At 36.7% G+C, this 144,179-nt stretch overlaps 1 protein-coding gene across 1 annotated transcript; it reads left to right on the forward strand.

Annotated features, from left to right (window-relative positions):
* Positions 1-39,388: 39,388 nt before the first annotated feature.
* SLC27A6 (solute carrier family 27 member 6) lies at positions 39,389-96,113 on the forward strand. Its single transcript, XM_058539815.1, has 10 exons — positions 39,389-39,900; positions 50,660-50,863; positions 57,646-57,804; positions 59,061-59,185; positions 74,808-75,002; positions 83,658-83,748; positions 88,492-88,690; positions 90,261-90,358; positions 91,516-91,646; positions 95,543-96,113. Exons 1-10 carry the CDS (start codon positions 39,420-39,422, stop codon positions 95,717-95,719), a joined length of 1,860 nt encoding a protein of 619 aa, XP_058395798.1. The 5' UTR covers positions 39,389-39,419; the 3' UTR covers positions 95,720-96,113.
* Positions 96,114-144,179: the final 48,066 nt, after the last annotated feature.

A 144,179-nucleotide genomic window follows, 5' to 3' on the forward strand; every position in this document is an offset into this window, starting at 1 on the left:
AGGCTCTCCATGACTACCTTGTAAAAAATAATGACACAATAGTGCCCCTTCTACCCTTGGTATTCTTCCACGCCCCCAATCTTGATTTACTGTTAAAATCTACAACAATTATCATCAACCAATCTACCATACATTTGCTTGTTTATCTGTTTATTTGTGTTCTTCCCTAATAAGACGTAAACTCCACAACAGAGAGGATTTTGTCAGTTTTGTTCATTGTGTCCCCAGCCCTGAGAACAGTTCCTGCACGTGTTGGGTGTTTAATAAATATGTGCTGAATGTATTACCATGGAGGCTGGAACAAATAATTATAGCAAGATGGTAGATGTATTTAAACAGGACAAGTGTTATAAATGAAAGAGTGCTAATCTAAGACCAGAGAGGTAGAAGTTCTCATTCCTGTTCTGTTCCTGTTCATAGCGACATAGGTATGAAACTTCAAACCATGTTGATGACTCCCAAATTCATATCTCCAGGCAGGAATCCCTCCCTCCACTTCAGACCTCAGTGCCCCCTCAACATCTCTCCTGGACGGTCTCACAGGCTTCTCAAACCTAATATGCCTGAAACTGAACTCCGGGCAATTCCTTCTGATATTCAGGTCAAAAACCTTGGGTTTGTCTTTGCCTCCTCTTCTCTCCCACATCCTAACCTCTAATTCATCAGCATATGCTGTCAGCTCCATTGTCTTAATGTATCCAAACTCTGGCCACTTTTCTCCTTCTTCACTACTGTCAGCCGGGTCCACAATACTCTCATTCCTAGAGTAGATTAGTACAACAGCTTCCTAACTGGTCTCCCAGTTCTGCTCTTGTCCTTTTTAACCCAACACCTAGGATGACCTTGTCAAAATATAAGTGTGATCATATCACTCATCTGTTCCCAAACACCAATGGCTTCCCATCTCACTCAGAAAAAGTTAATTCAATTTGGAGCTAAATTTAGTCAATAAGGTGGATGTTAGTTGGAGTCCAAAATGAGCTATGGTGATAATATAAGATTTATTATTATTATTATTATTATTTTTGGTGAGGAATGTTGGCCCTGAGCTAACATCTGTGGTAAGTCTTCCTCTTTTTGCTGAGGAAGATTGGCCCTGGGCTAACATCCATGCCCATCTTCCTCTATTTTATATGTGGCATGCCTGCCACAGCATGGCTTAATTAGCAGTGCATATGTCTGCACCCAGGATCTGAACCTGCAAACCTTGGGCTGCCAAAGCAGAGCGTGCAAACTTAACCACTACACCACCAGGCCAGCCCCATAAGATTTATTTGGACACACACACACAAAAACACCTTATTTGGAAGTATAAAATCTATTATTAATATTTTAAAAGTTGGGGGCAGAATTTCAGGCACATCTTGAAACAATCTAATTTTTTTCCAAACAGAGTGAGATGATGGCAGGCACTATTAGATATTCTGCAATATCAAGGGAAGACATACTAAAAACAGTACTGACTTGGAAAAGCAGTCTCATCAAAATCTTTATCGAGATAATGAAGATGTATCTTGACCACATATCCAAGTTATTTCCTGCTGGCGTACATTGCCTGATGTTGTCATAGGTGAGAAATTAGTTGCTATTATATATTGTGTATTTTTTGGACTTATGTAACCAAGAGACCTAACATTACTTTTGATTTTGCTACATCAGTGTATTTGAACTTTCTTTCTCAACACTCATTCATTCAACGGATAAAAAGGATCTGATATGAGCAAAACATTTTGCTAGCTGGAAACAGTAAGATGGCATATACAGCAGTAATTATTATTTAAATGCCTAGTTATAGAAACTTGATTAAATTTCGAAATAATTAACAAGAGAGAGAAGTATATAATTAGATGCTAAAATAAGCAGATGAGAAAATAAGTGTTACAAGATTAGGATACATGAGTGCTAAAGATGTTGAAATATTTTCAAAATAAATTGGTCTTGAGCTACATACCTGACAGTTTGAGAAGGGGCAAGTGGCATGAAAAGCACAAGGTAAGGCTTGAAGTTGGAAACGGCAAGTTTGGGGCAAAGAGCAGCACTAAGAATTCATGGGAGGGCCGGCCCCGTGGCTTAGCATTTAAGTGCGCGCGCTCCGCTGCTGGCGGCCCGGTTCAGATCCCGGGCGCGCACCGATGCACCGCTTCTCCGGCCATGCTGAGGCCACGTCCCACATACAGCAACTAGAAGGATGTGCAACTATGACATACAACTATCTACTGGGGCTTTGGGGGAAAAATAAAAAAAAAAAATTAAAGAATTCATGGGAGATATTTGAATAGTTGGGGGGAGAGGTGTAGATTAGAGAATATGATGTAGCCAGGAAGAGAGATTTTGAGTGCTATCTTACAAAATATGGAGGATGGCAGAGCATTTTTGAAGAAAAGAATGACCTGGAATTGGTGTTTTAAAAATATTAATATGGGGCCAGTCCCAGTGGCCTAGTGGTTAAGTTTGGCATGCTTCACTTCAGCGGCCGGGGTTTGGTTCCTGGGCGCCGACATACACCACTCATCTGTCAGTGGCCATGCTGTAGTGGCGGCTCATATACAAAAAGAGGAAGATTAGCAGTGGATGTTAGCTCAGGGTGAATCTTCCTCAGCAAAAAATAAGTAAATAAATAAAAATTAATATGGCTGCAGAATTCAAAGTGGATTGTAGCAGAAGGAAATTATGTATAAAAGAATTCCAAATAAGAGACTGAGATTGTTGCTGAAATTATCTAATGCCTTTGTCTGACTCAACCAACCAAACCTCTACAACTGTGGCTATGGCTATACGTGTTTAGGCTTTGTCTCATCGTTAGTCAAAGCATACATAGATGTTTTCTAGACCCGCATGAGATGTCTCTAGCACAGGTAGTTTTTTAAAAAGTGTGGATTCTGACCATCCTCTGACTCTTGGGCATATACCATAGATGATTCTGTCTACTACTTACCTTGACTATTAAAAAGGTAAATTAAAAAAAGGACTCATCTCTGTCCATTAACTTAATTATTAAGAAGAGCTCATGGTAATTTACATCCTATGAAATTAGTATACTCATTTTTAAATACGAACACTTTCCAAAATCCTTAGACTTACTGTTGCCTTCTTGGTATAACATATATTCATTAAACCCTATTATTTGCATAACTGGAGAATCATGATCCAATTTAAAATGATACTTTTTGGTAAGAAATAAAAAAGAAAAAGATGTGAGGTACAGCAATGATGATTAGAAAAACTGTCAGACAACCATTAAAATCATAGTGATTTTTCAGATTCTCAGAATCCGCCTGCCAATCTGAGGTGCAGGAGTAATGGAGAATCCTACTCAGAAGACAGTTGCGATTGAATTCTTAGACATTCTTTAGAAAATAGGAGATTAGTTATGATGTTAAAGCATCCTGGGTTCCATGTCCGCCTTTTAAAACCCCTGACTTATCCAGGTCAGTCGTGAAATGAAACATACTCAAGGACAACCATATTGGTTTGTATGACAAATAAGATAACTTTATAAACACATTATTGTACGTGAGGAAAGACTGACAATCATGGCCATGCTTCCACGGATTGATGGATATGAGAACATGGGAAATGGGAAAAGATGGAAATTACTAGTATTAATAATTTATATTGACAACTCTGAATTATCTCATTTCTTTGGATAATTGACCTGTTTGAGAAAGCCCTTTTTCGAAAGTGCACAGAAATGTTTCCCATGGTCAGACTTACATAGTAGCTGACATACACCACTACTCATATTTTGCGATTTCAGTGTTAATGAAAATATCTACAGTTCCTTTTCCAACCACTTGCTGGTCTAAACTTAAACCTTTCTTTATGTGAGGTTTTGTGTTTTGGTAAAAAGCAAACACTAACTCCTGCGTAACAGCCCATGAGGTGCTTCTACTGCACTCCGGAACAACCAGTCCTCCCTGTGCTCATGTGAGGCCGCAGTGGACATCCTTGTGCTTGTCTCCTCATAAATCTCGGAGACAATTTGGGGAGGCTATGGCCCTTATATAACCTGCCCATCCTAACAGCCTGCAGTTGCTGAGATTTCTTCAGTCATGGGGCAGGCAATAGTTTTCCCTAGGCAATGTGGTGGAAGGTGAGAACAGAACGTACAGCTTTTCCCCAAATTATCCTCTCACTTTAGCCTCCAGCCACTGCTGCCTCCATAACACCACTGCCTCTCACTCCTCATGCCAACTCATGACAGTCTTCAGTCTCCCCAGGCAGACTCTTGCTTCTGTAGTTTCTTAGGCTCCATTCAGAGGAAAGGAGTCAGGAGCCACTTAACAAAAACCAAGTAAATTTTTTGGAAGTGGTATTCCTTTTCTTGCCATGATTCAACTCAGGAGGAAGCTCATGGCATACTCATAAAGCCCTTCGCATCCAGCTCTTGAGGTGGATAAGAACCACTATCACCGTTCCTATCTGCCTTTAAGAGCCTAAGATCAATAGGTGATAATTATAATTGTTGCTAGATGTTTAACATGGTTTAAAATTCATTTTTAAGTTACCAACGGGGTGGAATACTTTTTTAAATTTCATGCAATTTGAATTTCATAGTTTATTGCTTTCACAATCGGGTAAACTAAAAAACAAACAAAGAAAATACAATCAAAACATTTAGTATTAAGTGTGTCTGTATTCATGGTGTTGTGTTAAATTTCGTGTAGAATTAGCAAAGTAAGGACTCAATGACTCTATCATTGAGCCAGTGTGCTGAAGCTTTAGGAAAAACATGCTTATACCTTTGCAAAATTTATTATTAGTAGTAAATACCGAAAGTTGACATTGAATAATTTCTATGAAATTGCAAATATAAAGAAGAAACAGTAGTTCTAATTCCTCATTTAGAGGAATTCTAATTCTTAGCTAGACTACTACTTTCTCTCTTTAGAGGTCTTTGAATTTGCATCTCTCTGGTAAATTTATGTTCAGATTTTAAAAATTAAGCAAATTCTGAAAGCAAAGTTGCATCATATCTTTTAGTCTCACTCCATACACATTGCATCTATGAAAAATCCAGTGTGCCATGACCTCAGAAACCATGGTTGAAATACATTCTCCTTCCTATCTAATTAAGTATATAGTGCACAAGAAAATAAGTTCCTTTTTGTCAAAAAGTTGGAAGCTTTTCTTCAGACAAGTTATTTTATTTCTACATACTCACACACTATACACTGAAATTTTAAAATTTATTAATTTCCATAAAGTAAAAACAAGTATGACCTCAACCAAATTTTCCTTTAGCCCAGTGTTACTCAAATGTCCTCATTTCTCTCCTTGAGAAATATATTATATAAAAGACAGAGACAAATTGCCTTTTATTTAAACTCTAAAAATAAAAACAGAACCCCACATTTCCAGTAAAGTTGTAATCCAGATATCTAAGATTTACATTGTAGGGAAGAAAAAAGATATCAATATCAGCAAGGGTCAGGAAGACACCCAGTAGCTTCTAGATAATTAAAAGCAAAGATTAAGAGGCAAATCTAATCAACTAGTGGAGAAGATAGGGCCTACAGGCAGAGAAGGAAATAAATAGGATAGCTTTCATTGAAGAAGTACCCTGTTAGTCTCTAAAATATTTGAATTCCAGTTTGAAAACTATATCTTAAAACACGTAAATGAGTTGGCTATTCCCAGTGATTTTAAACACACCATACTCAAACTATCAAGAATTTGTGCCATCTCACTATAAGAATAGTATTCATTATGTGTGGTTATAGTGCAAATAGTGCCTTATTGCAGCTCAACACCAAGGGAAAGATATGGAAGGGCAAAACAACCTAATTACATGATGATCACAACAAAGAGACAACCATGTGACTGGGATCTCAGATTCCTGGGTTATAGAAAGATCATGTTTTAATCTTAGGCTTCAGCATATGTTGAGTATAATTTTCAGAAGGAGCATGACATCGTTATTTCTAGAAGTTATTTCTGAGCATTTCTTCAGTGACTGAGCCCCATCTCTGTACTTTTGCAGAAAATGCAATACCTGAATGTATCCCCCACTCGGTACCTGAGTACAGAAACCCATCCTGAGCCATGAAGAGCAGGACCCTAAAGTTCTAACACTGATCTCCTTTCACAATACATTGTTTAGGAGTTTGCTTTTAGTAGCCTTTTCGTTTCTGTCATAGCCTAGGAAGGGGTTGTTTGGAATCACTTGGGATTTAAAAAGTCAACCACTTCTGAGAGACAAAAGGAAAGAAAAATTGTGTTTGCCTTTCTATTCATTCATGCCATAGGCACCTACATATGGACAGTTTGGAAATGCATTTCTCTCATTATTCTTAAAAGAATCATTGTCAGTACTTATTGGCAGTAAATATCCCTTGTTTAAATTGCACTAAAATGTAAAATTACAAGTAATCCTAAATTTATTAATAAGATTACCGTAGACAGAAAACCAATTGGTTCACACATTACGCAGCCTCAGTGCAACCTCACATAATCCATTAAGAATAGGCTCCTTGTAGTGGAAGCATCTCCTTTAGAAAACGGGTCCTATTTAAGGACTGTGGCTTTAACAGGGTATCTGGTATGGAGGTGGAAAGCCTTCTGAAAGCAAGGAAAAGGGTGATAGAAAATCTTAAGATTCTCTTACCATATGACTCTATGATTCATGATAGTATCCTCTAGGAAAAACTGATGAACTGGCGATACTGTCATAGTTAGTTTGGGCTGCTATAACAAAAGTACCATAGACTGGGTGGCTTAAACAACAAACATTTCTTTCTCACAGTTCTGGAGGCTGAAAGTCCAAATCAGGGTGCCAGCATGATCAGGTTCTTAGTAAAGGCCCTCTTTCTGGTTTACAGATAGGCATCGTCTCATTATATCCTCCCATGGCAGGGAGAGAGAGGAAGCAAGATCTCTCATGTCTCTTTTTATAGGGACATTAGTCTCATTAATGAGAACACTACTCTTGTGACCTAATTACCTCCCAAAGGCCCCACATCCTAATACCGTCACATTGGGGATTAGAATTTCAACACATGAATTTTGGGGAGATACAAACATTCAGTCCATAACAGCACTCAGGGATATTTGCCGAACATCACAGAATATTTCAAGTTGTTAAGATTTATTTAGTAGAAGCTATGTAATGAATATATTGATTATGAATATATATACACATATGCACATGTATAATGCATGTAATACACATAACCATGTGTGCACACATGTATACACTATGTAAGTGCATACAACACATGTATACATATGTGTCTGCATATATGTATACATACATATTTGTGTGTGTAGTTTGGAAAGTGTATTAGTTTCTTAGGGCTGACATAACATTACCACAAACTTGGTGGTTTACAACCATAGAAATGCATTCTCTCACAGTTCTGGTGGCCAGAGTCCAAAATCAAGGGGTTGGCAGGGCCTCACTCCCGATAAAAACTCTAGGGGAGAATTGGTCTCATGCCTTTTCCAGCTTCTGGGTAATGGTCACATCACTCCAGTCTCTGCCACGTCTTCACATTACCTTCTCCTCTTTATGTCTGTCTTCCCTTCTGTGTGTCTCTTATAAAGATAGTTGTCATTGGATTTGGGACCCACCCAGATAGTCCAAGATGATCTCCTCATCTCAAGATCCTTAATTTAATTACATTGCAAAGAACTTTTTTCCAAATGAGATAACATTCACAGGATCCAGGGACTAGGGCATAGACATATCCTTTTGGGGCCACTGTTCAACCCACTGCAGAAAGGACAATATTTCACTTTTAGTTTTACTTTGTTTTTGCTTGTCTGGCATTAATCTTTTTACTGTATTTTTTAGCTTCATGTTTATGTCATCATTGCCACAGTAATACTATAGTGTTAATTCTTTCATCTCAGGCAATCAACAATGGTGTACTAGAGAGAAAGCCATTTTATATCCAGTTTGGCCTTGATATACCATCCACGATCATCTCCAAATTGGTCATTCTTTTTTTATATCAATTATCAAGAAGGTGAAAGGACTGTCAAACTAAATGAAGTAAAAACACCATTTGGTAAAATTGTGGTTGTTTTGGCAAACACTGAAGTAAGTGTGAATCAAACTTGTAGATCTCGATAGGCCGGGCTCAGGCAGCCCATCTAGACAAAAGCATGCTACCATTTATCTCAGAGAAGACCCTGTGATGTCCCACAGCCCCAGTGGTGTTTGTGTGGATGAAGACAAATATATTTCCCTCTGTGGATCTATAAACCTCAAGCATTTTAATTGGACTAAACAGTTCAAGAAATTTCTTCCAAGTCTCAGGCCTTATTCCATTTCCCAGTGCCAGGCCTACTTGCTGATCTTTCTTTTCTTCTGAAAATGTTATAACATTTTTACATGGGGTATAATCAAACAGTGTTAAAAAAAAAAAAAAAAAAACAGTGGAAAGGAACACTAGTGAGGCCAAAATACTAGAAGCACAGTTTGTCTTGAGGACTTTATAAAAACTGTAATATATGCGTCCATTTTAATCATTAAGTTATAAGTGTCATGCACAGTATTGTGCTAACTTTCTTTACTGGCTTCTAGAGTCTTAAAATTACATATTCAATGATTCTTTTGCAAAAAATGAGAATCTTTCATTCTCAGAATGAATTTTTACTTTGCCATTGTGTGGCTATGGTAAACAGAATACTTGTTTCTTATTTGTTACTTTCCTGTGGAAAACTCCGTCCCTTGGTGATAATAGGGTACGATTTGAGGATTATCTCAGAACACTGTGACTTTGTAGGTCTCAAAGTTACCCTCAGACTTTGAACTGAGGATCTTAGAGTTGAGGTCAAATGGCCTCAAGATGGGATGTGCCGTTCTTCAACACTCCTTGGTCCCTTGTGGATAATTGACCAAATATACTCTCTCATGATTAGCGAGGAGGCATGTATGAAGCTGTATGGGTGATAATCATGATATTCAATGCATCCATTTTGTAAAAGCTTTTATTTAGAACAATTGTGCAAACATCTAGTTGATTGGTAAAAATGAGAATACAATACAATTCTGATTTTATGGCCTGACATTTTAACAAAATGCCGTTTGTACAGTAATGTAACTACAGTGTTCCTCAGTTTCACATGTGTGTGGCTTGAGCTGGAAGGAGCCCGTCACTTTCAGTGTCTCCGAAAATTTCCATGTGCCTTTCTTTCTTGAGGTTGATTTTCTGGTTTAAGCTTTCCTTTTAACAAACTGCTAGAAATGTTCTCATATTTTGCTTGTCCTTCTCTTGCTTTTACCTTTTCCCCTGCTTGTGATGGTTATTTGTTTTCCCACAATTAATTAGATTTTGGGTTCATGGTATAAATGAAAATATTTATGAGTTTTTTTAAGCAAAAATGTGAATTTTTAAATTTTCAGATACAAAAATTATTGTGGAAAATGGCACTAAATGGATGATGTAAAATGATGATTTTTGTATATTTGCTATTGCTTATACTTATAAATTTTTTGAGGTATGTAGAAATGGGCACTAGTCAGTAAGAAGAGCAATCAGACAACTGGAAGAAATATCCATACCCCACCTAAATCAAAAAGCACTAAATTTCAGGGCCAGCCCAGTAGTGTAGTGGTTAAGTTTGCAAGCTCTGTTTCGGTGGCCCAGTGTTTGCAAGTTCGGATCCTGGGCGTGGACCTATGCACCACTCATCAGGCCATGCTCTGGCAGTGTCCCACATACAAAATAGAGGAAGATGGGCACAGATGTCAGCTCAGGGCCAATCTTTCCCAGCAAAAAAGAGCAAGATCGGCAACAGATGTTAGCTCAGGGCCAAAGTTCCTCAGCAAAAATAAAGCACTAAATGTCATTCATAACATGAATTTGAAATATATTTGCTCACATGAAAAGGTTCATATTTTTTATTCATAAATTATGAATGCCTCGCCAGTAATTAAATACAAATAGAAAGTTTCTCCTAAATCTTGGGCTAAATTTCTAATTGCCATACAGCAAAACCGAGGCTACTTGATGGAGTAAACTGAAAGATTATCTTAATGTAGTGATAGTGGGACGGGCTGGAGGATATAATTAATAATAAAGATATCTGATTGTTTTCTTGATAACTATTTTATTCTATATTACTCAATTCCCTAGGCTCTTCTCAATGTTAAATTTTTTTCTGTTGTTCATATTAATTTTGCATATAAATGCATAAGAAGCGAATCATAAGAAAGATGTCTTCTGAAGCATCATAGATTAACTGAAATCTTCTCCATCGTTCTTATGGTATTTTCTCTTTATAAAGTGCTGATTTTCTATTTTAGATTTTACTGGGAATTTGCTTATATGGCTCATATTTATTTATATACTAGCTAACTCCTTGTTTGTTTAGAATCTCCCTGAAGACAGGAATAATGGTAAAGATTATAAACTCATCATTCACATATTCTGTGTTATTCAAACATGTTTGCATGATTCAGTAAAATTATCTCTGTTACTTAGTACTATATTTAGGTCAAAGTAGGTGGTCAAATAATTCTATTTGCTCCAAAACCTGCACTCTTATTGACATATTGGAAATCATCTGCATGTTATGTATTAATATTAACACCACTAATGATCATTCTTTTGTTTCCCTAAGTGGTACCTAAAAAAAAGAAGATTCCATTTGCACTTTTATTGACTATCTATTCAGTGCAAGACTATGTTCTTGGTGCTGCATGGAATGCATAGAGGACTGAGATAGTGTCTGGCTTCAAGAATCTGACCATCAAATTCTAAGGATAAGGCAAGAGTACTATGTAGAACAGATAATAAAAACTGCAGTTGGAAGCACACACAACGTGCTGTGGGATTCGAAGTAGGGCGAGATTAGATCAGATTAGAAGTTAAAGAAAAGATTTCATTGAATAGGTGACATATAAGACACCATGACAGGAACTGTGAGTTGTCTACCATGGATAACCATGGTCCCCCCTCCTTCCTAGTCCAGAATCTTGAATTTTGGCTGAGCACGTTGATGCATGGAAAGAAAGACTACATTTCCCAGCTTCTCTTAAAGCTAGGTACAGTCATGTGACTAAGCACTGGCCAGTAAGATGTCAGCAAAAGTGTTATGTGTGATTTCTGTGACTATTGCTTAAAGGTAGCTGACTTGCAGGAAGGAGTCTCTTTACCATTCTGGGTTTTGTCTGTCTTCTGGCCCACAACTCATATATAATGGCTGGAGTTCCACAGACCATCTTGGGTCATGAGGTGACTTAAAGATGAAAACCTTGTGCTAGGCTGGCAGAACAGAAAGACAGGAATTGGGGTTTCTGATGAAAACATAGAATGGACTTCTTACCTCCAGATTATTTTATATGAGAATAAAATAAACTTCTAATTTATGTAAGCCGCTATTATTCAGGTGTATTCTGGTCTACACAGCTGAAACAGATCCTAATACTACAGGCCCTAAAGAGTTTCACTAAAGGGAGGCAGAAAGGAAAGTTACTCCAGCAAAAGAAATAGCTTCCTCCTGGGGGTTTATAATTTTACCTTTATTCTCAATTTGATAATGTTTGTAAAGCCTCTGGTAATCTTCCTTGTGGTCCTCTTTCCTTCCAACAGTCCTTCAACATCAAGAGAGGTGGTTGAGCATAGTGATTTGGGATGTGGACTCTTGAGTCAGACCACATGGTTAGGATCCCAGCTAGGCCTCTCATGAGCTGTGTAACTTTGAGCAATTATTTAGCCTTCTTTGGTTTCCTCATTTGAAAAATGTAAACAGTGATGAGACCCACTTCATGGGTTTTTGTGAAGATTAATTAGTAAAGCATGTAACAGTAAATGTTAGAGAGAAATGTAGCTATCACATTCCAGAATGACTTGTTGAGTATCTGTTGTGTATGGGGCTCTATCTTCAACCCAGGGACACAGAGTTAAATAAATCACATTCCTTACTCTCTAGAAGTTTACGGCCTGGTGCTCTGTGAGAGAAAATGTGTTTGCATTCTTGGTGATGATTCTCTTTGTATTTCTATGTCCTGTGAATCACACCACACGACACAAGTCTGAGTTACAGAACAACGTTTAATCAGCAGATAAATTGTGCAATTCCGTGCACTCTCCAGTACTAAGAAGAGATGCCCTGGCATGGTGCACAAGAAGATCAACGTGGTAGTATCACGAGATTTTTCCCTCACAAAGAAGAAAAACAGACTAGCTCTCACTATCTTCAAGTGAAGGATAGCTCAGTTTTAAGGAGAGGGAAAATGAATAATAGCAGAGTATGACAACATTAAAAATATCTAATATTACTGCAATTTGTGCAAATTCCAAATTAAACTTTATAAGCTTTTTAAAAGAATTTTTGCACTATGAAAAAAATGACAAAGCATTTTCTACGTCACTTCTACTGCCTGTTCATGTGTTCATAATGAGAGATACTTTCTCTATTGTCCACATGACTTTTCACCAGTCCCCACTTCTACTTAGAACTATTGGAGGAAGTTACCAAATCAGTATAAAATTGTGTCAATTCTTTAGAAATTGAACGTGTTTTCCATAGAAATAATATACATGTTGCCTACCTAACTCACAATGTGCCTAAATATAGCAGTAAGAACACGATAGACTCCAGTGGTATGTTCCAAGCTCTCTCAGGGGAAATTCTTAATGGATTCTAGCTTGGGAGGACAGGAACCTTTCTGACACTCTTTCCTCTATCACTGGAACTGATTACTGGGACCTGGATAAAGAGTTCCAGCCATAGGGGGCTTGGGTAAAGGACAACAGAAAGAGAGCAAGGAATCCTCAGAGGCGCTTGGTTCTGCATCAGCTCCTAATTACATTTCTTACAGGGCCCTAAGAGTGGCTCACATATTTCCAGTTCTGCTACTCTGACCTGTCCCTTCTGCCCACAGTTTGTCTCCTCTCCCAGGCCACTGTCCTGAAAAACTGAAATTATTCTCTAGTTTCGGAGTCTCTGAATCAAAGTGTACAGATCTTTGGAGCAGTGGTTTTTAAAATGTTTTTGACTATGACTCACAGTAATAAAACCATTTTACATCATAATTAAATAAATATATACCTACGTGTATATATATAACCAAAATGAAAGTTTTATGGAACAAAACTTATCATACCGTGTGATAAGTACATTGATAATTTCTATTCCATTCTAGTCTATTAAAAAAATGTTAGTCACATGTCTGATTTACAGGTTACATCCCACAGTTTGAAGAACTCCTATTTGGAGGTTTAAAAAAATTTTTAATAATAAAAGTTTTTTAAAAATAGCTTAAAACTAACAAATAAGGGAAAACTCACAAAATTTCAAGTCATGTCAAAAATGTCACTCTACTAGACATTTAGTTTACTTTGGCTGTTTAGGTGTTGAAGCTCCTTCCTATGTTTAGGAAGTTCTCTACCTTGTGATACTTGGAGAAGCAGGGCCCTTCTGCTACAAAATCTCGACTGTCCAAACACTCTCTTTCTCCAGCCTCTGGAAGTGAAGATGGATACTACCTTCCAGGACCTTGGTCTGGAGCAAGAATTTATCTGGTAGCATAAATTACTATTGGCTGCAGTTACTGTGGTGCAACAGGGTACACTGTCTAGTGCCAAATGGACCCAGGTGCCGGACGCTGCACCCAACATCCAGTGTCTGCAGCCACATGGTGTTTGGTGGTGTGGTTCTAGCTGGAATCATTGTGTCCAGCCTTCTTTGATTCTTGCCTTGCTTGTGTTGGATTTTCCAGCCTTCTGGCAATTTCCTTTCTGTTTAAATCTGCATAGTGTAAATCGGTTTCTCTTTTTTTGCAATCAATTGCAATCAGTTTCCCTAAGGTTTAGTTAAACATTAGGGATTTTAGCTCTGCTTTATGCAAAAGATGACTATCCTGGCAATACCTTGCAAAATCTGCACTGGAAGTCCAATGAAGAGAAGGATGGGGAACTCTGAGAGGTGAAAGTCTGATTGGGAGATTGAGAATGTAGCTTGCTGGTGAGACAATAAGTACAGGAAGAACCCACCTTGGAGTCTTTTTTTATTGATGTATACTTGACATACAATATTATATTAGTTTCAGGTGTACTGCGTAGTGATCCAACATTTATATACATTATGAAATGGCCACCATGGCAAATCTAGTAGCCATCTGTCGCCATGCAAAGTTATTACAATATTATTGATTATATTCCCTATGCTGTACATTACATCCCATGACTTATTTATTTTATAACTGGAAGTTTCTATCTCTTAATCCCCTTCACCTATTTTGTCCATCCCCCCAACGCCTTCCCCTCTGGCAACCACCAGTTTGTTATTTGTATCTAGGAGTCTGTTTCAGTTTAGTTTAGTTTGTTCATTTGATTTGCTTTTTAGATTCAACATGTAAGTAAAATCATATGGTATTTCTCTTTCTCTGTCAGACTTATTTCATTTAGCATAATAACCTCTAGGTCTATCCATGTTGTTGGATATGGCAAGATTTCATTCTTTTTTATGGCTGAATAATATTCTATTGTATACATATACCACATCTTCTTTATCCGTTCATCTATCGATGGACACTTAGGTTGCTTCCATATCTTGGCTATCCTAAATACTGCTGCAGTGAACATAGGGGTGCATAAATATTTTCAAATTAGTGTTTTCATTTTCTTCAGGTAAATACCCAGAAGTAGAATTGCTGGATCATATAGTAGTTCTATTTTTAATTTTTTGAGGAACCTCTGTACTGTTTTCCATAATGACTGCACCAATTTACATTCCCACCAACAGTGTATGAGGTTTCCCTTTTCTCCACATCCTTGCCAACACTTGTTATTTGTTATCTTTTTGAGAATAGCAGTTCTGACAGGTGTGAGATGATAACTCATTGTGGTTTTGATTTGCACTTCCTTGACGGTTAGTGATGTTGAGCATCTCTTCATGTGTCTGTTGGCCATCTGTATGTCTCCTTTGGAAAAATGTCTATTCGCGTCCTCTGCCTATTTTTTAATCTGATTTTTTTTTTGATATTGAGTTTATGAGTTCTTTATATGTTTTGGATATTAACCCCTTATTGGATATATAATTTACAAATATTTTCTCCCATTTAGTAGGTTGCCTTTTTTTTTGTTGATAGTGTCCTTCACTGTGCAAAAGCTTTTTAGTTTGATGTAGTCTCATTTGTTTATTTTTGCTTTTGTTGCCTTTGACTGAAGAGACAGATCCATAAAAATATTGCTGAGACTGATGTCAAAGAGCTGACTATGTTTTCTTCTAGGAGTTTTATGGATTCATGTCTTATATTTATGTCCTTAATGTATTTTGAGTTTATTTTTGTATATATTTTAAGAAAGTGGTCTAGTTTTATTCTTTTCCATGTAGCTGTCCAGCTTTCTCAACACCATTTATTGAAGAGACTGTCTTTTCCCCACTGTATATTCTTGCCTCCTTTGTCATAGACTAATTGACCACGTAAACATGTGTTTATTTCTGGGCTCTCTATTCTGTTCCATTGATCTATGTGTCTGTTTTTATGCCCGTACCATACTATTTTGATTATTATAGGTTTGTAGTATAGTTTGAAATCAGACATTGTGATACCTCTAGCTTTGTTCTTCTTTCTCAAAATTGCTTCAGCTATCCAGGGTCTTTTGTAGTTCCATAAAAAATTTTAGGATTATTTGTTCTAGTTCTGTAAAACATGCCATTAGTATTTTGATAGAGATTACACTGAATCTGTAGATTGCTTTGAGTAGTATGGACATTTTAGCAATATTAATTCTTCCAATCCATGAGCATGGAATTTCTTTCCATTAATTTGTGTCATCTTCAATTTCTTTCATCAATGTCTTACCATTTTCAGAGTACAGTTCTTTCACCTCCTTGGTTAAATTTATTCCTAGGTATTTTATTCTTCTTGATGCAATTGTAAACGGGATTCTTTTCCTAATTTCTCTTTCTGATAGTTTGTTATTAGTGTATAGAAATGCAACAGATTTCTGTGTATTGATTTTGTATCCTGCAACTTTACTGAATTCATTTATTAGTTCTAATATTTTTTGGTGGAGTTTTTAGGGTTTTCTGTCTATAGTATAGTGTCATCTGAAATTAGTGACAGTTTTATTTCTTCCGTTCCGATTCAAATGTCTTTTATTTCTTTTTCTTGTCTGATTGCTGTGGCTAGGACTTCCAATACTGTGTAAAGTAAAAGTGGTGACAGTGGGCATCCTTGTCTTGTTCCTGACCTTAGAGGAAATGTTTTCAGCTTTCATTGTTGAGTATGATGTTAGCTGTGGCTTTGTCAAATACAACCTTTATTATGTTGAGGTATGTTCCCTCTGTAGCCACTTTGTTGAGAGTTTTTATCATAAATGGGTATTGAATTTTGTTGAATGCTATTTCTGCATCTATTGAGATGATCATATGATTTTTATCCTTTGTTTTGTTAATGTGATGTATCATGTTGATTGATTTGTGGCTATTGAACTGTCTTTGCACCCTTGGGATAAAACACACTTGGTCATGGTGTATGATCCTTTAATGTATTGTTGAATTTAGTTTGGCAATGTTTTGTTAAGGATTTTTGCATGTATGTTTATCAAGGATATTGGCCTGTAATTTTCTTTTTTTTTTAGAGACTTTGTGTGGTTTTGGTGTCAGGGTAATGCTGGCCTCATAAAATGAATTTGCGAGCATTCCTTCCTCTTCAACTTTTTGGAAGAGTTTGAGAAGAACAAGTATTAACTCTTCTTTAAATGTTTGGTAGAATTCAACTGTGAAGTCATCTAGTACTAGACTTTTGTTTGTTGGGAGTTTTTTTATTACTGGCCTCTCTCTTATTTTCTTGATGAGTCTGGCTAAAGGGTTATCAATTTTCTGTATCTTTTCGAAGAACCAGCTCTTAGTTTCATTGATCTTTTCTATTGCTTTTTTAGTCTCTATTTCATTTATTTCCATTCTGATCTTTATTTCCTTCCTTCTACTAACTTTGGGCTTTGCTCTTCTTTTTCTAGTTTCTTTAGATGTAAGATTAGATTGTTTATTTGAGATTTTTCTTGTTTTCTGAGGTAAGCCTATATTTCTATAAACTTCCCTCTTAGAACTGCTTTTGCTGCATCCCATAGATTTTGGAACATTGTGCTTCTATTTTCACTTGTTTCGATGTATTTTTTGATTTTCTCTTTCATTTCTCTGTTGACCCATTGGTTGTTTAATAGCATGCTGTTTAGCCCCCACGTATTGTGTTTTTTCTGGTATTCTCCTTGTAATTGATTTCTAGTTTTACACTATTGTGATTGGAAAAGATGCTTGATATGATTTCAATCTTAAATTTATTGAGACTTGTTTTGTGGCCTAACATTTGTTCTATCCTGGAGAACGTTCCATGTGCACTTGAAAATAATGTGCATTCTGCTGTTTTGGGATAAAATATTCTTTATATATCTATGAAGTCTATCTGGTCAAATATGTCACTTAAGGCCACTGTTTCCTTGTTGATTTTCTACCTGGATGATCTATCCATTGATGTAAGTGGGGTGTTAAAGTCCCCTACTATTATTGTATTACTGTCAATTTCTCCCTTTATGTCCTGTTAATATTTGCTTTATGTATTTAGTTGCTCCTATGTTGGGTGCATAGATATTTACAAGTGTTATGTCCTCTTGTTGTATTGTTCCCTTTATCATTATGTAGTGCCCTTCTTTGTCTCTTGTTACAATTTTTGTTTTAAATTCTATTTTGTCTGGTATAAGTATTGTTACCTCACCTTTCTTTTCATTTCCGTTTGTATGGAGTATCTTTTTCTATCCCTTCACTTTCAGTTTGTGAGTGTCTTTAGGTCTGAAGTGTATCTCTGGTATGCAGCATATATATGGGTCTTGATTTTTATCCATTCAGCCACCCTATGTCTTTTGATTGGAGCGTTCAGTCCATTGACATTTAAAGTAGCTATTGATAAGTATGTATTTATTGTCATTTGTTACTTTTTTTCTGGGTATTTTAGTAATTCTTCTCTGTTCCTTTCTTCTTCTCTTGCTCTCTTCCCTTATGATTTGATGACTTTCTTTAGTGTTATGTTTGTATTCCTTTCTATTTATTTTTTCTGTATCTATTATAGGTTTTTGGTTTGTGGTTACTATGATAATCATATATAACAACCTATGTATATAGCAGTCTATATTAAGTTGATGATTACTTAAATTTGAGAACGTTCTAAAAGCACTACATTTTTACTCCCCCCTCCATGTTTTATGTTTTTGATATCATGTTTTACATCTTTTTATTTTGTGTATTCTTTAACTAATTATTGTAGATATAGATGATTTTACTACTTTTGTCTTTGAACCTTCAAAGTAGCTATATAGACAGTTGACCACTACCTTTACTATGTGTTTGCCATTACCAGTGAGATTTTTTTCTTTCATAATTTTCTTATTTCTAGTACTAGCCTTTTCTTTTCAATTTAAAGAAGTTCCTTTAATATTTCTTATAAGGCTGGTTTAGTGGTGACGAGCTCCTTTAGCTTTTGCTTGTCTGGGAAACTCCTTATCCCTTCTTGAATTCTGAATGATAGCTTTGCTAGGTAGAGTATTTTGGTTATAAGTTTTTTCCATTAAGCACTTTGAATATATTGTGCCACTCTCTTCTGGCCAGATAAGTTTCTGCTGAAAAATTGGCTAATAGTCTTATGGGGGTTCCCTTGTATGTAAATAGTTGTTTTTCTCTTACTGCTTTTAAAATTCTCTCTTTATCTTCAACTTTTGACATTTTAATGTGTTTGGTGTGAGTCTCTTTGGGTTCATCTTAGTTAGGACTGTCTATGCTTCCTGGACTTGGATGTCCATTTCCTGTTTGTCAGGTTGGGGAAGTTTTCAGCCATTATTTCTTCAAATAAATTTTCTGTCCCTTTCTCTCTCTCTTCTCCTTCTGAGACCTCTATAATGTGAATATTAGTATGCTTGATGTTGTCCCAGAGATCCCTTAAGCTAAGTTCATTTAAAATTTTTGTTTCTTTTTGCTATTTCAATTGGGTGATATCTACTACCCTGTCTTCCCGATCACTGATCCATTCTTCTGCACCATCTAATCTGCTGTTGATTCCCTCTAGTGTATTTTTCATCTCAGTTATTGCATTCTTCAACTCTGATTGGTTCTTTTTTATATTTTCTATCTCTTTGTTGAAATTCTGACTGTGTTCATCCATTCTTCTCCGAGTTCAGTGAGCATCTTTATGACCATTACTTTGAACTCTTTATCTGGTAGATTGCTTATCTCCATTTTTTTTCTGAGGTTTTGATATCTTTTGTTTGGAACATATTCCTTTGTCTCCTCATTTTGCCTAACTCTCTGTATTTGTTTCTATGTACTATGTCTCCTGGTAGATCAGCTATGTATTCTGGTCTTGAAGGGATGGCCTTATGTAGAAGGTGTCCTGTGGGGTCTGGTCAGCAATGCCCTCTGGTCACCAGAGCCAGGTGTTCCATGTATGTCCCCTGTGTAGGCTGTGTGCACCCTCCTGTTGTGCCTAAGCCCTGATTGCAGCAGGAGTGTTGGTGTGCAGGATTGGCCCCTGGGGTAGGAGCCACTTGTAGGGGCATCAGCCAGGGTGAGTCTGCAGGGGAATGCCAGGGTGGGTTGAGTGGTTCTAGCAAAGTAGACGGAGAGTGTGACAAATGGCACCCACCAGGGCCAGGCCAGCTGGGTAGAAGGAGAGTTAAAAAAAACAAAAAAGGCACCCGCCAGTGCTTCCATGCCCAGAGAAAGTTTGAACAGATACCTGCCCCTCCAGCACATGCCCTAAAATTAGTCAATGCATCTCCTTCATGTATAGCCCAGGTACTTTTCAAACTACTGCCTCTGTGCTGAGATTCAAAGCAAGTGAGTTTGTACATGCACCCTTTAAGAGCAGAGTCTCAGTTTCCTATAGCCCTCCGGCTCTGCCAGACGTAAACCCTGCTGGTTTTCAAAGCCAGACGTTATGAGGGCTTGTCTTTCTGGTGCAGGTCCCCCAGGCTGGGGAGCCAGATGTGGGGCTCAGGCCTCTCACTCATCTGGGAGGACCTCTGTGGTTGTGATATCCCTCCTGCTTGTTGGTCACCATGCTGAGAGTGTGGGTCCTGACTAGACTGTGTCTCTGCCCCTCCTACTCATCTCAGTGTGACTTTTTCTTTATATCCTTAGTTGTAGAAAATCTTCAGGTCATTCTCAGTGATAGTTATTCTATATGTAGTTGTAGTTTTGGTGTGGCCATGGGAGGAGGTAAACTAAGGATCTTCCTACTCCGCCATCTTGATCCAATCTGGCTGGAGTTTTTCCACTTTCTTTTCTCACCTAGCTTCCTCATTGTTTCTCTTCTTCCAATCAAAAACTCTGAGGGTTACCAAAAGACCAAGATTCTTTGGGGAGAAAAGGGAAGCAGTCATAGGCAATGAAAGGGAAGGGAGCCCTAGTTGCAGCACTGGGGAATAAAAGCAAGCCATTATGGTAGCTCCCTGAAATAGCCTCACACACAAGAGGCCAATCCTGAGTCTATATGGGTTGAGAACTATATGTCAAACTAAAGTACATCTACTACTCAGGAGCAGTTGTCTGAAAATAAATATCATCATTATTATTATTTTGGTCACCAGACTGTGAGATCCAGTTTAATTTTTCCCAGTCAAGGGTGAGATAATCAGTATAAATTCTCCTCATTGATTCACCCCAGATGGTACCTCAATTTCTGTATAGTTTCTAATCAATAGGATTAGAATAAGAAGTACACAAGAACAAGGGTACGGGTTTGTTGGGGCAAACATTCATTAAATTCCATTGTTGCTTTCCTCTTTGAAATGCTATGTTTTGACATTTCAACCATCTTCACTGCATACGAGAATTCAGACTAAATGTTTTGTATATAAATCCAGTGCAAATATGTTGAAAAGTTTAATTCACACCCAAAATGTCACCAGCCTACCAAATCTGCACTGGATTAATGCACATGCATAAATGTGATGACTCCTTATGCCTGCTTCTATGCCAAGTGAACATAAATGTGTTCTTGTAGCAAATAAACACTTGTGAAATATCTAATGAAACAAACATGAAATACCAATAAATTAACAAAAAAGCAAAAAAAAGGATGATGTAACAAATAATTTCACTTAAACTTTGACTAATTTATCTTAGGCAGTCGATGTGTAGATACAATTAATATAAATATTGTTTCAATATCAAAATATCAATTTTCATATTTAAAAAATTTGGGGAAAGTGATACTCATTGGCATTGATTTCATGAATTTACATTTAAAAAATAGAGTCTTAGAAATATTTATTTTCTTAGAAATTTTTCTTTCTTTAAAATTTTTCTTTTCTTCACCTTCATTGTGATAATGAGATATAGATATAGGGCACAGATATTGTTCATATGACTGCTTGTGCAACAGAGATTTTGAATATTATGAATAAATGATTAAAAGATATCACCTATGGTTTCAGACTTGAATATGATTAAGGCTGGGCTGCCTACACTTGCTGCAGTTCTGAGACGTGAAGGGATACGATCTTTGCGGGCATCTTCTAGTTTATCCAATAAAGTTTTAATGTGTAGGAAAGGAATAATTCTTGCTCATGAACCAAATGCTAAAGTTAGCTGCTAGAAGCTGACAGATAAGCTTATATTCACAAATATTCACATAATCACCAATGAGAAGGAAAATACTTAAAATTTTTAAAGTAACAACAAATAGTTTTAATCTTTGATCCAACTGATAAAAAAATAATTGAAGGGGTATCACAGTTAAAACAATGTGAAGATTTTAAAATCTTTTCATTTATCATAAATTTCTGAGTGCTACTTTACTTAGGAATGATATGCTCGCAAGCATGTTTAGAGTCAAGAAAAATGAAAATGAAGTAAATTCTATTTTCAAAAGAGTTATAAATTAATTTGGGGAATTTGTTTTTCAGGAGATTAATTACCTCTGTGGCTGTGGCTGACTAGCTCCTCTGGGTCTGCCTTTCCTCATCTGTGAGTCCTGAACCAGATAGTGTCACGCTAATACCTGATATGACTAAACACCTGATAACGCAAAGAAAGCAAGAATGGATCATATTTACTAGAAACTTACTAGTGCTACACAGTATTCTTTATTTATGTGATATCATTTAATGTCCACAGTAGTCCTTGGTGGTAGATGCTAAAGTAAAACACAAGGAAGCCAAGTAACTTCACCATATCACACGAAGCCCAGGAGAAATCCAGGTAGTCTAACTCTTGAGCCTGTTCCTGGGGCATCTCTACTCTATGGTATGAGGAAATTCAGAAAAACTCATTTCAAGTATTACTTCCTTTAGAAAGATTTCTCTGACTCTTCCAAGCAACTCAAGAATTCTTTCCTTTTGCCCCTCAATACATTTTGTTCATTTATCCATTATATAAATCATCATTCTGGTTGCCCCATGTCCGCTTCCCTTTCCCAAGAGAGGGGACTGGGATATTTCATGTTGTATCCCCAAATCAATCAATATCTGCTACAGAATAAGTAATAAGTACATATCCATTAAATAAATGAATGGCATATTTAACATGTTTCTATGGAAATAAAAGCCATTGGATTGATCATCAATGTAAATAAAATATTACCATCACTCAATACCAATATGGTGGCTCTGCTTGTGTGAGAACAGTGCAGGCAGGAGCTGGATTGAGCATTGGTATGAGGAGTGCTGCTACGTGGTCCAACTTGACCAGTCCAAACCACACGTGAATGAAATCTGACATATTGCTCAGCAGCAAGGCAATGTGTCTCTCTTCTGGTGAGCTGCTTGGTCCAGCAAGACATGGTTAACCTGGTTGCTCCTGTGTCCTCATCCTGATAGGTGTAGACTTCTTTCTCACACAGGATAAAAGATTTATTTTATCTCCACTTGCTGAGCAAAATGGTCCACCAATGTCAAGTGTCCCTCATTAATTCTTTTAGGATTTATCCTCTCTTGCAGATGTATCTTCTCCAAGAAGAGCAAATCTTCCCCCAATATAGGGGGAAATGCATCTGAATGAAGCATGCAATTTTGCTGCTCCAGACAAAGTGTTGGTGCTTACAAAATTACCATTAGCGTGGATAACATAATAATGTTTAGTTAAATTATTTTATAATGATAACATATTTATAAATATAGATATCAAGAGCAATCATATTTAGGTGAGAAATTAAACAATACATAATAAATAAATTGTTTAATGACATAGTAATTTATGTTGCTTATTAATATATTTGAAAATATTTAGGAAAGAAAAAGAAAAAAGGTAACGTAATGACAAACCTAAGCTTTTGATTGACATATAACATTCATATGTAATAAATATCTTTAAAAATATGAAAAAGCTAATGGGCTTTTACATTCATTAATAATATTTCTTTTTTTAATCTATAGTTATATTTCAGTCTTGTTTTTAGGGTACAATTGACATACAACATTATATTAGTTTTAGGTGTATAACATAATTATTTGATATTTGTATGTAGTGCAAAATGATCACCACAATACATCTAGTTAACATTTGTCGGCATACACGAAGAATTTTTTTTCTTGTGATGAGACCTTTTAAGATTTACTCTCCTAGCAACTTTCAAATTTGCAATACAATATTATTAGCTATAGTTGCCATGCTGTACATTACATTCCCATGACTTATTTATTTTATAACCAGAAGTTTGTACCTTTTGACTCCCTTCATCCATTTTACCCACCCCTCAGCCTCTGACAACCACCAATCTGTTCTCTGTATCTATAAGCTTGTTTTTTGTTTTTTGGGCTTTTTTTAGATTCCACACATAAGTGAGATCATACAGTATTTGTATTTCTCTGTCTGACTTATTTCACTTAGCATAGTTCCCTCAAGGTCCATTCATGTTGTCGCAAATGGCAAGATTTCATTCTTTTTATAGCTGAATAATATTCCATTGTGTATATATACACCATATCTTCTAGTTCTATTCATCCATTGATGGACATTTAGGTTGTTTCCACATCTTGGCTATTGTAAATAAGGCTGCAAAGAACATGGAGGTGCATATATATTTTTGAATTAGTGTTTCGTTTTCTTCTAATACATATCCAGAAGTGGAATTGGTGAATGATATGGTAGTTCTATTATTAATTTTTTGAAGAACTTCCGTGCTGTTTTGCATAGTGGCTGCACCAATTTACATTCCCACCAACAGTGTACGAGGGTTCCCTTTTCTCCGCATCCTCACTAGCACTATCGCTTGTCTTTTTGATAATAGCCATTCTAACAGGTGTGAGGTGGTATCTCAGTATGGTTTTGATTTGCATTTCTGTGATGATTAGCAATGTTCAGCATCTTTTCACATACCTGCTGGCCATCTGTCTGTAAGTCTTCTTTGGTAAAATGTCTGCTCAGATACTCTGCCCATACTTTAATCAGATTGTTTGTTTCTTTGCTATTGAGTTGTGTGAGTTCTTTGTATACTTTGGATATTAACCCCTCATTGGATATATGACTTGCAAATATTTTCTCCTTTTCAGTAGGTTGCCTTTTAATTTTGTTGGTGGTTTTTCCTTTGCTGTGCAGCTTTTTAGTTTGATACATTCCTACTTGTTTATTTTCGGTATTGTTGCTTTTGCTTTTGGTGTCATATAACAAAATTTCTTATCCTTCACTGAACACTTTACATTTTACAAAGTATGTTCTTACACATTAACTCCTTAAAATTCTACAATCTCCTCCTGTGGAAATTTTATTCTTAGTTATCATAAAAGAACAGAGAGATTCAGTGAGGTTAGATTTCTACTTTGTATATTTAACTATCTCTCCATTAAATAATAGAGTCAGCATATATGATACAGCATCATGTTAATATTCTTAAAAACCTAAAAAAAATTAAAGAGCAGAATTTTCATAAAATATTTAAAAAAAAGTGATAAGAAAAATAAATTTTACCATATATGCTAAATAATTATATTTCAAAAGTAAGCAGAGGGGGCTGGCCTGGTGGTGTAGTGGTTAAGTTTGCGCACTCCACTTTGGGGGCCTGGCATTAGAGGGTTCGGATCCTGACCATGGACCTACACACCGCTTATCAAGCCATGCTGTGGCCGGCATCCCATATAAAGTAGAGGAAGATGGGCTCGGATGTTAGCCTAGGGCCAGTCTTCCTGAGCAAAAAGAGGAGGATTGGTAGTGGATGTTAGCTCAGGGCTAATCTTCCTCACAAAAAAAAAAAAAAAAGTGAGCAGAACTAAGTGTAGGTAGTTGTGAAAATAATCTTGTTATACAACACTCAATAATAATATTTTCATTGTGTAATTTCTTGGAATAGCTTTTTAATAGGTTTTCTATTCATTCAAAGCTGAATTCCTAGTTATAATATTCTCTTTATTCTGGCAGAAAAGATTACTAACAATCTTTTGGAATTACACTATAAGTACTAATCTTCCTGTAAATCAAAAAATTATCAGCTAATCATTCATTTTTTGTTTCAAGACTTTGCTAGAGAACACAGAATGCTAAATATTTCTTGAAAGCAAATAAAAATTATTTTAAGAGGGAAAAATAAGAATATATTTAATTTTAAGTGATAAGGAAATCTTGTGCAGAAGACTTCTGTTTCTGGTTAAGACAGACTAACAGGGTTGGATTAAATCTTGTGTCTGAAACAACTTAAAAACTGGACAAAATATGTGAAAAATGGTTTTTGAGACATTGAATGTCTGGCAATGAAGAGATGGGAAGAATGAGGTGAGCCTTATGCTTGTCCCAGCTTACTGACTGGAAAGAATTCCAGGACACAGCGAGGGGAGAGAGAACTAGATGGGATCTGGCAGTCTCTCTGAGTTGAGGAGATGGAGCTCAGAATCCTGGGAGACTGACACGGTCAGAGGTTGCAAGGCATAGTATCAGTGAGGAGAGAGCTACCTAGAGAAAACTCTAAATCTGTAGAGAGTACTACTTAAGTCTTCAGCTGAGTTCAGATCAATGAAAGCATGTGAGTAAAGTATTCAAGGCTGGGGAAAGAGCCAACCAAAAGGATAAGAGGGAACAAGACTCAAAGCTCACACAGGGCCAGTAATACTTCCTATTCCAACCATCTAGAGTAGAAAACCTCATTATTCACAGGGCATTGGGTACACAAGTCAGAAATGTTCTACCTCAGTAGTGGGGCAAAATAAGCACTACGCTAATCATCACTCTAGTTCTAACAAAGCTTAAAAACAAGTTTCAAAAGGATCAAACTTAACAGCATCCCAGGAAAATAGGTCAATACTTAAAGGAATACAAAAATATCCAGCAGTAAGTTAAATTCACAATGTCTAGCATCCAATCAAAAATTATCAGATATGTAAAGAAGAAGGAAAATATGACCCATTTTGAGGAAATAAATCAATCCATTGAAATTGATACAGAAATTACATATGTGATGGTATTAAAAGGACAGTTAAACAATAAGTATACTTGTATTCTCCATGTTCAAGAAACTAAAAGATATATTGAGCATGTTAAATATAAGCATGGAATTTATAAATATTATTAATGTTTATATTACTATCAGACAAACTAGGGTTAAGAGGAAAGAATATTATCAAGGTCATTTAATAATGATAATAGTATCAATTCATCAAGAGGACAAAACAATCCTCAATGTTTATGCTTCTAATAATACAGATTTAAAATACATGAAGCAAAAATTGATAGAATTACAAGGAGAAATAGATAAGTGCACAAATATAGTTAATGATTTCAACATCCTTCTTCAATACATTACAGAACAATTAGTCAGAAAATCAGTAATGCCTTAGAATATTTGAACAATACTGTCAATCAAACTTAACATAATAGACATTTATAGAACACTCTACCTACAAACAGCAGAGGACACATTATTTTCAAGTGCCCTTGGAGCATTTATAGGCCATATTCTGAGCCATAAAACAAGTCTCAATAAATTTAAAATAATTTAAATCATATAAAGTGTGTTCTCTGACTACAATGGAATTAAATTTGAAATGAATAAGAGAAAGACATCTGGAAAATCTGCGAATATTTAGAAGCTAAACAACAGCTTTATAAATAACCCATAAGTCAAAGAAGAAATCTAAAGGGATCAGAAAGTATTTTGAACAGAATGAAATTAAAAATACAACATTTCAGAATTTGTTGAGACGCACTAAAGCAGTACTTAGTAGAAAATCAAGGTCCTTGAGCTCCACCTTAAGAAACTACTAAAAGAACAAATTAGGGGTTGGCCCCCTGGCCTAGTGGTTAGGTTCAGCGTGCTCCACTTCAGCAGACCGGGCCTTGTTCCTGGGCACAGACCTACATCACTCGTTGGCGGCCATGCTGTGGCAGCGACCCACATATAATAAAAATAGAGGAAGATTGGCACAGGTGTTAGCTCAGGGCAAATATTCCTCAAGCAAAAAGAGGAAGACTGGCAACAGATGTTAGCTCAGGGCGAATCTTCCGCAACAAAAAAAAAAAAAAGAAGAAGAAGAAGAAGAAGACCAAATTAAATCCGAAATAAGCAGAATAAAGGAAATAATAAACATCAGAGAGGAATTTAATGAAATAGAAAACAGAAAAAAAGAATCAATAAACTAAACATTGTTCTTTGAAGAGATCCATAAAACTGATAAACCTCTAGACAGACTTATCAGGAAAAAGAGACAGAAGAAATGAATTACTAATATTAATAATGGGAGAAGTGACATCAATACAGATTCTACAGATATTAAAAGGGATAATAGGTGTATTATTTTCCTATTGCCACTGTAACAAATTGCCACAAACTTATTGGCTTGAAACAACACAAATTTATTCTCTTAAATGTCTGGAGGTCAGAAGTCTGAAATGGGTTTCACTGTGCTAAAATTAAAAGGTTCTCAGGATTGCATTCTTTCTGGAGGTTTAACTTTTCCAGGTTCTAGAGGTCACTGAATTCCTGAGTCCCTTCTTCCATCTGTAAAATTAATGGCATACCATATTCAAATCTTTATCTGATTCTGACTTATGCCTCCCTCCATCACTTATACATTGATACATATACTTATACACTTATACATGTGATTACATTGGACTCACCTAGATAATCCAGGATAATCTCCTCCATCTCAAGATCCTTAACTTAATCACATCTGCAAAATCCCTTTGCAATGTAAGATAGCATATTCACAGGTTCTGGGTATTGGGACTCAGATATCTCTGGTGGGCCATTATTCTGCTTACTACCGTAGGTGATACTTTAAACCACTTTACATCGACAAATTAGACATTTTAGATGAAATGGACAAATTCATTTAAAAAAGCAAACTACCAAAGCACACACTAAAAACAGATAGATTAATCTAAGTAACCCTGTATCTACTAAAGACATTGCATATGTAGTTATAAAACTTCTCACAAAGAAGCTTTCAGGCCAAGATCACTTCACTGAAGAATTCTACCAAACATTTAAGAAAAAAATAATACCAGTTCTACATAAACTCTTCCAGAAAATTGAAAAGGAAAGAATACTTCCTAACTCATTCTATGAGGTATTACCCTGATACCAAAATCAGACAGAAAGATACTATAAGGAAAGAAAGATAGAGAATAGTATCGATCATGCACAAAGGTAAAAAAATTCTTGCAAAATGTTAGTAAATCAAATACAGCAATATATAAAAAGGATAATAAAATGGATAACATATTATGACCAAGTGAAGTTTATCCCAAGAATATAAGGTTGGTTTTTACATTAGAAAATCAATGACAGTAGACTGAAAAAGAAATGCCAGATGATTATCTAAATAGACGCAGAAAAAGCACTTGACAAAATCCAACGACCTTTCTTGATTAAAAAAACTCACACCAAACTAGACATAGATGAGAATTTCCTCAACTTGATAAAGGGTATTGATCAAAAATCTACATTTAACATCATACTTAATGGTGAAAGACTGAATGTTATCTTCCTAATATTAGGAAAAAGGCAAGGATGTCCTTTCCTTACCATTATTCAACATTGTATTGGAAGTTCTTGCTAGCACAATAAGGTAAAACCAAACAAATGATAAAGGCATCCAGACTGGAAAAGAAGAAGGAACTCTGTATTTATTCACTGATGACATGATCATCTATATAGAAAATCCAATGAAATGTGCAAAAAAACTTAATATAATTAATAAGTGAGTTTAGTAACAGTTCCAGGGTACAAGATTAACATACAGAAATCAATTGTATTTCCTTATACTAGCAATGAAAAATTTCATATTGAAAAAAATTTTATATACTGTATATAGTAGTATCAAGAATATGAAATACTTATATAAATCTGACAAAAGTTGGGCAATACCTGTGCAGCAAAATCTACAAAAAAATTGTTGACAGAAGTTAAAGAAGACTGAATAAATGAAGAGATATATTGTGTTCCTGGATTGGAAGATCAATATTGTTAAGACTCTCGAAACTCTACAAGAAAACAAAAAACCCACTCTGAAAATAGGCAAATAATTGGAACAGACACTTCACCAAGGAAGTTACATGATGGCAAATGAGACCTTGAAAAGTAGCTCAAAGTCATTACTCATTAGGGAGGAGAAAATTAAGACCACAATGAGCTATCACTACACAGATATGAGAATGTTTAAAATGAAAAAGTTTCACGTTACTAAGTATTGATCAAGCTATGGAGCAACCGAAACTTTTATTCACTATTAATGAGAATAAAAAATTGTCCAAGCACTTTGGAAAATATTTTGGCCATTTCTTTGAAAGTTAAATAGATCCTTACCCTATGACCCATTCATTCTGCTCCTAGGTATTTATTCAAGAAAACTGAAAGCATATGTCCAGGCAAATATTTGTACAATAGTGTTCATAGCAGCTTTATTTATAATGGCTAAAAACTGGGAAACAACTCAAATGTTCATTAAAAGGTGAATGGATAAACAAATTGTGGCATATCCATTCAATACAATACTACTATAAACCATTTCTACCTGCAGCAACAGAGGTTAATCTAAAAATAATTATGCTGAGTGAAAGAAGCCTGACTAAACCAAAAAAAAGTGCATATTCTATGATTCATTTACATGCAATATTAGAAAAGCAAACCAATCTGTAATGATAGAAAGCACTGTCAGGATTGGCTTGGGGACAGGGGTGGGGCAGGTGTGGTAGGGAGTGGCAGGAAAAAGGGATTTCAAAGTGGGGACACTTTGGGAGTTGATGGATACGTTCATTATCTTGATTGTGGTGATGATTTCACAGGCATATCCATATGTCAAGACTTCTTAAATTGTACACTTTATGTACAGTTTTTATATTAATATATTATATTATACCTCAATAAAGTTGTTTCAAAAGCAAGACATTCACAAGAAACTCACCCAGTCACCTAAAGAACACAAATTTAACTAATAATAGTATTTCTTATTATTAGATATTAGTGAAAGAATATACATATATGCATACATACATAGTCTATTAAGCTAATTCTGAGTTATTTACCTTGTCATGAAGTTAAAACAAACAGAAAGAACCCATATACCACTGTGAATGCCTCAGTGGTAGATGCTTCTGTATATGTGTGTTGATGAAGCTCTATTTTTAGTACAGTGAACAAGCATGCATTTTTTTTTTTGCAAAGCCTTCTGCAATTCAAGTCTGCACAGAAGCCAAACAGCTTACAAGAGCACATCAGAAAACAATCGACTAACTTTGCTAAAAGCAGAAGAAGCACTGCTGAAGCAAGTGGAATAGTAAATAAGTGGGTTAGTCTTAGCCTAGTACTTTAAATAAATCATAATTCCTAGCAATAAAATATAAAGAAGTGGTTTATATATTCTAGTCCTTTTATTCTATCGTCTGAAATCTGTTGAACCTGTCTTATAAGCCTCAAATGCATTTTCAAATAATTAAGAGCCTTTAAGAAAAAAAAAATCCTCTTTAAGATTTGCCAGTCCCTTCCTCATTCTAGCTCCATAATGAATCTCCAATAATCTGTAGATTTATTCCACCCTTCTCCTAATCCAGTGTGAGGAAATATACTAAGCTTCATGCCTGGGAAGACAAATGGACTATTCGGAATGTTTCCCTTTTGCTAAATGAGGTCATAGCCTCCTCCTACATCTTCTCCTGTTCTGCCATCTACACTTGACCCTATGCTGACCCTCCTGCTTTATAGTCAAAGGATAGATTGACCTTTAAACTCTCCATTTGAAGCTCAGTGTTGGCCTGCTCCTGCGATTGAATCTGTCCCTTCCCTGCCTCTGGTGGAAATACTGCTGGATTAATTGTCTTATACACATTGCAGTATTTGTCTGACGGCCTCTGGAAGGTACAAGGGCAAGCCTGAGGCATTGGTAGCAATAGAGGAAAATGCTAAAAGAAAAAACAAAAACCTAAAATGTTAAAGAAATTCTCAATAATTCAGTAAATTATCTTTCAGGGAATTAAATTATAGTGAATTTGTCACTCATTAAATTAATCTTTGGCACATTGGTAATTTAAGGATCAATCAAGTGTGAGAATCAGTGGGGGATAGCTAGCTGCAGAAGTTGAAAGACCAACCTGTCAACCTGCCTATATTAGAGCCTGCAGCATTTCTAGCGGAAAAGTCCAAGAACGGGTCCCAGCAGTGATATTTCTCTCACATGTGAGCTGAAGGTCCTTCAAGTGTCAGACAACATTACTCATCAGTCATCTAGTAGGTGCTCTCCGATAAAGGAAGGCAGCCTGGGCCCCTTGGTGTTCTGCTGATTAAACAGAACCAAGGAACTACAATTTGCTTGAGGTAGGCCTATATCCCTTCCATTTCTGATACTACAACTGACCATTGTGGTTATGTGAGTACAGGATTATCATGTCATATATCCCAGTCCTCTACTCTTAATACTGAGGCTGGTAAAAGAGAGATGTAACCCGATAGAATCCTATGGGCTAGTGATAGGAGAGAATGGTGAAGTCCAGGGTTCAAGTCTTGGGAAAAGGGAAAAGAAGATTCAGGCAGAAGTTTTCTTGGAGTATTAGCTTGATCTCTGAGCATTAGCCAAGGAACTTCTTTTTTATTTAATGGAAGGTCTGAGTAGAATGATTATGGAGAGGAGAGAGCTGTAGCTCATGCCTGCCAAGGCTCCTTAATATGTATGGGCCTGAAGAATGTTGGCCTTGTTGGCTATGGTTTTCTGTCACTGATTCACCTTTGAGCCCTTTTATTTGTCATGCAGTTTCTCCAAATCCTGGCCTGCTATTGGAATAGCCACAATAACAATGAGAGAGATAAAAGCTGTTATAATGAAGAATACATACTGATTAAATGCCTGGAGAGAATTAGAGAATGTCAATTTTGTTCCAAAGAAGTGACTGATACACTAGGTCATACAGCACTGATACACTAAGAGATACCCCTCAGCTCACAGTTTTCTCTGCGTTTGTTATTGCCGTGGGAGTGGGCACTAAATAGGACTATAGAAGTACCTGGAATTTTTGAAAAGGGTCCACCAAGAGAAGAATATGTATTAAAATTCTTTGGTCTTATATCATGTGATCTTGGAAGCCAGAGGACATGCAGACCTAGGTGTGGAGATCTGAGGATGATTCATATCAGGCGGCTAAATTGGGCAACCTTGGCTAACGAGTGTGAAGACCAATATGCAGGTCCACTGAGACCAGACCCCATGGTGCTTGGGGGTCAAGAGCAGGTACAGAAAACTCTTTGGTCCATCTGGTCTTGATGAATATATTCTATAAAGTGTGGGTCATTATATCAGTTGGGCATCATCAGATGACCCTGAAGCCCAAATTCTATGTGCTTTATATTGCTGGTGATCAACCAGTATTATGCCAGAGCAAAAGTACAGTGCCAAACATAAGCTTCCCTGGGGAGAGACAACTTAATTAATTAACATTCCCTTTATAGCCTTGTCACAGATGGTCCTGAGTTGCATGAAGCACTCCTGTGCCGAAGCTTTGACCAATTATGTGGCCAAATGACAGCAGCCAGGTCTAACTGTGCTTCTACCCTCCCCAAGGTAAATCCTTTAGCCCAAGGTTCTATCAGCATGTTATTGCTGCAAGTCGGTCCCTTGTATTCTGATCTTGAAAGAAGAGTGTCAGTTACCATGTTTGTTCTGGTTCTCAGTTTGTTGGAACAGGGCCACAGAATTTGGCATTGACTCTGTTTGTTGGAAACCCATAGTGTGATGGAGAAGCGGGCTTTCTCCATCTATTTTTGGGTGTCCTTCATTGGCAAAAAAATGCATTATCAAATTTGTAGTTCTTTTCCTGAAATTTCCACACTGAGAAAGGACCATATTAGGCTTTTTGGAATCTATCTCAAAAGCTAATTTTAGAGAGTTGACAAGTTTTTCCTGTTAGCGTGCATCAGAAATTCCTTGTCTGTAAAAACCTTTAGGTTTTCATTTGATGTTATATTATGCAACTCGCGAATATCGTTAATTAAATGAGCCAAAATTTGTATGTGCCTCCTGTAGCAAATAAGAACACACATTCTTATAATAATTTGGAGGACAATATCTCTTTGAAGTGTGTGGTCTGGATTTTGAGGCCACGTGGCTGCCATATTTCTCATCTCTGAAAGATCTGTTAATTTAGTTTAGCTTGTGTTTTAAATATGTTTTTCTAATTTACTATTAATACAGACTGGAAATTTAGTATTGCAAAATCATAAAACAGATGTGGATTTTGAATTATATAGTTTCATGTAAAATAAAAGAAAAATTTATATTCCTTAAGCATGAAATACTTCAATAATGGTGTTAGAACATAGAACCAAAACCTTTTCAATATCTAACATGAAGTAACTTGTACATGTTTGTGGGAACATTATATATAGTTCAATTATATATTTCCAATTTAGTGAAAGTAGTCTTATTAGAGACTTCTTTTGCATATCCCAAATACTCTCATACATTGAAGGTAGGCATGCCAATGACACAGCTGATATGGAGGGGGTATTGACAATATCCAGAAAAATCACAGATGTGTTTACTCTTTGACTCAGCAATCCCATTTCTAGGAGTCTATCCTGAAGTTACTCTGGCAAAGGTATATACCCTGTGCACAGACTCATTAATTGTAACACTATTTGTAATGGCAAAAGATTGAAAACAAGCCCATCAGTAGAGAGCAATTTAAGTTATGATATTGTCACACAATGGAATATATATGCAATCATAAAGAATGTGAGGAGGATCTCTGCATAATGATAGATTGTGATCATCAGGATACATTAAGCGAAAAAAGCTAGGTGCATATCAATGTATACAGCAAGCTATGTTTCCTCATGAATAGTGACGTGTTATGTAATTCACAACCACTAGATATAATGTTTATCTTGATGTAATACAAAATAAAGTACATGGCATCACCTGTGAAGTATTCTTGCCAAAAATGTTTAATCTGAGTCTCATCAAGTCTTTAGGTCTAATGACCAGTTTATACAAAATACAGGAACAAAGGGACATGTTACAGGAGACACGGGGAAGCAGTCAGACCAATGCAGAAGGTGGGACACTCTACAACAGCACTGGCCTGTTGTCTTTAACAAGGAAATATCTTGGGAAAAGATAAAGAGATTGTGACACGGACTATGCTACTTCAAAAGAGAACTTAGACTTTAGAGCTTGAATTGATTCTGGTTTTAGACCAACCAACGCCAAAAGACATTTTGGAAGGAATTAAATATGGACTAAGTAGCAGATGGTTTTGATGAATTAGGGTTAATTTTATCAAATGTGATCATGGTATGGTGATTAGGTAGAGAAATGTCCTATTTTCAGAGATTTCCCCAGAGGTATTTAGGGTAGAAATGCCATGTTGTCTGTAATTAAAATACTTCAAAAAAATAGTTAAAACAAATTGGGCAGAATGTTAAAAATCATGAAATCTAGTGATGAGTATATGGCAGGGGGTGTCATTTTATTATTTATACCTTTATATATGTTTGAAACTTTTCATTTAATAAAAAGCGAAAAAATAAAGCCAAAACAAAGAAACTCCAATCGACGTGACTGCCCTGGTCCTCCCTTTCCCCCTCTTGAGGCCTGGGAGCAGGCATGTGCTGGACCAGCTGCCTTGACTCCATAAGTAGAAGCCACAGGTTGAAGTTGGCAGAGTCGTGCCAGCCTTGGACCATCCGCCTACCAGCACTGGACCTTGCCTACCCAGAGAGAGATAATCATTATAATTAAGCTATTGGAAAAAATTCAATTTTAAGTGTTGTAAATTTGCAGGTTGTGTCAAGAAACGAGATATACCTCTCTGAACCTCTGAACTCCCACTCTCCCCGCCCACATCTTTGAGACTAAATCTTAGACCTCATGGGACATGCAGAAGTAGGGGTCTGTGGAACAACTCACTGCAATATTCGGGACATTGTTAATTCCTAATAAAAGTTGCCGAAGAGTTTCTTTGACTTATCTCACTAATGATCAGATGACTTGCCTCCATGTAGGTGGCTTATAAAATAGAAATGAAGCTGCCCTGAGGACTCAGAGTCAGTGATAAAACTCTACATAAATATCTTTTTGAAATAGTACATTTCACCAACACTGAGGAAGGGGAAGTTATCATGAACCAAAATATCTCCATATAAGAAAGCTATTTTAAAAAACCATGAATAAACTATATGTGTAAAATGTCTTCTTGGCAAGATCCTGATTGGCATTAATTTATGGGCATACTTTATAGTCTGTGGCAAAAGTGATAGTTAAGTATTTAATTTGTTTGGGAATCCTTCCCAAGGATATTATTATAGACTCATTTATTTGGTGCTATAAAAATTTTATGTTTCAAGAAGTGTTTGATATGTCTAAGACATGTAGTAATGTTAATACCTCCCAACCTTCTAACAGCTCCTCATCTTTAATGTTGAGTTTGCTTCATGAGTCCTTGTGAGGAATAATATTCTGGGCAAAGATTGTTCATTAATATAAACAAACAGATTGTAAGAACAGTACGCTTCCCATCAAAAACCAAGCTATGATCCGAGACTAAAGTAGTGACTAAAACCTGAGCAGGACCCTGATGCTGGACAGAGTCGTAAAGTCGATGTCTTACATTCAGCATTCTCATCCTCATTTTTAGAGCCATCCATCTCCCTCACATACCCACTCCACTCTTATCCTCTTCCCCGAGTGCCAGCTGCCGTCTAGGTACTCAGAGCTTCTTGGCCCATTTCAAATACCTATCGTGGCATTTTGGTACCAACATAGCATCATTTGGATTCCTTTCTGAATCTCTACCTTTTCACCCACACCTCCCATAATCCAAAATGTGATTGCTGTAGAATTTCATCAGAAGACTTATGGACACAAGTAATTTGTCTGCACAAAGTCAGGATTCTTAAGTCTCAGTGGTAAAATTCTATGGGGATAAGATGAGTCAGGGTCCATCACATGATACTGTTTGTTCAGTCTTACTTTGATCTACTCACTAAACAATTCATCTTCAACAGAATTGAGGGTATGGAGGGGGTTGGGAGTGGGTTAGAGAGGAAAGTCAAATCAGAAATGGGGAAGGGGTAGAGGAGAGCATATTTAGATTGAAAAATAAAGCAAGATTTTTCTTTTTGCATTGATTTGTATTTAATCACAATACTTATTTTCAAATAGTACTAAAGAAAAACATAAAATTTCTATATTTACTAAAGGGCAATCTGAGAAATATTGCATTGTCCCTGATCAAAAGTAATGTTAATGAATGTCTAGACTATTTGCATGTGTTTTTCTCTTTATTTTAGTTAAATGATAAATTTACTCACTTGCAACTAGCTCTGATTCTCTTCCCCCCATTTTACAGTGATTAAAAACTATAATTAATAATTATGTCTACTTAGCTGTCTTTGGCACTATTTGAAAGTGAATACAAAATTTCTGGAAAACATAGGAACAGACGCATTGGCTGATGTACGAATGCACACAATGCATACAATCTCAAGATTTTCATTGATTCCTTCTTTTGTGATGAAATTTCAGGCATGAAATTGGTCTTGGCCAATATAAATTTTGGCAACATATGCTTGTAGTTCTCCTAATAAATCAAACTGTCTCACATTTACAGTGCCAAATATATTCTTGAGTCACTTATGTCAGTAGTTGCTAAAAATTTAGTTCCATGCCTTGGGATGGTGTTAGCAGGTCCGTGATAAGAAGAAGAAGTGTAACACAATGAGTTTTTCATAAAGTTAATTTTATTTATCTTGACTGTCCTTTATTATGATGGTCTTCCCTTCCTTCTTTTTAATGTTGAAATAAATCCTTCCCTTTATGAAACAATGGTGATAGTATATAGTAATTGTTTTAATGTGTGCTTAGTGTTTCTAATTTAACAAAATAAAAAGATGGAAACCTTGTTTCTTTACTCATTTTTTTCCACTAAAGGAGGACAGATTTTTACTTGGATTGGAAATCCAAAAGTCTGCGACCAACTGCTCCATAGATTCTCTGCTTCAAATGTTTTCCGGGAGGTGACTGAATCAGACTAGAGCCAGGAGAGAAAAGGATAGAATTACAAAGCTGGTTTTCCAGTTGTAAACTGGCGTTTCCAGTTGCAAACTACTTGATAATAATACTTTTTTTTTTTTAAACTGAAAAAATGTTTCTGAATTGAACAGACCAGAGCTTCTGAGTAAATTTAGAAAGCATTTTCTTCATCTACCCAAAAGGGTTTTAAGAGCCTGTCTTACTTCTGGGCTCTTCACTGTGTCTTCAATGCAATAATTTTCAGATTAATAAACCAGAGTCTGTCTTCAGAGTTGTCAGTTTTTTTCTTTATTAGGAAATCTGAGGTGAGCCAGAATCCAGGTATAGAACAGAAGAAAGCAGGAGGAGGAAAAGCCTGGCAATGTGAGGCAATGCTTAATCATTTCAATATGTGCAACTAACCATTTATACATATTTCTTAAGAGCAGAGAGCTGGGATGATGGTATCTACAAGAAAAAAATGTGTAATTAAATGCCCCTCAGTTTATTATCTTCGGTACAACTTCATCATTGTAAAACATTTTATTGTTGCCTTTACCTGTTTCCTCTCCACTTCTCTCTCCCCGCTTTAGAATCCTTAGTTTGAAGTCCTGACAATTCTTTAAAGGACCTAACTTACATCTAACTTTATTTTCTTGTTAAAAATAAAACAAAAACTTCTCGTTATTTTTAAGGACGGAGAAATCAACATTTTATACTTTTAAAAAATTCTGGTTGTGGGTACGGACTAAGCTTCCACATCAATCAATATTTTTGGAAAATTTTGTGAAAAACACTGCCTAGGCACTCTAAGGATAGAATTCCAATATAAATGTCAATACCAACCTATTAATATAAGTTTTCAAAAATAGTTTATGTAAAACAATATATCAATTTTGTGATGTTTTGTGAACAAAGAGTTCAAATATTCCTTGATCTGTCAAATTCATAAATATATTTTTTGTTCTCTCTCCCTTTCTCCCCTCCCAACTCTCTTTTGTTTTTTTGTTTTTTTCTTTAATTCTTCCCCTCTCCTCTTCAGCGTCTAGTTTAGTTCCATTTAACTGATTTTTGGTTTAATGAATGCACTCCCCCCACCCCACCCCCAACCCAATTCCAGCAGCCTGGTTCCCCTTGACCCCACGCCGTGTCTTCCAGGATCCCTGGCTTTCTCTCCATGGGATCGTCCTTTCCCCACCAGAAGCCCCCGTCGCGGCACACTTGCGCGCAGAGGGAGGAGCCGCGAGGGGGCCCGAGCTGTCCAGCGGCCGCGGTGGGAGCTGGGGTTGGCCCGGAGCTGGAGGCGGGAGGCGGGCGGAGGACACCTCCGCTGCGGTTCGGGGGAGAGATACAGCAGCCGCTGAGACCCGGGGCAGGAGCTGCTTCCAGCGGGCGCAATAGTCAGTTCGCGGGGACCCGGTGTGTGCGAGGGCAGCTCCTGGGAGCTCGGCCGGGGCGCTGGGCGGAGCGGGGGCGGGGCTCCGGATCCCAGGAGCCCTGGGGACACATCAGGCTGAGGCGTGCACCCGAGCCCCAGCACGGTTTCTGCCAGGTCAAGACAAGAAGCCTTTGCAATCTCAGCATTCGCTACCCCAGCTTCTCCCGGCTCGATTCAGCCCTCAAATTGCAGCCGGAAAGACTACTCCGAGAAGGAGAGCATACACCCCTGGACCTGCTTCTCCTGCGGGTGGTGGCGTTTGCTCAGGGCTACAGAGGCGCCAGGGTCTGACCCATCACGCCAAGAGAGGGCTGGAAAGTGCGAGAGAACCCGGCAAGGTGCAAGCCACTGTCGGGGCTCCCGAGGCGAGGGCGCTGCGCTGACTTCGTAGATTCCGGGGCCCTTGCGGGTGCCTGCGTTGATTTCGCACTTAGAAGATCCGCCGGGTGTTCCAAGCCTTATCTCCACCATCCGCTGGGGCAGTCTCCTCTGTGCAAACTTCTGCTTCTGTTTTTTAAGATCCCTCTCCCCGTCCGCCACCCGGCGGAGAGCTGCGCTTAGGAGAGGAGCTGGGATCCGAGCTTCCTTCTGGTCGCGAGGCCCCCATGCTCCTGCCATGGCTAACAGGACTAGGGACCGGAATGGTCTTCCTGCACTTCGTGCAGAAACTCCTGTTCCCTTACTTCTGGGACGACTTTTGGTACTTGCTGAAGGTGATACGCTATGGAGTTCGGCTGGAGATGTGCAGACTGAAAGGGGAGCTGGTCACTGTCCTGGATAAATTCCTGAGCCATGCCAAGAAGCAGCCCCAGAAGCCTTTCATCATCTACGAGGGAGACATCTACACCTATCAGGATGTGGATAAAAGGAGTAGCAGAGTGGCGCACGTCTTCCTGAACCATTCCACGCTGAAAAGGGGGGACACAGTGGCCCTGCTGATGAGCAATGAGCCCGACTTCGTCCACGTGTGGTTCGGCCTGGCCAAGCTGGGCTGCGTGGTGGCCTTCCTCAACTCCAACATTCGCTCCAACTGCCTCCTGCATTGCATCCGTAGCTGCGAGCCCCGGGCCCTTGTGGTGGGCGCAGGTAGAGTATGGGGTGTGGTCTGCTTGTGCAGAATGGCAACCCTGCCTGGCCCGCCATTCTCCTTTTTTGTTAGAACAGTTCACAACTAATCTTTTGGGTGTGTGATGAAGTGTGCGTGTTAAGGGTACAAAATAATGTTACAATTCTCTGACCGGCGGTTTAATAATCCCTCTCCCACTTCAATTACTTATTCTGTTGTAAATTAGTAAATATCAAGACAGCTTCAGAAAACTTTTCTGAAATCTCTGCTTCTTACTATTTTGAGAGGGGGGGATTTCACTGTTATTGATACCTTCAATGAGTACAGGAACACAGAGATAGAACTTGGTAAGTTCTAAATTTTGTCAGATCTGACAAAATTGTTTGATGAGTAAGAGAGTTATCTTAATTTCATTGTGGAAAACCTACCAGCCTGTAACAGTACCACTATCAAGGTTGACTACATTTGCAGAACAAATATGTTTAATGTGAAATGCACGAATTCCTATCTTCATGTCTGCTCTTCTTTTGCACTGTCTGCAGCAACCAGGGCTTGCCAGCAAGGTTGGGCTCCCATCTCCCAGCCAGCTCTTAGCAGACTTCAGGCCCCTTTCTCTCTCTTCCTCCACGCCCATCCGTGCATCATTTTATTTCTTTCAGTAAGTTCTAGCCTTCTTCCCCCTCCCTTTGGAGTTAGGCTTTGGATACACACTTTTGTGTAGGCTTTTGACACTGAACTGCAAAGAGAAGTCTTTGGTTGAGTGCCTAATTAACAAAGAACTAGGAAGATGGGCTGTGTGAAAAAGTGGAATTGAAGTATGAAAAGTGCTACTTATTTGGTATAATCTAAATGGTTTATGCATATTCTTCTTGCTTGGGGGTAGGAAGGTGGAGGATGAGAAGGACCCATGGCAAGGACCTTAGTGAAAATATTTAAGTATTTTAGATTAATAGATACATACTGACACCACATATAGAGTTTTTAGATTCACAGAGCAGTATGGAAAAATAATCTACATTTATACACCTGTGATCTCTAAAGTATAGAACTTTCCAGGTAACCTTGATCATATAATAATTGCATATCACACAAAAGTGAGTAGGCAATGTATGGTAAAAAGGTTAATTATTCAAGGCTTTCAGATTTGTTTGTTTTTGTTGTCCTTCTAGCTCAACTTGTGACCTGATCAAGTATCCAAACGTTTACTCTCAAGCACTGATTTTATCTCACTTAAGCTACAGAGTGGAGAAGCCAGAAAGTCTCTCGTGTATTTTTGGTTAATTTTTTTTCATTCAACAGTCAAATCCTCCAAAATTGAAATTCAACCTCTCATCTTGGAAAGAGGTTAACTAGTGTGATGAAATTTCTTTGAACTGTATCAGTAAGTAGGATAAATGAGTAACACAGAATTTTGATAACATAGTGGAACAAGGTTTACCACTTGTGCAGGGGCAGGTGATAATGTGAATGCAGCAGGAAAAAGCATCACAGTTCATCATCTCTGGATATATCCTGACATTTTATTGCACTTCCATGTTATTGCTCAATCTAATTTAGATTGCAGTTTCTGGCACAAAACTAAACCTGAAGTTGTGGTAAAAATTGATAAAGCCATAAATTCTCTTTTGAAGAGCAAACTAAGAAGGCCACAGTATCCCTGAAAAGATTTCTGTGGCCATGATGTTGAAGGCAACCTGAGAAACATCCCATCGCTGGTCTCCTGAGGGATCCCTCTTAAGGTACTATGGCTGGTTACCTCTCAAAATAGAGCATTCAAACTTTGCTGTTGACTGAGTCGTTGCCTCATTAGGACCAATTAATTTTGCAGTTTTACTTGTGCCAGCTTTTGCTTTGCTTGCCAATAACTAATTGCATTGTTTCCTTGTTTTTGTTTTTAACACCAACAGTCAGTTTTTATATAAAAAAGCTACTTAGAGATGCTGGAGTTTTAAGCCAAAACCATTTAGTTGATTTGCTCAGTAAGTAGGTAGCTGGAGAAATCAACTTGAAATCTTACTAATGGCTCTTTTTAGCATACCTTCAAAATACATAAATTACATCTGTTTTTCAAAGACGGGACCATTCTATTTCAATTAATTACTGGATTTTTTTTTTTTTGTAAGACGCTGCTTAGATCACAGTCACTTTTCTGTATTTGAAGCTCTTACCCTGAAATACTGTATACTTGGCATCTTGAGTCTAATCAGTGAATAAGATGTACATATAGCTTTTAGAACTTTAGATTTCAGAGGTCTTAGATTCTCATTGGATGTTTCTGACGGAGATGTACTATTAAATCATTATATCCCCAGGGAGAGTGTATTGAAGTGGCAAGACCACTCAAGTGGTTTAGATGGAGATAAGCCGGACAGGTCTGGATTTCCTGTATAGTCTGCCACTTTTTAGCTGTGTGACTGGAGATAAGATCATCAGCTGCCTTGGGTCTCATTTTACTTAGTTGTAAAATGGTGATAATACCACCTGCTTCGCAGTGTCATTCTGAGGATTAAATGACGTAGCTTTTGTAAGTGGCTAGCTGAGTTCTTGGTGTGTACAAATTAGATCCTTGGTGAATTGAAATAATTGCTATTATTAGCATTATAGAGTCATCCAAGGCTTTTAATAAGGATTTTGGATTTTGCTGCTGCAATCTAATTTGGTGTTAGCTATAAGAAAGCCTAGTAAGTCATTTGTTTGGAATAGGATCTTAACGCTTTACTTGGGTATGTTTTAGCAAAATTTTATTTTTCAGAAGTTATATAGAAGCAGTTTCAAACAGGTTTTATAGGCAAGCCAGATAATGTCCATGGTGATAGATGAAATTTCAATTATGGCAGGTGTCTGATAATTCTGTCTCCAGGAACAAGTCAAAGGAAGAGAAATCAACTAAGCCACCAGGCAAATGTTATTCTAGCTGTTATTGTCATTAACAACAATATCAACAGTTGCCATTTACTCAAGGCTGACTATGTAAAAGGTACTCCCAGTGATTCTGAAAGGCAGGTACAGAGCTATCTTTTGGAAACTGAGAGGGAAAGAAATTCACCTAGTGTGTCTAGGATGTCACAAACTAGGTTGCAGAGCAAAGACTCAAAACCCGGTCCGGACATAAGAGAGTTTGGTTTAGAAGGTGTGTCAAGCAACGTCTCAAATTTCCCTGGAAAATTTCAACACTTATTGAAAATTAAATAGTCGTACGCACTGCTTCTCTGGCCATGCTGAGGCCGCGTCCCACATACAACAACTAGAAGGATGTGCAACTATGACATACAACTATATACTGGGGCTTTGGGGGAAAAAAAAAAAGGAGGAGGATTGGCAATAGATGTTAGCTCAGAGCCGGTCTTCCTCAGCAAAAAGAGGAGGATTAGCACGGATGTTAGCTCAGGGCAGATCTTCCTCACAAAAAAAAAAACAAAACAAAAATTAAATAGTCGTAGATTGGACTTAGTCCTTTACCCTCAATATTTCAATTCTGGTATTTCTAATAGTGCCTGCTGCCAAGATTATCATCTACCTGTATTTGCTTTTCTCTTAGAACAAACAGAAAAACTTTGGGATGCTTGTATATCATTTTTAAAAGTCTATGTAATTATATCCTTTGACATATTTGGCCATAATAATAATAATAATAATGTTAACAAATAATAATCATAATCCCTTCCATTTTTAAAGTACTTTATAAATTACAAAGTGTTTTTATACATATTATCTTATGTGATCCTCACCACAGCCATGGCCTTTTTTAAAGATGAGGAAAGCATGGTTTAGAGTGGGCAAGTAATCTCCTCCAGCTCATGCATCTAGGAGAGGCAGTGTGGGGTCTGGAGCCCAGATTTTCTGATGCTAAATCATGAAAGCCAGCTGGGGACACCTTTGTCTTTGTCCTCCTTTCTGCTACTGTTCATTCCCTCATCTCTATCTTTTCCCATCCCCTCCCCCTGCCCTTTCCATTAAATCCTCCTGCCTCAAGTGTGCTATGGCTATTCACAGTGACCCAATGGAATGGTAAAGTTCTGTTTGCCAATTCACAAATAGATATTTGTGTGCCTTTGAGAATAGGCCAAGAACTCCAATGTACGCTCTTTGAGCTGAGGAAGGTTGTTTTGTTCACTGCTAAATTCTCAGAACTTAGCACAAAGGAGATGCTCAATAAATATTTATTGCCTGGATGAATGAATAAATGAATGAATGACCTAATGAAAACCTATCAGGTACATATAGGCATTCAATAACTTTTTATTTACTTGCATATTTTTGCTAATAAACTGACCCTCTGCTGTGTATTTGGTAACTGACAGTAGATCTATCAGTGGAATTGCTTTGTTGTGTCATTTTATATCAATGTTGCTAAGTATTAGAATCATGACTCCCCAAAAGTATAAAGTATTTTAGACACACTAAGAATCTACCAGGTTTGGATTTACTTGTATTTTTTGCACTCTCTCCTTATTCAATAAACCACATATTAAATCATTATAAGTGGACAACCAAAAAATATATATTAATATTTTCCTAAACTCTTTTACTTTAGATTCAGTAGTATTTTGTGTCTTAACAGGTTTGGAAGGGTTTTGTGTTTCTGTTCACAAGAGGTAAAAATCCGTGTCTGCTCTATAAACTGACAGTAATGCATGCAGCCTTGCCCTGTTAGTTTTCATGAACTGTTGCATTCAGCCTGTGCCGGGCAAATGTTCCAGTTAACAATCGAGCCATTGTAATTCCCCAAATGACTTTCAGCCATAAAACCATCCGCTTTTTAAAGCCCAAGAGGAAGAGTTAGAGGAAAAATAAATACCCTTTGAGTTTTATAGAAAGTAATATGTATTCAGATAGATAAGACGTGGCTCGTGTGAACTTTTACTGCTTTATCCATGTACTGTGATAGTCTCACAAATGTCTATTTTCATTTTCAGGGCATTTCTATATTCTTATTTGTAGTTAGTAGAATGAATGGCTGTTTTGCATTTTTTTTTTTTTTACCATTTTAGACTTTTAGGTCAAGAATTACCTCCATTCCAAAAGAAAATACCTTATTCCTATATCAAGTTGCAGTGGTTGTGTGGTTTGCTAGCTGGAAAAGGCAGTGTTCTAAGCACTGATGCCTGCATGTTTTTTCTTTACTGATCATGGAGACCCTGACCCTGGAGTTCTTATTTACAGTATCTGCTGAACATGTGTTTACTGTTAGGGACTGATGCTTGAATACAAGCAGGAGCAAAAACAATGTAAAGGGAGGTTGTGCCTCCTTGGAGAAGTGGCAATGCTGAACGGGAGAAATACACATCTTGGAGTCAGGCAAACATGGGCTTGAATCCTGACTCTGCCATTAACTGACTCTAACACATAGCAGATGATCAATGCAGACCATTGGGTCTTGTGTGAATTAAGGGTACAGCAGAGAGCCTGGACCATAGTATATATTCAATAATTGGTTGCCATAATTATTTTTAATTACATGGTAGCAGAGACATATATGCAAAGTAAGAGGTCAGTCTTTGCCCCAGCCTCTTTATTTGGGATTTGCTGTGGGCAGAGGGCTTTATGGACGGCGATGCAGGCTCATGTCACACGACCTGAGTGAACTGGTCTTAAGCAGCTGTCCTGTCTTCCCCAGTAGCAGTGCAGTCATATCTGCTTCCCAACCCTCAGTGGCCAGAGCTGGAACGCTTTCACACACAAGTTAGGATCTGGATGGTTAGCTGTTCTCTGGCCAAGAAGAGGAGGATTATTCGATTTATAACCAAGAAGGCATGTAGAAAATAGCCCTGATGGGGTTTGAATCCTGCAGAAATACCACTTTGGATTTGCCTTTTTAAAAAAATATAGTTTACTTACTGATTAGTCTAAGCATGTCCAGAGAGCTTTTCTGTACATTTACTTTTCTAATTTTTACCACTTGGTCACTGAAAAATAGTAAGCCAGATACTTCATGCCATTGTGGTCCCATTGAGTAAAAATTATTCATTAGCAATAGGAGATGTGTTGGAAATAACGTCAAATGAAGGGTTCTACTTTTTATTTTCTTGCACAATTTTACCTGTAATAAATACACTGTCCCTTCCCCAGATGATGAGGGGACAGATGAGAGTGAAAACACATAAACTCACTTGCAAACTTGTGTGCATATATTCAGGGCAGTTAATAAAATCATTTCAGGGAAGAATGTGTTATCACAATTGAAAGGCTTGTACTCCTATGCACTTCCTAGGGTTATTGTGATTATTAATAAATTAATACTTGTAAAAATAGCTGGCACATTATTCATGATGCAATGAGTTTCTGGCCTGATATGAAGTATTAGTATCTACATCATGATATGAATTGCTTTAGGACATTGCTTCCTTAAGCATCAATTTTCTTGGAAACCATAGCCTGCCCATGCATTCTATGAAAATCCCGTTGAGCGGCTCTAAGTAGTAGAATGGTAGTTATAAGTGTGTGGTGAAATCTATAATTTCACTTTGGATTCTGTGTGAATATTGCTTTGCAGTGTGGAAAGCTCAAGTTAACCATTTGTAGTTGAATTTCATATTAATTTTATTAATACAAAAAATTTTAAAGTTTAAATATTTGCCAATGTATTAAGAGCTACAACCAGTACCTTTGAAAGTATGAGCTTGTTTCATGTAGAATAAGATAATTTAAAGAGTTTTTAATATATTATGAATACATAATTCACACTAATGGCATACTAGAGGGGGCTATATTAAATTTTTACTCATTGATTGCATAGTTTCAGAAATGTGAATAACAGATGTAATAATGATGTAGAAACGAGAAATTAATTTGTACAAAGTACTAACGGAGCATAAGCAGAGATTATAAATTACCTGTTTTAATGCTTGCAACCCTACCTAACGCAGTGTCTTGCATATGTGAGAAACAGTATTTCTTGGAAGTAACTATTGCTGTGAAAACAGCGATTGAGCCTTGTCCTGTAATGTAGACTTTGTTAAAGGTCATAGAATATTCAGCTGTCTCATTTTCTTATGGTAATTTACTGTCATGACCTGCATCTACAGTGGATCCCGTGGGCAGAGCTCAATTCTATAACCAGATATCTATCCAGCACCTATGGTGTGTGTGCCAGGCGCAGTCAGCCGAAGGATGGAGTAGGACACACATCATTCCTTTGAGGTGCTTAAGGTTCTACAGGTTTCAATGGTAGAACACTTTACTAAAGAGTAAATTTTCGTGAAATACAACCAAGTTTCCATGAAGTATTTAAACAAATGCTATTTTGCGTCAGGAGTTAATATTCAGAATTTACTTTCAAAATGACGCTAAAACTTTTCATTTTATTAAGAAAGATTGACAGTGATAAGTAAATAATAATTCTTTATCTTACATATCTATCTTACATATCTATATCTTTAACTTACAAGACTGCAAATTTTTATTTCGGTTTTCACTATCCTCACCCACAAAATGTGGTTAGATGAATTTGGTTAGATAAAATTCTATTTGAGAATTCTAAATATCTCAGCTTAAGTCGATTTAATTTTAATGTATGAAGGAAATTAAATTTTATCTCCCCTGATTCCTAGGACTCCACTCATTTCCTTTTTCATCTAAAAGTCATCACTCTTTGTAAATACTCAGTGTTTTTTAAGACTCTACAATTCCAACAAAGATTTGGGGCCACAATTAATAATATTGTAACTTTCTTTGCACTTATTTTGCCAAATTAGACATACATACTAAGAACATATTAAAGTTTGTGCTGTTAATTTACAATTCCAGATGAGAGATTTAAAATTAAGGTAATGAAAGTGAGTCAGTTCAGAGACTTGTACTTATACATTCAAAATGCCAGAGAGAGTCCTTAAAACAAAATCAAGTACTAAAAATTAAAAGAAAATAGAAAGTCTAGATCATTTGCTTGTTCTGCTTTTTCGTTCATTTATGACTTCTCCTTCTCCTGGCATTTCTTGTGAATTTTCACTTCTCTTTCTTACTAAAGCCATCTATATACAGCAGCACGCTATGTATGCTCGGTGGAACTAGATATTTTCTCTGGCCTTTTACACTTTATTTGGATTTTTTATAAAAATGGTAATCATTAAAAAAATTTCAAGTCCCAATCTGCCTCCCCAACCCTGATTTATCAACTCCTCATCATTGTCTGTGTTTCCCTTAGTTTTCTTGCAGGTTTTATTTGTGAACTGCCTAGTCCTATTTGATGTATTTCTCTTGCTGCTTCTTTGTGATCAATCTGGGTTGTAGATTTTGAGGAAGTAAATCATGAGTTTTTCTCAAATGTATTGTATTGTAGTAGGACTAAACAGTGGCTGACGATGGCTTTTTGAGATAACCAGATACTGATTTACATTTCCAGGAAAATGTTTAATGCAGTGCCCTGAATTTAGCTTCAAAGCAGAATGTATCTTGTGATTATTTTTAAAGTTTTGTTAAAAAATTAGAAAAAAAATATAATTGTTTAGATGGAAATGGCTATATTTACATGTACTTGAACATTCTGACCAAGGTATATTTTACACTTAATAACATTATTTTTTATCATTCTTTTATAAGGTAATGTATATATTTTAAAGTTAATTAGATTTGGGTTAGAGTAACAATTCTGTTCTCCACCAACTTGTGACTTTGATGTATTCATTTCCTAGGGCTGCTGTAGTAAAAGTACCACAAACTGGGTAGTAGCTTAAAACAATAGAGGTTTATTCCCTCACAGTTCTGGGGGCTAGAAGTCCAAAATAAAAGTGTGTGCAGGGGCCATGCTCCTTCTGAAGAATCCAAGAAAGAATCTTTCCTTGCCTCTTCCTAGCTTCTGGTGGCCGCTGGTAATCTTTGGCATTTCATTTATTAACTCTAAAAGGCCAGTGGGGTGTTATTGCTTAATATCCCCAAGGATGTTAATGTAGATTTTAAGATAAATAATATAGCACTCAAAAATCCCTTCTATCTTAGAAAAGTATGACATATTATAGGAATACAAAAATAAAACTGGGGCACCCATGTGGAATATAAAAGTTGAACTTCACTGTTAGAGATCCATGTTAAAGTGAAGGAGTGTTAAATTTTAAAAGAATGTAAGGAATCTAAGTAACTGTTTATCTCCGTACTCTGGAAAAAAAAAAGATGCCTCACTTGCTTATACAAAAGACTCTCCAGGAATGATGATGCTTTGCTTCTTTGGTATCCTGTAGAGTACCAGGTAGCTTAATACTTAATATTTCCTCCTCAAGGACCCATGCCCACCTTTTATCTCCCTTTTTCTCTACGACTACTCAGATGACATTTTCTCCTACATTAATGATCAAATTTAGAAGGTCTAGTTGAATTTCCCAGATTAACTCTACTTAGTCTAACCTCCACAGTTGCTCTTTTGCTATCTGTATAGTAGATGGTTCCTGAGAGAAGTATCTCTTTGCCTTGAAGTTTCAACCCAGACCCTTGATTTTGTGAAGACCCCTAAGTTCTTCAGGCCTGAATACACGAGTGTTTCAGGCTTTCCTACTCTTCTGCCTTCTTTTTTCTTGACGTTGGTTCTGTGACTGGGAACCAGGCAAGGAAAGGATTACTGAGAATCTGATCAGCAATTAATTAACATGGGCTGTCAAATGTTTTCCAGATAAGGAGGAACTAAACGTTCCGTTTTTCAGAAGTCAATGTTCTCATTTTTGCAGACGTTGCCATCTTACAATGAAACTTATAGGGTTGAAGCAAGACTCCTGCAAATTGCTCCAGCTCCAAGGGTTCAAAGATTACCATGGATTAATTATGCAACGGCATGTTACACTGAACTCTTTATGTAGTGGTACCTTGAACTCATCATGTAATGGCCTGCTTACCTGAGGCACTTGTGCCCTGATTGAGCACAGTTGTTACACAGTTGTAACATATCCTCTGCACTCTTGTGTATAAAGTCTCCACCGGCACTGAGCTGGGAGGAGACACTGCTTTGGGAGCTATCTCCAGTGCTCTCCGTTGCTTGTGCAAGCAATAAAACTTTTCTTCACCCCCTTCAGCCTTGGTTGTGCTTTTCGGCTCCGCACTCACCAAGAGACGAACCCATTGAGTTCGGTTGCAGTTCTAGCTGGGCCTTGGATCCCAGTGCTGCTGACCTAGGTTCTGCTCTCATCAGCCTGCTCTTACCTGCTGTTGTTGCACCCTGCTCCACACCGTGGATCTTATTGCCATTTCTGAAAGGCATCTTTTTCTCCTTTTGCTGTCAAAAACTTTTATCTTTAATTACTCTGATCCAGAGAAAAGGACATCTCTAACTCTTCTCACTTAACTTTTGGCTCTGAAGTGGTCTCTAAGCTATAACGATCTCGTGATTCCAGAGTGGTCAGAAGATTCTCCTGAATGTACTACATTATAGTAGAATATAATAGAACTATAATGTCACCATCACAGCAGTGACAGATGGCTTTTTCGAATAATGAGCTACTGAGTTGTATTTCAAGGAAACTGTTTAGTGTGGTATCCTGAATTTAGATTTAAAAGAGTATAAAAATGGAGTTTTATTTGAAAATTGGAAAAAAAATATAATCTGGAAAATGGAATCTCCAAAATGCAATTTCAATTTGTCTTTTTGCATTGATTAAATCAGGTGATAACCAGATTTCCCTTTCAGTTGGTCCTGTTAAAACAGACTCGTAAAATGGCTGTGATATTACTTATCCAAGATGAAAAGGAAATCAGCATTGTATTTATATTTTATCCCTGTTCTGACACACAAAAGAGAACACAGGTGAACGGTTTGAGATTAATATTTTGTTTACCTATTCCTAATCCTTTGTTTTTTAGATTTGCTTGGAACTATAGAAGAAATCCTTCCGAGCCTCCCAGAAGGTATCAGTGTTTGGGGGATGAAAGATTCTGTTCCACAAGGTGTAATTTCACTCAAAGAAAAACTGAGCACAGCATCTGACAAGCCAGTGCCACAGAGCCACCATGTTGCCTCAAGTCTCAGGTCTCCTTATCTTTATATTTTTACCTCTGGAACAACAGGTATGATCCATTTCTTCTTAAGACTTAAAAAGACTGCAATGTATTTGCAAAGCCACAATTTTGGGCAACTTCCTGCCATGCATAGTCACCAAATGTCTACCCCTCTCCCCAGCCTGGAAAGATCAAGCTGGAGCAGACTATTAACAACTTTTGTTCCTCAAGATTAAACCAGATGTTTTACACATTTGTACAACAGGCTGAAAGCAAAAGCACTACGAATGTTTTTTTCGTAGTGATATTTATTGGTATTAAAGTTATACAGCACAGAGATGAAAAATTCTAATAGTTTTAGAAATTTTAGAGAAAAGTATCCTGCTTACCCTCCTATTTCTCCTTTCCAAAACCAACTACATTCAGTACTTTTAGATCTTTCTTTTTATAATCACCTCCATATCTCTAAATAGAATGAGTATCTTACTGGATACTTAAAAGAAACTTACGGGGCCGGCCCGGTGACGCAAGCGGTTGGGTGTGCGCGCTCCGCTGCGGCAGCCCAGGGTTCACCGGTTTGGATCCCGGGTGTGCACCGTCGCACTGCTTGGCAAGCCATGCTGTGGCGGCGTCCCAGATACAGTGGAGGAAGATGGGCACGGATGTTAGCCCAGGGCCAGTCTTCCTCAGCAAAAAAAGAGGAGGATTGGCAGTTGTTAGCACAGGGCTGATCTCCTCATCAAAAAAAAAAAAAAAAAAAAGATACTTACTAAAAAGTATCTGCTGATTTCCCATGATGGAAGATGAGGATTTTGTCTTCTTTCATCACCACTCTGTCTCTCCACTCATTTCTTTCTCTCTCTTGCAGACACTTTCTCTCCCCAGCATCACACTAATATTGTTTCCTCATAAATTTTGGCTTGATTGGTGTCAGCATCATAACTTAGTAAACACAATTGCTAGCTGAGCTCTATAGTATAACTAAATTATATTTATTTCCTTTCATGTAAAGTTCCCTCCAACCTGGCATTAATCATTGTTTTGGTTTGTTTACTTGCTTAGTTTTGTATACACCTATAACTGGTTCTTACTCGCCCCTTTGTCAAAAAGGTAACTCACCTTGGACATTAAAAAGATAGTCTGTATTTTGTCAAGCCCATGTTCTTGCCCACCTCTTCCAGAGTCTTCCTCCCTGTCATTTCAGTCTTGACCAGTTGCTCTACTGTCCTGGGTTCATTCTTCACCATTGTCCTGGGAATTCCCTTCAACTTTTTCTTTGTTCTGATCCCCTCATTCCTAGATCCTAAATTAGTTTCCTTGGTTTACTTTTTATTTTATCACTGTGCTGCTTTCAGTAGCTGTCTGATAAAAGAGTATTTAGGAGGTAAGTTTTTACATATCTGAGAATGTCTTTTTTCTACCCTTATACTTGTTTGTATAGAATTTTCTGGGTTAAAAATGATTTTTATGCAGGGGTTTCAAGACATTGCTCTGTTATCTTCTGACTTGCAGAATCCATATTGAGAACTCTTTTTCTTTCTGTTTTCTCATCTTTTACATGAAACCTGGTGTTTTCTTTCTTTTTTGGGATTTTTAGAACCTTTTATGAGTCTTCAGTAGTCTATACCATCATGTGACTTGTATTGGAACTGGTCTTATTTATCTATTTTGCTGGGAAATTTGTAGGCCTTTTCAGTCTATAAACTCATATGTTGCAATTTTAGGTGCTTGAATATTTTAAAAAAGATTGTTTTCTACATCCTCTTCTTTATTTCTGTTCTTTCTGCCCATTCCCTCCTTCTATTACATTCGTTTGTTCGTTCTTTTATCCTTGGAACTCTAACTTTTTGAAGATTGGCCCTCTTGGTCTAAGTTATTAATTTCCTAATCTCTTCTATTCCATTTTCCTTCTTTTATCTTTTGATTAACTTTTTGAGAGATTTAGCTTCTAACCCTTCTGTTATTTGAATATTCCTCTTTCTGTAGCATGTTATTTTTGTATTATTGATACTTGATTATCTTGTATCTCTCAGAATATTAATGATAATTTTTTGAAAATTTCTCCTCTCTACCCTGTCTCTATTTTATCCAACATCCTTTGCCTTTTGGTTTATATTGGTCTCTTATCTTTTATCCTAGATGATTTCCTCAAATATCTGGTGACCTTTGGCTGTCAGTTCATTTTTAAAATGCAGATGCAAAAACATAAAAATAGCAAACCAAATCCTGATTAGAAGCTCTGTGTGCCTGAGTGAGACTTGTGGACTAGTTGGTTTCATTGTCCAGGATGTTGTGTTTGGCGATTCATGACTCTCAGTGTCTTTCAGTTTTTACTTGTGGGCTATTCGGATTCCTCAGACAAGGGTCTTGATGGGTAAAACTAGTCAAGTGTTAAAAGGGAGCTGGAGGAGTATGCAGACTTTCTCTTATTCTCTCTATTTATTCAACCTCTCTTCTTCCTGCTGCTTCCAGAGGCTCATCTTTTCCAGAAAATAAATCTCAGATCTTCCACCAGTGTGGAAGTAGCAATCTGGGGCTGTAATTTTGTTTTATTTTATTTTTTGAATTTTAAAACAAATACCAAAAGCGTTTATTGACATTCTTCCAAAATTGAGGTGTGAATGATCTTATATAGGGAAAGTTATACAAATATCATCTCCTTTTAACTTAAACTCCTGAGCAGTATGGGGTCTTGCAGAGAGCAGAGCAGAGCAACATACAGAACTGGGCATACAGTAGATGTCATGATTTATGAATATAAAGCTATTGAAGGTGTAGCAAAATCACCTTGAGCCTCATTAAAGATTTAATTGATATTTTTGCCTCATTAAAGATTTAATTGATATTTTTTATAAAAAACATCTCTCTCTTTCTTTCTCACTAATATAAACTGATGTTTTGAGACTCGAAACCCAGAGCTGAATTAAGTGATTATTATGGTAATAAATATGAGAATTTATATTAATATGCCACCTAATATAAAAATCACTTGATTCTCACACACAGAAACATCTTATGATGTTGATAAAGAAGGTGTTGGTGCAAGTTAGGAAGTGATACATAGAAATGAGGCTTTGAAAGGTTAAATGATGGGAGTAGAGCCTGCTCAGAGGCCCTTTTGGCAGGTTATAAGGGAGCCCTTTGGATGATATTGAACATTTCCTAGCCATTCTTAATACTGCCAAGTACTGTTTGCCCAAGATCACCAAAATGTTATATTCCTGGACCCAGGAACAAACTTAGAGTGTCTCTGACAAAGAAAAGGATTGAGGTCAGTTTTTATACCATTCGTGTCTCTTTGACCTAGGAGATTATGTGATATCGTGATGAACAAGGCATGAGAGTTATAAAGATTCCCTTATCTATGACCTTGATGTAATTGCTTCTTAAACAGAACTTCCATAAAGCCCCATGTTTATAGTTTCGTATTTATCGTCACTCTGTGAGGCCTTTCAGGGGTTCTGTGGGGGCGAATCAGCTTTCTTCAAGGCTTTGCCTTAGATTTCAGCCTCTTGGGTCTGCTGTGTCAGTCACCACAGTTGTCCATCTGCTTTTCTAAAGTTTTGTTGCTGTCATCTCCAATTCCATTCTTTGTGCCTTGAGGGTCTATGTATGTGTTCAGTCTACTTCCAGTTCTGTTATTGCTCATTGGACGTGGTGAGGTAGCCTCAAGAATCTCTAGGAAAGGCTGTTTAAGCCTGAGCAGAGCAGCCATGCATTCAACCACTCCTATAAGTGGTGGGAGAAGGAAAACAAGATAACTGCCTGCCGTGCTGCACCTGAGAGCCAGTTGTTATCACCATCTAAATCTCTATTTCCTGTTGTCTCTCCTTCTCCTTAACTTTATGGATTTTTCCTTTTTTCCAAAATTATCCTAGAATTCCCCAAATTATTTATCCCTGCCTCTGAATTGGTTGTCTCTTGACATCATCTCTTCCTCCTAATCCCTTATTCATTGGACATAGCCTCATTCCCACCTCTATGTCTGGACTTCATCCCAATGGTCTACTCAAATCTGGGGACGTTTGAAGAGTTCCAATGACAGGGATTCATAGAACGTTAGAAGAGCAAAGGACTTTAGAGACCATCTAAGGGATCCTTTCTCAAAACGTGTTCCACAGCATATCCCTTCATGTCTTCAGAGAAATGAAATAAATATTGAAAAGGGGCTTTATTACCATGTGGTTTGAGAAACACCATTAATAAAAATACCAAGGGTTCTGTACTACTGGGCTTCTCAAGGGCTTTGATATGTTAATGTGCTTTTCTAATTCTTTTAAGAGGGGACTCTAAAATGCAGTTTTAACAAATTTCATTTACTCTCCTGGTTCTTCTTTCCTTCTTCCAAACTTTAAACTCCATCAACCCCTTTGATCACTTTCATTTGTTGGACAAGCTCATATCTGTTGTCTCCTTTATCAAAAAATCTAACTGAGTACCTTAGCTGGTTTATGATAAATTAATGAGATCGTTATTCACTTAAAGCTAGCCAAATTAGGAAGGAAAACATTGCTAATTAGTTTACTAAAGTGCTTTGAAGGAGTAACATAAGCATACAGGTGGAAAATGACTAAATAAAAGCATCCTTCTTTTTTTGACACCTCTCCAATTGAAAAGCTATTATAGTTAAAGCTGGGCCGCCATGAGATCAGGAACAGTGCGGGAATAGGGAATATGATAACTGAAGAACCATGGGTGAGAACCTTTTGGAAACAGAACACATAAATATTTGGTCCTCTGGATGAAGAAGAGAAAGGCATTGCATTATCTAGAATCAAGGCTGGAGCTAGTCTCACTCAAAATCTTTATACATGGCTGTGACTAGAAAATTTGGAGAGATTCTCTATGCGTGTGGATGACAATAAACTCTTTCAGCCCATGAGATGCCAAGCTATCATGAAGAACTACAGAGACTTCTTCTGAAAAAATTAATAAATGAATTTTAGTTAAGATAACAGGCAAGATAATGCCAACTTTGTGTATGAGATTAAGTATCTTCCGGTTAGTGGAAATGGAGCACAAAGCCTGTCATAAAATGTCAAAGCAGGTGTAGCCACGAGGTGAACTTGAGGCTCACCCTGGTAAGAGTGTCTAGAAGTGACTGTAGACTGTGACTCATAGCTCCATGTGCTGCTGTAACCAGAAATCCCATGAAAACTTTGGCTTTCGTCAGTGAATATGTTAAACCAGAGAAAGATTGATGTCCTATTCTAATTAAGATGGTGCCTCAGTTGACTGTGTAATGTATGAGTAGTTCTGGTTACTACAGACCACAAAATGTATTATGAAACCAGAGAAGGCCTACAAGAGCAAAATTGGGGGTTAGTTTGTATGGATAGATAAAGCTGGTGGTCTGAGTGAGTTATATGTTGGGAGATAGAAAGAGCAGCACGTGTAGGTCAAATGTCAGTTGAAAGACAGAGCATCATATCAAGGAGATTGAGCCAAGTCAGGTAAATGACCAGTGGCAAGGAGATCCAGTAACAAATACCAGCCACAGGGCATTACATGGGGCTAGGGCATATCCAGAGAAGCGTGTAGTAGGCAGTGGGGAATTCTGGCTATAAAAATTGGGACACCAGACATGGGAATATATTTTAATGTTGGACTCTAGTCTTAGACAAGCAGACTATAGCAAGGAAGTACTTCAGTCTGGAAAACACATTGTCAAGTTTAGGACTCAATTTCTAGAATTGGGAAATAAAATCAAATCAGGTGCAGCAATAAGTTTGCAGAGCCACTGAAGTTAGTAACCCCCCTTTGACAAATGGCTAAGCAGAACTATATCAGAACATGCAATAGAGTAAAGGACAACACTTAAGGCTCTTCTGTCTGCTACTCTTCACTCCTGATCCTGCCATTTGCTTGCTTCCTATGGCTTGTCTGCCATTGGTCTCTGCTTGCCTGTGGGACAACTACTGATACTCCTTGTCACCACTGCATTTTATGAAGCAAAGGAACTTTATCAATGAGGTAGATTTGGGATGGGGCCCTCTACATGAAGATATTCCAAAGATGTTAGGACTCTGAACTGACAGACAGCCTGTGACTATAAGATGGTTTAATCGAACAAGTTTATTCAAGAGATGATACTTATCGTTGTGAAAACAACTTGTGTTCCATGGTAAGGAAATATAGGTTGAAACATAAAATTGCTAATGTTCAACCGTAGGTATGGCAATTTTATATTATATTATGTATTAACTGGATGAATTTATTATGCTGACGTTATAATACAGAAGACATGGAAAATGTTTAGGCTAGAAATGTCAAGTAACAAAAGCAGTAAGCAAAACTTTTTATACATTAATTACAGCTAAAAATTTTTATAAGAAACCCATTGTACATAGAAGAAGACTGGAAGAAAAAAAGAAAACTCTTTAGTTTGGATCATGAATGTATAGAACTATTTCAACATTGTGTATCATGGAATCTGATATTCTATAATGGTCTTTTTCCAGAACACATTGAACATGAGAAAATTAATGGCTCATAGTTGAGACAGACTCTTATTTGGAATTGTTCACCAGAAAATTTCTACTTTAAGTATAATTTATATTGTGATTTGCCTCATTTTGGGTATACGCTTTCAGATTTTGGGTATTTATGTCATTCTTATAGCAGATATGGCTCTTTGAAGTTTACAGTATCTCAAACTCTATATAATTTTATAGTTTTGATCCTTCTGGGGGGATCTAAGATTCTAGAAATTAATTACAGCAGTAGCACATATTTGCATGGCCTCTTTTATAAAGCATCTAGAATTCTTTGATGTATTTTGTCTTAATTGCTGTTGTAGTTGATACCAGCATAGACTTGCTTTCTATGACATATTTTTTTTTTTCTTCCAGGTCTACCAAAAGCTGCTGTGATTAGTCAGCTGCAGGCTTTAAAGGGTTCTGCTGGGTTGTGGGCTTTTGGTTGTACTGCTGATGACATCATTTATATAACCCTGCCTCTGTATCATAGTTCAGGATCTCTTCTGGGAATCGGTGGATGTATTGAGTTAGGTAAGTTTTAACCTTCTGTTTGATAAGTTTTCAAAATTCCTAATAATTAGAACTTGTGTTCATTAAAGTTTGAAACTCTATTGGAATTTAGGGTGATTGTGTGCATATTATATAATTATAATATTTATTAAAAGGACATAATTTCATGACATACTCAGTGTATTCCTGAAGTGGAAAGAACAGTGCCCTAGGAATTTTGCCATGTGATTGGAGCTGGCTGTTGACTGGGCTTCCCTCTCCATGTGGTCACTCATCCTTTAATGGTCTACCCTCACCTCCTTTAATGGTGGTTGGAGCCTTCCAAGAGGGTGAATGTGGAAGCTGCATAGCTGTTAAGGCTTAGCCTCAGAAGTCGTATAGATCATTTCACCTGCATTTTGTTGATCAAAGCAAGTCACAAGCCAGTCCAGATTCAAGATTTGAGGGGTGGGGAAACCTGCTGAAGGGAGGAGTGACAAATTGACATTGCAAAGGTAAGTGCATAGAAGGAATTGTTGGGCTAGCTTTGCAAACAGTGTACCCCAGGCACCCAATAAGTCAGTTGGCAGAGCTTGTGACTCAGTAGATTCCATTCATAAACAGGCTGAGATTATGTCTGTTACTAGCTAGCCCTGAAATAATATATATAGAAATCATTCACTACTATTTATATATGTCTAAAATACTAAAAAGTAATTTTAAAGAATAGCATATTTAGAATATGATCAATGTCCACAATAAATAAAGATGAATGTCACGACATTAGCATTTTCCTTGGAACATATTCATATGACTCACATTGCTAAAATTAAGTTCTGCTGTCATCAATGAACTTTTTTATTGGTGCTATCTTACCAGCTCTACCTTAGTAACTCTTGACTTCAAGATATATTGAGGCTGATTTAAGGTTTTAAAAATAAATAATATGTATATATTCAAAGTCAAAAGTAAGTGAATATTCTTGGTCTCTTTGAAGGTTGACCCTTATCTGTAGTCATGCTCTGATACTTGTAACTCTCCTACTTATTTTGACTGCTTCTTTCATCTCATGTATTGCAAAAGGTATATCTGCAGTCAAAATATAGAATTACAACATGAATATTTTTTAAAGATTTATTAGACTGTATGATTCAAGTTTTCAAATGAGCTTGATATAAATGGCCTCTGATGGATTATAAAAGCCTTGAGAGTGAGCAAAAGTGCAACATCATTCGTGTTTTATGTTAATTTTTCCCTTTAGTTATTTCTGTAGTGCCTGTTTTTGCTTTTTCTCATAGGTGCTACTTGTGTGTTAAAGAAGAAATTCTCAGCAAGCCAATTTTGGAATGACTGCAAAAAGTATAACGTGACTGTGTTTCAGTATATTGGAGAACTTTGTCGCTACCTTTGCAAACAACCTAAGGTAAGACTAATCATTATCAGAGAGAAAAAGTAATTTCAGATTGAAAAAGTAATTTTTGCTTCTTTAAACTCCACCTTCTTCCAGAAGATAGTTTAGCTGACTTACGAAGATGTATGCAATACCCCCAAGATAAAATGAATATAAAACAAGTCAGAGAAAATAAAAGAAGAGCTATCCGGGAATGTACTAATGTGTTTTATATTGTGGCAGGATAGGACAGACCCGCAGTCCAGTCCACTTCACATTTAGACTGATTAAAATTTCTGTAAACATAGCATGCATCCAATTATGAAATTAGATGTGTGCTGTGTTTACAGAAAGCAATTATTCCAAGGTTGAATTAGGTAATTTTTTAAAATGCTATTCTTTAAAAAAAAAAAAAAAAAACTAATGACACTCATTATACTTGTTTTTCTATTTTTTTGAGTGATTACATTAGAATATTATTTTGTTTGGTTTTGCTTTGATTTGCACTTGTCTCCCCACCTAAAGCAATCATTTCCACATACTTTTGGTAAATTGCCCCCTTCTGAAAACAGACAAGCAGAGAGAGTTGCAACAGCCTGAAGTTGGTCTTTATTAGTTTGTTTACTTTTTTGCCTTCAGAAGTTATTTTCCTTTTCCTTTCTCATTTGTATTTCAAGATGCTTATTTTTCAAATGTCTGATTTTCTAAACATTCTTGAGGCTACAAAGAAGTAACTCTTTCTGTAATCAAATCAACACCAGCGGCTTGAAGAGTGGTGATAGAGAATGCCTCCCTACGTGGGATGGGGCAGCAGAACCTGATGGCCTGCCCCTGACCTTTGAGAAATATGTTTCCTAGGCTAGGGCATCTCTCACTCATCACCTCTGCCATCATCACACCAGCTTAAGACATGGCTGGTGAGCTGGGATATCTTCTCTGGCTGGCTAAAATATGGACATGTAATCCTTTCATTACCCATAGCACAGCTGAGACTAGGCTGGAGGCATTTAAATAAGACTTTATTAAAGATATGGAATTACACAGGGCAGATAAACACAGAAAAGAATGTGAAACTGGACAATCATATTTACAAAATGCTTTTATTCATTTTAAGCTTGGATTTTATCATGGGGAGACCTCCTGTCTGTCTCCTAACCCACCTCCTTGTGGCAGAAGGCATCCTTGCTCTTTTTTTGGTCCAGAGTGCTTCAAACAGCTATAGATTCCCTAGATCCATGACTAAGATGGAGATTCCCAGAGAAATGTTTTAGGTTTTTTGACCTTTATTCTCTTCAGGGAGACTTCGCCAATATCAGGATTGTGGTCTTAGCTGAAGAAGCCCAGTAGAACAATTATAATGCCACAACTTGATATTTTCTCTTCTAGTTTTCATTGTAGTCTTTGGTAATGTGATTTCTGGACTAGGTTAATTTAAGGAATTAATGCCCTCCAAGAAGATAAAAGCCACCTTCAGTAAAAGACGTAGTAGGTGCTACCTTCCTCATTGCCTTTCTAAAGCCTGCCGCCAGCCATTCCTATTTCCTCTCATCCTTTAATAGCAACGTTAGCTTTTCAAGGTCATTTGCTCAGTAAGTATTTATTGGATGTTGAATACATGCATTTATTTTTTTTCTAAAATTTTACCATCTTAAATAATGCTGCAGTGAGTATCTTCATGCAATAAAGCCAGTACAGGGTCTCAGAAGTGAAGGCAGTCAAAGGACATGGATATTTTGGTGATTTTATGGCATATTTCCAGATTACTGTTCAGAGTGGTTGGCATGATTTACAATCTCATCGACGATGTGGGAGTATGCCTATTGCACAGTCTCTTATTAGTCCTGGGTGGTATTAAAAATAGTGATCTTTCCGTTGTGCTTCATAGAGAGCTAGATGCTCCTTCAAGCTTCCTCAAAAGTCCCTGAAGGATGGAGAACAGGGAAACTGGGCCAATCTTGATGGCCCACCCTTTCAGATGTGGTGGATGAAACCCAATTTGCTTGGGCTTCTTAATAATATTTTGTTTGAACAAAGAACCTCTTGTTTTTTAAAAAAAAAAATGCGGTAAAGATTATTTAATTTTATGTATAATTTTATAGACCAGAAACAAACGTATTTTAAATTTCTTTGTTAAGAGTACTGGCGGGCCAGCCCCGTGATTTAGCGGTTAAGTGCTCGCGCTCTGCTACTGGCGGCCCGGGTTTGGATCCCGGGCGCACTCTGGTGCACGGCTTCTCTGGCCATGCTGAGGCCGCATCCCACATACAGCAACTAGAAGGATGTGCAGCTATGACATACAGCTATCTACTGGGGCTTTGGGGAAAAAAAAAAGGAAGAAGATTGGCAATAGATGTTAGGTCAGAGCCGGTCTTCCTCAGCAAAAAGAGGAGGATTAGCACAGATGTTAGCTCAGGGCTGATCTTCCTCACAAAAAAAAAAAAAGAGTACTGGCAAGGCGGGGTAGTTTTCTAGCTGTATTTGCCTTTTAAATTGTCTCTTCTGAGTCTTTTACTCATTTATCTCTTTGGCACATATGTTTTATCTTATCCTTTTGAGCTTTCATTTCATACAATAAAGGTATTAATAGTGTGTCACATTTGCTACAAATCTTTTTTCAAGATGTTTTCCTTTGAATTTTTTTTTTGTGAAGTGAAATATCCTTTTCACCTCTCTGAATTTGTAATGCACTAATTTTGGAAACATACTACAGCTGCAGAGAATTTGAGAGCACTGAGAATTGAAAGCAGAGTTCCTGATTGCTTTTAGTTAATTAAGTATTTTAATACTTAACCAAAGTTCTGTGAAGAAAAGATAGTGTTTATGAAATAATCTCTAAGCACTTACCTGAGGCAAATTGAGGAGGAGAGAGGGAAATAAATATAGTTTTGCCCAAAGGAAAACATAATAATTTTTTTGAGCAGAGATGCATTGTATTACCTAATCCCCTTTGTTGATTTCACACAGGAGTACAAGCAGTTCTTGGCATTAAAGATTAGGAAAAGGAGAAAGTCATTCTGTTATGACATCTTATTCCTTCAAGAAGATCTTGCATTTTTGCTGTTCAATGTTCATTACTTTCAGTGAGCTTCTCCTGGAGGGAAGGGGCAGTGTCTGCTGTGCAGCCAACACAGCAGTGGACTCAGGGCGGGCCAGAGAGTAAACAAGGGACACGGCCCACAACCTCAAAGAATTAAAGTTGAACGTCTCGTAAGCCGTGGTTTGAAGCCCCACAGACGTTTATTTAAAATAAATCCTTATGTAAAAGAAAGCAAAACTACATATTCTCTAAATATATCCAGATTTGGTACAGACTTACCTGCAGGCAAAATCTCAGTTTGTGTTGAGTGTTTATGTGTAGTTGCATAAAAACACACTAGGATTGGCTTTCCCTGGCTGGAAGCATTTATCTATCTAGCCTCCACCCAACCCTGTCTTTTTTCTCCTTTTCAAACTCCAATTACAACAGTTCCTTTGGTGTAAACATTGGATGTACCTCTAACTGCTGGCAGCAGCACTATCCTTAAAAAAATGCTGAGGTACTCGCTCCTCTTAGTCACGGAGGGATGGGGTAATTAATCTCTTCCCGTGAGAGTAGGAAAGCAGCTCTTCCCCACTTTCCAATCTTCCAAGTTTTCTACATTACTGAAGCACCATCATGCAATTTCTGATTGGACCTAGTTCTATATTCTCTTAATATCAGTGCTGCATTTCATATTGATAGGTGAGGGAACACGGTGGAACTCTAGACATCAGTGATCCTCCGGGGCACTTCTGCTGCAGAGTTTATCTTATTTAAATAACTCTGCCTAAGGCAGTCAATAGTTAGCCATACTAAGGGATATATCTAGGGATAGGATCTTATATGTCACTCACTCATTGATTCATTCATTCATTCAAGTGATATTGTAGATTTGGGAATACAGGGGCACACAAGACAAACAAGACTCCTTTTCTCATGGAACTTATACTCTAGTTTGGGGAGAGAGAAAATAAACCAGCAAACACATGAAGAAAAGTAATTGCAGACAATGATAAGTATTATGAAGAAACAAAACAGGCTGAGCTGATGGAGACTGATGGGTGGTGGGAGTAGGGCATTGCTGATTAGACTGATTGGTCGGGGAAGACTTCACTGAAATGGTGACCTATGAGCTAGGGAGCTGATAAGACAAGTGGGATCCAGCCATGAAAAAGCTGAGGGATTCCAGTTGCAACAGAATAAACTGAAAATGAAGAAGCCCACAGAGGACATGGGCTGAATGTTTGAAGAGAAGGGGAGCGTGGCCAGCCATCCTACAATTGGATCTTGTAGGGCTCGGTAGACTATGGAGGAGACATTTGGATTTTATTCTCATCAGGGCATTTGGAAAAGATGAAGACAAACTGGAAAAAACTATACCAATTTGGGAGTGATGCAGAGATAACAACACTTCTTAGTTCAGGGATGGGACAGGAATGAATAGAATCAAGGGTGAATCCCAGGTTTTTGGTTCAAACATCTAGGGTAAGTTGTGAACCATTTGTGGAGATAAGGAAAACTGAGGTTTAAGGAATGAAAATTAAATTTCTTTTGGACCTGTTAAGTTTGGAATGTTAATTAGGCATGTGGGTGAAGAAGTAAAGTAGACAGCTGGGTGTAGGAATCCAGATCCCAAAGAGTACAGAGGATGGGGCGTAGTTCGCAAAGCAAAGACCTGCATTATGATGCGTATGTCTGATGCCTATTTTTCAAGTTAATATTATAGTTTATCATTTAGGCTATGTAGTTTATCTGTAGCTCTCAATGTGTAACACTTACATTCAGACATTCTCAAGGCAGAGCCTACACTTTTTAATAAATGTATTTTAGTATATCTATTTTCTATAAATTATATCCCTTCTATTATTCTGTTTTCTTAAAAGCTAAGAAATTAACTAGGAGCCATCAAGTATCCTTATGATTCTGGATAACTTTTGTTAAAGTGTATTAAAACTTTGACAAAATGGATTTATATTCAACTCCCATTATGAAAAAAGACATTGTAAAGCACCTGGATATTTGGTAAATGTTTATTAAATATTGTTTGTTAAAAGCCATACAAATCGTACTAAATTTTTCACTAGTAATGTTTAGACAATCTAGCAGTGAACCCTAAGTGTTTGCTGGGGGTTTTTTGAGGGTAACAGAATGAAAATGTTGGATGACAAGAATCAAATGACGGCACTGTGAGAATTTTTAAGACTTCAATTTGAAAGGACACCTACTTTGTTTTCTCCAAAGAGAGCTCATCTTTTCTTTCAAGCTTTAAGAGTTTCCCTTGTCATATTTAGGTAAGATGTGAGGATAAGGAAGGTGCAACAGTACCAGAGAATAAAATTCCAGTAGAGGAGACTAAATGATGCTGACTTGACCTACATCTCTTGAACTTGTTTGTTTTACCAGTTATGTTTTGAATGGGTCTGAAGACAGTTACAGGCTAAATGCATTGGCATTACCTTGTTCCTGGTTCAGTGCATTACTATCTATTCTTTTTTTCCTATTGAAAATAGGTATATTAAAAATTTGTTCTTTTATTATGTTTACATTTTCTTAGTTTCTTTACAACTTCAAGTGTTTATCTTCATGTTTTCCCCATTCCACATCTTGTAAAAGATGTAGTTTATCAAAGCATTAAGGTTTAGAAACTTTTCTCATCATGCTTAGTAACCTCTAAAGAATGATGTTTTTAAATTAGTGTGAACTTTAATTGTTATTAAGATATTCTGATTTAGTTCCACTACCATTTTCTTCTCTGCAACACTCAAAACAATTGATTTTATCTCCAAGACTTAGTTGTTTTAAGATATTTATACATTTTTTTATTATTTCTTTCCCCCAAACATTTGAAGCGTATTATTATATGGTTGAGAAAATCGCCTCTTTTTTAAAATCCTTAAATAAATCAAAAATATGTTTAATATTCTCATACTAGATATGAAAGCATTTAGAAAAGTTGGCAAGCTACCAGAGCCTCCTTTTCTGCTTAGAAACTACAAATATAGAACTATGAGGGAGTAAGATAAGAAATAGCTATTAGCAGCCCAAATGCTAGTAGAATTAAAAGAGAATTAATGAATATTTTGGAATGTTTTAGAACTATGTATATATTAAAGGCTTTTAATAAGTGCTAATTTTAATATTTAATGATTCGTATTTCATGAGTAGTGGTATATATAAAATATACATGTCTTTTTCTGTCTCTCTGCTTATACCATTCATGTTGTCATTTCCATTAAGAATACACATATCCCTTATTTATTAAATTTCCCAACTAATTTAGCTTTATGTAGAAAGTCATCAGATAGTGCATTGGCTGTGGAATCAAAATACATAGGCTCAGTTTCAAGCTCTTGTTGTGTGACTTTCTGCTGGTCACTTCTCCTCTTTGAGCCATAGTTCCTGTCTTTATATAAAATAGGTAATAATATCTACTTCTCTTAATTTGGCCCTTGATTTTCACAATCCAGTTAATATGTGAAAAAATGTAAAGTGGGAAGCCCAATACAAATGGAAGGATGTTATTTTTAAACAGAATTCAGTAATGTTTTCCATCAATGTCATTATAAAATTAGAGTCATTTTTGTGAATGTTGAAAAATAATTGGTCTTTAATAAAAATCATACAACATTGCAAAAGCCCATTTAAATAAATCATGATGATTTAAAAATACAATTTTAATAATATTAAAATATCAATAATTTTATAATACTTTTCACATATAAAACACTAGAAATAAAAATACAAAATCAGAAACCCTGAAAATATTATGCCTGTTTTCTCTTGGGTTATACACTATTGTTACTGTAAATGTGGTGTGTTAGTAAGGTTTTCCTACATTTCAAATTATTTAACATTTTAAAATCTACATCCAAGATTATTTTGTTATTTATTTGCTATTTTTAACATTGCCTATTCCTTTAATAGTCTGTTCCTGACGTCCTTGCTATGGACACACAAAGTTAATGTCACAAATGGTGAGTCTTTGCCCTGCAGTGAGAGCTTACAGCAAATATAAGAATCTTCAGCAAATGATTAACAACTAGACTTTTCCAATAGGTCGTTTTATTCCCAATGGAAAAAAATAACAGTGAATTCAGATACAAAAGATCAAGGATCTAAGTCCAGCTTTTCCATTAATTCACCATGTGACATCAGGCAAGTCATTTAATTTCTTTGCCCCTTAGAGTCTGGGACCTTGAAATTCAAGACTTACTTCCATGTCTTACAAGCTCTGTGATCTTGGGCTAATTATCTTGGTTTTCTGAGCAGCCTTCACCCCAGTTTTTCGTCTACAAAATGAGTGTAATAACAATTACATCCAGAGTTGGTATAAGGATTAATTAGTTAAGAGTAGAAATACAAATGGAAACAGATTGACAACAATGGTGGGGGCTCTCTGGAAGAGGAGACTTAGCCTTCTCCCAAGGGGCTTCACAAGATGGTTTTTTGTTATCATAGTGATAGCCAAAATTGAAGATCTAGTCTCCAGCCTGACAGGTTCAGAGTCCCATTTATCAGTACAGGTCTTTAGATTAGCCAGGCTCAAGAATGTGTTTATAGCTTTAAATTGTCTCCATTGCTAGATCTTCCTCAGTCTTCCTGACCTCTAAATATTAGGGTGCCTAGAACTCCCAATCAAACCTTTTCTCTCTGCTCTCATTCCCTGGACATGTTCCTGGCTGCAAATACCATCTACAACTTAACTCTCAAATTTATATCTCCAGCCCTGTCTTTTGATTTCGTTTTCTATATCTAGATTCCTACTTGACATCTCCACTTAGAAATCTGAGTGACATCTCAAAAATGGCCGAAGCCTAACTTTTTAACCATCTCCTCCATCAACATGTACTCCTTGCCCCTATCTTGACCGTCTCAGTTAATGACAACTCCATTCTTCCAGGTACTGAGTCACAAAACCTCTGTAATCTCCCGAAGTTTCTCTTTCTCTCACAGCACTGTCTAATCCATGAGCAAATCCTGCAGACTCTACCTTCAAATATATCTAGAATCAAACCACATCTTACCACCTTCCTACTGCTCTCACCTGAGTCAGCAGTACTACCCCCTGAAATTTTACCAATGGCCTCTTCTTAACTCCACTTTTGCCTGCCTAAATTCTGTTCTTGCGTAGCAGTTGGATGATTCTGTGAAAATGTAAGTCAGATTATGTTACTTCACTACTGAAATCCCTCTGATGGTTTACTTGGAAGAAAATCCAAATTCCCTTAGCCTGGCTACACAGCTCTCTGTGGTCTGCTTCCCTTGCTGGGATCTCCCCTCACCTGCCCAGCCCCTACTCCTTTTTCACTCCACTCCAGCCTCACCACCCCCTTGCTTGTCCTTCAGTGCACCAGGACTCTCACCTGCCTCCGCTTGAATGTTCCCCCGGATATTTGCACGGCTCACTCCCTAACCCATGCGGATGCCCTCCTCGGAGAGGGCTTCTCTGGTCACAGACCCTATTGATGTCTGGTACGGTCACCTTACCAACTCAGATGGACCACACACCCCAAATTTGGTTCTGATGTTGAGACTGATGATGCCACACATGCACCGAGAGAATATGAACAGGTTTATTACTCACATAATGAACTTTAGACTTTCAGGAGAGAAAAAATAGACTTTCAGGGGAGAGCAGGGCAGGGTCCCAAGCATATCCAAAAATGGCTTGAGAGAGCAGGTGAAAGAGAAAGGTGGAAGTTCAGGTTTTATTGTGATAAGGGGGTGGCACTGGGGTAAGGGGTCTTGTGCTCATTGACTGCGTGTGTGCTTTGAGCTTCCTGTTGGTGCCAAAGGAAGGAGTACTGGGCTTTCTCATCAGCTCGCCCAGATGTGCGGCGGAAGAGGAAAGGGGAGTGCTGGGGCTTGAAGACTGTCAGCAGTCAAACATCAAGAAAGACTTGAAAAGAAACATCAAGTCAGACTCTTTATTACATTGTTTGTCTCAAGTCTTTCACTGCTTTATTTTTCTTCATAAAACTTCTTACCCCATTACCTATTTTATGTAATTTTTTCTTTATTCCCTCTTAATTTCCCCCTGCCCCCCCCCCACTATTATATAAGTCCCAGGAAAGCAGGAAGTTTATCTTTTTTATCTATGGTTATACCCTCAGTACTCAGAATGGTGCCTGTCACATAGTAGGTGCTCAATAAAAATTTGCTGAATTATTTTTAAAAAGTAAAGTAACAAATCTAATGAGCCCAATTGTGGGGATACTTATGCGCTTATGACCAGCACAATTTTTCCCTAGTCCCAGACCTGCAGGGAAGCTCAATTATAATCATAAAGTCAGAGTTCCTGGGAAGGACAGAGTCCAATGAGGGAGTTTGAAGAAATCAAAGGTTTGCATCATTGCTTGGAAGGAGTCAGGCCATGGCCGCATCCAGCTCACAGCAGAAATTGTCTTGCTAATGGGCCCCTGCACTTTTCAGAACACTGCATTAATGAATCGAGGTAGTCACGGCTCAGGTAACCCTTTTTCTGGGTTTCCAGGGGAGGTCAACCTCCCTTTATGTCTGTAACCTTTTTTAAGGTGAGTTAACATAGTCATTCAGGTTAGAGGCCAGTCTTGCAGACTCCTGGAGCTGGTCTTTCCCTACAAGGCAACTTTGAAATGTCTCTGATCTGAAGCATTGCTTTCCTTCCACTATCAGTTGCCAAGTGCTGCCAGGAGGGAAAGCAACTATTGGGACTACGTGGTCTGTAAATGGCAGTCCCTATTCCTGTGACATCTAGAAAATGAGCTTGAAATAAGCCCACAATGTGGTTGCTGCTTCTGTAACACTTGAGATCACAGAGGTCTTTTCAAGCTGTTATTTATGACTTAAGATGGTTTGTTGAACTGACGGCTGTCATCTCTGAAACTATGGCCTGTCCAAACTCAGACTGGAGAGGCAACATGACAGAGGCTTTTAGGGGCAGCCTGCACTGTCTCAGCCTTGCAGGCCTCTCCTTTTAAATACTCTCTGGTCCTTTCTCAAAAGTGGTCTCCACCCTCCCCCACCATTCCTTTCCTGCTACAGTCTAGGAAAGGCTGCTATTTGATGCCTATTTTTCTGCCCTAGGATTCTCTGACATCCTGTTTGCGTTTAGTGTTACTTTGTACCTATTGGGTAATACCCACTTGGCTTGCTGCGTATATTGTTTCAATGTATAATATTGGAGTGTCTGTGAAGGAAACAACTGTTGGAATGTATAGTTATTCTTATTATTACATGGGGTGTGTGGTGTGACATATGTGCATGTGTAATTATCAGTGAGTTTTAGGAAAAAGAGGTCTTATGTTAAATTGAATCAAGATGGAAGAATCATAATCCCTAACAGGTGTTGTTATATATTTTAGGCAATGCTTGAGGAATTAGGCCGTACTTTTGTGCATAAAGCAGCTAGTTATCCAGGGCTTAAGGCAGAAATGATTTGCCTCTTTGTTTTCATTATGAATTTATGTTTTTTTCCTGTCTCCCCATCGATCAACAGTCTTTGTTTCCTGAGAAATCAAGGTTGGTAAAAAATTACCTGTATTTAAACAGAACCTCCAGAGTTTCACATTTCACATGTATATAAAGAGGCTATTCAGCCTGAGTGTATTATAACTAATTTATATTACCTATTTCAGTTATATCTTTATGTTTTAGTCTTTAAGGAGTGCTTACATTTAGATTCTCAGTAATCTTTTAACGGAAAATTTTAGAGAATTGTTTAAAAGTATTATGTGTTCATATGCTTACTGAAACAGCTTAAAATTTTAGACTTTTATTAATTGAGGACCTTCTATTTGCAAGTCTTGGATAAGTACAGTTGAATAAATTTAAAATTAAATTTTCGTGAAGTCTGAATTGGACATAAATAAGATAAATCATTATATGAAATTTAGAAAATTATACCTTTCTCACAAAGTTAATTCTAGGTGAATATAATAGTTAAGTGTAAAGAAGAAAATAATCTATCAATTTTTTTGGCTATGGGTGGGTAAGGAGATTTTTTATCAAAAATTAAGTAGAAATAGTAACAAGAGAAGAGAATAATATATTTAATAATGAAAATAAACACATTGAATAAAAATATTAAAAATTAAATTAAAAGGAAACAAATACTATTAAAACAAGGTGTTAATCTTATTAACATAGTATTATATGACAAGCATTCAACTTGCCTAAAATCAAAGAAAAACAAATTAAATCCAAAATAAGAATAAGCCACATTTTCTTATCAAATTGATAATGTTTTAAATTAAATGAAAATCCTTAGTTCTAGTACATTGAGGAGGTATGATGTAAATAGGATATCCTTTTTATACAACAATTTGGCAACAAAGTCATAAAAATATTTACAACTATTGGCTTCTTCCAGAAATCTATCCTAATGAGATGCAAAGATTTATAGACAAGATATTCACTCAGTATCATTTATAAGGGTGAATCTTTAAAAACAATGTGGCTATCCAAAAATAGGTGATAGTAAATAAATTGTAGTATAATTTTATGACAATTATATAAACATAAAAAATCATATTTTTGAAGGATAAGAGCTAATAGCTTAGAACAATGTTCAGAATATATTAATAAAGTAGAATATATAGTTCTATATACAGTGTGATTATAACTTGTCATGTATATATGTATATATAAAAATAATAATATTGGTGTCATAGGATTACAGAATATTTTTATTTCTTTTTTTATTTTTCTATACTTAATAAATTTTCTATGATGTGCGTGCATTTCAACATCAGAATAAATATACATTCTCTTTTTCCCCACAACATTAAGTAGTGAATCAGTTGATCTTTCCTCATACTCCTCAAAGCGTGATCTTCTGGGTTTTCTTTAAAGGAGAGGAAAACAGCATAAAGATATCTTGAGAGTTAAATAATGAATTTCATATTTCTAAACAAAAGGGTTATCCTAGTTTTGATAATTTGATTTTCTATATCAATGGAATCATTTTGGATGAATATTCATTCTTATTTAGTAAGCTTATATAGCTATAGCCCACACAGGTTAAAGTCTATGGAATTTAGTTTATGAACCACCTTCTTACTGGTTTCTGGAATGTGCCAACACATTTTGTAAATAATGATACTTGCTAAAACTCATCTCTGACCTGAAAAGCATCCAAGAGTTATGTCATAGAAATGAGTGTTCTCTGTTCAAGCACAATAAATCCTAAGATTTGCAGTGCTACTCTTTTATATAGGAAAATGGCAGTGGAATTTCCGAAAGCTAGTTCCATGCCAGGTAGGCAATATCTGACATGCCCATAGCAGGTGAGAATCAGGCCAGAACCGCTCAGGGTTATATTTAGTGGTAGAAAAGAATCCTGTTTTGGAAGGAGCCGGTCTTATCTGAGTGAGTTTTTTTCTGTATCTGCATGATATTTACCTTAAACCCCATTGATGGGCCTAAGGAAATCAGCAAGGCAGAGTGTTATTTCTGATGTATCCACAGTCTTGGCTGTCTCAAATTTTTTTAATTTAATTTGTATTTTCTCAAATTAGTACTTTTATGGCTTTAAAAAATAAAATAGTACTCTCAAGATAAACAGTACGCCCCGTGTTATCAATATTTAATCTCTAGAGGTAAACATTTTTAATTATTTTAAGATATTTTTGGTTATCATTTACTTCTATATTTCTCAGTAGAATATATATGTTACTACTTGATTTTTCAGTTTTAACTATCACCTACCTGGCTTCCTACTCACATATTCACACACGTTTCTTCTCCCTCTATGGCACCAATATAATTATGATAGTTTTTAAATATGCTGATTATCAGTTTTTAAATTATTATGAAGAAATTATAATATATAAATTTTGTTTGTAGCTAAGACATATAATGTATTTAAAATATAATTACACTTTGGTTTTTTCCAACTTTTTATTCCTGATAATTGCCTTTTTGTTTAATCTGGCTTTCTAAATGCCAGTCATTAATTCATCTCAAATTCGCCATCATAGCTGAAATTTCTGAATATGATTTAACAAACACTTCAGGTATTTTTAATCAATTTTATTTATTTTTTTCTTGGAGATATTTGCCCTGGATGTCCTCAAGAATCAGTCATTGTCCTACCAAATGTGATTAATATTCTGATTTCTCTCAATATAGATTAGTTTTGCTCTGAGATCAGAGCAGAAGTTAGTGACCTCACCATTTAGTATTCAGACTTTCTTGTAACTCTACTGTTTTCAGCAGATTTCCTCAACCCAAACTGGCATCTGTCTGCTTGGAATTCTCCAAAGTCTCCAGTATTTGGCCAATGTGTAGCAAAGGCTAGATGCATTGTTTACATTACAGTATCTAGGGGAGCAATTGCTTTTTAAACAAATTTCCGATCAAGCCTTCCTCATTCTTTTTGATGCTTCCTTGACATTCTCAGGAGCATTTTATTGTGTTCCCACCTCAGGCTTAGAGTTCAGCCTTATTCATTCTGCCTAGTCACATGCATCTTATCTATTCACTTTTCAGTTTCCAAAATTACCTTTCACTCACATTCTCTTTGTTCTTGAGAGTTAATAGATTAAAATCTTTCCTTTAAGACTGAGAAGTGGGGCTGGCCCAGTGACGTAGTGGTTAAGTTTGCGTGCTCTGCTTTGGCGACCTGGGATTCATGGGTTTGGATCCTGGGCGCGGACCTACACACTGCTCATCAAGCCATGCTGTGGTGGCGTCCCACATACAAAATGGAGGAAGATTGGCACAGATGTTAGCTCAGAGACAATCTTCCTCAGGCAAAAAGAGGAAGATTGGCAACAGGTTAGCTCAGGGACAATCTTCCTCACCAAAAAAGACAAAAAAAAAGGCTGAGAAGGAACTGAGATAAAGAATGTGATCAATTGATCATTTTTAATTGTAAGTGTAAGGGTCATTGATTTCTGTATTTTATTATTGTTGTTGATTTATTATTAGTTCTTTTTATTTTGTATTACTTTTGGTGAGGATGGAGGTAGCTCAGAGGGAATCATGAATTTACCATGCCTACACTGATAATACATTCTTACTCTAATTGTTTTTATTGAGGTATAATTGACATATAATACGATATTCGTTTCAGGTGTATGAAGTAATGATTTGATATTTGTGTATATTGCAAAATGATCACCAAAATAAGTCTAATTGACATCTGACACCATACATAGAATTTTTTTTTCTTGTGATGAGAATTTTTTAAGATTTACTCTCTTAGCAACTTTCAAATATGCAGTACAGTATTAACTGTAATGTACATTACATCATCATGACTTATTTGTTTTATAACTGAAAATTTGTACCTTTTGACCCCCTTACCCATTCCATTTACCACCCACCCCACACCTCTGGCCACCACCAATCTGTATCTATGAGATTGGGATTTTTGTTTTTGTTTTTAGATTCCATATAAAGTGAGATCATACGGTATTTGTCTTTCTCTGTCTGACTTATTTCACCAAGCATAATGCCCTTAAGGTCCATCCATGTTTTTGCAAATGACAAGATTTCATTTGTTTTTATGGCTGAATAATATTCCATTGTGACATCCATGTTGTTGCAAATGGTAAGATTTCATTCTTTTTTATAGCTGAATAATATTCCATTGTGTATCTATACCACATTTTCTTTATCCATTCATCCATTGATGGACATTTAGGTTGTTTCTATGTTTTGGCTATTGTAAATAATGCTGCAGTGAACATGGGGGTACAGATATCTTTTCAAATTAGTGTTTGCATTTTCTTTGGATGAATACCTAGAGGTGGAATTGCTGAATCATATGGTAGTTCTATTTTTAATTTTTTGAGGAACCTCCATACTGTTTTCCATAGTGGCTGCACCAATTTACATTCCCACCAGCAGTGCACAAGGGTTTCCTTTTCTCCACATCCTCGCCAACACTTGTCATTTCTTGTCTTTTGATAATAGCCATTCTAGTAAGTATGAGGTTTTAATTTTTGATCCATGTATAATTCATGTTAATTAACATAGTGCTTATTGAATATAGAATAAAATATAGTTCTATTTTTCCTTTAATTCTAAAATGTGAACTAGAAGTAAAAATATGAGACTATTGCACATTCAAAAATAATAGTTAGAAATAATTGTCATAATATTTGCAAACCAAATATTACAGTGATTAGATGACCTCATTTTACTGTTTACTGTATGCTAGAAACTGAACTTAACTGTATACTGCGGTATATAAATGAGACAGATATTATCAGTTTTTGCAGATGAATAAACTGAGAATCAGAATGGTATTCAACCTCTTGTTCTAAGTTATATAGATAATAAATAATAGAGCTGAGAGTACAAACTCAAGTATGTTTTATAATTTTTTTAAAGTAATGCTTTTTTTCCTGAAATATGGTTTTTTCCTTACTTGACCTCTGCCAAAATAAGGCTCAAGTAAGCTGGAATTGAGGAAGAGTTTTTCCCAGATTTGGGGAAATAAAAGCTATATTACTCTGGGCTAGTGTTTGTTTCATTAGTTATTGGACACATTTCTGCAACAGACTTACATGATTTTATTTTTAATTCCCTTTCATTATTCCACATATGCAACTTACCCATGGATATTTGCAATTTAAGTAATAGTAATGAAAGAAATAGTTGGTAACCAGAATTATTAAAGTACAAATAAAATTTTTCTTCTAACAGAGAGAAGGAGAAAAGGATCATCAGGTGCGTTTGGCAGTTGGAAATGGCATGCGAAGTGAGGTATGGAGAGAATTTCTAGACAGATTTGGAAACATTAAGATGTGTGAGCTTTATGGAGCTACTGAAGGAAACATTTGTTTCATGAATCACACTGGGAAAATTGGATCAGTCGGGAGAACAAATTTCTTTTACAAAGTAAGTACAATATTTTCTTTACAAAATAAATATACTGAGGTCTGCTAAACTCTTTTCTATACTTTGTGCTTGTTAATTATGGTACATATTATTGACTTTTTTTTTTTTAAGTTGATAACTTCTATAAATAAAGTAGTGGCCTCTAGGTGAACTGTGGTGCTGTAGGTTATGAAAACCTCAACCATCTCCCATGTTTTCCCTCTATAATATGGAGATAATGATACCTAATTGTTTTGTTCAGTTTTCAAATTTTATGATATAATATATAAACAGCAAGCATAGGTCCTGATATATATTAATTGGACTGTTTCCATTTTCCTTGAGTATTTTCAACCCACTTTTTCTATTTACCTTTCATTTTTATATCACTCAAAAATTGTATATAGCAGTCCCCCCTTTATCCATGGGGATATGTTCCAAGACCCCCACTGGATGCCTGAAACTGTGGATAGTACCGAACCCTACATATACTATGTTTTTTCTTATACAAACATACCTATGATAAAATTTAATTTATAAATTAAGCTCATTAAGAGATTAACAACAACTAATAATAAAATAGAACAATTATGACAATATACTGTAATAAAAGTTACCATAGATCTTAGCAACCCCAGCATCTGATTTTTTTTCTTTCCTTATTAAGTCAAGAGCTTTCACTTTTTCACTTAAAGAAAGCACTTTACAGTTTCTTTTTGGCGTATGTGAATTGCCGGCATCACTACTCCTGTGCTTTGGGGCCATTATTAAGTAAAATAAGGGTTACTTAACACAAGCACTGCAATACCACAACAGTCAATCTGATAATCGAGACAGCTACGAAGTGACTAACAGTGTGCGATTTAAAACTTATGAATTGTTTATCTCTGGAATTTTCCATTTAATATTTTCAGACTGTGGTTGACCGAAGGTAACTGAAACTGTGGAAAGTGAAACTGCGGATAAGGGGGGACTACTGTATTGGCTTCTAATATATTGTTTCTTTAAAAACTATATCAAGATACCACTAAAATCTTAAAAGCAGCCAAAAAATCACCTTCCTAGAAATAAGACTTACTGTTGATTTCGCAGTAGCAATTGTGGAAGACAAAAGATAGTGGACAGATATCTTCATCTGGCTTGGAGAAAATAATTTTCAAAATAGAATTTATACTCAACAATAATGTTTTTTAAAGAATAAAAGTGAAAATAAATGTCTCAAAATTAATATAGCAAACTTTATATAACCTCAAGGGGAAAAAAAATCCAGAATCACAGTAGGATATTTTATTGTAGCTCTTTCAGTATCTGATAGAACAAGCAAAAAAAATCTTCAATGACATCAAACATTTGAATAATACAATAATCAAACTACTTGAACTAATTGACGCATATAGGACACTGTATTTAAAAACTATAGAATATCCATTGTTTTCAATGTGTATGAAACATTCACAAAGATTACTAGGCCACTTATGGAATTCCAGCAAATTTCAAAGGATTGAATCATTCAATGGATTATGTTCTCTAACAATAGTTTAATTACAGTAGAAATAAAATTTTAAAATGACAGCTAGATCATCTCCTATATATTTGGAAATAAAATATCTTTAAGTTTCTATAAGTCAACAAAAAATCAAAATAGAAATTAGAAAATAGTTTGAGCTGAATCATAATGAAAACGTTGCATTTCAAAACTTGTGGGCTCAGATAAGAACAGATGAAAATTAGTGAGCTAAATGTTGATTTCTATAAGTTAATTAAAAAAACAACTAAAACAAACTCAAAGGAAATAAAAGGAATAAATTAAAGAAATAGAAAAGAAACATTAGTGAGGAATGTCAAAAGAGATAAAAATATAATTTTTAAAAAGTAAAGAAATAGGTTCAAAGCTGGTGTAAATTGCCCTAATGTTTGGAACCTCAAGAAGGTGCAACTATTTTTATAATGCATTCTTTGGGATTCTGAAGGTCTTACTGACATCTCAGAAATACGTCTGCATTCTGAACAAAAGTAACTTTGGGAAAATAAATGCTGATATTACTGGGTTTTACATTCCTTACAGTTAATTTTCTCAATTCATTGCACTGATTCTGTTAAAAATTTGGTATTCACAGTTAATGGGAGAAACAGACCAATAAATGATTTGGCCCAAGTCTTACCGAGGGCTACGAGATAATCTTGCTACCATGGTAAAGATCATAAATGGTACTTCTACATAACATAGCAAAGTGACCTCAGTCTGTCTCTCCCATGAGAAAAGGGAGGAATAAAGGGGATTAAAATGCATTAAAAAAAAGGGGGGGGGGAAGCAAAGCTTTTAGAAGCCAGTGGGAAGAACTGACTTTTTCACATGCTGTCTCCCTCTACATTTTATAGTAGGAATTTTGCTTACTTATTTTATTGCAAAGTCTTGGTTTGTAGTTCACTTTTCAAAATGTTCCAAAGAAAGTCTATAATTCAGATGCTATGTTATGTTGCGTAAGGAGTGTCTGAGTAGTTAACAAAGTTTACTTTTCTAGTTGTTCATCTATTTTTAAAAAGGCCAATATTGAACTTTATTCTGGACCTGCTATTAAAAGAACCATTATAACGTTTCACAACTAATAACCTTGAATATATTTCCCCACAAGAGAATACTTTTCCTTTTCCTGCTCAAGTAACAGTTTCTCAGAACTCTATCTACATCTTCCTAGACTATGATTAGAGGCTCCTTCCATCTTAAATATGATTTGAGTCTACCCTGCTCTGAAGATATAATTTCTTAGGCATTAATTAATCATATGTGTTCTTCTATCTTCAAATGTCAGAAGATGCAAAAAACGAGAAAAGCAAAAACACAACCCTATCGTCAAATGTTTAAAATTTCTGTGATCAGTAAATACGGCAAAATGTTAACATTTGTTATATCTCAATAGGTTGATAATGGATTTCGATTATGTTGTTCTCTGAGGAGAAAAAATCTATATTAGAAAGTACCAAGATTTGCCATTCGTCCTACGATTTAACATGTAAAAGCTTAAAGAATGACCTATTTTGTAAGTGACATGTTATTGAAAACGGGCTACCACAAACATTTTCCTCCTTCCAAAAGTGACAGAGTATGTATGTCAACCTAGTCCGCAAACTAACCTGATTTTTTCCCGAAAAAACCATGAGTCCACCTTATTCCTGGTTCAACTCTGTGTTTCATAAACACAAGCTGTTTGTACACAAAAGTGGAGTTCGTATTTTCCCATTTGATCTTCATATCAAGCCCCATTTTGCAAAGGAGAAAATGCTCATAGACAAAGTATCCTGTTCTTCTCTTATACCATGATCAGACCAAATAAAGGATGGTAGCAAAGAGAATTCAAGGAAATTATAAAAATAAAGTTGCTCAGCTAAAAAAATTACTATTTTGCCTCATTAAAAGATGAAATAATCAATGAAATGAAGTCATTCATTAAGAAAAGCAGCTTAATCTCTCAAAGACCAAACAAACTGGTAGCATCTGGGTCAATGGTTCTTATCAGCCAAAAGCTGTGAACAGTTAAAAATCTAGGATCTCAAACTGCTTCATAAAAGCCCAGCTTCCTTCCTTCATGTTTAATGTAAAACCTCCAAAATCCAATTTTGGGAAAAACATTCAAAAACAACTTCTGAGTTCTCACTACACTTTGAATACACTTTTTTTTTTTTTTAAAGATTTTATTTATTTATTTTTTCCCCCCAAAGCCCCAGCAAATTGTTGTATGTCATAGCTGCACATCCTTCTAGTTGCTGCATGTGGGACGCGGCCTCAGCATGGCTGGAGAAGCGGTGCGTCGGTGCGCGCCCAGGATCCGAACCTGGGCCGCCAGCAGCGGAGCGCGCACACTTAACCGCTAAGCCACGGGGCCGGCCCTGAATACACTTTTTTGTTATTGTTTCTTCATTGTAGCCAATTATTAACATCTGTAACCCTAAACTGGACGGTGAATTCTTTGCAGGAGGACCTAGTCTTCAGCTGTGAGCCCTCAGAATCCAGCACTGTGCCTGGAACAAAGCACTGTAATTTTACAATTAATGTGTATAGAATAAAGTCAATGGGGAACTGCCTCAAAAAAAAAAAATTTGGTATTCATATTAAAGCTCCTTAGTGAAGCTGAGTCATTCCAAAGTAATCAAGCAATGGGAGTACAGTGAAGGAGATTTGTATTTTATTTTATTGGCTTGACTTCATTATAATTTTCTAATGTCTTAAATTCCCTGTCAGACTGTAATAATGTCAATAATGCAGGAAGTCATGATTGTCTCCAGTTTATTTGGAAACTTCTGATTTTCAATTACTTTTAGTTAGTTTTTCTTTTTCAGTTAGTAAATTTTTAAAAATATACCCAAAATCATATGAATTCTAGTCTCTTTTATCATTCTCTTCACATATTGTTTTGTTACATAGCAGATAATCAGAAAAATTTGGGCCAATGACTGTTTCATAATTACATGGGGAGATTTGATGTGTCTCTCAAAAATGTAAACCTAATGGCAGACTTACACTTAACCCTCTCAGAGAGGAATCAGCCTCTAAATGGAGATAGGGTGTTAATAGTGAAGGAAAAAGATGAGGCAGCAAGACTGAGTTCCTGTGACCCAAATGTCCCTCTTGTGTGCTATACTTATTTAAATGCATGAAACTGAAGGGATACGTGCCCCCTAGGCAAGCAATATAAAAAATTTGGTGACAATGCCTGTCAGAGACAAACTCAAGTCAGTTATGGACTGCCTTCTCCTTTTCTATACCCAGGGATAATAATTGAGAAGGAACAAACAGTAAATCCCTAAAGGAAATAAAACTTGAAAAAAGGGAGAAAATGAATCTAAATAAAAGACAGCTGAAAAAAATATGGATGTACATTAAAATAATAAGTCCTCCAAAATGGCAAGGAAATGTTTAGAAAAAAAATTTCCCATAGGTTCAAAAATTGCAATAATATTCTCTTTAAAAGTAAGAGCTCAAAGAAGAGGAAAGTGCAAGGGAAACATGCTCATCTCAAAGAAAAAAAATAAAGGAAAAAATGAAAATATTACAGAGATGAACACCATATTAAAAGACAAAAATAAACAGGAATGTAAACATTGTTAGGGAGCAAGATGGATGGGATTAAGGAGTCACACAAAGAATAAAAAGAATAAGCAAATAATAATATAAAATAAATTAAAAAGATAGATTTTGAAAACATAGACAGCGATCTGACATATGTTTAATTGGTGTTACTGCAGAAAAAATCAAATCAAAGAGAAAAAAAATTATTTCAAATCTAATGGAAGAAAATTTCCTTAAAATAAAAACTTGAATCTTTAGCAGAAGAGCACATTGTGTTTCAGAAAAAAAAAAATGATACAGAATGATTATCAGAAAAATATATCCTGGTGAAATTACTCAACATAAATTAAAGAACCATGAAGAGATGCTGAGACAGAAAAAGCAAAGGATGTAGCAAGTATAGGGTGAAGACGGGAAACATCTCAGGCATCTCTCAAAACAGAAACAAAACATTCAATGCCAGAAACAAGGGAAAGTAATGTTTCCACCTAAGAACTTTTGTTCTAAGTTGTTCTTCAAGTATAAAGGCAACAAAAAGGTGTTCTGAAAATTTTAAGAAATCAGAGAATATAATACCCATGTATTTACAGGAATGCAATACTTCTTTGTAAAATTCACTGAATGAAAATTTCTGGTCAACCTGAAGATTAAAGAATTTAGAAATGAAGGAATCACCTTCAGTTAAAAGGTTTGATTGGATCTGTTTAAATATAGAAGATTGAACAGCTCTGAATTCTTTTATAGATGGAATGAAAGTATAAATCCTGACAATATAAAAATAATTATAACACTAACAAAAATGGGAATTGGGTGGGAGGAAAGGAGACGTATAAGTGCTCAATCTCTCGTCTTTCATAGTGATAAATCCATAGATACAATGTAAAGATAAAATATGGGATTTGACCAAAAGGCTCACTTTCTTCACATTTTTACAAACTTTTTTAATGTCATAAAAGTAGGCATCTTATAGAGACTAGGAAATTAAGCCAACTGCAAATTTAGGAAACAGTGCCCACAAGACCACCCTCACTCCTGACATCAATTGCATTTTGTGAGTCCCTAAGACCAACTTTAGGTTTGATAATTCGCTAGGACTCACAAAACTCACTGAAAGCTGTTATCCTCATAGTTACAGCTTATTACATCTAAAGGATACAGGTTAAAATGAGGGCAGAATCCAGGAGGGTACCAAATGCAAGGCTTCTAGTTGTCTTCCCCTGTGGAGTCAGGACAGTGGCATTACTCTCCAGAATCCATGTGTGACAATATGCATGGACTATTGCCAATTAGGGAAGCTCACTCAGCCTTGATGTCCAGAGTCTTTTTTGCAGCTTGATCATTTAAATCTAGTTGGCTGCCTCTGTGGCTGACCTCCATCTCCAGCCCCCCAGGAGGTCAAGCTGGGTGACTTAAAGCCCCCCTTCCCCCCACCCATCACATTATTGGTGTGGCTCAGAGACCCCACTCTAAATCATATTGTTGCTATCTGTCACAACATTGCAAGGGCTTAGAGATTATCTCCCAGGAGCTGAAAGCGAAAGCCAGACCTCTGGTTAAATTTTGGGTTAAGGTTAAATTCTTTAGCCAACAAAACTGATATCTCTTATGCCAAAGGAATACTTTATTTTAACTTTAGTTCTATTTTCTTTTGTTAAATTCAAGAAAATTTAAGTTGATTGCATTTATTAAAATAGTGTAGTTTCATTTCTCATAAATGTTATGAATGGGACGCTCTGCAGCTGTGCTCTGGGCATGTATACACATACCTATACCTGTAGCTGTACCTGTACATGTACATATACATTTAGGAGATATTAAAGTGTGGCATCTATCTTTTGTTATTATAACAGCCATTTTTGTAATCTTGTGGGATCTCTTGAAGGCAGGAAAAAAAATGCAAATCCCTTTAGCTGAGACTTAGTGCTGTGATCCAGACCACTTCTAGAAGATGCTGTGACATATTTAAATTTCCTTTGTATTATAAAATTACCCAATTTCTGACCATCAAGTCCCTGTGTCTGATAACAGACACACGGAACAGTGATTGGGTATGGAATGAATCACCCAGGCATGGGTTGCCAAATTAATCTAAAAGAAATAACACTAAAGCTGTTATAATATCACCAGTTGCTGGGCAAATTTTTCAAAATATAAAGCATGTTAAAACACGAGAGAAAAGAACGGGTAATGAACGGGGCTCTGTTCTTGTTTGGCCAAAATGATAAATGCAGTTCCGGAACTTCTGGAATCTTTCTTTTGACCAGTCATTAGGCAAGTTGCCAATATCCTGTTATCCCAATTACAGACCAAGACCAACAAGATGCAAGCTCGCATTTTAATAAAGAATCTTTATGTCTCGAATAACAACATATTTTGCTTTGCTGCCTCTTTCATTGGCCTTCATCTTAAAACAGGACTATACTAATTCCTACCTCATAGGGGGTTTTGACGATTAAATTAAATACTGCTCTTAAGCTCTTAGTAGTGTCTGGCATACAGTAAGTACTCAATCAATATTAGTTGCTCTCCTTTATATTTTAATTTAAATAACGAATTCTGATTCTAGTTACATGCTTATTTTACTGAGATTGAAAACCAGAGATGTTTGTGTTTAGTCTTCGATAATAAATAATACTATTACATTAATCTTATTCATTTCCCACTTATTTGTTCTATATTTGTTCATTTCTCTCCTCCTCCTTCTCCTCTTTCTATTTGTCTTTATTATTTTTTCTCACTTCAGTTTATTACCTCCATTTTAGTTTACTATTTCCTAGTTCACCTTAATGAAATTGCTTGTTTATAATTATCAGGAAAACCTCATTTTTTTAATATATAAAATGAAGGAGTTGGATTGAAGCAATCTGTGATTCTCTCTCAGGGTCAGATTTTAGTGGATCTGTGAGTCTGTATGACATGATAATATGGACAGTACAGGAGCAGGGGAGCTGGAAATATTTAGGCACAGGGAGAGATGTCCAGTTACCTTGTTTCCCAGTATGATGAGGATGTTCCAACAAGTTTGCCGTCTCACACCATGACAGTATACGGAAGTACTGAGGGTTACTTCAGGGACATTAAGGTGAAAGGCCTGGGGAAAAGGTCAATAAGTGTCAAATAATAAGTACTTTTTAGGCATCTGATCCCTTTTCGAAGTATTGGAAGTTAGAAATAGACAACAAAATCCTTGCACTCACTAGTTTATATTTTAGTTCTGTTAAAACTTTCCATTTCAAGGAATGTTTTGAATAATTGCAAGAAGGAGAAGGCAAGAAAGTGGTGGTCTTACCTGTTGTTAGTAGAGTATGTCATTATGTGCAGAGATTGCTTGCTATCACTCATACAAGATTAAAATTAGTAATGTTTTGCTAACGTAACATGCATCATAAAAGAAATGAAAGTAAATGCCAGCACATGAGTGCTGTTTACTAATACCTTCAATTTTGATTTTCAAATGTTTAATTTTTCATCAGTAAAGGTTACTTGTTTTAATAAATCCACATTCTAATTCTTTATTTCAGTTGACTGAACATAAAATCTACTACTAGTAGATGTTAATGCACAAATAAATATTGAATCTTGTTTTTGTTTGTTTGATTTTGTTTTTGCAGCTTTTTTTCACTTTTGACTTGATAAAGTATGATTTTCAGAAAGATGAACCCGTTAGAAATGAACAGGGCTGGTGTAGTCATGTAAAAAAAGGTAAGATTCTTGTATCTGAAGATGTCTCCTCAGGCAAGGTTTCCAAAGTTCTATTTAATTACTACTGAATTTAGAAAAGAAAGAATAGGTATTTCTAATATGTAATGTGACTTATTTGGAATTTCAACACAGGTAGAATGGTTTAATTATTAGATGTTAGGAGCCTCAATAGGGTCACTCAGATAGTACATTATTAAAATTTAAAAATGGACACTATTAGGCTCATATTTTTCTTATTTTTTTTTTATGAAGAAGATTGGCCCTGAGCTAACATGTGTGCCAATCTTCCTCTATTTTGTATGTGGGACACTGCCACAGCATGGCTTGATGAGCAGTGTGTAGGTCCACACCCAGGATCCGAACCCGCAAACCCCAGGCCACTGAAGCGGAGCACGCGATCTTAACCACTGTGCCACCGGGCCGGCCCCAGGCTCATATTTTTCTTAATCTACCACTTTTAGTTTGTAACAATGGCGTATGTCTAATGCCCTGTATCACCAAAATATAATATAAAAATGAATGACTTAATTTATCATTCTAGATATGGTAGAAAGACAAACAGACTTGGATTTAAATCTGGGCTCTTGCATTTAGAAACTCTACAACTTTGGGCAGCTCACTCAACCTGAGTCTCATTTTCTTCATATGTAGAATAAGAGTGATGATATTTATTTCGTGAGGTTATTGTTGGCAACTAAATGAGATGATGTGAACAAAACCCTGTGGAGGGCCTGGCATGTGCCTTGTTACCCCTCTCCCCTTCTCTTCCTCCTCTCAGGCCCCCTCCTCCACCAAGGTAGACTTTCTTATAATTTTTGGTTAGAAATTTTAATGAAAGCAAGTGCCCCAATTAACTTGCTGCTACATATAATTAATCTAGAAAATTAAATGTAGAGATGTTCACTTAGAATTGTTTAGAGATCCAGTCTGAATAAATCAGGCCAAAATTACTTTTTTTTTTTACAGCCTCAGAATATGTTGAAACTACATTTCAGAGATGATTTCCTTTAAATCTTTACTTCACATGTGGAGATAAAGGTTGCAAATATGTTTTGTTTTTTTTCTGGTAGCTGAAAGATTGGAAAAAATATAAGCCTTATCTAATAAAAAACAAATTTCCCAATCCTCTGAACTTCAAGCCTAGGGGCACTCATCAACTATCTTTCCCTAATTCAACTCTATAGACAGCGTCTAAGATAAAAACCATTTCTAAAGAGATTGCAAAGAACTTTATTTAAACACACTTCTCTAGTGTGTTTTATTTATTACAATTACAGTAATATCTGACATTGGAACTTGAATCCCAGAACTGCTTATACAACCTCAGGGTTTCTTAAAAAGCAGGTTGGAACAGTATGGTGCTGGCATGAAAACAGACACATAGATCAATGGAATAGAATAGAGATCCCAGAAATGAACTCACTCATTTATAGTCAATTAATTTACAACAAAGGAGGTAAGCATATGCAATGGGGAAAGGACAGTCTCTTCAATAAATGGTGTTGGGCAAACTGGACAGCTACATGCAAAAGAATGAAACTGGACACTATCTTCTACCATATACAAAAATAAATTCAAAATCAATTCAAGACTTGAATGTAAGACCTAAAACCATAAAACTCCTAGAATAAAACATGGGCAGTCAGTTCACTGACGTTAGTCTTAGCAGTATTTTTTTGGACCGGTTTCCTCAGGCAATGGTAACAAAAGCAAAAATAAACAAATGGAATTACATCAATCTAAAAAGATTTTGCACAGCAAAGGAAACCATCAACAAAACAAAAAGGCAACCTACTGAATGGGAGAAGATATTTGTAAACTATACATCTGATAAGGGGTTAATATCCAAAATATATAAAGAACTTGATATCAGAAAACAATCTGATTAAAAAATGAGCAGAGGACTTGAATATTTTTCCAAATAAGACGTACAGATGGCCAACAGGCACAAAAGACGTTCAGCATCACTAATTATCAGGGAAATGTAAATCAATACCACAATGAGATAGCACCTCACACCTGTTAGAATGGCTATTATCAAAAAGACAAAAAATAACAAGTGTTGGCAAGGATGTGGAGAAAAGGGAACCCTTGTACACTTTGTTGGTGGGAATGTAAATTGGTGCAGCCACTATGGAAAACAGTCTGGAGGTTCCTAAAAAAATTAAAAATAGAACTACTATACAATCCAACAGATCTACTTCTGGATATTTATCAGAAGAAAACAAGAACACTAATTCAAAGGGATATATGCACTCCCAAGTTCATTGCAGCATTATTTACAATAGCCAAGATATAGAAACAACTTAAATGTCCATTGATAGATGAATGGATAAAGAAGATGTGGTAAATATATATAATGGAGTATTACTCAGCCATAAAAAATAATGAAATCTTGCCATTTGCAGCAACATGGATGGACCTAGAAGGTATTATGCTAGATGAAATAGGTCAGACAGAGAAGGACAAATATCGTATGATTTCGCTTATAGGTGGAATCTAAAAAAACAAAACAAACAAACAAACAAAACAGAAACAGACTCACAGATACAGGAAATTGGTGGTGACTGGAGTGGGGAGGAATTGAGAGGGCAGGTGAAATAGGTGAAGAGAATTAAAAGGTACAAACTTGCACTTATAAAATTAATGTCATGGGGATGTAATGTATACCCTAGAGAATGTAGTCAATAATGTCATAACTTTGTATGGTGACAGATGGTAACTAGACTTATTGTAGTGATCGTTTCATAATGTATATAAACATCAAATCACTAGGATGTATACCTGAAACTAATAGGATATTGTATGTCAATTATACTTCAATTAAAAAAAGCAGATTGTCCCCAGATATCTACTTTACTATTTTGCAATTCTCATTTTGGGTTACTCAATATTTTTTTTTCCATTAAAGTATTTTGTCTTGCATAAATTGTGCCTAGAAGGGAAAAATAAGAATATGCTATGACCTTTTTAAGCATTTGCAGTAATTAATTTGTCAGGCAAGAAACTGTCATCTGTCTCCTGAAGAAAAAAAACAAAGAACTTAAATTTTAAGGAATTGGAAAATTCTGATATACAAGGACTGTAGACCGATGGAATACATGATGGAGGAGAGGCTCTGGAGTTGGATGGACCTGGTTAAAAAAACTCCAACTCCAACATTTGGCAGCTGTGTGACCTTGGACAAATTACTTTTTCTTCCGCAATTTCTTCACCTGTACAATGAAGATAATATGAGGGCATGTCTTATAGGTTTGTGATGAAGACCAGATGGGATACATAGGTAAAGCACTCAGAATAGTGACTGGTACCCAGAAAGTGCTCAATAAGTGTAACAATGGCAATGAGGATGATGATGATGATAATGAAATGATGGTGTTGGTGATGACAGTGACAATCAGGGGCCTCTGCTGTAGCAGAGAAGGCTTGTTTTCGCCGGTGGCATGTGTGCCCTTGGAAGCCAGAATGTCCAATAAGGAGTGGGAGCAATGGGAGTTGAATAGAGAGTGTTAAAATGACATGAACTGCTTTACAGTTTGCTGGAATTCAACCCCAAGTAACTCATCACGTGTATGTTGCTTCTCATCACAGAGCAAGTCAACAATGGCCTTGAAATCTGGGGCAGTGATTGCTGCTCCCTTTGTCTTCTACTTTTCTCTTAGTTTTTTACCTTGCACGTTGCTGGACAAAATCTTGATTAATTTGAATAAATCTGATTGAAAAATTATTTCAGGTAATGTATCTAAATATAAGTAAAACTAATACATTTCATGTCTCGTCTCTTGCCTGTAAGTATTTTCAGACTAACATCCCAGAGGAATAAAACATTTTCTTAGGGGCTGGCCTGGTGGCATAATGGTTAAGTTCAGCACACTCCGCTTCAGTGGCCTGGGGTTTGCAAGTTTGGATCAGGGGTGCTGACATACACCACTCATCAGCCATGCTGTGGAGGCATCCCACATACAAAATAGAGGAAAGATGGGCACAGAGGTTAGCTCAGGGCCAATCTTCCTCAAGCAAAAAGAGGAAGATTGGCAACAGGTGTTAGCTCAGGGCCACTATTCCTCAACAACAACAAACAAAAAACCTTATCTTAAAATTTCTAGTAACATATTAACTAGATCGGATACAGTATCGTACAGAAACCTTGTTCCAAAATTGTAGAGACTTGAATTTAAGTTCTATTGCTTTCTATCTGTTGGACCTTGGTAACTTACTTCACCCTTCTGTGCCTTGGTTCCTTCCCCGTGAAACAGGGATTATAATTATCAACTTCAAAGGATTTCTGTGAAGAATAAACAAGATGACAGCTGCAAAAGGGTTATGGGGCTTGCTACATAGTAAATGTCCAATAAATATTGCTACTATCATAATCTTATTAAAATTATTATTATGGTTATTATTTATATAGTTATTATTATCAGTGTTAAAATCTACATAATCAAAAAAAAAGTAGGCATTTATCTATCTACCCAGGATGTAAGATAAATTTAACATACCTTTCTTTACATTCAATTTCCTTTTTCTTAGTTTTTCCAAAGTAATTTGTGTTTGTGGCAATCTAGGACAGGATATGCTGATGTAGGCACCCAGAGTAAATGATATCAAATATAATAAAAACAAGTTCAGAGGAAAGTAAGATAAACAACACTAGTTGTGTTGGTCACACACAATTTAGATACCTGCATGGTGTCTGTAATAATAGTTTTAATGAGATCACTGAAAAGTGCCTTTCTCTCACAGGAGAACCTGGACTTCTCATTTCTCGAGTGAATGCAAAGAATCCCTTCTTTGGTTATGCTGGGAATAAGAAGCACACAGAGAAAAAATTGCTCTGTGATGTGTTTAAGAAGGGAGATGTTTACTTTAACACAGGAGATTTAATTGTCCAAGATCAGGAGAATTTCCTATATTTTTGGGACCGTATTGGAGACACGTTCAGGTATGAAGTGTCCTTGGTTGTGCTGCTTGTGCTGTGACTGTGAACCACGCCCCGAGCAGGGCCCTGTGGAGACATTACAGACCACATGTTCTTGACCTTCAGGGCAGACAGAGCCCTTTTATCTCAATAGTGTCTCCCCATTTAAAAGTTCATAGTGGGGCCAGCCTGGTGGTGCAAACGGTTAAGTGCGCCCGCTCCGCTGCAGTGGCCCGGGGTGGCAGCCCGGGTTTCACCGGTTCAGATCCCGGGTGCGCACCGCTTGTCAAGCCATGTTGTGGCGGCGTCCCATATAAAGTGGAGGAAGGTGGGCATGGATGTTAGCCCAGGGCCAGTCTTCCTCAGCAAAAAGAAGAGGATTGGCAGATGTTAGCTCAGGGCCGATGTTCCTCACACACACAAAAAAAATAATAAAAAAAATATGTGTCTAGATTGAAACATAAGATAAATTTTGATGTCAATTTTTATAATTATTTTAATGAATCAGTTTGGTCCAAATCAGTGAGTTCCTTTTTTAAGGATATAAAACAGGTAGGCAGATGTTAATTCTAAATAGTACGGTTAAAACATAAAACCAGTTGCATCAAATATGGTCTAATTCTTGACCTAATGATAACAATGAAACAGCAAAATTTCCCTTTCTTATATGTTCTTTTTTACTTCCTTAAGATTATTTTAGGATTATGAAATTATTTTGCTTTACTAGTCAATGACTATAGAACAGTGAAGGATAGACAGTGGACATTCAAAAAATGATTGAATGAATAAATGAATTATACTTCCTACTTCCTCGCCTTCTTATACCATGTTGTGAGCTCACTTTAATTATCTTAATTAAAATAAAATATTCATTCATATGCATTAGAAGAGCCAAAGGGGTTAATCCCTAGAAGCAAGGGTGTCAGTAGACGTAAGACCACTGCTATAGCCTTCCTTTCAGTTTTTTCTATGTCTGTCATTAGAGATAGGGAATGTTTTGTACTTAACTGTTATTATATTACAAAATAAAGAGGTATTTATCATTGTTTTACTTTTTTTTTTTTTTTTTTTTTGTGAGGAGATCAGCCCTGTGCTAACATCCGCCAATCCTCCTCTTTTTTTGCCGAGGAAGACGGCCCTGGGCTAACATCCGTGCCCATCCTCCTCCACTTTATATGGGACGCCGCCACAGCATGGCTTGCCAAAGCAGTGCGTCAGTGCGCGCCAGGATCCGAACCAGCGAACCCCGGGCCGCCGCAGCGGAGCGCGCGCACCCAACCGCTTGCGCCACCATGCCGACCCCTTATTGTTTTACTTTTTATAACATATTATAAAGATTTTACATTTTCAGTAAGCAATTTATACCAATGAGACATAGATAAAGTAATTTTAACTAAGAAACAGATACTGATTTTGTTGACTTGGTTGACTTATCAACAAAGTGCTTCCTTAGAAATGCCTTTTGTTCTGAAAACTGCCATTGTTTTTGGTTACTACCTGCTCACACAGAGCCAAGTGCAAGGCACTGAAACTAGAACTGGGTACCTAGTTCTTCAAATATAAGGGCACTCACTGGATCTTGTTTTTTATTTAGATGGAAAGGGGAAAATGTTGCAACCACAGAGGTTGCTGACACTATTGGAAAGCTGGATTTCATACAGGAAACAAACGTCTATGGTGTGGCTGTGCCAGGTATGAATATATTTCAGGTTTTCGAATGATTCTCAGAATGGCATGTGCCACTTTTCTTTAGTTTTGCAATGATCTTACTAATTCAACATCTTATTTTGTATATGTTAAAATAAATATCTTAGTCTTGTCTCGGCAAGTAATGCCCTAGACCAAGCTAACAAACTTCAAGGTCACCTCGGGGAAAAGGTACCCACTGAATTTTAATGTTAAGTGTGTATCTTTAAGCAAAGCCTGAAAACTCTGGTCAGTGACTCACTGCTTGAAAATAGTTACAGCTTTTCAATAGTCTATTATTTTTCTCTTTATGACTGGAGTTTATACACGCCGTTAAACAAGAACAGGTTCTAGTTTAAATGTTTAATAACACTTGTAGTTAGGTTGAAATTTTTTCGAAAATTATTTTAAAATCTGTTTGGCCTCATTTATCTTTATAAACATATGAGGATTGTCTCATGATGGTGAAAATGGCCAAGAAAAGTGACCGACCTGAAATCATGGACAGCTGTTCCCCTTCACTTCTTTTTTTTTTACAGATGACAGCATTTTCCAGCTCAAGTTTGTAGGTGCAGGGGATACTGCGGGTGGCGTGTTTGGATAGGAGAGCAGAGGGAGGGGAAGTTTACTCTAAGAGACAGCAACTGGGTGCTGGAGAATTGCTACAGGAGATTCTGATCCCCTGGAAAAATCCATAGGTGGCATGATAAACAGTAAGCGATCTGTGGAATTAGTTATGGAAATAGCAGTCTCTAGTTTCTGAACTTAAAAATATGCCCTTTATTTTTTGCATTAATGCTTAACATGGACATTTCTCTGGAATAAATTTGCCTTTAAATAAATGTTTCCTCTTCATATTTTTATATTAATGGTGGTAGGATGCAAATTATGGAGCATTTATGGTGTTTTCCATTCCATCTATTTCATTTGTATAGTGTAGACAATCAGGGATAGACTCTACCCTTCTCTGTTCCTAAATTATTTCTAGGGAGTAAATCATATGCTCAGGGAAGGCCTGACTCATTTATGCTACTGTTGCATTGTTATTATTGCAATAGATTTAATGTCTCTATTTGCAACAATTAGTATGCAATTAATAAGATTATTTTAAAAATTTACCTAGTACTTGTCAAATTGATTCTATTTCAAACTTTTTTTTTCAGATTATGAAGGAAAAGCAGGAATGGCCTCTATTATTTTAAAACCAAATAAGTCTTTAGACTTGGAAAAAGTTTATGAACAAGTTGTAACGTATCTACCAGCTTATGCCTGCCCGCGATTCTTAAGAATTCAGGTAATTTTACTGTCTGAATTTTAAGAATTCAGGTAATTTTAGTTACCCATCAAATTTTAGACCAGGATCCAGGAGATAGTTTAATTACAAAATAATATTGTATCCTTTAGATAATATGTGCATTTTATTTATATTAGAAAATTTCAAGAACAACGAAAAGTATTGGGATGCTAATTTATGTCGTATTTGAAGCCTGATTATATGGAAGGAAGCATGATGAAATGCTAGCATGTCTTTGTCTTTGTCCTAATGATAGAATTGCAATCTTCCTCTTCAGTCAAGACCTTAGGGCAAAAAAAATGATGGTCCCAGTGATGGTGTCAAGCCCAAACCACATCTTACACATGCCTTGTGAAGACATTTGGTGCCGTGTCCCTAAAATTAGGTCCCACCAAGCTGACATCAAGGTGTCTGCAGGATGTGTCCAGAACCTAAAGGCAATTTGCTTTAAGCAATTCTGCTTCTATTATTTAGCCTCATTCTGTCCAGCCTCCCTTTGGGACTTTATATTTTTGGGGAATTCTGAATTCATTTGTTTTGAGAGGTAGGCTCTCTCTTGTTAGGTTACTAGAATAAAGTACAGTAAAAAGAAAACAAATTTACTCAGCTACTAGGTAACTTTACTTGTTCATTTATTCAGCCATTCATTTATTTAATATTGTGCCTCAAATATAATTTCCCAAAGCTAGTACTCATCATCTCTTAACATCCAATCACATAGAATTTTTCTGGATACTTTTGTCATATCGCTATTAGATCCCTAATGGAGCAATAGATGGAGACATTTCATTTTTAAAGCATTTGCTGAGCAATCGTCGTGGCCAAGTCACTGCTTGGCCAATGGGACACGTCATCTGAAATGTCATAAATACATATTTCATTTACATAATTTTTTTTATTTTTAAGAGCTTTTACATACATTGTCTCTGATTATTTTCATAACAAGCCTCTGAAATACTAAAGGTAAGTAAATATGAAGCAGAAGTAACACATTTTCAATTGCAATTTTTATTGAGATAATTGTAGATTCACGTGCAGTTGTAAGAAATAATACAGAGAGATCCTGTGTACCCTTTACTTGGTTTCCTCCAATGGTAACATTTTTCAAAACTGTTATAACCAGGATACTGACATTGATATAATCCACCCATCTTTTTAAAATTTCCTCTGTTTTACTTGTATTCATTTGTGTGTGTGTGTAGTAAGTTCTATATAATTTTATCACCCTTGTAGCTTCATGCATCAATGACCACAGTCAAGATATGAACACGTTCAACACCACAAGGATCCCTCATGTTGCCCTTTTATAACCACATCCAGCTCCACCCCTCCCTATCCCACCCCAGAAATAATGTATTTTAATAGAGTAGAAAGTTGATGGATCAAATAAAATTTTAAATATTTTTACCTTAGGGCAACTTAAAATTCACTTTCATTAAGCAGAGGAAATATTTTGGCATAGGACTACTTGAAGACTAAATCAGTCTTGTACAAATTTAGAAAATATTTTAGCATCATTAAACACCTAAAAGAACTTGGGCCATGACTGTTATGCTTATTACAGTATTTGCTATACTTAGCACAATGCATGACACTTAGTTGGCAGTCAAAATGTTTATTTAATAAATGTTTTATAATAAATGATCTGATATAAGCAATGCAAAAGTATAAGTTACTTCTGACAAAAATGAATAAAACAACAATCTCATTAAAAATCTGTTTAGCACAAATTTTAAAAAGATTCTTTTTGCCGATAAATTTGCAAAAAAATTTAAAATGTGATATTACTCAGTATAGCTGGCATGAAGTTAAATTGGTCCTTTCATTCTGCTTGTGGATACACAAATTATTATAACCTCTCTAAAAAATGGTTTGGTAAATATGTGATCAGACTCTTAAAATTTGCATATATTTTGACTTAGTAATTTCATTTCCAGAAATTTATCCTTAGGAAATAATAAAAGATGCACAAATGTTATATATAAAGATGTTCTTCAAAGTATTTATAGTAGTAATAATTTTTGATACTCTCTATAAGGTCAAGGATAAAAGTAAAGTTAATTAAAATATTATAATTAGATGATATCTTATGAAACCATTGAAAAGTACTGTTTTGATGAAAATTACCTAACCTGGGGAAATATATCTGGTATAATATTGATTTTTTTTTTAAAAAAGGCAGAACATCAAATTATATAAGTACAGTGAGCTTCTAATTTTCTAAAAAGGAGAAGAAGAAAATGTGTTTCTACACAGTCACGTCTAATTCTGTGATGACAGTGTTGGGTGGGGAGGGGAGAGAAGGGATGAGATCAGGGAAGGAAGTTCAAAGAGAAGTTGACTCTTGAATTAGTCCAGAAGGATGAATAAAAATGGCTGAGTTACTCATAGAACCTTATGTGGACCTCTGCATGTCATCTGATTTACAACAAGGTTGCTTCTCCATGCCTGAAAGTGCCACCAAGACATACGCTCATCTCCTTTAATCTCTTAAAGTGGAGAATCTTAAACTTTCTAAATTCATGGCCTCTTTAGTATCTCAGTAATTATTTCATAGCCAGCCCTGGTGGTCTAGTGGTTATCATTCCATGCTTTCACTGCCACAGCCTGGGTTTGTTTTCTGTTCAGGGCACCACACCACCTGTCTGTCAGTTATACTGTGACGCCTGCATGTTGCTGTGATGCTGAAAGCTATGCCACCAAGTATTTCAAATACCAGCAGAGTCACCCGTGGTGGACAGGTTTCAGCGGAGCTTCCAGACTAAGTCAGATTAGGAAGAAAGACCTGGCCACTCACTTCTGAAAAAACTGGCCATGAAAACCCTATGAATAGCAGTGAAGCATTGTCTGAGATAGTGCTGGAAGGTGATAGGATGGCACAAAAAGACCAGACAGGGTTCCGCTCTGCTGTACACAGGGTCACTAGCAGCCAGAATTGACTCCACAGCGCTACAACAACAAAATTATTTCATGGCATTCTTGAGCCAAAACAAATACTTAAACATTCCTTTATTCAGTAGTTAGGTCAAAACAAACTAATAAGTATTTAGGTTTAACAAATTAGTTGCCATTTGAAAAAATAATGCATATAAATTGAAAGAAAAAATATTTGTATTTCATTTTTAAATAACCACAAGTACTAAGGAGATATAAGCTGGGCATTGCGCAACTCTTCAAAATTTAGAGTTAGATTGGACTGAACAGGGCCAGCCTAATTCCACATTCTACACTGATTTTTGGCTATACCTGCTTTTCATCGCAGCAACCACTGAAAAGTCTGTTTCGCAAAGATATGACATCATTGACAAGAATGTATCACAAACTAATTTGCAAACTGTGAGCTACCTTGAGGTAGTAGTTTGCGAGTGTCACTGGGTTTACCTTCAAAATTTAAAATATCCCATGGGGACTCTGGAAATTCACTGAGGTACCACAAGGCACCTCAGTGTATAGTTTGGAAACCCAAGTTTTAGATCATTCTTTACTCCCTCTGGTTCTTATAGTTTTCTGCCTTATGGAATAGATTGTTTTCTTTTACAGCTTTCATCTTCTTGGTGTCTAACAGCATTCTCTGTACATAATATTGTATTGACACTTAATTGAAGCAATAAGCCTATGTGTTTTAGACATATTTGTAATCAGTTGTAATCAGTTATTGACTGTATTCATAATTATTATATGTTGAATAAAGTTCACAGGTAAATTAAGCTAAAGATTTAAATGTTCTAGGGGGCATTCTCTATTTCTAATGTTAAATTATTAGTAGTAAATATAGAGATGGTCATTGGATATAAAAATGTTATAATTAAATATTACAGTCTATAGTATTAAATGTTTTATTTATATATTTTAGATAATATTAAATGATTCCACTAATCCTGGTAAATGCTTTATAGGAAAAGATGGAAACGACAGGGACATTCAAACCACAGAAGTTTCAGTTGGTGGAAGAAGGATTTAGTCCATTGAAAATTTTGGATCCACTTTATTTCATGGATAACTTGAAAAAATCTTATGTTCCATTGACCAAAGAACTTTATGATCAAATAATATTAGGGGAGATCAAACTTTAAGATATTTTATATATGGCATTTTCATATGCTTTCTTAGGAGAAGTGAGAGTATCTGATTCTTTAATATGAAATGGGGAAAGGGAACTGACATTAATTAAGTGCTATATTTCCTTAATATGCAACAGCTTTTCTTTAGGTAAGAAGTTTAATTTGTTTTAATTGATAACAAACTTTACTTGGTTATTCTTTTTACCTCTTTGGGGATTCAGTGCATAACTAAATATTTGCCTTAATCTTAAAGATTTTAAATAATAAGTGGTTAACAGTTTAGACACTTACTAAAAATGTACTTTTAAATATTTAAAGTTTCTAGTTTTGAATAAATCATTAAATTATACTCAAATAATTGGTTTTCATGTGCCCTTTCCTATATTACTCAATAAAACCATCTTCATTAATATGTGTTTTGAGACTTTTGTTCTGATATTTTTAATTCTAAACTTCCAGTCAAAGGAAGCTGACTGATGAAATGTATGCACTCATATCTCCCTTATCTTAAAGTCACATTAAGATGATAGAAGAAATATAAAAATACAAAACAGCAAAGCAGGAAAACTGGTAAGCTGAAAGCATGTAGGAATTTTTGGAAGATATATAAATGGGATTAAATTGATGATAAAATCCAACAGAGCTGTAGAAACCATTAATAATACAGGAAAAGAACAGACTAGAATTGAACCCAGGTATTAACACCAAGATCAGAGGCAGAAAGGGCTTTGAGTGTGAGCAGGTCTGTGAGTAGTTAACTGGGAAATGCATTACAAGAATAGTGTAATAAGCACAATTGTACTTATCGCAATCTGGAAGCACCAGGCTCCAGTGTTTGCTTTAAGCTAGAACCACACGAATGACTCTCTTAACAAAGTGAGCTGCCCTCCATAGGACGGGGTTGTGGGGCTGGACTGAGAAATGGCATAGGGACCAGCAGGAAGCTCCTTTGCCCATAAACCTAGCTCCCTGTGCAATCAGGAGGAAAATTGGCTTTGCCTCATGTTTCCTCCCCACGTGAAAAAGCTTATTTTGGTTGGAAGAGAAGCTGCACGTAGTTCGTTTTTGTCATTGCTAGGAAAACATGTGTTATAAAGTTAAAACATTTTTTTAAATGTAAAGGTTAACCATAAGTAGCATAGAAATAAAAGGTCAAAGTTTAGAATGAACAAGTAGACCAGAAAATGTAATCAATTTTGTGACAGTCAGGAATTTTAAAAGAAAGAGAAATATTAAAAATGATAAATAGAAAAAATTAAATAAGTATAAGAATATCCATTCTCCCACTATATAAATAAGAATGGATTTTCTTTGATAAAAAAGTATTAAATGAATGAATAAATCGACATTTAATTTATATATTGGTGATTTGGCTGTTCTTCACCTTTCCATTAAAAAATTGCTTTGCCTTTATGTATATATTTTAAATTTATAGATGCCCTTTAAGTGTCATAAATGTGAATGAACACTTTTCTACTAATTCATAGCTCTTTAAAATCTTTGGAGTTAGATCATAATGGTGAATTAAGCATACATATCTCACGCCCTTCCCCCACCCTTCCTGTTAAATCCATTACAATAAAAGACAAAATATTACAAAGAGAATAAGCCACTAAAAGATGAGGGGGAAAAAACCAAGAGAGTGTGTCTTCAATAGATGAAACGTTGTGAGAAATTACTGGAAAATAAAAAATAGATGGAATCAGATTATCAAACAACTGAGGAAGGGGGAAAACAAAACCTCACACCTATGTAGCTGGAAACTGCTTCAAAGGCAAAAGAAACTCCAACCACATTGAAAACACATATAAAGACCAAGATGGGGCCTCTGTGTAATCTCAAAACTTGAGATCATGAGGTGCCTTGCCTTTCCTTGCTTATAGAAAACGTACATCAGCAGACGAAATAATTTATGACATGAAAGAAATAGAAAGCAAGATCACATGAAAATGAAAGTTTCTTTAAGACAAAGACACTAAGGATTAAAGTTTTTAAAGAGCTAGAAACTAGGAGAAAATATCTAGAAACTAGGGAAAAATAGTTGCTCATATATATAGTGTATAAAGAATACTTACAAATAAAAAAATACAAAGGCAAGTTGGTTCTTCGAGAAGATAAACAAAATAGACAAACCCTTAGCCAGGCTAACTAAGAAAAAAAGAGAAAAGGCTCAAGTAAATAAAATTAGAAATGAAAGAGGAGAAATTACAACGGATACCATGGAAATACAGAGGATTATAAGAGAATACTATGAGAAATTATATGCCAACAAATTGGACAATCTAGAAGAAATGGATAAATTCTTAGACTTATACAACCTCCCAAAATTGAACCAAGAAGAAATGGAGAATCTGAATAGACCAATCACAAGTAAAGAGATTGAAATAGTAATCAAAAACCTCCCAAAAAATAAAAGTCCAGGACCAGATGGCTTCTCCAGTGAATTTTACCAAACATTCAAAGAAGATTTAATACCCATCCTCCTCAAACTATTCCAAAAAATAGAGGAAGATGGAACACTTCCTGAATCATTCTATGAGGCCAACATCACCCTGATACCGAAACCAGACAAAGACAATACAAAGAAAGAAAATTACAGGCCAATATCGCTGATGAACATTGATGCAAAAATCCTCAACAAAATATTGGCAAACCGAATACAACAATATATTAAAAAGATCATACACCATGATCAAGTGGGATTTATACCAGAGACGCAGGGATGGTTCAACATCCGCAAATCAATCAACGTGATACATCACATCAACAAAACAAAGAATAAAAACCACATGATCGTCTCAATAGACGCAGAGAAGGCATTTGACAAGATACAACATCCATTTATGATAAAAACTCTCAATAAAATGGGAATAGAAGGAAAGTACCTCAACATAATAAAGGCCATATATGACAAACCCACAGCTAACATCATACTCAACGGGGAAAGACTGAAAGCCATTCCTCTGAGAACAGGAACGAGGCAGGGCTGCCCACTCTCACCACTCCTGTTCAACATAGTACTGGAGGTTTTGGCCAGAGCAATTAGGCAAGAAAAAGGAATAAAAGGAATCTGAATAGGTAACGAAGAAGTGAAACTCTCACTATTTGCAGATGACATGATTGTATATATAGAAAACCCTAAAGAATCTGTTGGAAAACTGTTAGAAACAATCAACAACTACAGCAAAGTTGCAGGGTACAAAATCAATCTACAAAAATCAGTTGCATTTCTATATGCTAATAATGAACTAACAGAAAGAGAGCTCAAAAAGATAATACCATTTACAATTGCATCAAAAAGAATAAAATACCTAGGAATAAATCTTACCAAGGAGGTGAAGGACCTATACAATGAGAACTACAAGACATTATTGAGGGAAATCCACGATGACATAAAGAAATGGAAAGATATCCCATGCATGTGGATTGGAAGAATAAACATAGTTAAAATGTCTATATTACCTAAAGCAATCTACAGATTCAATGCAATCCCAATCAGAATCCCAATGACATTCTTCACAGAAATAGAAAAAAGAATACTAAAATTTATATGGGGCAACAAAAGACCCCGAATAGCTAAAGAAATCCTAAAGAAAAAGAACAAAGCAGGAGGCATCACAATTCCTGACTTCAAAACATACTACAAAGCAATAGTAATCAAAACAGCATGGTACTGGTACAAAAACAGACACACAGATCAATGGAACAGAATTGAAAGCCCAGAAATAAAACCACACATATACGGACAGCTAATTTTCGACAAAGGTGCTAAGAACATGCAATGGAGAAAGGAAAGTCTCTTCAATAAATGGTGTTGGGAAAACTGGACAGCCACATGCAAAAGAATGAAAGTGGACCATGTGCTATCGCCATTCACAAAAATTAACTCAAAATGGATCAAAGACCTGAAGGTGAGACCTGAAACTGTAAAACTCATAGAAGAAAATACAGGCAACACACTGTTTGACATTGGTTTTAAAGGAATCTTTTCGGATGACATGCCTACCCAGACTAGGGAAACTAAAGAAAAAATAAACAAGTGGGACTTTATCAGACTAAAGAGCTTTTATAAGACAAATGAAACCAGAATCAAGATGAACAACCAACCAACCAGCTGGGAGAGAATATTTGCAAAACATACATCTGACAAGGGGTTGATCTCCATAATATATAAAGAACTCACACAATTGAACAACAAAAAAACAAACAACCCGATCAAAAAATGGGCAGAGGAAATGAACAGACACTTCTCCAAGGAAGATATACAGATGGCCAATAGGCACATGAAAAGATGCTCAACATCACTAATCATCAGGGAAATGCAAATCAAAACAACACTAAGATACCACCTCACGCCCGTTAGAATGGCTATAATCACCAAGACAAAAAACAACAAATGTTGGAGAGGATGTGGAGAAACAGGAACCCTCATACACAGCTGGTGGGAATGCAAATTGGTGCAGCCTCTATGGAAAACGGTATGGAGATTCCTCAAAGAATTAAAAATAGAGATGCCCTATGATCCAGCCATCCCACTACTGGGAATCTATCCAACGCACCTGAAATCAACAATCCAAAGAGGCTTATGCACCCCTATGTTCATTGCAGCATTATTCACCATAGCCAAGAAGTGGAAGCAACCTAAGTGTCCCTCGACTGACGATTGGATTAAGAAAATGTGGTATATATATACAATGGAATACTACTCAGCCATAAAAAAGACACAATCGTCCCATTTGCAACAACATGGATGGGCCTGGAGCGTATTATGTTAAGTGAAATAAGCCAGAAAGAGAAAGACAAACACTGTATGATCTCACTCATATGTGGAATATAAACCAACACATGGACAGAGAAAACTGGACTGTAAATGTACAACCCAAAATTTCACAATGTTAGAAACCATTAAAACATCAATAAAAAAAAGTGCAAACTTTTGGTTCTATCTTTAGAAAAAAATACAAAAAAAAAAAAATACAAAGGCAAAATAATTTTTAATGGGAAAAATATAAGAACAGATAGCAATATGAAAATTGGAAGCCCAATTCATTCAGTCATTTAATGCATCCTCCATATACGTATGTAAGAAAGAAAGAAATACAGGTACTAGGGACACACTGATAAGCAAAATCAAGTCTACAGGCTGGGGGAGGAACCTGTTAAAAAAAGTACACAATGAAATGTGGAGTTGCAACTGTGACAGTGCTGCAAAAAGATATTCAATCTTATTGTTAAAGAAAATGAAAAGTTAAACAATAGTGAAATCAGGTTTTGCTCATCAAGCAATAATTACACACAGGTTTGGCCAGCCAGGTGTGGGGAAATTTTAACTCCCCAGTGCTACTATATTGAGACTATCTATATTGAGACTATAACTCAGTACAGATATTTTGGAAAGCAAACTTGGCAATAGACATAAAAAATTTTCACCATACAAGCCCAGCAAACTTCAAACTGGAAAAATAGAATACCACACCTAGGCACATTATGATCAAACTGCTAGAAACTAAAGATGAAGAAGAATTCTTGATAGCAGTTAAGAAAAAAACAACACATCACATGAAAAAATAAACCAACACTTTGAATTATGGCTAACTTCTCACCAAAACTATGAAAGCCAAAAGAAAATGGAAGAATATCTTTAAAATAGTAAATAAACAACTGTCAAGCCAGAATTCTATACGCAGCAAAAGAATCCTTTAAGGATGAAGGTGCAATAAAGGCAGTTTGAGATAAAATATATCCAAAAGAATTCATAGCCAGAAATCCTGTATTAGAAGAAATGCTAAAGGAGCTTCTGTAGACCAAAGAAAAATAATAGGTGGAAACTCCAACCTTCAGGAAGGAATGAAGACTATTGGAAATGGTAAATATATGGGCAAATATAAAAGATTATGTTATTTCTCTTAATTTAAAAAAATGCATATAACTGCTTAAAGCAAAATTTGTAACATTGTTTTGTGGGTTTATACTTAATGTAGATGTAATACAAATAACAATCATACCATAGAGAATGGGAAATTCAATGGAAAAATTATAGATACCTATGAAGCACTGGGAAAAAAAACCTTAAAATTCATTCCCAATTAGGAAATTGCAACTTAAAATAAGAATGTGATATTTTTTGCTAATCAAATTTGAATAATTAAAAAGACTGGATATGTCTAGAGCTGGGAACATATTGGAGCTAGAACTCTTATAGTTATTGGTGGTGGACTATAAATGGGTGCAACTTTCTAGAGGATGGTACCAATCAGAATATAAAATGGATATAACTTTGACCCAGCAATTCTATTTTTAGAAATAAAAAAATTATTATTGATAGTGAGCCAGGATTTACGTCAAAGTGTATTCAGCTCAGGGCATCATTATTAATTGAAGAATTGAAGACAACCTAAAATAGAAAAAAGTTAAATAAATATTGATAGAATCCATATTGTACTATGCTCTGCAATGATTACAAAGAGTGAGTGACAAGTCAGTATGTACTGATATGAAATAATATCCCTGCTACATCACTAAGAAAAAAGAGATTAGAAAGGGTATTGATCCTTTATTTGTTAAAAATATATTTGAGAAATATAAACATTTGCCGGACAATTTCAAATAGTCATAACTAGTTCAATAATTAAGTGTAGAGTTGGATAGGGGACGGATGGGTTTTTACTTTTTACTCTGTACCCTTTTTGTCATTTGAATTGAAAAATTGCTGTACACTGCTTATGTAGGCTTTTAAGGCGATTTAAAAGTTAAGGACATTGTCTTCTTTAAGGAAAGCATAAGACAGAAGGCAGAGAATTGAATTCAGTATCATTACAGCAGGGAGTTTAAGATACTCAACCATTTCTCAGTAGAAATAAATTACAGGTTGTCATTATCTCTCTCAATATATTTCACTTCCCTGTAGGTTCCACCACTTCTTGACATATTTAAGATGAATTTTTTTAAGACCATTAAAGAGAAGAGTAAAAAATATCTGATATTTTCTATAAACTTCATACATGAGTGTTAACTTCTTGAAGAAGAATACTCTGGCTGTTAATTCTGCCTAAATTTCAGTAAATTTTTAAGTAAGTTTTTTAATATGTGCAAGAGAAACCAAGTTTGAACCACATTTATCATGATTTTCTTTATTTGTGGTGCCTGTTACATCTCTGGCTTTTTTTTTACTGGTAAAGAGATTTATTACTGGGACTGTGGTTTTCAGACCAGGAAGCTCTGGGCAATGTCTTCACCAAATTAAAAGTCAAAGTTAAAATGCAGTACTAAAAATGTCTGTGGAGTTTACTTTATTAACTTCTTGCTGTGCTTTCATTGTCTTTTCCTTATTCAGAATTTTGGTTTCTTGATTTAATCTAACTGACATTTAATCTATGTAAACTATTTGAGTCAATCCTGGAGATAGGAGCATAGCTGTATGATTACCATCTATGTACTCAGTCACATTTGAACAGTGAGGTGAAAGAATTGAAGTGTGAATGGGTCTCTCAGTCAACACACCTGACCTTGTGAACAGTGATGGCTCCTCCTCCCCATCAAGTTATTGCAGGAGGCCTTTATTACCTTAGTCCCCAGCCTCCAACAAGAGACAAGGTTCTCGAGGCCAGAGTGGGTAACAATCATTTGTACAGCTTTTAATATACAGATTCTCAGGTGCTACCCAGCTCTGTTGGATCAGAAACTCAGGATGTAGGCCCTGGGAACTTGCATTTTAAACAATTCCCCCAGGATTCTGAACTTGGCTATGTATTATATCCTGTTATCTTTATTCTCATTCTCTAATGGTCCCTGCTGTCCAAAATTTCCTCTGGGCTCTCTTGGAAACAAACTCTGTGCATACCAAGTTCCCAGAAACCTTCAATGTCTCATCAAATCCATCCTCCCAACAATTTGCCTTACTGGAAACCTGGCTCTCTTTGGAGGGTACCAGTTTCATTTTGGTCCACTAAAGTGGAGGCCGTAAACCTTCAGACATCCCAAATATTCTGGTCAAGAGGTTGTGTTCCTTGTACCTCATGGTCCCCTTTTGAACTATATTATGCTTCCTAGTTCTGTAAAGGCCCTGCCATCTTGCATTAACATCCTTGTATCTTGCTACCTCTACCTCATCCTCTGAAAACTTCATCCAAGGGCTCATAGCTTTCTTCTCTCTCCAGTTCATGTCATCAGTCAATACCAATCTCCATTCAACCAATTGGTTTCTCAGTTTTTCTCCACTATGTCATACTTTTCCAATCTTCCATTCCTCACCCACCCCACTACATTCAGCTGAAGGCTACCCTCATACTTAATTGAGAATATACTACCCATTGGATAGCAACACTGTCATTTTCATAGCTTTCAAACAATGTAAGTATATACGCCAATTATCTTCATTTTTCTTGTATGGAATAAATATCCATTTTACTATCAAAAGCCATTCTGATCATATATTTTCTGGAACTCATCTTCTCTCCCATTGTCAAGAATTTTTCCTGATTATCCCCCTTTCTCTTCTGCATTTAATCTCTCCTCTCTAGAATCTTTTCCTCAGCATATAAATATGGTCTGTTATTTTCCATATTTAAAAACACTTTCCTTTTCTAGAACTAGACAAGGTGATTTTAAAGTTTGTGTGGAAAAATAAACAGGCAAAAATATCTAAGATAACTTTGAAAAAGGAAGAGTCATGAGGGGTAATGAGTCATAACAGATATTAAAACATACTATAAACCCGCAGCAATTACAGCAGTGTGTTACTGGTTCATGAATAGACAGATAGGCCAATGGAAAATGAACAACAGTTCAAAACAAAGACAAGAATTTATTATACAATAAGAGTGACATCAATAGGACAAAGATAAAATTTCAAATAAATGGCATTGGGACAAGATTACCATCTGAAAAGATAAAGTTAAATTCACACCACACACTACATATGAGAATAACTTCTAGATACATGAAATATTTAAGTGTAAAAAAAAAACCCATAAAACCACCGAAAGAAAATATGGACCAATTCCTTTATATAATATTGGAGAGGCAAAGACCTTTCCAACTATAAGTCAAAATTCACAAATGAAAAAGGAGAGATAAAAATATCTGACTGCATAAAAGGAAGAAAAGAAGGAAGGAAAAAAGGAATGAAGGAAGAGAAAAGAGAGGAGACGAAGAAAGGAGGGGGAGAGAGGGAGGGAGGGTGGGGAGAGAGGGAAGAAGGGGGAGAAGGAGAGAAAGCAGGAGAAGAAGAGGAAGAGGAAGAAGACGAGGAAGAAGAGGAAGAAGTGAAAATGAAGAAGGAGGAGGAGCAGGGGGAGAGGGAAGGGGAGGAGGAGAGGAGAAAAAAAAGAAACAAAAAGAGAAGAAAAAAGAAATTTCTGCTTGGGAAAAAACACCACAAAATCAAATGTCAAATGAAAAACTGGAGGAAATATCTGCAACTCACGTCAGAGATAACGGATATTTTCTTAAATAAAAATCTGTTAGAAAAGATAACACAGTAGAAAAATGGACAAAAGAATACAAAGAGTTCAGAGAAAATAATTCTTTTAGTGTGAAAAAATGTCCAACCTTATTCATGAGAGAAACACATACTGAATGTACCCATAGCTTTTATTTTTCACATATCTGATGGGCAAAATTCAAAAGTTTCACAACACCTTGCAAGTGAATAGACATTGCTGACGGGAATGTAAAATTACATAACCCTGTAGAAATCAGTTTAGTAATATCTATCAACTTTATAAAAACATGTGTCTTTGGCCCAGCAATCTCATTTCTGGGAATTTATTCAACAGATGCACCTGGAGATATACAGGACGAAATATTTACAAGGTCATTGATTTGGGCATTGTCTGTAGTAGCACAATATTGGAAACAACCCAAGAGTGCATTAATAGGGGTCTACTTAAGTAAACTGTGATATATGTATCCAAAAGGACTATAAAAAATGAGGTAACTCTCAGTACTAGTTTGGAAAGATCTCCCAAATACATTAAATGGAAAACTTCAGGTACAAAATAGTATTTTAAATGCATGAAATGGGCACAGAAATAATATGTATTCATATTTACTATATCGTCATAAAGAAACCCTGAAAGTTTTCACAAGAAATGAATAAAAGTGGTTATCTATCAAGGTGGGAAACAAAGTCAGGATGGAATCAAGTCTTATCAATATATCTTTTCACCTTGTTTTGTTTATGTATTATTTTATTTAAAACAAGATGGTCTATTTAAAACAAAATAGTAATATTTAAATTCTCTCTTGACACCACATACCCCTCAAGCTCTTTATTTCTGTCCCTGTTTAACACTAAATTTTGTAAAAGAATTATCTCCATATATGGTCTTTACTTACTCACCTACCATTCACTCTTGAACCTATTTGAATCTGTTTTGCTGCCCCTCTACCCGTTAAAACTACTCTTGGTGAGGTCATTAATGACGTCCATTTTGCCAAACCCATGTAACACTTGTTTTTTCTAGCCTTATCTTTCTAGATCAATCAGAATCATTCTACACTACTGACTGTTCTCTTGACAGGTCTGTGACACCATTATGCTCATTTACCTCTTACTCCTCTCATCACTTCTGTGTTTCCACTTCCACCTGAGCTCTGACTGTTGGCTCTCCTCACACTGCGGTCCTAGGCTCTCTGGGCTTGGTCATAGCTCTTCTTTCATTCTGCTACTAGAAGGTATCCTCAAGCTCCTTAACTCTAAATATCATATTTATGTGGCAATCCCCAAATTCCGTCTCTAACTCAGACCACCCACTGAGCTCTAGACTCACATATTCACAACTTTACATATATACTTGGATATCTCAAAATTAACCTGGACAAAGAGAATTAATTCCCACTACACTCACACCCAAATAATTATTCTTCCCCAGTTGCCTCCGTTTAAATAAATAAAATCACTATCCACCCAGTTTTTTAAATAGAAACTTAGGAGATAATACACTATCCCTTAAGTCCTTATCCAATCTATAACTAAATCTAGTTAACTATACTTCGTTAATTATATCTTGAATCTGTATATTTATCTTTTATCACCACTCCAGTTTCATCTCTTGCCTACACCGCAATAATAATATGTCAGTCAGGATTCTCCAAAGAAACAGAATCAGTAAGATATGAACATATATATATATATATATATATATATATGCATGTGTATATGTTTATATATATCTATATCTTACCTATAGCTATCTATCTATCCATTCATCCATTTATCTACCTATCTATCAAGAATTTAAAGGAGTCGGCTCATATGATTGTAAGGGCTGACAAGTCAGAAATCTATAGGGCAGGCTGACAGTCTGGAAACCCAACAGGATTTCTGTGTTACCGTCTTGAAGCAGAATTCCTTCTCTAGGAAACTTGCTTTTTCTCTTAAGGCCTTCACCTGAATGGATGAGGCCCATTCATCCACTGGGATACTCTCCAGTGGAGAGTAATCCATTACTTAATGTCAACTGATTGTAAATTTGATCACACCTATCGAATACATTCCCAGCAACATCTAGACTAGTGTTTGCCCAAACAACTGTACATCATAGCCTACCCAAGTTGACACATAAAACTATCAAAACATGTCGTTTTCTAAGTGGCTTCTCATTTTCACTTTTGCCTCGTTTCCCAATCTGATTCCCACATAGCAGTTGGAGTGATTTTTTTTTAACAGTGTCTCCTCTGTGATTAAACTATTTCCATTGCTTCTCATTGCACTTGAGATAAAATCCAAACCCTTTGCCTACAGGTTCAACTTCCACTCGGAGTTTTCTCGTCTGCATTCACTATGCTCCAGCCACCTGGAGAACTGGCCTCCTTTCTCTTCATCCCACATGCCAAACTCTTTTCTATACTAGGGACTTTGCATATGCTTTTCAAATGTTTAATACATATTCGTCAATAAATAAATAATAAAGTGTGAAAAAGTATTGAAAGGATTATGAAAAGTTGTTAAACTCCAAATTCTATTACTTATTTGCAAAAACACTTCATTTAGTTTTAATGCTGAGCGCATAATGTGAAGCATCATGTACAACTTATGATTCCTCTCATATTTAGGATTCTTGATTATCTAGCTTTCTAGAAAGCAGGTGTTTATTTGCATTCACTAGCAAATGAGTCCTTTCTTAAAGACCAAGAGAAACTAGATGGGCCTTGGTGATGACAGTGAACACAGACTCAGGGACATTAAAACCATCAGTTACTCAACAACTACCCTGTAGACTGAATAGAGTAAGCAATGAGGAGTAAATTTTTTTAAAAACACAAAAATTAGATAATTCTGGCTGAAATTACCTGATAGAGCATCAGTAGACCTCAATATGTGGATCATCAAAACTTGCTTCCTAGATCTGGATTCATAATGATTTAATCTGAGTGCATCATTTGCTGGGAACTCCAATGGTGTTACAGTGAAATCATATTTTTGAAATACTAACCGATGCTTCTGCTTCCCCAGCAATTCCTTATTTGTCCTTCCTCCCGTTTAAGCAGACAGCTCATTCTCTGCCTATTGCCTTAAAGAAGGAAGATGACAAGGCATTCAGTTTTTTAAACATATATTTTTTGAGAATCTATTGTATTTCAGGCACTCTTCTCATCACCAAGGACAGAAGAGTAACCAGGCAAACTCCCTGCTCACATAGAGCAGGACAGCAAAAATCAGAGATGTAACTTTCCCTCCTTACCTCTCACCATCACTCTCTGCTCTGTTAGCATGCTTTGTCTTCCTTACATCACATATCATGACCTCGTATATTTATCTATTTCAGTATATTCTGTCTTATTCCTGTTCTATCAGATCAGGACTTTATCTGTTTTGTTTATTTCTTTATTTCTAGGGACTACAAGAAAACAAAGCAGAGAAAGGGGTTTGGTAGAGGCCAATGGGGTGACTGGTGTGCTATTTTAGAAAGAGTGAATAAGGAAATACCTCTCTGAAGTTACTTGATCTGACACCTGAAAGAACTACAGGGAGTAAGTTCTGAATTTGTTTTTGATCACATACTACATTTCAACTACTATTTTCAGTGCTTACAAAATATCATGAATAAAACAGAGAAAAATATCCCTGCCTTGATGAAACTCACTTTCTGTCATTTTGGGAAATAGGTTTCTAGCTAGTAGAAACAGCACACATTTAGAAAAGTTCCTGAGAAAGAAATAAGTATGATGGTTCAAGGAGCAGAAAGAAAGCCTATGTAGATGGAAGATTGAGGGAAAGGATAGGGGGAGTGGCGGGGAAGGGAACAGAGAGAATTCCATCAGCTGGACCTTGTAGGCCACTGCAAAATTTTTTCCAGAGAGGATGCCTGGATCTACCTTTCTCAGAATCCACTTCTGGATTACAGTCAGCCAATGAAAGGCAGATTTGAAGGCAGAAGAGAAGGAGAAGCCATTTTTCTCTGGAGATAATTATAGGCTGGTGCGTGGCAAGATGGTGAACACTTAAAAATCAAGCAGGCTATTAAAATTAGAGGTGGTGACTTCCTGAGATTACCATGACTCTCATTAGCTTCTGTGTGGGCTCCTGTTAATCATCTGCTTCCAGCAGTGACCTTCCTGTCATTTAATGCCCAAACTCTTCCAATGATTCCCTAACCCTATATTTCTCTCAATTAAAATCTTTTCTACTTGGAACTTCTAGAGAGGTTTCTATTTTCCTGACAAAACCTTGACTCATAGGAGTGTGAACTGTTTGTCCATTGTCCACAAAGAAAGGCAGAGTAAATAGGAACACATTAAAAATGAGAGTAGGTTTATTGGTGGGAAGATTCAAAAGGTTCTCTTATTATTGCATCTATTTTTCTCAGGAAAAAATAATAGAGGTCATCGGTTGAGAGTGAGGAAAAGGAGGGTGTAGTAGAGGTTTGAAACAAGAAGTGATGAGTAAATTGATTTGAGAAATATATTAGGCTAGGGATTTAAGAGACTTCTTAAGGAAAGTCGTCAAAAGTTTAGAGACAACTCAGCATCGTTATAGGATTTTTCTCCATCTGTCTTCGGTCAGATTTCCTAAGACAGAGCCCAATGTGGGTGTTCAAAGTGTATATGATTTATTGGTGGGGGACTCTAACAAGAAAGGGAGTTCAGGAAGCAGGATAGGGAAAGAGCTTGGCAAGGATGTGATCTCAGAGTCTAGGTTCAGCTAATTCCCATGGTGACCTCTAGTACACGAATTTACCACAGAGGGCTGGCCTTTTGTGCTCTAAGTCAGTCAGTCATTATCTGCGGGTGCCCTGAGGAGAGTGCATAACTTCCCAAGCAAGATGAGAAAAATGATTCTCCAGGAAAAAGGGTATTATTTGTCAATAAAAAGAATGAAGTACTGACACATGTTCAACATGGATAAACCTTGAAAACACATTAAGTGAAAGAAGCCAGTCATAAAAGACCACATGTTGCAAGAGTCTATTCATGTGAAATGTCTGGAATAGGCAAATCTATAAAAATAGAAAATAGAAAAGTGGTTGCCAGAAGGTCATGGAGGGACGGGGGAAAGGGAGTGACTGTGAATGGGAGTTCCTTTTTGGGATGATGAAATGTTCTAAAATTAGATAGTGGTAATGGTATGTACAACTCTGAATATACTAAAAATCACTGAATTGTACGTTTTTGCAGTGTGTATTTTACAGTGTGTGAATTATATCTCAATAAAGCTGTTATTTTAAAAAAAAGTGGAGTATGACATGGGTCCCATGCTATCTATTCATGCAGCTTACTTGTGTCCTCTGGATCTGCCCAAGGTTGGTCCAAGATATACCATTGCAGATTTACAATGGATTGCTGCTAGGCTCATCCAACCTTATGACTCTGATAGTACCCAATTTGTGATGGACAGTTCTAGCCTCATGGTCACTTGTCCTATAGACAGACAATCCATCCTCACTGGGGCCCAGTTTTAGGCCAGGAGCTGTTTTTTACTGAGTGAATAATTCTCTGCTGCAAATTCCCTAGCCTTGTTCAAGAACTCTAGTTGTCTGTACTTTAAGTTTCCTGTTGGGGCTTGGCAAAATCTCCATATAGTGTCTTATTCTACTGAAGATCTATTTGATAGCATAAGACCCCATGGATATGGTGCAAGTGTTAGGACTGCTTGTACCACATCCTAAATCTGCCGCAACACCTTTTTTGCTCTAGACCCCACACAAAACCAGAAGCTTTTGTGTCACCTGATAAAGGGGTCAAAGCAATATTCACAAGTATGGAATATATTGCTTCCAAAAGCCTAGGAGACATACCATGTGTTCTGTTACATTCTCAGTGGTAGGAGGCACAAGAGGCAATAACTTGTCCTGTGCTTTGGAGAGGATGAATCAACTGGACATTCTTTAGGACTGGACTACTGTATCTCTAAAAACTTCACTGATATGTCAGGCCCTTGAATGTTTGTAGGATTTACCTTCTACCTTCCAAGTGCACGTATCTTACCAAGACTTACAACATATTTGCCATTTTTTGATCATCCTGTTGGATTAACCTAAATTTCCAGTGGGCTATTGTCATCCACCATGATCCATCTGGTTTACGCAGGGGCCAAACTGGTGAATTGATTGGGAATATGACGGAAACCACCACATCTGCACTTTTTAAGTCTTTGAGGGTGGAACAAGTCTCTGCCATTCCTCCTGGGATGCAATATTATTTTTTATTTTGATGTCCTATCTTAGCCTGAGGGAGCAGAATTCAGGGGTTTTTATTCATATTTTCCTGCCACTGTTGATCTTACTCTATAGGTAAAGAAACCACTATGTGGGTTCTGTTACTTGCTTAATATATCCATTTCTATTGTACATTCTAGAACTGGGGAAATGACCACAGGATGTGTCTGTGAACCCAGTAGAACTACTGTGAGATGAACCTGGGTCAACAGTCTCTTTAATTGTTGATTTCTATTCACTCCCATTCTAATGAGTGGGGCATGATTTAGTCTATGTCCCCAGTATATTAAAAAGAACCTTCTATTCAACAGTCCGAGAAAGGTTTGGGTATTTCCTTTCCCTAGTGTATGATTACCTGAGAAAATGGCCAAAGGTCCCTCTGGGAAATTACTCAGGTATATAATTCCAAGTATTGCAGGGTCCCTCCTCATGGGGACCCAGCTTCTCTCCAGTCCAAAAGAGGTTATAGTGCAATTCTTCAGGGGAGAGGGCAGAAAAAGGAAGAAATGCCAGTTGGCCTCCCAAAATGTTATTTGAGCAGTGTGAAGGTAGGGGATGGGGGTCATGAGGGAGAGGAGGAGAATATGAGAAATGGAATTCCTACAAGATTCAGTTTTGCCAGGACAAAAGCAGGGGGCAAAAGAAGACTTGCTGATTTTAATTTCTTAAAAACTAAAGTCCTTAGGAGAATGTAGAAAAGAGAGGTTCAAGAAGAATGGGGCTTCCATCTAGAGTAAAAATTTTCTGGTCGTAGAGAAGCAGAGATATAAGAGAAGCAATGAGAGTATTTTAGAAATAGAATGGTTCCCATGATTCTAATTTTAGCAGGACATTAGTGAGAAAGCCGCTGGGCTTTCAGAGGCCTGCTGGCTGAATAAGGGGCATCTCAGTGGCTAACTGCATGGATCTTTGACTGGGAACCAAATAAAACAATGAGTGTTTCAGAGACAACTGCATGGCAGATAACCCAATGCCCCACTCCTCTCCAAGTGTCCTTAGCACGCTCTCAAGAACTTAGACCCTATGTCAAGGGAAATGGTAGGTGGAAGAGAAGCCAAAATTGCCTGAAATTAAGTGCTGCTATCTTACATTTCAAAATGGAAATTAAATTAATTCTGGATAGAACTGAAATTTAAATTCCACAACTTTTAATTCTTGACATGGAATAAAAATTGCTAAAAAAGGATCTCTACAGATAGTCACTCAAAGGATTGTCCATCAGTTGTGCTTCTTGAGGTCTTCCGGCATGATTCACAAGGCAGGTCTCTCAGAATTGACAGATATTTTGTCTCTTTCTACCTGTTTGTGAATTAGGGCTGGAATAGAAAGAGCATCCAAGAGATTACTTTGACCCCAGTATGCAAGAAGAATGGGAACAAGGGACCTATACCATTGGTAATGAGTGGGTCAAAGACAGACTTATGCTGACACTGAGCTGCGAGATTTGGGAATTGAAATAGTTAGGTAACTCATTTGCTATCTTTTTCACTGTGGTTCTTCTTTGCACTATTTCTTAAAAGAACTATTATCTATAAGTAGACATTGGAGTCAAAAAATACCATTTTCTACAGACATATGTTTTATAAATTGTCAATGACATAATGGAAAACTAAAGTAAATTCTCCATATACTAAGAGCTTCAGTATTGAGACTGGATATTATATTCTCATGCAATGTTGAAGATGATACATGAAAGCTTATGCCAAAAAGGCAATAACATAATGAACAAATTTCTGTCAGACTGAGTTTAGTAAATAAAAAGACAATTCTTTTTTGATGTGGTCAAGAAAACTAATAAGGGAGAAATATGAACTAATTGGTTTTATCAAAGATAATGATCAAACCTACTCCTATAAATCCTGCATTAGTCAAATATTTTGGTGACTGATAAACAAGCCAAACTATTAAGCATAAAGAGGAAGTCTATGAATGGTCAGTTGTTTTTGATCTGCATCAAAATACCTGATTTTACTATTTAATTACCTTCATATGCTATTTAAATCCAAAAAGAGAACACTATGTGAAGCTATTATGATCTAGTTGTGTGCTATATGAAAACATGGAAAGATATTTAGATCAAATGGAGTTTTGTAGTAAAATGAATCAATTGTTTTCTAGGAAATGGGGAAAGTTCTGTATATGAGAAGAGCAAACCAATAATACAGAGTTCTCATATGCTTTTCTTAGACTTTAGCTATTGACATTGGACTAAAAAAGACTGTGGGCAATAACTCATAGATAACCTCAGTCTTATCATGAGAAAAAACATCAGACAAATCCCAATTGAGAACATACTACAAAATACCTGACTCCTCAAAAACTCAAAACTCTCAAGGTCAGTAAAAAAAAAGAAAGCTTAATTAAATAGCAATTAAAATGGCTCAAGTTAGACAGATTCTTTTTGTAAAAAATGGACATTAATGTATAAGCTTGTGTGAAAGACATGAGTAGAGTCGTATCAAAATAGAGCTGGAGCAGCCATTTCAAAGGAATTGCCTTGCATGTTTTGTTTTCTTTATCTTCCAAACTGGACCAAACCACCAACATTTCAAGAAGTCAGTAGGACAAGAATGTCCTGTCTGTAGGAATTGATGGAACTGGACTTTGCTGATGACTGGATCGCTAATCAATAATGAAGTACAAGTCTAGCCTTTTGTCTAATGATAGAACCTCAAGCCAATCTATGAAGTACGAACCTAGCCTTACCTTATCTAGTACCAATGAACTCTTCTTTAATACAACTCACCTCGTCCTCCCTTTTTCCCATAAAAACCCTAAGCCTCTCTCCTGTAATCAGGGCACTATTTGGGTTTCTACCTGAATTTGTGCTCCCTGAATTGCAATTCTTTGATCCCAAATAAATGCTTTGCCTCTTAAACTGGTTTCTGTTTTTGTGGGTTGACATTTGCGTCTAGAATTGGAATTTTAAATTTCTGCTGCTTATATATTTGGAAATTTTGGGAAAATTATTATTTTTGTGTAGGAAAGATATCAGGTCAATATATTATATAAACTATAGAATAGAGAATAGCAATACCTCTTGATTATTAACCTGTGGTGATTTTTTACTTCTTTAAAATTTTTCTGGTCAAACAGTAGTATCTGTCTACTGGCCCACACTGCAGATGAGTAAGTTTAACATGTGGCAAAGTATTCTCTCAATAAATGATTTCTGGAAATTAAATTCACTACCACCTTGACTTTGCTCTGTCTGGTGTTAGCCATTATAACTTCCTATTTAAACTCATGAGTAAAGTGAAATTGGAGTCAGGATTACTGTGTTCAGTTCTATCACAGCTTTGCCATTTAACTAGCTGGGTAACCTTTGGCAAGTCACCTCTCTAAGTCTTATTTTCCTCATCTGTAAAATAGAAGTTATAAATCTACCTCACAAAAATGTTACGAAGATAAAATGAATAACAAATGTGAAGGTCCTGAGTACACGCAATAAGAAAAAAAAAAAATGTTTGTTGCAACTATCTACAGAATATACAAAATGGTGTGTAGCTTTCATTTTGCAAAACAGAGATGCCCATTTCCTAACTTCAGGATTATACTGTGCAATACCACTTCTATTGAATGAATGAATGGACGCATTAATTTAGAAAAACTGGTATTTAAATTTAGAACCATTTACTAATTCAAATAAAAATGAATTTATGGCAGTGGAAATGATGAAAGATAAATTCATTTTTCCATGGAAACATGGCCTTAGTAGATAGTTACAATCCTTGTTAGATGGATTCTCAAACTTTATTAATCTAAACATGACAACAATTATCATAATTAATAAATGATATTCCTTCATATTATTCATCACAAAGCTATCTAAAGTGCATATCAATCAATCAGCAAGTTAATACAGGAATGAATAGCATACAGTATATTTATTTACTCTTATTTAGCATACCCCAAGATGAGGGAATGTGCTTGATTCAGCAGGCTTGCACAAGGGGCATGAGAAGGAAAGGGCTGGACATTAGGAGTTCAGAAGAAGACTACTTGAAGCTCCATGATGAGGGAATAGGTCACTGGAGTGTAACTGCCAAGATGCAATGCTGGCAGTCTCTAACAGGGAAAAAATGTCCGTAAATGAAGGCCAATATGTTTAATTTCCTAAACTTATCTGAAATGGTGATGATAATGGTGGTGGTGATGGTGATGATTTTCTCCTTCTTCCATTTATAAGGAACCGTAAGGTTTGTGTAATTGACTTCAGCTCATGGTGCAGAACTGGCTGGTCTTGGAATTCCCTTTACCAGCGACTTGTTAAGAATGGAAATGAACCTTCTGTACTAGTTAATGAGACATAAGGGCAAGTTTTCTAGGGGGTTCTGGGAAGGCCCTTCCTTAGTTTTAATGGAGAACAATGGAAAGCAGGACTCTCCCACCAGATGTGAAGGAGGAAGCAGGTTGCCCTAATTGTTGATGGCAGCTGTGCTACAATTACGAGGGGATCAAGTTAAGGAAAAAACTGACATACAGAAGCACAGAGTTGAGCATTGCATAGAAATGGAGCAAAATCTCTAACTGGACCGCTCCAGCAATCTGTTCTTCATCTGGACTTTTAATTATGGGAGGCAATAAAGTCTCTAGTTTGAGTACGGTTCCTGTTACCTGTCATTGAAATTATCCTGATATGCTTACTATATACTAGGGAACACATCAGAGACTTCCAGAAGAGCAGCTCAATCAGGTTCATAGGTAAGTCAAGCACAAAGCCTAACAGTATCAGCAGTACTAAGCCATAACCAGAAGCAGGAAAGGAGAATAAATTTAGAAGTGGCCACTATTGTGAAGAAATCATTTATAAGAACAAATTTTGCCACACATTACCTTATGTAAATGGTGCTTCAAAAGATGGATTAAACAAACTTTGAAATGCCAAAATAGACTACATGGGTAAGGATATCTCTATATTGCTTTGCTGCTCTCTGGGTATCAGTAGCTGGCTGCCTAGTTCCCAAGTGCCCAGTATCTGCTGGGGTCAGCCTGTGGCCCAGGCAAGCATGCCCAGGTTGTCAATTTCAGATTGCTCCCCTTATAGAATCAGAGCATTTTATTCTCCATATGAATAAGCAGATTATTTCCTTATACCAGGAGACTATAATGCCTTATGAGCTGGTGCCTGGATTCTTTTCCTGTTACTGTGTAGAATAAAATCTATATTGTTCTTTGAAAAATACAACTGTCTAGCCAAAACACAAGTATTACTTTAGCAACAATACAAAAATATAAAGAGAGAAAGAGAACTCCCTCTCATAATATTTGGCAGCATCTGAGGTTTAGAATTAAAAGTCTTTGGGGCTGGACCGATGGCGGAGTGGTTAAAGTTCCACTTGCTCTGCTCTGGTGGCCCGTGGTTCATGGGTTCAGATTCCGGGCTCAGACCTGCTCCACTCATCAGCCACACTGTGGAGGCATCCCACATACAAAACAGAGGGAGACTGGCACAGATGTTCACTCAGGGCTAATCTTCCTCAAGCAAAAAAAAAGAGGAAGACTACCAATGGATGTTAGCTCAGGGGGAATCTTCCACATAAAAAAAAAAATTCTTCAATAAGAAGGGGAGAGGATTATGAGGATGAGTTCTCTGTAGTTTGTTTCACTTTTTCCTGAGATAAAATTTTGCAACCACCATGTGACGTGAAGAGAACAGGCTGTAAAAATGTGAGTGAACTCTTTTCAACCCCAGCACATTTCATTCCTCAAAGCATTTTAAAAAACCCTAAAATTTAACTTATATCAAGAAAAATTACAATAAATAAAATTATACTTTCATTAAAAAACTGGTTAATTAACTAGCACTTTTCTCACTCTCACTTGGGTAGATAAGTTTCTATTCTAGCCTGGATTTAACTCTCTAATCCTATTCTCTCTCAAGTAGAGCCATTTTCATTTCACAGTTCATCTAATTTCAAGAATTCCACATAATTTAAGAGCTTCCCCTCTAAATATTCACTCATATTTGCCCTTTTCCTTGTCTATATGAGTTTGAGACTAAGACTCTGCTCTTGTATCCACTTCCTAGTTATCCCAAGAACCATCCTTTCAGCCCTCTCCCTTCCCTCTTCACTACCCCCCCTTAACCACCTAGGGCAAGAGGCAGCCATTACCTCAAAGTTGGCCTGTTAATTATAGCAGAACACAGAGCACAGAAATCAGTCCTTTGCTTCTGAGCTTCAGAATTTTAAGCTTCAAAGTCAGTCAGAGCCACTGTTTCCTGTCTCTGTGGATAATACTCAAGATTTCCAGACTGGAAGGGGGGCAGATACAAAAGGGTTAGATACTGGTATGATTCCCTGAGAATGGGCTCTGTGTCTAAGGCCCAATACCAGGGAAGAGAAGAACATTAGAAACCTTAATTAGAGCAGGGGTGGTGGGGGGTTCTGAACCCCAGTTCAAGTAAAGCCCTGGGAGGCAGCAAGACCTCGGGGCCCTCTTTATCCAACATGGTGTGGTACGGGTAGGAATTGCCTGTTGAATGTTTATGCGAAAAGGATCTGAGATAGCCTGAGAGAATTCTTCTTGTGCCAGCATGGCTTGGGAGCACAGCCAAATATTTTTCCAAGCCTTTCAGAGGGGCATTGTAATAATGAAAGAATTGGAACAAAAAGCTTCGAAGTTGGAGAGGAGGAAGACTCAGCTGCCGCTGATGTGCCACTGGTCTGATGTGCAGACCAGATGGGCTAATGAGATGATGCACAACTCAGCAGATGCCATCATGAAGTGACCAAAGTCACCAAGGACTGGTTTTATTTCCTGTGCATCTGAGTTTGTGGCCTGATACATTCACCAGTCACTGCCCATGTTTTTCCATCTTCTTCCATGTTTACTTTGCTGAAGAAAAGCAACTAATTACTTCTCTGTTATAAAACTTTTAACACAAATAGCATCTGCCTACTTAAATATCATTCTGCATTTCAAGAATATGTATGTATCTGAAATATAATAACAAAACAGGGATTTGAGTCTGTTTCTGGAAAAGTTTGAGACAATTTAGAGTGCATAATTATTTGCTTAAAATTATTTTTTATAATACCTCCTTTACTAGTTTTATTGCTGTTTAAAATTGCAATATATTAAAAGTTTAGTGAAAAATAATAATAGAATATAAATTCTATACATGATTATAGTTCATAGTGAGAGATATTTGGGAGGAATATAAGCAAAATTAAAAGAAATAATTTTCAAACGTCGCTGATGGTGATGTTTGAACATTTTGAAAAGCAGATGGTTCAAAACCTTAATATGCATGACCTACATGATAATAAACAATTTCAAATGCATTTTTGGCTAATAAATCTGCATAATCACATGTAATAACTCAGAAAAACTGTTGTACAAAGATTTTACTGAGTTGAAAGTTTAAGCCTTTTACTATAACTCTAATGGGATTTTTTTTTTTTCTTAGGAAGAGTTACCCTGAGCTAACATCTATGCCCATCTTCATCTATTTTGTATGTGGGTCACCACCACAGCATGGCCGCTGATGAGTGGTGTAGGTCCATGCCCAGGAACCGAACCCAGGCTGCTGAAGCAGAGCGAACCAAACTTAACCAGTAGGTCACGGGGACAGATCACTCTAACGGGATTTTTTATGCAAGCTATATGAACCTAAAATTGAAAAAAAAAAGAGGTAACAACACAAAAAGGAGAGTATCTCCATTGTCTAGTACAGTACCTAGCACACAGATGCTTTAAAAACAATCTTTTTTGAATGAAGATCTCCTTTTCTAAATATTATATTAGTATTAATGCAGCTTAAAATTGCATTATCTTAAAAACTCATATTGCATGTGGAATCAAGTAAAAACCCGCAAGATTTTATTTTTGACAATATATCTGTGAAATTCTGTCTTTCTCATTGCATGTTCATGGTGTTTTAGTGCAAGAACTTTTGATGGATTACTTCATGTACTTTTAAGGTAAGCTAACTTATTCTTTTTCTATCTTTTTTCAGTTGATCTCAAAATAGAGGCTCATTTGACCATGTTTCCAGAGTATGCAAGTTTTACATTAGAGGACTGGAAACATCATTATTAACTTGTGGGTATAAATACCTAATTTTAGAAGTTTTTTATAACTCATGGAGTGGCTATTGGAGTCCTACCAAATGTTAGAAGTAAGTTTAAAGTGCTTAACTGACATCCACAATTAATAATTTTATTTGACTGATGTCAAAAGTAATGATAATCAACCAAGAGCTAGTGTGTGTTAGAGAGATGACAATAAAATGGATGCTGTGTAGACAGAATAATGTTCCCCCCTCCACACCACACCGTAAGATGTCTTTGTCCTGATTCTCAGGACCTGTGAGTATGTTACCTTAAATACAAAAGAGACTGCAGACATGATTAAGTTAAATATATTGAGACGGGAAGATTATCCTAGCTCATCCAGGTGGACCCGACATCCACCTTGCAGGAGCCTTTATAAAGGGAAAGAGGACAGCAGAAGAGGCAGAAAGAAAGCCAGAGACAGGAAGATGAAAGCAGAGAGATTTGAGAAAGTTAGGCTGTTGGCTTTGAGGATGGAGGCAGCTGCCATAGACCAAAGAACGCAAGTGGCCTCTAGAAGCTGGAAAAGGCAAGAAAACAGATTCTCTCCTAGAGCCTCCAGAAGGAATGCAGCTCTGCTGACACTATGATTTTAGGACTTCAGACTTCCAGAACTCTGATAATAAGTCTGTGTTGTTTTAAGCCACCAAGTTTATGGTAACTTGTCGTAACAGCTAAAACTAATATAGATGCCAAGTTCTAAGACAAAAGAAGATGGAGGTCAAGACAGAGACTATGTCAGGTCGATAGGAGCCTGTCTCATCCTGATTCTGAAATCCTCTCAGCAGCAGCCCTTCATATCATAGGACGGCGAGACTGCGCATTCATCAGGAGGGGATCAGCTGAAGCACTTAGAGCAGGAGGTTCTGAATTTGGAGAACACAGATCCCTCAGGAGACCTCTAAACTGTTCCCCTGACAAGTTGTACACATTTGCCTGAAGAAAGTGTCCATAGCTTTCCTCAGTTTTCTCCAAGTAAGTCCAGGACCTCAAAAATTTAAGAACCGCTAAATTAGAACAATGGTGTACTGTTTGTTTAATTTTGTTAAGAAATCTGTAAAATTGCCAATAATCATTAATATTGCAATTATATGAGGATATGAAAGAAGCTGATGTTTCAATGACTGCAGATGAGTCCTTTCTGGCCTGTTCAGGTGTCCGAGTTGAGTGCGCTTAACAAAGGGGCATGCTCTCATCTATGCTTTTTGTCTAGCACCTACAGGCATCATGTTGGTAACCAGTGGACTTCTGGATTTGTGATCAGGTACCTTGGTAGCCTTTTACCTTAATATGTTCTTGCTTAATTCTACAGGAGCCCCCTGAGGGTTACAGTCTCCTGTCACATGTGACTAATCAGGAGTGATCTGGGATTTCAATGCAGGCCTGAATTTTCATTGAATCTAGGAAGCAGTATGGTGGGAGAAGAATATATTGGGCTTCCTCAAGTACTACACAAGGCAGAGTGTATTTTGAGCAGTTACCTAAAGCTAGGCAGCGGTTCCCAGGTGTGGTGCTGAACCAGCAGCATCAGCATCGCCTGGGAACTTGTTAGAAATGCAATTCTCTGCCTCCCCTCCAGACCTACTGAATCAAACTCTGGGGGCAGGGCCCAGCAATCTGTGTTTTCACAAGGGCTGCAGGTGTTTCTAATGCCAAAGTTTGAGAATCATTGAGCTAAAGTATAAAATCCCTTATCTGCCTATAGAGTATTTTACATTGATTCTGTATTCAAGAAACAATATTTAAATTATGTCAGTTTTCCAAGAGGGAGAGGAAGATAGGGAGGGAAAACAAGGCAAAGTAAATTAACAGAAAAGGAGACAATTTTTCTTTTCTCTTTTGGAAAAAAAATACTGCAAATAACTCTTTCTGGGGCACTGGCTCTTAACCTAGGAGACTCTGAGAAAGCTTTCAGCGGTTTATGAGCCTCTTAGGCATTTTCTCTGGGATTAGATTTTTCTCATAGGGGAATAGTTCAGCCTTAGCTAATTTCCTGTAGTCTGAACAGCTAAGCTTACAATATCAAGCACATCAAGGTTAAACCAGATTAAAGCAAAATGCATTGGGTGGGAGTGTCTTATGGCAAACAACAATGGACACAGTAATCTGATTTTAAAATTTCTTAGCTATTTTAACTTGCCATATTCACTCACCTCTAGCATGACCTTTCTTAGTTGTTTTTTTTTTTTTTTTTTGGTGAGGAAGTTTCACCCTAAGCTAACATCTGTGCCAATCTTCCTCTACTTTGTGTGTAGGTCACCACCACAGCATGGCTGATGAGTGGTGTAGGTCCATGCCCAGGATCTGAACCCATGAACCCAGGCCACCAAAGTGGAGCACACCAAACTTAACTGCCAGGCCATGGGGCCGGCCCGACCTTTCTTAGTTTTAATGCTCAAGCGGGTGTGCCTAAATCTAGGATCACCATATGATAAACGCTAAACAGGAAAGGATGTTGTGACAACAGATGTAAACCAGGCAAACGAGGATGTGTGATCCCTATCTAAATCCCACAGGCCAACAGAAATAGAAGATTACCAGGTGTAACAAATTCTGGTGAATGTTTCAAAACCCTTTTCTCAAGCTCCTATATCATATTTTTAGGCATGTCCCCCTCTTTGACTTTTGCCATCTCAAATATTCCGCCTATCCTGACCACTGGCGTGTTCTTTGGTTGATGGGCTGGAAGTCCTTGAAGTCTAAGGGCAGCCTTACTGATGAAAATATAGCCTTTTCAGCAGCTCCCTTCCATTCCATAATCGTCGTTCAAGATCAGTCTTGCATGCCAGATTCCTTTATTAAAATTTTCTTGTTGTATTTGTTCACAATATAATTTATCTTATTTAGAGTCTTCATTATGTAGATGACAATTACAAATTGTCATATTTCTCTTAATTATAACATTTGTATTAAAAATCAACTTCAACTGAGTTTTCACAGTGCAGTTTAATCAATGTATCTTGCATAGTTTAGGGTCTGATCGAGCATCGTCTACACAGCTAACCTTCTACAAATATATTCATATCTATACCTTCACTAAGCAACTTTTGCCTACCCTCCCTTTGTTTAATGGCCAACACTTCCCATTACTTTCCATCAAGACTCCTTCTCACTTTGCATTTTCTCCATAAATTATGTACTTTTTCTCCTATATTTATCCAACCAGTCCCCTGGGTCTTTCTCAGTTGCTAAGTTTACTCCTTCCGGGGGAAAAAAAAACAAAAAAGGGAGATGCTCTCTCAGTTTTGCATCCCTTTATATCTACCATCCCAGCTCCCTATAGCCAAGATTCTTGCAAGTCTACTCTGCCATTATTATTTCCACTTTCTTACTTACTTTGCATCTTAACTCACTGAAATCTTGTTTTTGGTACCATAATGATGTCAAAATTGCTCTCTGACAATGGCTCCTTAATGGTCAACATATTGTTAAATCCAATGGCTTTTCAGTATTTTCTGTTTAGATCTGCAGGCTTTATTTGACATCTTTGAGCACTTCTTTCTTCTGGAAACTCTTGAATTTCTTGACTTCTAGGATATTACTTTCTCTGAGTTCTCTATTTCATCTCACTTTGCCTCTCTTTTTCAATGCATTTCTTAAATTTTGATGCATCTCAGGATTTCAACCTACTGTATTTCTTTTCTTTTTATTTTTTTAAATTTTTTGTTTATTGCAGTAACATTGGTTTATAACAGTGTATAAATTTCAGGTGAACATCATTATACTTCTATTTCTGCATAGATTACATTATGTTCACCACCAAAATACTAATTACAACCCATCACCACACACATGTGCCGAATTATCCCTTTCGCCCTCCTCCCTCCCTCCTTCCCCTCTGGTAACCACCAATCCAATCTCTGTCTCTATATGTTTGTTTATTGTTGTTGTTATCTACTACTTAATGAAGGAAATCATATGGTATTTGACCTTCTCCCTCTGACTTATTTCACTTTGCATAATACCCTCAATGTGCATCCATGTTGTCACAAATGGCTGGATTTCATCGTTTCTTATGGCTGAGTAGTATTCCATTGTGTATATATACCACATCTTCTTTATCCAGTCGTCCCTTGATGGGCACTTAGGTTGCTTCCAAGTGTTGGCTATTGTGAATAACGCCACAATGAGCACAGGGGTGCATGTACCTTTATGCATTGGTGTTTTCAGGTTCTTTGGATAAATACCCAGCAGTGGAATAGCTGGATCATATGGTAGTTCTATCCTTGATTTTTTGAGGAATCTCCATACTGTTTTCCATAGTGGCTGCACCAGTTTGCACTCCCACCAGCAGTGTATGCGAGTTCCCTTCTCTCCACATCCTCTCCAACACATGTTGTTTCCTGTCTTGTTAATTATAGCCATTCTGACGGGCATGAGGTGATATCTCATTGTAGTTTTGATTTGCGTTTCCCTGATAGTTAATGATTTTGAACATCTTTTCATGCGTCTGTTGGCCATCTGTATATCTTCTTTGCAAAAATGTCTGTTTGGGTCATTTGCCCATTTTTTAATTGGGTTGTTAGTTTTTTTGTTGTTGAGATGCATGAGTTCTTTATATATTTGGAGATTAAGCCCTTATCAGATGTATGGTTTGCAAATATCTTCTCCCAATTGTTAGGTTGTCTTTTCGTTTTGTTGATGGTTTCCTTTGCTGTGCAGAAGCTTTTTAGTTTGATGTAGTCCCATTTGTTTATTTTTTCTATTGTTTCTCTTGCCTGGTCAGACATGGTGCTTGAAAAGATGTTGCTAAGACCAATGTCAAAGAGCGTACTGCCTATGTTTTCTTCTAGAAGTTTCATAGTTTCAGGTCTTACATTCAAGTCTTTAATCCATTTGGAGTTAATTTTTGTGCATGGTGTAAGGTAAGGGTCTACTTTCACTTTTTTGCATGTGGCTGCCCAGTTTTCACAACACCATTTGTTGAAGAGACTTTCTTTTCTCCATTGTATGTTCTTGGCTCCTTTGTCAAAGATTAGCTGTCCATAGATGTGTGGGTTTATTTCTGGGCTTTCGATTCTATTCCATTGATCTGCGTGTCTGTTTTTGTGCCAGTACCATGCTGTTTTGGTTACTATAGCTTTGTAGTATATTTTGAAATCAGGGAGTGTGATACCTCCAGCTTTGTTCTTTTTTCTCAGGATTTCTTTAGCTATTCAGGGTCTTTTGTTGTTCCATATAAGTTTTAGGATTCTTTGTTCTATTTCTGTGAAAAATATTGTTGGACCTTAGATAGGGATTGCATTGAATCTATAGATTGCTTTAGGAAGTATGGACATCTTAACTATGTTAATTCTTCCAATACAAGAGCACGGAATATCTTTCCATTTCTTTGTGTCTTCTTCAATTTCTTTCAGCAATGTTTTATAGTTTTCAGTGTACAGATCTTTCACCTCTTTGGTTAAGTTTATTCCTAGGTATTTTATTCTTTTTGTTGCAATTGTAAATGGGATTGTATTCTTAATTTCTCTTTCTGCTACTTCGTTGTTAGTGTATAGAAATGCAACTGATTTTTGTATGTTGATTTTGTATCCTGCAACTTTACCATATTCGTTTATTACTTCTAAAAGTTTTTTGGTGGATTCTTTAGGGTTTTCTATATATAAAATCATGTCATCTGCAAATAGTGACAGTTTCACTTCTTCCTCTCCAATTTGGATCCCTTTTATTTCTTTCTTGCCTGATTGCTCTGGCTAGGACTTCCAGTACTATGTTAAATAGGAGTGGTGACAGTGGGCATCCGTGTCTGGTTCCTGTTCTTAGAGGGATAGCTTTCAGTTTTTCACCATTGAGGATGATATTAGCTGTGGGTTTCTCATATATGGCCTATATTATGTTGAGGTACTTTCCTTCTATACCCATTTTATTCACAGTTTTTATCATAAACGGATGCTGTATCTTGTCAAATGTTTTCTCTGCATCTGTTGAGATGATCATGTGATTTTTAGTCTTCATTTTATTAATGTGGTGTATTACGTTGATTGATTTGCGAATGTTGAACCATCCCTGCATACCTGGAATAAATCCCACTTGATCATGGTGTATAATCTTATTAACGTATTGTTGTATGCGATTTGCTAGTATTTTGTTGAGGATTTTTGCATAGATGTTCATCAGTGATATTGGCCTGTAATTTTCTCTTTTTTGTGTTGTCCCTGTCTGGTTTTGGTATCAGGGTAATGTCGGCTTCGTAGAATGAGTTAGGGAGCTTCCCCCCCTCCTCAATTTTTTGGAAGAGTTTGAGAAGGATAGGTATTAAGTCTTCTTTGAATGTTTGGTAGAATTCACCAGGGAAGCCGTCTGGTCCTGGACTTTTATTTTTGGGGAGGTTTTTGATTACTGTTTCTATCTCCTTACTGGTGATTGGTCTATTCAAATTCTCTACTTCTTCTTGATCCAGTTTTGGAAGGTTGTATGATTCTAAGAATTTATCCATTTCTTCCAGATTGTCGAATTGGTTGGTATATAGCTTTTCATAGTATTCTCTTATAATCTTTTGTATTTCTGAGGTGTCTGTTGTAATTTCTCCTCTTTCATTTCTGATTTTACTTATTTGTGCCTTCTCTCTTTTTTTCTTGGTGAGTCTAGCTAAAAGTTTGTCAATTTTGTTGATCTTTTCAAAGAACCAGCTCTTGGTTTCATTGATTCATTGATTTTTTGGTCTCTATTTCATTTATTTCTGCTCTGATTTTTATTATTTCCCTTCTTCTACTGATTTTGGGCTTTGTTTGTTCTTCTTTTCCCAGTTCCTTTAGGTGCATTGTTAGATTGTTTATTTGAGATTTTTCTTGTTTGTTGAGATAGGCCTGTATTGCTATAAACTTCCCTCTTAGAACCTCTTTTTTTTTTTAATTTTTTGTTTATTGCAGTAACATTGGTTTCTAACATTGTAAAAATTTCAGGTGTACATCATTGTACCTCTATTTCTGCATAGATTACATCATGTTCACCACCAAAATACTAATTACAACCCATCACCACACACATGTGCCGAATTATCCCTTTCACCCTCCTCCCTCCCCCCTTCCCCTCTGGTAACCACCAATCCAATCTCTGTCCCTATGTGTTTGTTTATTGTTGTTATTATCTACTACTTAATGAAGGAAATCATATGGTATTTGACCTTCTCCCTCTGACTTATTTCACTTTGCATTATACCCTCAATGTCCATCCATGTTGTCACAAATGCCTGGATTTCATCGTTTCTTATGGCTGAGTAGTATTCCATTGTATATATATACCACAGCTTCTTTGTCCATTCGTCCCTTGATGGGCACTTAGGTTGCTTCCAAGTCTTGGCTATTGTGAATAACGCTGCAATGAACACATGGGTGCATGTACCTTTACAAATTGGTGTTTTCAAGTTCTTTGGATAAATACCCAGCAGTGGGATAGCTGGATCATATGGTAGTTCTATCCTTGATTTTTTGAGGAATCTCCATACTGTTTTCCATAGTGGCTGCACCAGTTTGCACTCCCACCAGCAGTCTATGAGAGTTCCCTTCTCTCCACATCCTTTCCAACACATGTTGTTTCCTCTCTTAATTATAGCCATTCTGACAGGCGTCAGGTGATATCTCATTGTAGTTTTGATTGGCATTTCCCTGATAGTTAATGATTTTGAACATCTTTTCATGTGTCTGTTGGCCATCTGTATATCTTCTTTGGGGAAATGTCTGTTCAGGTCTTTTGCCCATTTTTTAATTGGGTTGGTAGTTTTTTTGTTGGTAAGATGCATGAGTTCTTTATATATTTTGGAGATTAAGCCCTTATCAGAAGTATGGTTTGCAAATATCTTCTCCCAATTGTTAGGTTGTCTTTTCGTTTTGTTGATGGTTTCCTTTGCTGTGCAGAAGCTTTTTAGTTTGATGTAGTCCCATTTGTTTATTTTTTCTATTGTTTCTCTTGCCCGGTCAGACGTGGTGTTTGAGAATATGTTGCTAAGACTGATGTCGAAGAGCGTACTGCCTATGTTTTCTTCTAGAAGTTTCATAGTTTCAGGTCTTACATTCGAGTCTTTAATCCATTTGGAGTTAATTTTTGTGTATGGTGTAAGGTAAGGGTCTACTTTCATTTTTTTGCATATGGCTATCCAGTTTTCCCAACACCATTTGTTGAAGAGACTTTCTTTTCCCCATTGTATGTTCTTGGCTCCTTTGTCAAAGATTAGCTGTCCATAGATGTGTGGGTTTATTTCTGGGCTTTTGATTCTATTCCATTGATCTGCGTGTCTGTTTTTGTGCCAGTACCATGCTGTTTTGGTTACTATAGCTTTGTAGTATATTTTGAAATCAGGGAGTGTGATACCTCCAGCTTTGTTCTTTTTTCTCAGGATTCCTTTAGCTATTCGGGGTCTTTTGTTGTTCCATATAAATTTTAGGATTCTTTGTTCTATTTCTGTGAAAAATGTTGTTGGAACTTTGATAGGGATTGCATTGAATCTATAGATGGCTTTAGGAAGTATGGACATCTTAACTATGTTAATTCTTCCAATCCAAGAGCATGGAATATCTTTCCATTTCTTTGTGTCTTCTTCAATTTCTTTCAGAAATGTTTTATAGTTTTCGGTGTACAGATCTTTCACCTCTTTGGTTAAGTTTATTCCTAGGTATTTTATTCTTTTTGTTGCAATTGTAAATGGGATGGTATTCTTAATTTCTCTTTCTGCTACTTCGTTGTTAGTGTATAGAAATGCAACTGATTTTTGTATGTTGATTTTGTATCCTGCAACTTTACCATATTCGTTTATTACTTCTAAAAGTTTTTTGGTGGATTCTTTAGGGTTTTCTATATATAAAATCATGTCATCTGCAAATAGTGACAGTTTCACTTCTTCCTTTCCAATTTGGATCCCTTTTATTTCTTTCTCTTGCCTGATTGCTCTGGCTAGGACTTCCAGTACTATGTTAAATAGGAGTGGTGACAGTGGGCATCCTTGTCTGGTTCCTGTTCTTAGAGGGATGGCTTTCAGTTTTTCACCATTGAGGATGATATTAGCTGTGGGTTTCTCATATATGGTCTTTATTATGTTGAAGTACTTTCCTTCTATACCCATTTTATTTAGAGTTTTTATCATAAATCGATGCTGTATCTTGTCAAATGCTTTCTCTGCATCTGTTGAGATGATCATGTGATTTTTATTCTTCATTTTATTAATGTGGTGTATTACGTTGATTGATTTGCGAATGTTGAACCATCCCTGCATACCTGGAATAAATCCCACTTGATCGGGGTGTATAATCTTTTTAACGTATTGTTGTATGCGATTTGCTAGTACTTTATTGAGGATTTTTGCATAGATGTTCATCAGTGATATTGGCCTGTAATTTTCTTTTTTTCTGTTGTCCTTGTCTGGTTTTGGTATCAGGGTAATGTCAGCTTCGTAGAATGAGTTAGGGAGCTTCCCCCCCTCCTCAATTTTTTGGAAGAGTTTGAGAAGGATAGGTATTAAGTCTTCTTTGAATGTTTGGTAGAATTCACCAGGGAAGCCGTCTGGTCCTGGACTTTTATTTTTGGGGAGGTTTGTGATTACTGTTTCGATCTCCTTACTGGTGATTGGCCTATTCAAATTCTCTACTTCTTCTTGATCCAGTTTTGGAAGGTTGTATGATTCTAAGAATTTATCCATTTCTTCCAGATTGTCGAATTGGTTGGCATATAGCTTTTCATAGTATTCTCTTATAATCTTTTGTATTTCTGAGGTGTCTGTTGTAACCTCTCCTCTTTCATTTCTGATTTTACTTATTTGTGCCTTCTCTCTTTTTTTCTTGGTGAGTCTAGCTAAAGGTTTGTCAATTTTGTTGATCTTTTCAAAGAACCAGCTCTTGGTTTTATTAATTTTTTCTATTGTTTTTTTGGTCTCTATTTCATTTATTTCTGCTCTGATTTTTATTATTTCCCTTCTTCTACTGATTTTGGGCTTTGTTTGTTCTTGTTTTTCCAGTTCCTTCAGGTGCATTGTTAGATTGTTTGTTTGAGATTTTTCTTGTTTGTTGAGATAGGCCTGTATCGCTATAAACTTCCCTCTTAGAACCGCTTTTGCTGTATCTCATAAATTCTGGCATGTCGTATTTTCATTTTCATTTGTCTCCAGGTATTTTTTGATTTCTTCTTTGATGTCTTCATCGACCCAGTCGTTGTTCAGTAGCATTTTGTTTAATCTCCACGTATTTGTGGCTTTTCTGATTTTCTTCCTATAGTTGATTTCTAGTTTCATACCGTTGTGGTCAGAAAAGATGCTTGGTATTATTTCAATCTTCTTAAATTTATGGAGACTTCTTTTGTGGCCTAATATGTGATCAATCCTGGAGAATGTTCCATGTGCCTTTGAAAAGAACGTGTATTCTTCGGTTTTTGGATGGAATGCTCTGTATATATCTACTAGGTCCATCTGTTCTAGTGTATCGTTTAAGGCCAATGTTTCCTTATTGATCTTCTGTTTGGATGATCTATCCGTTGGTGTAAGTGGAGTGTTAAAGCCCCCTACTATTATTGTGTTACTGTCTATTTCTGTTTTTATGTCTGTTAATAATTGCTTTATATATTTAGGTGCACCTACATTGGGTGCGTAGATATTTACAAGTGTTACATCCTCTTGTTGGATTGTTCCCTTGATCATTATGTAATGCCCTTCTTTGTCTCTTTTTACAGTTTTTGTTTTAAAGTCTATTTTGTCTGATATGAGTACTGCTACCCCAGCTTTCTTTTCATTGCCATTTGCATGGAGTATCTTTTTCCATCCCTTAGCTTTCAGTTTGTGAGTGTCTTTAGGTCTGAAGTGTGTTTCTTGTATGCAGCATATATATGGGTCTTGTTTTTTTATCCAGTCAGCCAGCCTATGCCTTTTAATTGGAGCATTTAGTCCACTGACGTTTAAAGTAGCTATTGATAAGTATGTACTTACTGCCATTTTTTAACTTTTTTTTTTTCTCAGTGTTTTAGTAGTCCTTCTCTGTTCCTTCCTTCTTCTATACAGAATTGATGGTCACTTTAGTTTGACCTCTGTCTGAAAGCTGTACTCTTTAACTCCCCTCCTCCCTCATGTTTTTGATATCATATCTAACCTCTTTGTTGTGCATATGTATCCATTACGTTCTAATCATGGAAATAGATAATTTTTCCTATTTGTGGTCTTTTCTTTTCCCCTTAAATCAGTCCCTTTAACATTTCTTGTAGCACTGGTTTCTTGGTGACAAACTCCTTTAATTTTTGCTTGTCTGGGAAAATTTTGATCTCTCCTTCCATTTTGAATGATAACCTTGCTGGGTAGAGTATTCTTGGCTGTAAGTTTTTTCCTTTTAGCACTTTAAATATATCGTGCCATTCTCTTCTAGCCTGTAAGGTTTCTGCTGAGAAGTCAGCTGATAGCCTTATGGGGTTTCCTTTGTACGTAACTTGACATTCTCTTGCGGCTTTTAGGATTCTATCTTTGTCTTTAATTCTGGACATTTTGATTATGCTGTGTCTTGGTGTGGGCCTCTTTGGGTTTATCTTGTTTGGGGCTCTCTGTGCTCCCTGTACCTGGATGTCTGTTTCCTTCCTTAGGTTAGGGAAGTTTTCATCTATTATTTCTTGAAATAGATTCTCTGACCCCTTGTCTCGTTCTTCTCCTTCCGGGACACCTATAACATGGATGTTAGTGCGCTTGATGTTGTCCCAGAGGTCCCTTAGACTGTCCTCAGTCTTTTTAATTCTTTTCTCCTTTACCTGTTCACCTCGGGTAATTTCTTCTAGTCTTTCGTCCAGCTCACAGATCCGTTCTTCTGTATCCTCTACTCTGCTTTTGAGTCCCTCTAATGAATTTTTCATTTCCAGTATTGTATTCTTCATTTCTGATTGGTTCTTTTTTATATCTTCCATTTCTTTGTTGACATTCTCACTGAGTTCATCTATTCTTCTCCCCAGATCAGTGAGCATCCTTAACACTCTTAGTTTGAACTCTCTGTCGGGTAGGTTGCTCATTTCTGTTTCACTTAGTTCCTTTTCTGGGGTTTTGTCATGTTCCCTTACTTGGAATGTATTCTTTTGCCTCTTCATTTTGCCTCTTTCCCTGTGCTTGTGTCTACGTATTAGGTAGGTCAGCTATGTCTCCTGCTCTTGGATAGGTGACCTTATGTAAGTGATGGCTTAGGAGGCTTCCAGTGTGCTTCCCTCAGTTCTCAATGTTCCAGGGGTGACCCCTATGTGGGCTACGTGTATCCTTCTGCTGCGGCCTGTTTGCTTTCCCTGTAGGCGCCCAGGGAGGCTGAGTTATGCTCCTGGCCAGCTGTTGTAATGCTCAGCTGCTTGTAGTTGTTGTGGGCCCTTCAGTCTCTTTATCAGGTGTGGGGAGCCCCAGCACAGTTGGCTGCAAGTTCTAATACCACATTTGTGTTGCAGTATTTCTTTTAAGTGAGTAGGCCCCCACCGTGGCAGGTTGTTAGGCTCAGGGCCTTACAATTGCTGTAAGCCTCTAGCCTATTAGGTCTCTTGTCAGCTCTCTGAGGATTGCAGCTGGGTGGGGCTGGCCTCAGGCACAGGAGCGCCCAATTGTTTCAGGTTTTGGAAGGTGGAGCAAACCTCCTATGTGGGTCTTTGACAAGCACAAGTCTTCTGCGGCTGAGAAGCCCTGCCGCCCACAGGTCCACACACACAGTCAACACAGTCCTGCCCTGTGTGAGCGCCCCAACCTCCCCACGCGGACCCAGTCTCTCCACAGCAGGAGCCCCACACACTCTGCCACGGGCCCACACTCTCCACCCGCTCCTTGTGCACACCCTGCGCCGCTCAAGTCGGCTCAATTGCCAGGCTGCAGAGAATCCAGTCACCAATCTATGTAGGCCCACAAGTTGCCTGAGGGCTTGTTGTTGGGTGGGGCCAGTCTCTAGGGTGGGCTGCCTGCCCTGGCTGAGCTGGATTAAATCGGTGCTCTAGCGGGTGGGGCAGACCCTGGGCTAGCAGGCCTCAGGGAGAACTCCAATGGCGTCTGTGTCAGCACACCCACACCAGGCCACAACAATGGCCGCCGCCAATGTCCCAGTCCCTGGAGAGTTCTCACCCCTCACCGAGATGCACTCAGGGCCTATTAGGTGAGTCTCTTGTCACCAAAGCACTGTGCACCTTTCTTTCTGGTGATTTTAGGATGCTTCCTGAAACGGGTGAGTTTGCTTGCGGGCCCTTTAAGAGCCAGTTTTAGTTTCTTTGTGAACCGGGTTTTCTGGGGGTGCTCCCCAGTGTTTTAGTAGCAGACACAGTCAGATATTATGCCGCTGGTGTCGATTGTGCTGGGTCCACAAAATGCCCACAGCAGGGGCGCTCCCCAGCTCAGGGCCCTGCGCCTCCAGGGAGGCTGCGTACCTGTGCGCTGCTCCCGGCGGCCGTGAGGCGCTGTGGCTTGTGAAGGCGGCGTTTTTCCTCTCCAGAAGGGAGTCTCTGCCTCTTCCACCTCAGTTAGGATTGTCCGTTGTTGCAGGAGTTCCTTTCATCCAGTTTTCAGTTCTGTCTCAGGGGTAATTTTTCCACGAGTAGTTGTAAATTGGCTGTGTCCACGGGAGGAGGTGAGTTCCGAGTCTGCTTACGCCGCCATCTTGACTCCGCCCTCACCCTCTTAGAACCTCTTTTGCTGTATCCCATAAATTCTGGCATATCGTATTTTCATTTTCATTTGTCTCCACGTATTTTTTGATTTCTTCTTTGATGTCTTCATCGACCCAGTCGTTGTTCAGTAGCATTTTGTTTAATCTCCACGTATTTGTGGCTTTTCTGATTTTCTTCCTGTAGTTGATTTCTAGTTTCATACCGTTGTGGTCAGAAAAGATGCTTGGTATTATTTCAATCTTCTTAAATTTATGGAGACTTGTTTTGTGGCCTAATATGTGATCAATCCTGGAGAATGTTCCATGTGCCTTTGAAAAGAACGTGTATTCTTCGGTTTTTGGATGGAATGCTCTGTATATATCTACTAGGTCCATCTGTTCTAGTGTATCGTTTAAGGCCAATGTTTCCTTATTGATCTTCTGTTTGGATGATCTATCCGTTGGTGTAAGTGGAGAGTTAAAGTCCCCTACTATTATTGTGTTACTGTCTATTTCTGTTTTTATGTCTGTTAATAATTGCTTTATATATTTAGGTGCACCTACATTGGGTGCATAGATATTTAGAAGTGTTATATCCTCTTGTTGGATTGCTCCCTTGATCATTATGTAGACACCTTCTTTGTCTCTGTTTACAGTTTTTGTTTTAAAGTCTATTTTGTCTGATATGAGTACTGCTACCCCAGCTTTCTTTTCATTACCATTTGCATGGAGTATCTTTTTCCATCCCTTCAGTTTCAGTTTGTGAGTGTCTTTAGGTCTGAAGTGTGTCTCTTGTACGCAGCATATATATGGGTCTTGTTTTTTTATCCAATCAGCCACCCTATGCCTTTTAATTGGAGCATTTAGTCCATTGACATTTAAAGTAGCTATTGATAAGTATGTACTTACTGCCATTTTTTAACTTTTTTTTCCTCAGTGTTTTAGTAGTCCTTCTCTGTTCCTTCCTTCTTCTGTACAGAATTGATGGTCTCTTTAGTTTGACCTCTGTCTGAAAGCTGTACTCTTTAACTCCCCTCCTCCCTCCTTTTATGTTTTTGATATCATATCTAACCTCTTTTTTGAGCTTTTGTATCCATTACCCTCTTATCATGGAAATAGATAATTTTTCCTATTTGTGGTCTTCTCTTTTCCTTTTAAATCAGTCCCTTTAACATTTCTTGTAGCACTGGTTTCTTGGTGACAAACTCCTTTAATTTTTGCTTGTCTGGGAAATTTTTTATCTCTCCTTCCATTTTGAATGATAACCTTGCTGCGTAGAGTATTCTTGGCTGTAAGTTTTTTCCTTTTAGCACTTTAAATATATCATGCCATTCTCTTCTAGCCTGTAAGGTTTCTGCTGAGAAGTCAGCTGATAGCCGTATGGGGTTTCCTTTGTATGTAACTTGACATTCTCTTGCGGCTTTTAGGATTCTCTCTTTATCTTTAATTCTGGACATTTTGATTATGCTGTGTCTTGGTGTGGGCCTCTTTGGCTTTTTCTTGTTTGGGGCTCTCTGTCCTCCCTGTACCTGGATGTATGTTTTCTTCCTTAGGTTAGGGAAATTTTCATCTATTATTTCTTGAAATAGATTCTCTGCCCCTTTGTCTCACTCTTCTCCTTCCAGGACACCCATAACACGGATGTTAGTGCACTTGATGTTGTCCCAGATGTCCCTTAGACTGTCCTCACTCTTTTTAATTCTTTTCTCTTTTACCTGTTCAGCTTGGGTAATTTCTTCTAGTTTTTCGTCCAGCTCACAGATCCGTTCTTCTGTATCCTCTACTCTGCTTTTGAGTCCCTCTAGTGCATTTTTCATTTCCAGTATTGTATTCTTCATTTCTGATTGGTTCTTTTTTATATCTTTCATTTCTTTGTTGACATTCTCACTGAGCTCATCTATTCTTCTCCCCACATCAGTGAGCATCCTTAACACTCTTTGTTTGAACTCTCTGTCAGGTAGGTTGCTCATTTCTGTTTCACTTAGTTCCTTTCCTGGGGTTTTGTCCCGTTCCTTTACTTGGAATGTACTCCTTTGCCTCCTCATTTTGCCTCTTTCCCTGTGCTTGTGACTACATATTAGGTAGGTCAGCTACGTCTCCTGCTCTTCGATAGGTGACCTTATGTAAGTGATGCCTTAGGAGGCTTCCAGTGTGCTTCCCTCAGTTCTCAATGTTCCAGGGGTGACCCCTATGTGGGCTATGTGTGTCCTTCTGTTGTGGCCTGTTTGCTCTCCCTGTAGGCGCCCAGGGAGGCCGAGTTATGTTCCTGGCCAGCTGTTGTAATGCTCAGCTGCTTGTAGTTGTTGTGGGTCCTACAGTCTCTTTATCAGGTGTGGGGAGCCCCAGCACAGTTGGCTGCAAGTTCTAATACCACATTTGTGTTGCAGTATTTCTTTTAAGTGATTAGGCCCTCAGCGTGGCATGTTGTTAGGCTCAGGGCCTCACAATTGCTATAAACCTCTAGCCTTTAAGTCTCTTGTCAGCTCTCTGAGGATTGCAGCTGGGTGGGGCTGGCCTCAGGCACGGGAGCACCCAATCATTTCAGGCTTTGGAAAGTGAGGCAAAACCCCTATGTGGGTCTTTGAGAAGCACAAGTCTTCTGCAGCTAACAAGCCCTGCCTCCCACAGGTCCACATACACAGTCAACACAGTCCTGCCCCATGTGCGTGCCCTGACCACCCGAAACAGACCCAGTCTCTCCACGGCGGGAGCCCCACACACTCCACCACTGCCCCACACTCTCCACCCGCTCCTTGTGCACACGCTGCCCCACTGAAGTTGGCTCAGTTGCCAGGCTGCAGAGAATCCAGTCACCAATCTATGCAGGCCCACAAGTTGCCTGAGGGCTTGTTGTTGGGTGGGGCCAGTCTCTAGGGTGGGCTGCCTGCCCTGGCTGAGCTGGATTAAATCGGTGCTCTAGTGGGTGCGGTAGACCTGGGCTAGCAGGCCTCAGGGAGAATTCCAATGGAGTCTGTGTCAGCACGCCCACACCAGGCCACAACAATGGCCACCGCCAATGTCCCAGTCCCTGGAGAGGTCTCACCTCTCACCGAGATGCACTCAGGGCCTATTAGGTGAATCTCTTTTCACCAAAGCACTGTGCACCTTTCCTTCTGGTGATTTTAGGTTGCTTTCTGAAACGGGTGAGTTTGCTCGCAGGCCCTTTAAGAGCCGGTTTTAATGTCTTTGTGAACAAGCTTTTCTGGGGGTACTCCTCAATGTTTTAGTAGCAGCAAAGTCAGATATTATGCCACTCATCTCGATTGTGCTGGGCCCACAAAATGCCCACAGCGGGGGCGCTCCTGGCTCAGGGCCCTGCACCTCCAGGGAGGGCTGCAGACCTGTGGGCTGCTCTCAGGTGGCCGTGAGGCGCCGCGGCTTGTGAAGGCGGTTTTTTTCTCTCCAGAAGGGAGTTTCTGCCTCTTCTACCTCAGTTAGGATTGTCCGTTGTTGCAGGAGTTCCTCTTATCCAGTTTTCAGTTCTGTCTCAGGGGTAGTTTTTCCACGAGTAGTTGTAAATTGGTTGTGTCTGCAGGAGGAGGTGAGTTCCGAGTCTGCTTACGCCGCCATCTTGACTCCCCCCCCAACCTACTGTATTTCTGATCACAGTAAACTGCACCATTATCCATCCACCCAATTATTCACATCAGAAGCTTTTGTCTGATTAGTTAGATTGCTCCTTTGCTTCTCACATAAGATCTTAAAATATATCTCTTAAATATCTCCCTGCATTGACTACTCTTCCCTTACAGTCTTCTCTACCTTGCTAATTCATACTCATTTTTCAACAGTAATCAGGACTTTGTCTTTACCAGGAAATCTTTCCTACTCCATAAGCTGTTTCTGAACAGAAGTGCATTAAGCAAAGCCTGAAGTATTAAAATAAAGTAACTGAGTCCATCTCTGGCCAACTGACTGCACATTTCTCATTCATACTAGGAAAGCAACTGAAAGCCTCTGAGTTATTTAAGACTAATTCCCATTTAAGTTCTGGTAGTTGTCTCAGAGAGCTTGTTAACTGGCCATACCATCTGGCCTTGTTTTCATTATCAAGAGTAACCAAGCATAACAGCCATGAAACTGAAATGGGAGAAATATTCACGTGAGCCCCCAATTCAACATTATTTGCATACTAGGAGAACCGCCAGCTATTCTTGAATAGCTCCAGAGAGGCACAGCAGATCTTAGGAAAACTGAGAAAGAGTGGAATTTGTCTTCTACACACATCTACTTTTATTTCTCCTTCCTTGCAGTTTCATGGTGCTACTGTCATGCTTGCGTTTTCCAGGTTATAAATAATTGGAGTCCCCTTGCCCCATATCCCTAATATTATATCTGTTACTATGTTTTTCGTTAAAGTTAGCTAAGCTAAAGGAAGCTGATGTTAAACGTGCTTGTATAAAACTGAAGCCCATTTGAATATTGATAGAATTTGGTACTGGGGCAATGTATACGATGAATCTGTTAAATCCTTGGCTTATAAATATTAAATATAATATTAATGATTGAATTCAGAGATTCTCTGCTTTTTAATTTTTGTGATTTTTATGCTGTTTTTATTAAAACTCTAACTTTTAATAAGTTTAAGAAATGTAGAAACCATTTTAACTAGATTAGAAAGAGGTGAAGTGATAGCCTTTATGCATGTAAAAAAAATAGTAAGAGGGTAATTACCTTTACTGATAGGGGCAAACTAGGTAATTAAGACTACTCTTCCCACTAAAGTGTATGTTCTAGTGTTCTAGAGAACAACTAGAAAACCTGCATAAAATATGTTGCACTAAATTTACTTGAAGTGATCAGGATCCTAACAAAGTAGTAAAGAATTACTGGATGAGAAGACAGAAATGCAGAGAATTGAATTTTGATAGAAATGAAGCATCCCTTGGGGCTGCTTTGGCCCAGGGATCTTTGGTCAACCCAGAAGTGGTAGCAGGGAAGATGAGCAACACTACTGAAAGAATTTTGGGGATATGGGACAAAAGTTACACTCCAGAGCCCACCAATGGTGGGGACCCTTACCAACCCACAATGCTTTTAGATTAGGGCTCAAAAGATTGCATTCTAGGAGTTAGGGTTATCTGGGAATGAATCAGCTTTTGCAGAGACTGCAGAATAACTTTAAGGCAGCTAAGAGATTCTGAAAAATCCAAATCCTAGCACTTAGTACATTTATATTTAATGTAACTGCTATTTGAATTTATAGCTAGTATCAATAGTATTTGAGTTGAAACCTATAATCTTGCTACTTGGTTTCTATATATTCTGCCTCTTTCTTGTTCCTTTTTCTACTTTTGTGACTTCTTTAACCATCTTCCCATTTATCTGCCTCTAACTTAAATTTTGTCTTGATTGGAGTTTGAGTTTCTTGAATTTATGAATTGAAGTCTTTCATCAGTTTCGGGAAATTCTTAGCTGTTACCTCTTCAAATATTCCTTCTTTCACATTTTTTCTCTCTCTTTTTTTCCTTCTCAGACTTTAGTTAATGGTATTTTAGACATTCTAGAAAAATACAACTTACTTAAACTGATACAAAAGGAAATGGTAAATCTGGATATTCTTCTAATTAAAAGTAAATTCAATCTATAATTAAAGATTTATTATATAGTTAATAATTAAGATACTATCATAGTGTCACAACGATAGAAAAATAAAACAAGGAAGCCAGAAACATACCTGTGCGCATATGGACATTCAACTTATGACAAAAGTAGCACTGGAGAGTGGTGGGGAAATTATGTTGATTTCAAAATATAATGTTGTGAAAATTGGATGTCCATATGTGAAAATAATGAAACGTATTTCAACATCATGCCCCAAACAAAAATCAATTACTAATCGATTGCAAATCTAAATGAGAAAGTAAAAACATTTTCACAAGATGAGAAAATATGAACTCAGGATATGAAAAATTTTAAACAGAACCAAAACACTAGCTAGGAAGAAGACTAATATCTCTAATTCAATTGTAATGAAGACCTTATGTTACTCTAAATTCATCAATAAGAGGATGAAAATTCAAACCACTAAGTATGAGAAAACATTTGCTGTGCATGTGTACACACAGAGCACTCACTTTTTATTGAAAAGAATATGTAACATTAAGTGTCTAGAATAGTAAAAATCTGTATTAAAATAACATTTTTGTATTTCACCCTCCATGTGCATTAATATCTCTACATTGTACTATGGGATACATGCAATTTTGGATTATTTTAGCATAAATATGTTTCAATTTTCTACATTCTCTATTTTTAGAGTCTTCATAGATATAAATAATGTATTATTTATGCATAACAAAAGCCAGAGCTAATGTATATTAGTGTTTTAAAGAGAAGGAACTTTTACTGGTGCAAAAGTATGGCATAAATGAATAACACATGGAAAATATTTAATAAATTAGTTTTCACCATTTTATATATTTTATGGTTTCCATTATAAGAACTGAATAGATTAAAACAAATCAAGAGAAAAACTTTCAGATTTAAAACTTTGTGATAATCTTTAGTGATATTAAAATTTGAGTTAAAGCCTTAATGTTTAAATTAAATTTGCCCCATCTTAGAAGGTAGAAGAGTAAGTCCATAATCATAAAATAACATAAACATTAAAAATATATGAATATACATAATGAAAAATATTTTTTAACTGCAAGATTAAAACTTCATTTGTTAATTTAAAATTCCAGAAGAACATGAACATAAATCCCATACCATTGAAGCTGTAACTTGATTCTTGTTTGAAATTCATCATGGAATACTACTGTAATTAATCTCAATAAAAATATTTAAGCCTCAAAGTTATTAGATACAATGTAAGATTATGGTCAGGGGAAGTAGACTCTATTCCATATTCTGCCACTTACAAGTTTTGTGACCTTGGATACACTTAACTTCTCTGTGTCTAAGTATCCTTTATTATACTATAATGACACATGTGACAAAAGTTACACTTTTTATTTATATTACTTTTTATATATTTATATACATGATTTATGTACGTGTACATGTACAGAAATATGTAAATATATAAATGGTAAGACATTCCTCTACCTAAAGTTGTTTTTTCAAATTTTATATTTATTGCTTTGCCATCCGCATAAACTTTATCTCAGCAATAATATATTCTTTTTTCAGCAATAATATTCTACACAGCAAAAAAAAAAAAAATGTTTCCAGTACAAAATGTATAGTTCGATTTTAATAATAAATGGTTACTGATAACCACCTACTTATCAGATACTTTGTTAGGTTCTGCTTTCTGAAGGCAAGAATATATGAACAATTATATTTTTTCTATTAAAAAATAGAAAATTTTTTAATATAAAAAATATACAGTCTAGATGAGTGCCAATATTAACACACACATAAATCACCAGATGATGTGGTTAAAATGCAGACTCTGATTCTATAAGGTTCAGGACCCAGGATTCTGCATCTATAACAAATTCCCAGATGACACTCATGCTACTAGTGCACAGATCATGCTTTGACAGCAAGGGTCAGCCTCCTTTACTGACTTCTGTTTAAAAGTTCCCCAGACTTTTTTCTCTTCAATTGCTTACTCCCTTTGGTGTGTGGCATTCTGTACTTCTTCCCAGGTTGATTCACTTTTTCCTAGTTTTATTCTTCTTGAAGTATAATCTACATATTAAAAGATACCCTGATGCTCTCTTGTTTATAACTGATTTTTTTCAGCCAATTGTGCCATCAGTTACTGAAAACAGTTGTGATGTGAAAGTTTTCCATCCTTATAAAAAATATCCCCTTTCTTTTTATAGATCTCTATTCTGTAAGGGAAAGACTCAGTTGGGATCAAACAAACTAGATGCCAGAAGCACAGATATTAGACTCCAGTCCAAATGAGCTCAGGGGCTGCAGACCACACAGGCGAAAAGAAAATGAGGTGGAAACAGAAGAGAAATGCATTTGCTAAGGAGTCCTGGAGTTTAAATTTAGCCAGCCCACAAGGGAATTTAATTTTGCAGATCTAGAAGCTGGCAGACATGCCTAGGGTAAAAATTAACTGTCATATCCTGGTGCCTATCTATCTTTATATATGCTACATAGCGTTTTAACCTCATCACACTAATTTAGCAAAGTACTGAGTAGTAGAAGCTCCTTGTGTCTTTCTTTTCCAGGTATCACCCTAGGCCTAGTTTAGGATGAATGAAATGCCAGATAGCCTCCAGATCCTGCTCGTGGGTAAGATTCCCAGAAAAATCACTGAACAAGCAGTTTCAGCAGTTCTTAACTTCCTGAACTGGCCTCCCACTGCTTCCAGCCTTATCACGGCTACTTGTTTCTGTCACACTAACATATAGGAGTGTGTGTATGTGTGTGTGTGTTGGAAGTTGTTAACTTGTCTTTTTAGTCGATAGGTCTTCATTTCAAGAGTAGCCAAATCCAAACTGGAGGTAGAAATTGATGAATATAATGCAGAGGTCAAGATATTGAGCTTAATACCATGACTGAGTGGGATTTGGGGGTTGTCTTTCTCGGAGTAGGGGGAGATGTATTCTGTTTGTGGGACAGAGAGTGAACCAACTGAACCAACATTTAATAACCAGAATGGTGGTCTTTGGTAGTCACTATGCTGTTTACCAAATATCTCCAGTTTACTTCTTTCCAGGCATATCACAGAAGGTACATCAGTTCCTGTGGAAGTTATAGGTGGCCACGGGATTTGCTATGGACAACCAAGTATGATCAGAAATGATGTATATCAGTTTGGGGAAGAAGCTCTGATGATCACAGAAGCTGCTACCTTCTGAGTAACTACATTGGGCAGAGCCATCTCTGATCCATGCTGAACATGTAATGTAAGCAAGAAAAAAATTTTATTGGGTTAAGCCATTATTATTAGGGATTATTTGTTATTGCAGCATAACCTAATGTATCTACTCTGACTAATGTAGACTTCAATTGGCTCGATCTGTCCTCCTACTCTTATCTGACTCTTTCTTCTCTCATCTCTCCCCTAACTCCCTCAACCTCCTGTGCTTGTTTCAGTCTGTACCTCACAAATTGTGATGGGCGAGTAGCCTTTTTCAGAGTCCCACAATAGTCAACACATAAGTAGCCGCCAATGTCTACTCTTAAGGTCAACCCTGGTAGATGCCATACTCAAATAGAATTCATGCTGACAATGTAAATTATCTCTATATCATCTGGAAATGACTCACATTAGCTAATGACTGGCCTTCCAAGTACTGGCCATATGTTTTTGTTGTAAATACTATTAACTGATGGACTGCAGCCATTATCTAAATTAGCAGATATTTAAGCCTGGATGAGCAGTATGAAAATCCTTGACAGTTGGCAGCATGTTTAGATTCTGTTGTCTTTAGCTGCAGGGAAGGTGAACTGCAAGAGGTTCAGTGGCTTGTCTTTCTTTGATCTGTGTGGAATATACATTTGTTTGCAGAAATCCCTTTAGTGAACCACATGTATTAGTCACAATAAAAACAACTTGAAAATAATTATAATTTCTCACCAGAGTTACCAAGTATTAGTTTGATTTTTAAGTTTATTTGTTAAGTAATATATCAGGACACAAAATAGGCAATGACATTTGGGATGTTTATATTTTAAAAATGAGTTGAGTTTTGAGAATATAGATATGGAGCCCTGCAAATCAGTAAGTAAAAGATAAATACAAATGGCAAAGAACTAAAATAAACAGTCATGATAAGATGAAATCTAAATGTCTAGCAAAAAAATGAAAAATGTTTAACCTTATAATTAATCAGTGAAAGGAAAATTAAAACCACAGAGAGATATCAATAAATACCACAAGACTGGCAAAAAAAAAAAAAGAAAAAGTCTGAAAGAATTGGCAAAACAGATATGGAAAATTGAACCTCATATTTTCCTAGTAGAATATAAACTCAATAAGATACCAATTTGGCAATATTTAATAAACCTCAATATGATCCACCATATGACCCATACATTTCACCTCTGATAGTATCTTCTGGGGAATCTACCACATATCCTCACAAAGAGCATATAAGAGAATATTCATTGCAACATTTCTTTGGAATAGCAAAAAAATGGAAACTTCTAAATATCTACCTGTGGGGAATGAATGAATGGATTATATTATATTCATTCAGTGAAACACTATAGAACTATTAATATAAATGAACTAGATCTATAGAATAAATGTGGATATATATTGGACACATAATGTTTCATGAAAAAATAAATCAAAGATGGATACCACTCATGTAATTTAAACAATTCCAAATAATCATGTATTTTTATGTAAATATATTTGCATAGCCAGAGTAAAACACTTGATCAGAAAGGATATACACCAACTCAAGAAAAGGTTTTATCTGGGATGGAGGAAGGGGTATTAGGAGTGATATAAGTGAGATTTCAACTATAACTGTAATATTTTATTACTGAAAAGTTTTAAGAAACAGAGCAAAAAAATAAGGGAAAAACAGCAAAATAGTCACTAAAAATTCAAAAATACATCAAGTCAAAACAAAGTGAAAAATCATAGATAATATTGGTTAAAATTTTATTGTATTTTACATTTTTCTATAGCTGAGAATATTTTAAGCTAATTAAATTCATACTGTTTACGAATGTCTCCTGCTTTAAATTTTTACATTTTATATAGATTTTCCCATTGCATTGTGTAGACTTTGCATCACTTTTAAATAACCATAGTCTATTCTACTGAACACCTGTGCCATGATTAACTTACTGATACATTTCGATTATTTTGGTGCAATAACTGTGATAGTTACGTTTGTATATAAAACTTTAAAATAACAATAATAATAGTAACCATTTATTAAATGATTTACTGTGTAACAAGTACTTTAGTAAGTACTTTAAATACAGTATCCCATTTAATCTTCACCAAATCCCTTTAAGAGATGATTATCCCTTTAAGAGATGATTATCCCAACTATAAAATGAGACAATTTGTAACTTGGCTAAGAGCCCCAGCTTGTGAGGGCCAGAACCAGCATTCAATCCTCAATCTACCTATCTGTCATTGACCCTTGTGCAATCTTAGTACTGGGTCTACAGTCCCACTACATGATGTTTTTGGTATTATAGTCAGGCTTGTTTCTTTTGAAAGATTGATGTGGCAGAGACAGTTCTTCTTGTTTCTGAGCACATAGCTAGACTAGGTTCCCAGTCTCTCTTAGTTTGGTGTATGATGAGTTTTCAC

The sequence above is a fragment of the Diceros bicornis genome, chromosome 1 (genome assembly GCF_020826845.1).
Source record: "Diceros bicornis minor isolate mBicDic1 chromosome 1, mDicBic1.mat.cur, whole genome shotgun sequence".
Taxonomy (NCBI): Eukaryota; Metazoa; Chordata; class Mammalia; order Perissodactyla; family Rhinocerotidae; genus Diceros; species Diceros bicornis.

Excerpts from the sequence above, each read along its gene's own strand:
- SLC27A6 (XM_058539815.1), top strand. The coding sequence starts at position 39,420 with ATGCTCCTGCCATGGCTAACAGGACTAGGGACCGGAATGGTCTTCCTG. Across the intron at positions 83,749-88,491 it reads GTGTAGTCATGTAAAAAAAG|GAGAACCTGGACTTCTCATT; the intron begins GTAAGATTCTTG and ends TTTCTCTCACAG. Across the intron at positions 91,647-95,542 it reads CGCGATTCTTAAGAATTCAG|GAAAAGATGGAAACGACAGG; the intron begins GTAATTTTACTG and ends AATGCTTTATAG.